Genomic DNA, 126881 nt, shown 5'->3' with positions numbered 1-126881 from the left:
TAAACAAGAAAATTACATATCTTTTACAGTTGTCCATAATTAAATCAAACCGACAAGGGGTTCGAATTACTCGAATGTTTGAAATTCATTAAAACGTTAAATAGTGTCAATAATTAAACAACACATTATATATCGTTAAATTAAATCTCTACTGACATTCTACGCAATTGCATATGGAACGAACATACATATATAATATATTATCTTCCATCATATTCCGAAACATACATCTGACGTCGCTATCGTCGCGAATAAGCCAACGCATATAGCTTGCCGTTTTCCATGCGTATTCATCTTTATGAACAGTGATATATTTTTTATAATTAGGTTAAAAACAAACAAATAAAATCTATTAACTATGATGAAATTTTTATACGTTGTATTAAAAATAACATACTACTTTCCACCAAAAAACAAAATCTATGAACAATGATGATATTTTTTATAATTTTTGTTTTGGCGAAGGTTGTAGGTTTAGTAATATTGTTTTTTCGGTTCGTGAATGAATAAGTATAACAAACCCATAAACGAAAACTAATTTATTTCGCTCCTGGAAATTGTCATTTTGAAGATCGTTTCATATTGTTTGTTCTACTTCTTTTCATTATGATTCTTCTCTTTAGCAACATTAGTAAATCTTGGTAAAAATCAATCATCGTCAACAACTGTTACACATGTTAGTGTAGTAGAAAAGCAAACAGACGAACACAATAGTGCCTGTATACACACTAGTAACAATTGAAAAACAATTAAAAATATATATTAACTCTAACATAATAACAAATGAAGAAAGAAAAAATTAGAAAAAGAAAACAACATAAGTGTCCAGGTCATATTCATATGATTTAGCTAGTTTCAAAACGTTGTAAAAATATCTAATAGGCACATCTTTTATCTATTGTAACCTTAGCAAGTTTCAGAAAACCGATAATCATTTGTTTTACCAAACCAATCATTACGTGATGCAAAATAGAACAATCGTTTTCATCCCATAAAATCATTGTTGACGTAATTTGTTGATTGCAACGATAGTTGTGGCTAGATTTATGAACTAAAAATATTTTGAGAGTAGGTTAACGAGACTCTGCATATTATATCTTTCTTTGAATAAATACTGGTTGGTTGAGTTTTCAGAAACCCAATTATTTTATCTTTAACCATTTGTTGCACATATGTATTAGAAGTGGGAATATATTCTCTCAATTTTTCTCAATCGCAGCAACTAATTAAAACTATTGAAATGTAATATCTTCTTTATTTCAAATATAAACATATCTCTGAGTGACAAATATTCATCTAATTGATAATTTATATAAAAATCATAATTAATCTAATATATTTGTATATTAAATTAAAGTTTAAGAAAAAGATAAAAGATAGATTCGTAAAATCTTCTCATTATAAAAGATGTTTGAAAATAAAAAAAAACACATATAGTAATGTATTACTATTTAATGGATGCGAGTCTTGAACCAAGAAAAACTCATTTTAATTTTTTTTATCAAGCACTACAGTTAAGAGTAATAGTTATTAAATTTTTTGCCAAATAAATTACAAAAATCATATTCACGACTAAAAAAGTAGGGGAAGAAAAGCAAAAAATAAGAATAGTTAAAGACTTGCTATTACATTTAGTTTTGAGATGGTAATTTATGCATCTAACAACATCAATCTAACACGTCTCCTTGCTTGACTTGTGTCTAAAACTCCTTATTCCTACTCAATGTTGTCTCATCATGTTGCCTCATCTGTAGTATTGACGTTGCACAAAAACTTCAAATTTGCTTGAATGTGCTGCAATACATTTGAGGTCTTTGGTCGTTTATATTCCCTTTCTTCATTGTCTTAAGGATGGATTCAACGAACGCGGTACTTGGCAGCCATCTAAACCACTTTCACACTCTAGAATTGACCAATCATATGTTATTCCTCATTTTTTTTTTGATGAATCTCACCTCAGTAAGTTGATTCCTGCTACAAGATATCATTATTGCATTTGAAGAAGTGGATCTATTTAGGTTCATAGTGAAGGGACTAATTTGTTCCATTGTGGCTGAATTCAAAGATTATTGTTAAAAAGCTATCATGTGAAGCCGTTTTCATAATAGGTACAAGTTGTGAACCCTCTATGATGGTATCTTTTGAACAGTGCATGACATATTTTGATATGTCAGATTTGTTTTCATCAGTTATTGATACATATGTCCCCCATGCCCAATGTGAAACATTAACAATGTGTCATCCGACTTAGACTTGGATATCATCTTCTACAATTTTCGCAAAATATTACAAGCAGTGCCAACATTAGGATATTTTACATTAAGTAATAGGGTGATGTTTTTTGTTTTTAAAACCAAGCTGACGAATCAAACAAGACTTCAACCTCTGAGCTGCGGAACTGATGTTTGATTTCCAGCGTATAACACAAACCAATTCCAAGAACGATTTTGTTATAGTTCAATGTTTAGAGCTCGGTAAATTCTTTGGAGTAAAACGAAGAAAGATGTCGTGCGCGTAGAGATAGAGAAAAACACCATAAAAGCAATCAAAAGAGAAATTTTCATTCAAATATGAATTTACTACTATTTGGACTTTGTAGTGCTTTTAATATCATAAAAATAAAATCTTGGTTTGTGTTTGTTGATGTTTATATTGAGATTTGTGTCTGTGTTTTAATCGGTAATGCGTGTTGTACTAAGGTTGGCTATTTCTTTGTTGTTTTAATTTATTTATTGATTTTGTTTCACCGCATGACAATCACAAAATTCTAAATCAATGCAAAATAAAACACTTAAGTTTTTTTCATTTGGCCGTTACATAACATAAAATATTGACCACAAATTTGTGATCCATTTTGTGTTATATCATAATCTACATTAGTGTGTGTCACCCACATTTTGAAACTCTCTTTATTATTCTTGTTTTAAAGAGTGTGAGGAAATGTTAAAACATTTTTTTTAAGGAATTTGCCACCAAATCAATCTTATATTAACATGATTGTTATAGTATAAATTATTATTACCCACGGCATTTTTTAATATGCAATCTATATCGCCCAACATATTTATATTTATGTTTAAAATGATAATCTATGCATAATTGACAAACTCGTATCTCATATTTGGATAAGTTATACACATTTCTATCATGACTAATAATTAACTTATGAATGAACATTTTCTAACTAATTAAAGTATTTATGAAATATTAATCTACCAGTAAAAAACATTTATCTCGTGTATAGTTTATACTTGAAATTTCATAATTAGTATTGTTATCACGATTTTGGGGTATCAAGTCATTAATTAGGCTTGAACCTTTCAATCTTTGATATTCTCTATTTTTTTTGGGGAAGGGTAAAATTGAGAAAACCCTTAGAAATTCTAAGTTCGGGGGTCGTTTTCACTACGGGAAGGTGTTAGGCACCCGCGATGACTATAGTACTCTATAGGAGCCGTTTTCTTAGTTTTATGTCTACGCTTTATTTTTAATGCTATTTATGGAAAAAGAAATTTATTTATGTTAAGAATGGGGGGAGAAAGTGTTTGAGGTTTTATTTTAGCGGACTTGGAGAGGTTTTGACCTCATGCCTACATACCCATTTAAGGGATCAAACTTCATGTAGTTCTCTTTCAAAAAAAAGTTTTTTGGTGTGTTTCAATTGATTTTAAGTTTTGAAAAAATAGGTTTGAAGAAGAGAAAGAGGCCTTAAAGGCATAAGATAAGAAAATGGTGAATGGTTGGTTCAATTCTTATTAAAAAAAGTCTAAGTAGGAATTAGGATTCATTTGGATTTGATTAAGAAAATAAAGGAAAAAAATTCAATGGAGTTTTGACTCCAAGGTTTGTTTGGAAAAATTTGAGTGATGGAATTTGTTCATTTTTTTGGAAAATTGGCATTTGTCTAAAGATCGCGTTTCCTAAGCATACATCTAAACGGTAAACATGCAACGTGTGTGCGTGTCGGTGCTTGTGTCGGTGTACATCATTAGAGTCCATTGTCCTTTACACTTTGCCCTAGTTTACATGCTATGGTCTTGCGAGTAATTAAAAGAAAGCTAATCTACCTAAAATTATTACAAACCCATTTGATATAGAAATGAATAGAAAAATAATGCCTAAACTATGAGATGGATGAAATATGAAATGAAATGATTAGTATCATAAGGCATAAAATGGCAAGAAAAAAGAAAGCAATATTGAAATAGGATAGCAAAAAGAAAAGAACAATGAAATGAACTAAAAATGACAAAATACACTTAGAATTTGGTATAACACTTGGACATGCACATGACCTATAATTCCCTCATCATAGCCATTTTTTGAAGAGGTTTGATTTTTAGCCATGATGTGAGAAGAATAGGGACACATTCAAGCTAAGCGTTATAACACATTCATAGGAATATTTTACACTTTATTTCTACAAGGAATTAATAACACATTTAAAATAGCAAAACAAACACATGATTAGAGGCATATTCATCACAAGATTGCATATTAATTTCTCATACCATATATCAAAACATTATGAACAAACATATGGCAAAAATTGCACAAAATTCCACAAGAAAGAAAAAACTATCAAAAAAAAGCTACACATACATTTCTATCATTTTTGACATGTAAAACACCACAAAAAAAATATTAAAAAAACATTAAGAAGCATATAGGAAGTTTTTTTTTAGGAATTTTTCTAAACACAAAAATGTCAAAAATAGTGTAAAAATAGTATTTAAAAATAAAGACAATTAAAAAAAAATTCGGCTTAGTAGGATTTAATCTGGACCGTTGGATGAATCCAGAGGTCCAGATCTAAACCTCAAGATCTCATCACAGCCATTAGATCAAAATGATCCAAATCAAAGAGTTTTAAAGAAACAGGAACACAAAAGACCTTAAATGACTACACACACATGAATCCACCCAAGAACATCCCGGATCGTCGGATCTGAGATCCGACGGTCTAGCCTTGAGGTCACATGAACGTCAAAGGTCACTCATACATACAATCAGGAAAAGAAATACACAGCAGCCCTCAGATCTTGGAACGATCCGGATCTGAGGGCTCACAACGCGAGGGAGCGTCCCATAGTATACACGCGCGCGCGTAGGAAAGCGAGGTAGTATAAAAGGGAATTCAACAAAAAAAACACAAAATCCACAAAAAAACTTCTCTCTTCTTTGAATTCTAGAGAGAGAGAGAGTCTGACCTCTCTCTAGAATTCCGGTCGTCTTCTCCGGCGAGCAATAGTTTTCCGGCGAGGTGGCCGGCCACCTCAAGGTGGCGGCGCCGCCGCCGAAAAAAAAAATTGCTCCGATTCAAAAAAAATTTACACTTTTAAACATCCTTTTTTCTTCTATGCATGAATCTGAGCTTAGTTTCTCGGAAAAGAATTTCAATCGGAGTAGATCTGAGTTTGAAGTTGAAGCTTTTTCTTTATGAAACACACAAAAGCAAAATAGATTTATACAAGGAATAACATTCTACCTCTATTTCTTCACGAAACCCAGCGCGTTTTCCCTCTCTTGCGCGAATCCAGCTCCGATCTACACGAACTCAGGTTCGGTTTGGTTTAAAGGGAGAAATCCGGTTTGGTTGCTCCATCACGGCTCCGTTCTTCTTCTTCACCGGTTCCATTTTTCTTTCCCTCTTCTTCTTCCTCAAAAACGCCTCTGCGATCGTGCTTGAGTTTGCCGCTTTCAGTGGTGAATTCGCACTCGAATTGCAGAGCAAAACGATTCAGTGATGAAGATTCTTTGATGAATCTCTGAGAATCGAAAAAGAAACTGATGAATTTGTGATGATTTTCGGTTTTGGAGAGTTAGGTTTTTTTTGGTGAATGTTCTTGGTGATTTTTCTGTTTTGATCTAACTGAATGGAGAGAGAAAGTTGAGATTCGTTTTTGGTGATGTGTCAATGATTGTGTGGATCTGTGCAGATTAATGCTATTTATAGGCTGCCATGTGTATTCCTGGACCAATGGGGGAATGCCACCTGTTTTTGGACTTAGGGACTTTCTTGCAAAAATAAGAGAAACGGAGGACTGGACTGCAATAAAAAAAAGGACCTAAAAAAATGCAATTTTAAAAAGTTTTGGACTAAAATGCAAATTAAAATAAAATTGGATTAAAATTGGTAATTTGAAAAAAAACGTAAAGTGAAACAAAAAATAAAATCAACAAAAGGACTAAAATGAACCAGTTACTGACATGAGGCATTTTAAAATACCTCCCTGTCAAAATTTCGACAGGAAAAGACCAAAATACCCCTAGGGACAAAACTGACTCAAACTGACTCAGATGCAATTTTGAAATGACTTTAAACAGAGATTTCAACAATGATTTGTACAGACAAGTTTAAAAGACTCAGAGATAAACATAAGGACTAAAATGGGTTCCACTGCAGGAAATGACCAAAATACCCTTTTTGTATGATTTTTGAAATAAAATGCAAGAGAAATAATGCAATGATTCAGAGAGTTTTCAAATGACTTGTAATGCAAGAAAGACACTTTGGATAGTTTTATGCAAGAAAATCGAGCTTGAACGTACTTTGAGACAGAGACAGTAAAATATGCAGATGAAAAGAGAGTAAATATTCAGAGTAAAACAACAGCGAATTGACAAATATCAGTGTTAGAAAAGAAATTTGAACGAGTATTTTTAGATCCAAAATTAGGGTATAACAAGTATATTATAAATTTGTTCAATTTTTGTATTTGAAAGATATATCTCAACTATAGTTTATCACCAAATTTAATGCATTATAATTAGAAAAGAATACTTATCACATCTATAGTTTATCACTAAAATTAATACATTATAATTAGTAGATAACACTAATCACATGTATATTTTATCACCAATTGTTATTTTCGTAACATAGTGAGAAAAATATATTATATATTGAAGTAGTCGCTCAACTATAGATGTGTTTCATCATCATTCATTTCTTAAAAAATTATAATTATAGTAAGGTATTTTTGATCTAGATGCAATATGATTGAAAGAGCTATGACCAATTAACTTTTTTCTCATTTCTCTTGTTGTTAGAAAATGTTTTGCTACATAAAAGGTTTTCATATATAGAATTATTACTTCAAATTACCTAAAACGAGTGTAGCATGTTAGAAATAAAATAATAGGGACACACAATTAGTAATAAAGGTTTATTCTTAAATCGCATATTTATTTAAGGGACAACTACAACTTTGATTTCTAGAGGTAACACGATGTCGCATTAGTCTCTTAATTTACCAAAATCGCAAACACATCCACAAACATAACTTTTATCATTCACCTTGGTCATCAAGTCTATTTTTAGTAGTCAATTTAATACCCAAATGTATTTTTCCTTGATCAATTTAGTACTCGATTATTAGATAAAATAGTTTTTAGTTAGACTGTATTTACCTTATAATCGAACTACGAATTATTAAGACATTTTCCCTAAAAATCGGTGGGTTAACACACACATACGAAGAGAATGATGTTTTTACAATTTTAATATATTTAAGAGTAAGCAGGTAGAAATCCTAGGTATGAGTTTGATTTAAAACATGTAAAAAAAATATGATGTTAACCGTGTAGGAAAGAGTAATCTCATTGTTTACCGGCTTGGTTAAAGTCTTGTCTCAATCCTAGCCTTAACGGTGTTCTCGGTATGGTTTGGACCGGTTATGAGGTAAAATATTCTTTGATCCAAAATAAAAATTATACGTGGTTTGGTTTGGATGACCATTCTACAGAATTCTGATTCGATCCAAATATATACGGTTTAATTTGGTTCAATTTTTTTATATCCAAAATGAAACATGTATTTTTTTTATTAATATTAATATTACACTTATGCGGTAAAATAATAGATTTGATACAAACTAAAAATGATCAATTATATTCGAAACATATGAAATAATAATAAGATATATTAAATTAATACAATATATAAGATTAAAAATTAACAAGCAATATATTAATTAATTCAATATATCATACCCATAAAATAATAAATAAGTATTAACATTAACTTTATCAATTTAGTTTGGTTGGGTTCTGAAAAAATGATTCAAAATTTGATCCGATCTCAGCGGTTTTTTAGCAATCTTCAACTTTTTTGATCAATTTACGATTTTACATTGGATCAATTTGGATTTGAACATCTTGTCTATCATTAAAGAATTAGTTTCTTTACATGTTCGAGTGCAATTGCATGTTGCAAATTTAGGACAAAACGAAGTTAAAAAAAAAATATAGGATCATGATAGCAATACAATTAGTTTCTATGTATTATTGTTTGTGTTTGAAGTGATGTTGTGACATATAAAGATTATATTTGAGAATATAGAGATGACATACTTTTTTAACTCCTGAATGTGTGATGAGAAGGTACAATAATTCTTCAACGTATCAAAATTTTAAAATAGTCATTGACTTTGCTCTATGTTAATCAAAACAATCCTTTATGTTAGTACTTCAATATACCTACTTATTTTCACAATTTCTATAAATATATCATATCAGTTTTTTTATGAAAAAAATTAGTGTCAATATTTATGGATTATTTTACCTAGATAATTTTGAATGCATTATGTTTTTTTTAGGGAAAAAATGCATTGTGCTAGAATTTCAATGCATTAAGGATGTGTTTGGATTGGAAGAGCAATAGGTAAGAGAGAGTTTGAGAAGAGGGAAATATGTGAGAAATATAGTAGATTTAAGAGGTTGTTTGATATGAGAAAAAGAGAAAAGAAATATGGAAGAGAGAAGTGTAATAAAAAAGTGAGAAAATAGATATTATATTTTCTTTAAAAAGACAAATATACGCTTGATTAAATTTAGTTAATTTTTAAATTAAAGTGAACCCATACACTATTTAGTTTTTATCTTAGTTTGTTTAATTTAAAATAATACAACTTCTGTGGAAAAAAAAATCAATTTAAACGTCAGATTTAATACATTTTTAAAATGTCATGTTCTTTATTTTCTTGGTTTAAATGTGTCATTGGTCCCTGCACTTTCATCAGATTTTGACATTGGTCCCTGCACTTTTTTTTGTTTGGCATTGGTCCCTGCACTTTGTAAAAATATTGGTATTGGTCCCTCTGTTAACTTTCTGTTAAAAAAAAACACAAAACCAACGGAGTGCCACGTGGCACCAATACCAATATTTTTACAAAGTGCAGGGACCAATACCAATAGTTTTGTGTTTTTTTTTAACAGAAAGTTAATAGAGGGATCAATACCAATATTTTTACAAAGTGCAGGGACCAATTCCAAACAAAAAAAAGTGTAGGGACCAATGCCAAAATCTGATGAAAGTGCAAGGACTAAAGACATATTTAAACCTATTTTCTTTTATGAAAAAACAACACTTTTTTGGTTAATATGAAAATTAAAAAACGGACTCACACTCAGCCACTCACATGGCAAGGCATAAATGATGAATGACAAAAGTGACTTTTTTATATGAAAAAATCTGAACACCGCACTCTCTCCCGCCATTTCTCACAATTTCTTCTCTAGTTTGAGGAGAAAGCATAATAACATGGGGCCCATCACTTTTTGTTCTATCTTCTTGACTTCTCTTCACACCAAACAAGAGAAGTTTGCTACTTCTCTTCTATTTCTCTCTTCTCTAGATCTCTCTTTCTTATTTCTCTCTAACCAAACAAACAAAGGCTAAGTGTCTAAGTCTTTTTCCCTAAAAAAAAAAAAGTGTCCAAGTCTTTTGATTTACCTTTTTTACATGCTTGCCCGTTTGTATTCAAGCGTTGTTGTCCTGAGTGCATAAACCCTAACCCTGTCACTTGCTTTCACCAATCTTCAACCTTTGCTGTCACTATTCATTCTTCTTTCTTTATCAATAATCAGCATTATGTTAACTGTAATGTTTCTTTGCTATTTACTTTCCAAATTTCTAACAGTAAAGTTTACATTTTTTCTTGTGTTTACTTCTTAGTTTCTCTTTATGTGTTCTAATTTACTTATATTATTTATTTTCCTTTTTACAACATAGTGTGTAGCCATGAAAAGAAAAAAGGGTTCTAGGGCTAGCCAAAGAGGCAATGAAGCAAAAGGGAAAGATGAAGGGGCAAAAAGTAATGCATGTTGCCCTTATTTTGATAATCTTCCATCACACCTCACTGCCCACATTTTGCTTAAACTTCCCATTAAGCTGGAGCCTATATTTAAGCTTCCTCTTCGTGATGCTAAATCGATCAGGGAGAAAAGAGACGAGATTGAGAATAAATCCAAACACCCTCTTCGGGCTGTGAGATTAGCTTTGGAGAAAAAGAATAAGAAAGTAATGGTGGGTAAAGAAAGGGTTTATATTGCTTGCAATCCAGATCATGATAGTTTTCAAGTTGTGAATTCGTGCAAGTTACTACAACTCCTCTCAGGTTGAACACAGGTCGTGTAATTATGGTAGGATTTTCTAGTTTTGGTTTCCAATTAAAACTAATGAATATAAGGTGATAAAAATATGGGTAAGGCATGTTAAACGTGCCGTTCGTTGGGAGTTTGAGCGTGTGATCCTTGAGATACACACTCTTGGAACATTGTCATGGAGAAATGTTGAAGTGGATCTTCAGATTTCTATTTCGAGGCTTGAGTGTCCTACTTGTGTGAATGACACACTTCATTGGATCATATATGATCTTAGAAAAAGGTCATTGTTGTGTTTCAGTTTTGAAAGTGAGAGATTGCAATCATTCCCTTCTCCTCCACACGTGTTTGAAAATCATAATGATTTTTATGGCACCGAGCATATCGGCATGGGAGAATTAAAGGGATTTCTTTACATTTCTGATGCGTGTTCTTTCCATAATGTTGCATTGCGGAATCATGGACTAAGGTTTACAGCATTAATACTTCAGTCAGTCTTTTCAGCAATTATGGTTTATGTTTTTGGCCGGTAAAACACTTTGAAGAGGGTGCTGCCATATTGCTATATCATTCCTGCAACTGTTTTGTCTTACCATGAACCGGAGAAATATAGATACAAAGTTTTTCGAATTCATGGGACTTGTTCAAAAAAGATTGAAGTAATTCCACATATTTCAAGTCTAATTTCACTAAAGGATATTGTGAAAGGAGACAATATTGAGGTGCTGAATATTCACTCAAGGTAAGTGGCTTCTAAAATTTTATTTACCCAAATGAATCTGATGCTCCCCGACCCCACTTAATGAGATATGGCTTGGTTGTTGTTGTTGTTGAATCTGAGGCTTCCTTAAAAATCAATCGTAATTAGTTTGATTCATAAGACATGTGTGAGTTTCCTACATTACTGTACCGCCTGTGCTTTGATTTTCATTTTTGGCATCCTATTTGGAAAAATGAAGGCATTATTATCTATATATCTTCTCACTTAAGGTTGTGATTTTCATCAATCAATTGCTTTCACAACTAATCTATTGATGGTGTTGTTTATATTTGTTATAACTTTAGTTCTGATATCTACCGCCTTGAATTATTATATGTTGGCTTCGACTGTTAATGAAAATAAGTTCAGGTGGACCCAATTTTTGTTATTAATTACATCTTATAAATCTCCTTTAGTTGCTAAGTAGTCAATAGTTTCACAACACAATCCCTCCCCTGCAAATTGCAGTTTTAGCTAGTATTACATAAATATTGTTTTTATTTATTTATACAGGTGTGCAAAGTTTAAATTGCGGGAAGAAAATGAAGTTTTTTCCTTGTCCCAACAGATTGTGGAAAGTACACATTCTTCATCATCTTATCCTGACATAATAAATATATCTTCCTCCGAATCTGATGGAGAAGACTGAAGAATTCAACGAAGAGCCCACTTCTTAAGAATAGTATTGTATGTGTATTTTCTCATTGATTGGTATTCTGACTCCTGCTTAGTACAATTTTAGGCACATTATTTAGGCCTTGTTACGTAATATTGGTCTTATTTTATATAGGTGTGCAAATTTTAATCTGCGAGAAAGAAATGAAGATCTTTAATATGACTCTTGACAGGTACCCTCCTCCGGTGAGACTTTTGATGAAAGAGTACAACTGAAATGAAGCAACTTCCATACAATAGGTAGGGTTATGAAAGTTCTTGTTTTAGGATGAAAATGATGTCTTTTCTTTTTTTGTAAACTTTAATCTCTGTTCATTAGTCATTATCTATGGTTTTCAGAGAATGACTTGCTACCTTGTTGCCGAGTGCTTAATGCTCAGTTTTATCATTCAGTTTCCTGATGTCTTATATATGCTTTTCTTCATCTATCTTGTCTTCTTAGTCTTTATCTGCTCCTTGAAAAGCGTTTTTGAATCCTGAGTCTGAAATATAACCACTTATTTGAGGAGCTTTGATCAAATTGATTGATTAGATTTAAACAATTTCAATTTTTTGCATGATGTTGCTTGAGATGTAAGATGATATTATAAGCATCGTGTCACAACATACAAAATAAAGAATTTAAGGAAAGCATGCTTGAAAACACAAACACTACATTTATGAATTACTGTCTTATCATTTGTCAGTAAAAAAAGTTGGTTGCAATTATAGTAAGAGTGGTGATAGGTATACAATCCCACGTGGCAACCCCTCATTCTACACCTCTTAAAGTGACATTTTTTATTCATTAGATTGGGGGCAATTTTGTATAACCACAAAAATTGAAGGACAATTCTGTAACATACACATACAAGTCTTTTCCATCTTCTTCTCTCTGTCATCTGTATCACTGCTCTCTCCACCATTGGCCACCGACCACCACACCGGCACACTTCCGACGAGTTTTGATGACCACCCATCCCAACGTTTTCCTCACCGTTTCCAGCATCAAAACGATCAGATCTACGCCGCCGCCTCAACTCTGACATCAACACGCTCAAAACCGTACAACCATCCTATCACTGACGCCTAACACTCAGATCTGCGTTACTACCCCCAACGCCGGCGCCTTAACACAACCACCGTCATCTTCGTCACAGAAGAAAGGGTAGAAAGAGGGGGGAAACTCCGACCGCGACGAGGCAGAAGGGAGCGGCGGTTTAACAGAGAAGAAAGAGGGAGCTCTTTGAGAGAGGCAGCCGGTGGCGACGGGGTAGAATGGCGGCGGCGGTTATCGGAGAAGAAAGAGTGAGGTCTTTGAGAGAGAGAGAGCTGAAGTGAGAAAGAGAAAGACAAATTTTTTTTAAATAAAAGCCACGTGGGGGGTGTATAGAGGGGGTGTACAAAAAAAGAGTGGTATGTCTATCTTTTTCCTTATAGTAAAATACATGTATAAGTTATAGTAGTGGTTTTTTTTTTACTCAATTAATTAGAGTAGTTGAAAGTAGATTGTGGAATTCAAATTTTGTTTTTGTCTTAAACTTCTGGTTTCCAACGGGGTAATTTGAAGTTCGGTTAGGTGGTAAAGTCGGACAAAGTATAGTAAAATAATGTGTGTAGCGTAAATTAGAGTGGTTGATTATAGTGTGCGGGAAACAGGCCCGGCCCTTGGGGGGTGTAAACAGCTCAATGGAGCTGGGCCTCTCCAAGATATGGGCCTCATAAAAAAAAAATATAGCCTAATAAATAAGTAATAAATAAATATAGCACGAGTTATTCTTTGTAATTGTTGAAGTGGCTTAGTGGCACTGTTGCAAGCTGGTAATGCCAAGGTTATGGGTTTAAAACCCCTATTTCATTGTTTTATGATATTCTTTTCCTTTTTTTTTTTTTTTTTTTCCTTTTTTCTTCTTTTCTTTTCCTTTTTGCTTCTTTAATTAATACAAGGGCTTTGATTTATACATTATTTTATCTGGATTTGAGGTTCATCTATCCTCTCTTCAATTTAGCCAAAATCTCCTTAAAATATTAGATTATATATTTACAAATGAAAACATAATATAATTTTTTTTTCTTATTTTGTTAGAAGACTTGTAATTTTTGGCCCATTCTTGTTGTATAAGATAGTTACACTCTAACAACAAATATTATAATTGTTTTACATGAAAGAACAAACATTATAAACCATTTATTTTTGGCTTTGTACAAACTAAGGAAAAATATAACCCAGAAGATTGATAAAGATATTTGCTTAAATTGTATTTATATTATTGATTAGAATATTGATCTTTTATGTATTAGTTACAATAAACACTTTTTTTAATCTTTACGGATCATTATTTTCAATTTCAATAGATAATTGCTCTTTTTAAAAAATTATATTTTTAATTTTATTAGGGGTCTATTTTCACATGAGAGCCGAGCCTCCAATTACTCAGGGACGGCCCTGGCAGGAAAACACATGGCAGAGGGGTACTTAATAACTTGTTGGTTGATGTCAACAATTTAATCCGATATTTGTACGCAAGAGTCTCAACAAAAGGAAAGAGGATGAAGATGTGATTGACACTTGAAAACAATGTTGAAGTTAAGGAGAATAAGATTGCAGTATATTGACATATATGTTTCTTCAAAAAAAGTATATTGACATATCTTGTAGATGTAGACGAGTTGCTGAAATCAACATTTCCAAAACCTGCCATAATATGAATTTCCTCTTCTACACTTGTATGAATAAGATATGAAGTTTTTTTGACTGGTGTGAGCTTGCTGACAAATTATAGTTCTGAGGTTGAGTTGAACGGCGATGGAATGCGACATAGACTCAACTAAAAAAGATGGAAATGATGAAGTTGATGTTGTTGGCATGTTCATTATACCACTTACTAATTTTTTTCCAAGCAAATTAGGTATTAGCTATCACACTCTAAAGAGACCATGGTGTTCTCATTGTAACCCGAAATGAAATTTATGCTCCTTTAATCTAGTTTTTTTTTTTTTTTTTTATTTAGAAGAATCTGTGTTTATGTGCACTTTTGATTTTCAAGAATCTGTGTTCATTTTGATGTTTTAACAAAAAAATGTATTTTTTTTTTTAAGTCAAAGGTAATTTCAATGCCTTTATATTTCCTTTGATTTACTTATCTTTCAACATTACCTGAATTTTTCAAAATTTAATAATCAAACCCAGACTGTTTCAGCCACAATAATAACATTTTATCTGCAATCGGAGTGACCAGCTAATAATAGAGTTTAAAAATTGTTTGAAATGCCACACCACCTCAACGTGAAAGCAACTTATATAGAGAATCAGGTTTCCCAAACCATTACAACATGTTATTGCATAAAATTGTAGATAAATTGCAAAATATACAAAAAATAAAAAACAAAAAAGGGGCATTCGGAGAATCGAACTCCGGACCTCTCGCACCCAAAGCGAGAATCATACCACTAGACCAAATGCCCTGTTTATGTTAAGCTTTTGTATAAAACATAATATATATTAAAACTCATATGTACCAACAAGGCATAGCTGCATATTAGATTTGTTGTAGTGGGACATAATATAAGCTGTCATCATAATGGAATGGTTGGGATAGGTAAGACTAAGATAGCAATGATGAATTTTTACGTTCATGAATCTATTAATATAAATTTTGTCTATTGAATAATTAAGTTTATATAGGCTCATTTTGTTGAGTTATATTGGTAAAGTTATACAAATGTTGTGATATGCTGACTTCAATGATGGTAGAGAATCTAGATCAGACAACAACCATTGCACGTAAAAGTTACACCACACCCAACTCATCATTTTATGTTGTTGCCTAATTACATTGTTTGTCACCTTTATTTTCTTCTCAACTTTATTTAATCATGCCATAGTTGTTCATATTTGTAATACAAAATATATAAAAATAAGAAAAAGAACAGCATATAGATGTTTATACAATTACCAAAAGGTTGTTAAGTTTACAAAAGATGTTTTAGTTTGGTCTGTCAGTAACATGCATGACAACTTCATCCATTCTTGTAATTCAAGAAATGAATGTATTCTTTGTTTGAAAAAGTTAGATCCAAGAATGAAAGCTAGCCAGCTGGATGTTGAATCATAATTCCTAAGGTGCTGGCTGGCAGTTGTGATTTTCAACCTATGGGTCCCCATAATTAACAAAGTAGCTTTCTAATAAAATTTATAATTTATTAGACCAAAATATATGCAATTTATATTAATAAACATTTTATGCACTAATTTAGGACTTGATTAGAGACCAACTATTGGTATAAAGAGAAATGGTTGAATCATTTTTATTTTTGACAATTTAGTTTTTTTTATAAATAAAATGGTAACATCCCACTAAAATCACATTTCTATGTAAAAGTTACGAATCATATCTTCAAGTTATAAACAAAAATCATTCTAAGCGAGAACAATGAAATATATCAAAATCAATTTTAAGTCTTCAGAATCACTTTTGATTCCTTTAAAAGTGAATCCAAACATGCAATCGAAGCGATGCTGCCGATGCAACGATGATATATTAAAGCTGCTAGCACAAAATTACTGTACCAGCCTAAACATAGGTACTTACTTTAACAGCATAATCTTGCAAAGTGCAAGTTACACTTATTATTTTTCCTTAGTTTTAAAGCATTTATTTATTTATATTCACAACAAAAAATAAAAATAAAAAGCGAAAAGTATAGTTAGGTGCTGAAAATTTGATCAAAATGATTGTCACTGACAATATAATTGTTGGCAAAACTTTACTTTAGTGTCCACAATTTTCTTTATGCCACATTTCTCCTCCACTTTTTATTTTTATTTCTCTGCTCTTCATAATCTTTTTGTTCATAGACTTGTTGCAAGTTGGTGAGGTAAGAAGATAAGGAAAAGAATGGCATTTGCAGGAACAACTCAGAAGTGTATGGCTTGTAACAAAACAGTTTATCTTGTTGATAAGTTAACTGCTGATAATAGAATTTTCCACAAAGCTTGTTTCAGATGTCACCACTGCAAAGGAACCCTCAAGGTCTATGTCTCTCTCATAAATAACCTCTTAGACATTTATTTTTGGTCATATATATATAGTCTAGTTTAGCCTTCTACTATTGGATCTGTTGGAATCATTATCATCAATTTTAGTACATGTTTCAATTGACTGCGAGTTTAGCGAAATGACAATAACACTGTAATTTTGTTGAAGCTACAAAGCGTAGCTTATATAAAAACTATGGTAGCACACAATGAAAATCGCCGTCAGTCCAAATATGCAGTAACAATTTTCTTTAACTTTGTTCATAAGCATTTTCATCTCAGATTTTTAGTTAAAAAATGCAAGGATTTCATTGAAGTATGTTACTACATTGAAATAATTTTCATATTCAAGTTTGCTGATAGATTAACGTATATACAATTCAGCTAAGCAACTACAATTCTTTTGAGGGAGTTCTTTACTGCAGACCACACTTCGACCAACTGTTCAAAAGAACTGGTAGCCTTGAGAAAAGCTTTGAAGGTAAACAAATACATAATTGAATTTGTTAATTAAATGTGTCACAGTACTTTTTTCTTGTTAGTGTCTGAATTGTACTTTTGTTTTGCATACACAGGGACACCGAAAATTGTCAAGCCAGAAAGAAATATAGATAATGAGGTAATGAATTCTAAATCTAGTTGCTTGCAATGCACAAATGTAAAATTCAGTTTTCCAGCATTTATATGACTTTTGAGCTGTTTTAATCAGAAACCTGCTGCAGCTAAAGCCTCAAGTATGTTTGGTGGAACAAGGGACAAATGTTCTGGTTGTCAGAAAACAGTGTATCCAACTGAGAAGGTAATAGTGTATGTTTGGAATTACGGCTAAATTAACAATATCACGGTGACACTGTAATTTTGTTGTAATTCTAAAGCGTAGCTTTTGTAAAAATCATGGTCGACCACAAATTCTGCCAAACTCATCACAAATCCAAACAAAATTATTTGAGTTTGTGATTAGTTTGGCAAAATCTCTTTGTGCGACCGTGATTTTGACAAAAATTGCATCTAAACCCTGAGGCTGAATACAAAACTTTTTGTTCTACTAATGAAATCAATAATTTGCATTTATATAGGTTACAGTGAATGGAACTCCTTACCATAAGAGTTGTTTCAAATGTTGTCATGGAGGGTGTACTATCAGTCCTTCCAATTACATAGCACATGAGGGAAAACTCTACTGCAAACACCACCATATTCAACTGATCAAGCAAAAGGGAAATTTAAGCCAGCTAGAAGGTGACCATGAGAAAAATGCTGGGAAAATCAATGGTGAAGAAGTTGCAGCTGAAACTTGATGACAGAGTCTCAAGTCTCATAAATTTTTCAATTCTCAAGTTCCATTTTATGAACTGCATGTTTCTGCAATCTCTCATGTTTTTGCTTGCCATTATGGTATTCAATATTTGTTTGCAAGTGTGCGGATCTATGAGACATAATTACTCAACTTATAAGTTGTTTGTTTTGTTTTCTGTGTTTTATTTTGATTTTAACGCAAACCAAATGTAACTCCGGTATGTTACATGGTTTTAACGGGGTCTGAACTCTGATACATCTTTTGGAATAAAATCATATATATTAATAGAGTTGGTGGCTACACTTGCTAGTTTCCATCAAATATTTTCAGCTCAATAAACATAGCAATTTGTAGTTGTGGGTGAACAGGTTGAAAACTAGAATAGGTTCAGTTCTAAGATAGTTTTAGTCCTTTCTTACATTTACCAGTGCCATAAGAAATTGAAAATAAAGCATGAACCAATTTCTGCTTGTAGTTGTAGTCCTCATGGTAATAGAAAATTTTATACAGCCTGCAATTACTAGTTTCAACGATTAATATGATCATAGGAGCATATTGATGGATAAACTTCTAAAGGATAAAAATTAAATTTTAGAAAATTGATCATACAATAGGGGCAAAGACTTCTCTACGAACATTACCTTTTTTATTTTGTATACTGAAAAATAAATATAACTACTAGAGTAGCCAATGCATTTTTCTCATTTGTAGTAGTTATTAAACTGGCTAGCTACTAACTAGCATGCAATTAACATTCTCGGACGAGTACAAGTATGGCGAACTGATGAGTGATAAGAAGTATTAGCGAGTGTTTGGAAAAAAGCAAAGTCACGTTCATGACGTGCGTTTTCCAAACTCTATAGTTACCAGCTTCTTAAAAATCACGTCAAAATGTGCCTAGGAACATGATATTGCCCTTCTCTCAATCAAACCAAACAAGCACTTAGATGATGAGGGGAACTTAAAATGCGAAGAGATCTCTACATTAGCCTAAGATTAACCCTAAACCTTAAAACATTAGGTATGAGTCCTCTTAAAAAGTTGCTCAAGATCTAAATTTTTATCCAATTTGAGACTTCTTACTCGCAGTCTCACACCTCACACAGTAACAATAAGTTGATCTTTTTTGATACAAGATCAACTTATTGTGATTTTTCATATGATAGATGAGATGAAAGAGCATTTGACTCGTGTTCATAACGAGGATGTACAACCATGCCAACAATCACAGCAGAAATAGAATTTTGATGGGACTGTGGCAGATGTAGTCCTTTTGAAAACATAATAACCTTACAAACTGACGACATAGTGGAAAAATAAAGGAAGGAATTTTTTTCACCCCCAACATGATTCAGAAAAACACATTTTTTTGCAGCCTGTCACACTTCTCACAAAACATGCCATATGGAAGTAAACTTCCAAAAACATGTGTGATTTTTCAGAAATGTTATGTTGAAAAGTAGCCATAACTAATTGGGCCAATAAAAATCACATTTTCATGTTTCGTTTTTGAAGAAATCTACCTCTGCACTAATCAGGAGCAACCTGTTACCTCCATTTTCAGTAAAAAATTGGATATTGAAACAACACACTGTTGTAGCCTTATGTTGAAACTAATACCAATGGAGAAAAAGAAGTTCTTTTCCTTTCTGTATTCACCCTTTCGTTTTCCAGAACTCATTACCTAACACCACATCCATCTTGATACAGGCCTGTAATTTGTCATCAGTACAGTAATTCCATGTGTGTGATGCTCGCGCATATCAAGCAGTTTGAAGAAAATGTCAGGAACAATAGACGTGGAAAAAAAAACTTAGGATTAAATGACTTATATGAGATCATATGAAGTCACAATCTTTCAAAGCTATGATTTGTGTTCAACAACTAATAATAATTCATCTCAAGTAGAAGAAAAAACCTTAGGATTTGAGAACTCTGTTTATAAACTGATGTCAGTCTGCATCAATTCAATCAAAATTTTAGTAACTGCACCAGTCCTGTAAGCAATAACACAAGTAACATTTTTTTTACGGGATGAAGTAATAACAGAAATCATACATAACTTGTATAAGCCAATAAAGGTAATTCTACAACAAAGGGACTGTGTTTGAAATTTGAATCATTACAATTTACAAGGGATGAAATGTAAAAGAAGGGACTGACAAGATGTCAATTCCCATTATTTTGCTTACATAAATTATGATGAAAGGAAGTCCAAACTCCAAACCAAAGGAGGTCACAAATAAAAGGTGACTCGCAGGTAAGGCAATGTACATAATCTTACAAATGAAACAGCGCCTGCTTAACACTGACTGTCTAAGATACAGTTAAAGAAGCAAACTACCATCTAAGGAAACTGTCATAATTTCACAGCTAAAAATACATTGTGCACAATGTACAGGTGACATCCAACTACACGATCAATGTAGAAGGGTTTACTGCATCCACGATGCAACCATCACGGACAATATTTTTCATGTCAATGACAAAATTGTCCCGAACGAAACCAAATCCAAAAGTACCATCCTGGTACTGCCAAATCCTTCCCTCAGCACTTCTTGGATTTGTTGCTCCAGCAAGGTCAGGAATAACTAAATCATAACTTGAGTTTATGTGAAGAATTCGATTTACCACTTCATTGTCTGACAAATAGAACTGCTGAATGTGGTTTACCCCTTCAACATCAGACATAGGGAACTGCTCATGATTTTCATTGTGTGGTTGAACTGGTTGAAGATGAACGCGACTGCCATACAGAGATTCTTCCTCTAAAGGAAAGGGAGCTTCCAGAAATGTAGCATTGGACGTCCAGAAAACCGGGGCATAAGTAGAAAACCGTTCAGGAGGATCCCCAAGTCGTCGACAAGCAATCCCCCCAATGTCATCATAAGCCACAAGGTAAAATGCTAAACTCAAGTCTGCACAAATTCCCTGCATCATTTGACAATTTCAATGAGCCAGAGCTCCACTACCATTCATCTTCAAAATCATCAAGATTCAAAACAAAATATAGCAATTTGCAGTATACCAATGGTTTACTCAAAATGCAACCAATGGGGGGTGTGGGGACAGATTATTGCTGATCTATATCAGCATGACTTCAACTAAGGTGTAGTGGTGTAGTATCACCAAAAACTCCAACACGATATAATTAAGATACCATAAAATGGAAATCAATGATCATGATTCTTTAGCTCTTTTGTCTTTCTTTTACCAACATTTTGCAGTTTGAATACTATGAATAAACAACATTTTGCAATATTAACAAGATAACCATATCAAATATCAATCACCAAATGACAGATACCAAGCACCAAAGCTATCAAGTTATAATTTTCAACACTGAAAACATAATTGAGCATAAATAACAAGGAACAGATAAGAAACACCTTCCAAAGACCTTGCAAAGGCCGCAACGCTGTCGGCGAGCAATTCACAACCTTGACAAAATGCTCAGGCTCCCATTTCCGCCTAGCCATCCTTTCTTTCTCCTTCCTCCTCTGCCTCCTTGATCTATCGCTTCCAGGACTAACCCGGTTCGCCAAATGCTGATAAATCTCCAACATCCGATCCGGAGGAGAACCACTTTCAATCCCAATCCCATCCTCTCCACCAAAACCACAATCCTCACCACCATTTTTTCCCGGACTTGAACTCGAACTCCTCCCAAACACATTCTCTTCCAATACAAAATGAGTTTTCCCCATAAAACAAACATTCACAGGAATCAATTCACTGCCATTACCATTGAAATTCAAATCAGCTCGACCATTAGGATCCAAAAGATTCACAATTTGTCCATCTTCAGAAAGACCCATCTTCAAAAAAGGCACCTTTTTCACCTGATACCCGCAAATTTCAGATTCTGATTGGGTTGGTGAAACCCTAGAGCCAGCAATAAACGATGAACCCCATTCAAAGAAAACCAATGAAGGTGATTCAATCACAGCACTACCAGGACCACTTCTCCTCCAAAAACCAATAAGATTATCCCATTCATGAAGAACAGTATAGAGATTTCTATAGAGAATTTTACCTTCACCCCATTTTTTTATTTGGGTTTTTGAACCCCATCTTCGATCACAAAGGGAAAGCCAAAGCTTTGCATCATCGGAACAGAGTGTTCCGAATTGCTTTGAGGTGCATGCGAATGAAGCAATTTCAATGGGACACAGAAATGAGAGGATGCATAGCTGAACATCTTCTGGAAAATCGGTGAATGAAGGTGAAGATGAAGAAAACTCTTCATTGACATTCTTCGCCATTGTTGAATTGAATTGGAAGATTGAAAAGTTGTGATAAATAGATATAGATTTGATTTTGATGAGTTTGGTTTGAAAGATTCTTGGATGCTATGGAATCATTCTCTGTTAAGGAATTTGAGTGAAACAAGGTGAAGATTGAAACCAGAACAGTGATTGTGAAACACGCACGTGCGTGATGTTTCAATGAATGTGCTTGAGTTACGTTGTTGATTGGTGGAAACATTTTGGATAGGAAAGAGGCCCATTGGATATTCGTTTGGAATTCTGCTCTTTATCCAAACGGTTTTGCTCATTCCTAAAGTAAATGTCTAAAATACTGCTACACATATTAACTCACGTTAGTGAAAATGGCAATGTCAAGTTAACTCGCGCTACGTAACTTAAGTTACGCCAAAATTGATTCTCCTGTTTTAAAATTTGACGGTTATAGCCCCTCCATCAAATATTTGGTCTAAATTATGGCGATATGACAAGTTCTAAAGGAAGTTTGCAAGGGAACTTTCTTATAGTTTCAATGATGCTGATATTTTCACATCATTAGATCATATACCAACACATTTAAAATATATCTCATCATAAATATATTTTAACAAATGTGATGGGTGTTCTGGACCGAGCAAATGCTCATAGGCCCATTTTCACAGGCTCAATACCAAAAGGTTGGCGGTTGGGCCATTTTTATCTATCGGTATCTAAATACCTGTAGATTACCGATATAGAGATATCGGCTAGGGTATGGGGATGAGTACATGTACTATATTTATCCAATGGGGCGAGGACAAATATCTAATTTCGCTTAGGATCACAATGGCATCGCCAAAGTCCTTTGTATATCGTTGTAAGGTCACTAAATCTCCTTCGTGGATCACCACCTGCAACCACCCTTGTTGGATGTTGTGGATGGCGACGATAATCTCGCTAAGTGTATTTTGACGCATTTACTTGTTTAAGACAATTGTGATCATTAGACCGTGGCCGAATAATCTATATTTTATTATTAAAAAATAAATAAACATATATTGGAATCTAACTCGTCTGATCTCGATTCACCAAACTCAGTCATCTTGTATGTGTGCATGTAAACATTCATCGAATTGTTGGGCCGAATAATCTATATTTCACCCAACAATTCGATGAAGAATCCCAGAAAAATTTCAGAAGAAAATGAAGAAAACCTAATGTTTTTGAATTAAAACTAACAGAAATGACCAAAATGTATAACAGAGAGAAGTTAAGGGACCAAAATAAATCGAATTTTAATTAAGGGACCAAAATAAATCGAATTTTAATTAAGGGACCAAAATAAATCGAATTTTAATTAAAGGACCAAAGCGATATTACCTAAATAGTTAAGGGACCAAAAATACAATTTAGTCTATATTTATATCAAGAATTTATTTTTTTAGAACAATCAAGAAAAAAATTATATAACTTGAATCAACAATGTAAACAAAATTTATAGACATATGACTAATTTGCAAAAAAGAAAAAAAAAATGAAATGATAGATTACATATTTAGAATTTGATGAAACTAAATTAAAGAATCGATCCTTCAAAAAAAAATTAAAGAATCGATGCGCACAATTTTGCCAAAAAAATCGAAATTCAAAAGAAGACCAAGCAATAATCATCTTTTTGTAAAATAGAGACAATGCTTTGTATCAAAAACCCTAAACAGTCAAAGTGATCAATCAAACAACTTATGTTAATTCAATTGATTTTTCATTCTTTAATAGTAGTTCTTCTCCCTGATTCCAACAATGTATTGTTCTTCCTTAACTTCCAACAATCTATTGTTTTACCTTAACTTCATCAATCTGGAGAACACTCCTCGTAAAATACTTACGGGACAGTCAAATTTATTTACTTCCTCCGTCCCTTAATACTTGACTCATTTGAAATTTTTTTAATTTTGATCTAATTGACTTTGACTGTATTTTTCAACTAATATACAAAGATAAATAACATCATATAAGATGTCGTTAGATTCGTCTCGATGAGTATTTTCAAAATATCAAATTTTCATAATTTTTTCTAATATATTATTCAAGATATTTAAGCTCAAAGTTATGCATTGACATGCGTAATAAGTTCAACTGTGTCAAGTATTAAGGGACGGAGGGAGTATTTTTTTTATTAAAGACAACAACTTTTTGTCTTTTCGAAAGTGAAACATTCCACTTTTCATCATTTTTCAATGCAAAGTTTCCATATTAACATCCTTAACTAGTATCCTGGGAGTACTAGTTAACATTTCTCAATACTTAATACCAAACTCTGTTTCCCTCTCGCTTCTTCTCAAAAATGACAACGACCCTATGAGAACATGATGGTTGATTCCAGTGGTTAGAAATTATATTTTTAAGATGAATAAGTGAAGAATCTGAATTCGATTGAAGAGCAATGAAAATTGAGCGCATAAACTTCATTCGTGGCTTCTTTTTCAATAAAGTTTTTTTATTACAACTGTGGGATTTGATAGAGGAGCAATGGAAATTTTTATTACACTTAATTGCAAGAACTGACTTTTATTTTAAAGTGGTGAGGAATTTATTAAGCTCTTAGACATTGTCTTAAATATTACACCATCATCGATGGTTTAGATATGTTGAATTCTAATAGCTCATTAGAATTATGCATTATTTCAAAGAGATAATTGACATAGATATTTATAGACTCTGCTATAGTTACCACTGAAATTGAACTAACATCTTTGTTGAGTATACACAAACTATTTATCTATTTTTTCCGGTTTCAATTATAAGTAACATTTCATTATTATCAGAGTATTCTATGAATTCAAATGTAATTTTTGTTTATAATTAAAATCAAAGTATTAATTTAAGAGAAATTAATATTAAGATTGTCATAAGAACCCTTGTTAAAAGTTTAATGAAATAATTTTTATTTCAAAAATTGTACATTTATAACTTTGAAAACTCATCAATTATGTTATTTTTAATTTTCTTAACAAGAGTTCTGATTAACATCTGTTAAAATCCTCTCTATTTTTTTCTTCATTTGAAGAGATAAAGAAATATTTTTTCTTTAAAAGTATAAAAAATTAATGATAGTAGAACCTCTTTAGTCTGTATTTTTGTAGTATTTATTTCTGTTTGAATTACCTACTCTATTTATTTTGCCAAATGAAAATATCCTTTTAATATAAAATTTAGTTTGTCTTGCTAACGAGTGCCCCAAAAGCAATCTTCAAGGATTCCAAATTAAGGAAGTATTCATTGAAAAAAATCTAATACTTCAATTTTCAATACATTTAAGTTATTTGAATGTAAAAATTTCCATATAAACTTATTATCTAAGGTCTTTAATACTCCCCCGTTCCATAATAACTGAATCATTTGTAAAAAAAATATTGTCCCAATAATATTGATTCATTTCACTTTTCAATATAACATCAATTACTTTTTTCAAATTATAGCTCTAATTAATATTACTTTCACCTCTCTCAATTCAATATATTCTATATTACATTTATGATAAAGAAGAATGCATCAATACTTGTCAAAGACACTCAAAATCAATGCTCTCTCTCTCTCTCTCATATATACACTTGTGAAATAGTCCACTAACTCAGTTAAACTGGAATGGAAGGAGTAAAATATTAGGTCTTATTAACGAGTACCCCGACGCACTCTTTAAGGATTCTAAAAGAATAAATTATGTTATAAAAAAGTTAAATATTTCAATTTCCAATGCATTAATTACACAAATTTACAAAAAAATTTACCATTTAAAAAATGTTTCAGAAACACTCGTTAATATTTCCTTAAAGTAGAGCTGTCAAAACGGGCGGCCCGGCCCTAAACGGGCCGGCCCTAGCGGGCTTCGGGTTTTAGCGGGCCGGGCCAAAAAGCCCGGTTGACAAAACGGGCTTGAAATATACTACCCGAGCCCGGCCCTACACGGGCCGCGGGCTAAACGGGCCGGCCCGTATTAAAAATTATATTTTTTTTTATTTTAAAAAATACTATAAAACACTACTATAATTTTTTTATAAATAATATTTTTAATATGTTTAATTAATGTCTAGCACAAAAGTAAATTGTAAACATTTTCGTACAAACGTCGTAAACTAAAACGACGAGAAAAATGATTTTAATAAATTAGATATGTTATGGTTATAGATATTTATATATTCGATCTTTAAAACTATAAATAACGAAATGAATAAATATAATTTTATATTACATTTATATTTGTGTTAATTCATTGAATTTTCACTTTTGTTTTATACTTTGATAATCAACTAAGTAAATAATTATTTGAAAAATATATATAATTTATAGAATTTTTTTTTGTTATGCGGGCTAACGGGCTACCCGCGGCCCATTCGGGCTAGCCCTAACGGGTACCGGGCTTTTAAGGGCCGGGCTAAAAAGCCCTATTAAAATTCGGGCTTAATATTTTAGGCCCAAGCCCTATATTTATTCGGGCTAAACGGGCCGGCCCATACGGGCCGGCCCGTTTTGACAGCTCAACCTTAAAGTATTTAGAGCATTTGTTACCATTTTCCATTTTTTAGTTAAATCTCTCTTAACATAGGAGAGTGTCTTCTCTCCATTTGTACTACTAGCTAGTAGTAGTGGTGAAGCATTGATATATTAATTGATTGATGGCGTAACGTAAGAAGACTAAGAATGGTGAGTTGGCACCGAATAGTGAGAATCCAACCAATGAAAAATGATATTGATTGATTGCATGTAATAGGAAAATGGTGGATACGACATGTGGTAATGGAACAAATGTAACCGCTTGAAAAGGAGACAGTTTCTGATTGAAGGAAAAAGACAGCGTGAGCAAACCAATGGTAATAGTAGAGCTTAGGTGTTTTCATGCATGCCAACCTCAACCACACGCGTTCTTTTCTTTTTCTTCTCATTGGTTCCTTCCTTCTCTTCTTCTTAAATGCCTTTATCGGTGATGACCTCTACTCTATCACCCTATATCACTTAATAATCTATAAAGTTGCCCGTACACTACCCCATTTCATCACCCTCTTTAGTTAGGTTTTTAATATGATAATTGTGATTTCATCATCCTCTATAACTTGCTTAAAGTTTTGGTTGAGATGTAACGACTTAGACCATCTTCAATAGTGACATCTTCACTATTTAAAATTTGATATCTAATAATTACTTCATTAAGGAATTTTTTCATCTCACTTAAGATTTTCATTCTTAAGTGAACCTCACACAATTTTTAATAAAATAATTATTGTTGAGTTGTTTTTGTTGAAATGTAAATGATGAAGAGTTATTGGTGAGACTCATCAAGACTCTATTGAAGTGGTTAAGTATCTATCATGTACCGCAACAACAACAACAACAACAACCAAACGTTATCCCACTAATTGAGGTCGGCTACATGAATCAAATGACGTCATAGTGTTCTATCATACACCAAATTTCTATCATACATTTATCATGTACTATTATTAAAAAATTATAAAAAAAGTAACGTGTTTATGTGAAATCCGCTTAAGACCTCAAGAGTCTCTATTGTAAACGCCCGTAAGTTACTTTTAGACTCTCTAGTAAATGATATTGGATCTCGATTTGATTTGATGGAACATACAATCATAGTAAAAAAAAAAATTACAATAAATATTAATTTTTTTATTAACCAGAATAATTTTTATGTATGTAGTAAAATAAAGCAACAAGAGATTTTGTAAATAAAAATTGAGCTCGACAATATAAAAATTGGTAAGATTGTTTGAGAGTACTCGATCAAATTTAAATCCTAACTAAAATATTTACTAATCAGAATTTAGTTATCTTACGATGAAACTTAGAAGTATCCCCGTATTAAATACTACATTAAATCGACGGTCACAACATCATTATCCAGCACTACACACATTTAAGTCGTGCTACTCAAAATTCCTAAACTACCACTATAGTATGTTCTTATCCAATAATATCATTATGTGTAAGCATGCATGGACCCACATTTTCTGGCCAATCCCCAAATGTCATCTCTCATCACTCTAACCAACACGTACCCACCGTACAATTCCAAGTGTCCCTTTCCCCTTCTTTCTTACTTCATGTTGCCTCTTTCTTATTGGTCACTTTTCATAACTCTTTCATATATTTCATAGACACATAACATAACATAACATAACATAGCCACACATTTTGACACCGTAACCTCCCTTTCAATCCAACATACTACACTATCCTCCTCCTCTTTATAACGAACGACTCTTTCTCACATCCTCACTCTCATTGTATTTTGTTACCTTCCTCACAAAAATAACAATGATCAAAACCTTAAATCCATACCCAAATCCAGCAAAAACAGCTGAGATTATGTCAAGGTATAGACCAATAGCACCAAAGCCAGAAACATGTTCAAGTAACAATTCAACTAGTGATGGATCTTCATCATCAAACTCACTTTCTCAAAAGATCAAACAATCTCCTTACCTTAGGAATCTTTGGCCACAGTTACAAGCAAGACCAACAAGGACAAGAAAGAGAGGTAGAGCTCCTATTTCACTACCCTCTTCTTTGAAAAGACAAAAAACACATGTCTTAGGTTTTTGTCAACCTTTGCATGTAACATCTCCAATAAAAAACCTTACTTTACAAGGTAATTTTGTTCCTCCTTCTTCACTTCCTCAACTCCCTCTTCCAAATCATGGAGTTGGAGTTCTCAATTGCAACAAAAATTCAACTACTAATCCAAATTTAGTAACACTCCCTCTTCTTCCTTGTTCTCCTAATTCACCTAATAATAATAATGCATTAAAATTTGAACTAGAGGTGATAGATTTGAACAACACTAAAGTGGAAGTTCCACAAGAGAGGGATCTTTTGCAACAACTACAAAAACCAGCTTCTAGCACCAACAATGTCATCAATGTGATCTCGCCGCAACCGATTCGACCAATTGGTTCATGCATAAATGTTGGTTGCATAAGTGAAGTTTCAGCTATACCATGTGTAACAAAAACACCTAAAAAACCTGAGGAATTAGAACAAGAGGTTGAGTCAGAGGAATTGCCAGCTGTCATTTCAGATTCAAACAACAGAGTTAGGATGGCAAATTCAGCTTACAAAGAAATGGTGGGTCAACCAGAATGTCCTTGGCTTGAAATTCAATGTGGTTCATCATGCAAGAGGATTAGTGGTGAGGTAACATTGCAACTTTCTGATTCTTCAAATATACCAATTTCTTCAAATGGTTTCTCTTGTTGGGTGAGGATTGAATGGGAAAATAATGGACAGAAGAAAAATTGTGTGAATGCTTTTTGTGATGTTGTCAAGTTGTGTTGTGATCAATCAAGGGACTATGTTTTCACTTGGAGGTTTCATACTCGTTCTAGGGAAGCTTCTCAATCCAGTTGCAATGCTTGAAAATTGAAACTTGCACATAGTTCTTCTCTAGAGTGTACTCTAGTCTATAGTATAGTATGAGTAATTAATTTCTTGTCTCTTAGCTAGCTATAGATATATACTATATATGTGTATATTTAGTAATAGTATATAGTATTAGGGATCAAGTATAGTTTTTTGATTAAGTTTCTTTCTTTGCTAAGATGTGTACAAGAGCTTGTGCTAAAAAAATATATATATATATGAAGAAGAAGCTATTTAGTTACTATAGAATTAGTTTAACTTATCTGCATTAACAAATTTCCAATTTTTTTATTTGTTAACTACACGTGGTTAATTTTCATTGGTGTTTGATACATTACCCATAATTTTTCAAATGGAACTTATGCCTCACCAATTAATTATTGTCACATTGGTATCTACTTTTTGTTCCACAGTGTGTTTGGCTTGCACTATCACTTATGAACAAATGGACACAAATTGGGAGAATGCAAGCCAAAAAGATCTACACTATTTTTTACCCTTTGAACATTTGAAGTAGTCTTGGTATATGGTTAGTTAAGATTTAATGAAAAGGTTGCAAGTGATTGGTGAAAGTAAGATAAGATCAAAATGTGGACGCAACTTGGTTACAATTTTTAGGTAGTGTTCATCTAACCTTATGTGGAATTTAGGGGGAAAAGCATCGAAAATTGATGAAAATGTAAAATAAAGGAAGAGTATGTGTCACATTTTCATGATCCCTTTTCCCAAGGGGTGAGAGTTAAGGCAGTTCTTCCTCCATCCTATATTAAGTGAGACAGTTGATTCCTCCGTCTCAACACAGTTGACCATGTTACACAAATCAATGCATATTTTTATTTTTAATATTTTTAATTATCTATTGGAACAAATTATAAGGAATTTAATATTTTAAAAGTATTCATCGAGACGAATTCAACATCTTATATAATATTATTTATTTTTATATATTTGTAGAAACATATTATGTTAAGTCAATATTGCATAATGTCAAATATGTCATCTAATATGGAAGTGAGAGAGTATTATCATTCTCTTTTCTTTTTTTAAGGAGTATAATCATTCTCTTTATTCTCTTATTTTTTACCATGCTCGTAAATTGTAAAAAAAAAAAAAAAAGTTTGTTCTTTGACCTTTTTCTTAGGAGAAAGAATTCAAATCGGGGCAGAGAGCAAAAAAAATAGCAAAAATGAGCTTTAATAATATTTCTTAGAAACACATTTAAAATAAGCTTCACATGTATCAGCAAAAAAATAAAAAAGCTTCGCATCCGACCAAGGAGCAGAAATAAAAAGGGTTGTGGTGACTGATTTTCTCCACAATGAGATCATAAGAAACAAATGAATAAACTTCATATGAAGTGTTCACCATGGTTTGAAAAATTCTTTACCCCATGGATATGGGTGGAAATAGGTCATCTCAAGAATTAGAGATGACAATGAACTAGCTTCAATTTTTTTTAAGAAACTAAAAAACTTCTAAAAATTAATAAACTAATTTAAGTGAGTGGGATAGATTCAACTTTTACTTTAATTCAAATAAAAATATTTAAAAATAATTCTAAATTAAAATTTGGGGTAAGTAGCATATTAACCAGCAAAAATCAAAGGGATTATGAAAAAACTATTATGAATGCCAGAACACGAGAAAAATGCAGTGTAGAGTAATAGAATTGATTACATCTTTGGATGTTGGTGAAGGGTCAATTGTTGATTAATCTAAGAAAGAGAGCAGGATAAATCTTTCCTTATTTAACAAGGTAAATGACCATGCGTTATGATCAATGGAAGGATGAATAAAATCGAATATGGTCCTTCAATGCAACACATGAAGGATAAATTGACGCTATACCAACATCCAAAGATGAAGGACAAAAAGTGGTCCGATTTATTGAAGAAGATAAAATTGTTGAGACCATATCTTAATAACCACTTAATGGTAAATAACAATACTCAAGTTTTACCTATAGTTAAAGATTAGGCTAAATTACACCATAAATACAAATTGGTTTTTAATTTTTAATTTTAATCACTTAAGTGCGTTTGATTTGCTAAAAAATGAAGTGCAGGACAGAACAACTCCAGTTGTTCAGTGTTTGATTTGTAAAACTGTTTCAGGTACAAGACAAATTGGAGGCAAGGGACAGGACAAAAACTCATGTTTTTGTCCCTCACCAAACCACATCACAACTTTTTGTCCAAAGTACAAGTTGTCTAAAATGCAAAATAACATTTTGTCCCCCAAAAATTGTATAAAAAAAAAAAAAATCAATGTCGTAAAAATTTGTCATATGGTGTTATGCTTTGTGTTGCGCTATTTTGTCTTGTACTCTTCAGTCCAGTACTTACTGTTTTACAAACCAAACACAAGTTTTTAAGTTAATTAAAATTATATGAAAGGGACGAATCCTTATCTTAGAAATTGTGGATGGGCCTAACACAATATCACAAAACCCACTTGTGAGGTGAGGATTACACCGACTTATAAACACATTATTAGACCTCTCTTATCCAATGTAGGGCTTTTTAACACACACCCTCACGCCCATGACTGGACACCTAGGACGTAGATATAAATGGTGGGTGACCCGATAATGGAAACCTGATAGAAGGTGGCTCAACGAATCTTGGAGAGACTCTGATACCATCTTAAAAATTGTAATTGGACCTAACACAATCCCACAAAAACAACTTGTGAGGTGAAGATTATCTCATTTATAAATACATTATCAAACTATCTCTTATCCAACGTAGGATTTTTAACACTTTATGAAGTAGCAAGTTAGATCAAGTCACTCTCATTGCTCCGTTGCCATACCAAATGACGGGCTGTTGTCCGCTGTTGTTAATCTCTAGGATTTATGCAAACACAATTACAAGATAGTACAAAGCAACAAAAAATTACACAATAAAGATATTTTACAAAAACGTGCAGTGAAGTTAAATTAAATCAATTTTACAATTCAACGAAGCCTACAAGAATGGTTTGAGAAAATCACACATTCATTAGAAGCCAAATAAGTTATTGGACAAATTGTAACATGTTAGTAATGATAGTGATGATCTTTTCAATTTCCAGCAAGACATCAATAAACAACCAAAGTTATCCTCTAAAAAAAAACAACCAAAATTATGAAGCAAATTTTAAATTCTTATTGTTCATTTCCTCTTTTTTTTTTTTAATCCTACGTACCAAAATATTGTGGACTTTTTTTTTGGAAAAATATTGGCTTAAACACATTTTTGGCCTCCTAATTTTGCACTAGTTGCGATTTTGACCCCCTATTAAAGAAACCACATTTCAGTCCCCTAAGTTTCCTTCCTTTTGCAACTTTCAATTTTGATCATTCATAATCAACCATTTAAAACAGTAAAAGCAAGTGGGGCATTTACTTGAGCAAGTTTCAGATTTATAGGGCATAGAATATGACTCGTGACTTGTTTCTTGATCTTCTAGTGTCTTAAATGATTGATTTTGAATCATCAAAATTGAAAGTTGCAAAAGGAGGAAATTTAGGTGGCTAGAATGTTGTTATTTTTTTTAATACAGGATCAAAATTGCAACTAGTGCAAAGTTAGAGGACCAAATGCGCATTGAAGTCGGAAAATATTGTGGACTTGTCCAATGCTAAAAGAAAATGAACTTATTATTTTTATTATTTTTTTTTATAAAAAATATGTACGATATGAAATATTCTTTGGTACATAAACGCAGTGCTATGTAGTTTATCAAATCATGTTTTTTTTTTTGTGTGTGGATAAAATAGATGGTAGAATTAGGGACAGATTATAAACCAAAAAATGAGACAAAATAAGAATAATACGATCATTGTCATTGATAATTTAATAATATACACTATGATCACAATTGGTTATAATATGATCGTGTGTACCAATGAGGAATAAGGACACCGGCTTTGTATATTCTATGCTTCCACAGTTGTCCTTTTGTTTTTTTCCAACAACATCATGCCATTTGTATCCTTAAACACATCGACCTATGTCTTCTTCTGCCTCCAACAATTCACTCTTTCTTTGTCTCTCACAAACACATCTCTTCATATATAGTTATAGTTATACATTGCATCTAAACTTCAACCATTGACATGCATAAAAAACAATTAATGGCATTGTTAATGGTTCCTCAAACAAGTGATTCTCAAGATGCAACCATCACTAAACTTGAATCAGCATATTCTGATTTAGAATCATTACTTCGATCATCGAAACAAATGGAACAAAACATCGAAACAATGGAAACGAGGTTTGATCTTTTACATGGATCAATCACAACAGCATCAAGAAGAGTACACCCTTTACAATCCTTATCCATGTCAAGAAAAGCACTTGATACAAGAATCAATAGAGCAATTTCTCCTGCTCTTGCACTTCTCGAAACTTTCAAACTCGCTGAGTCTCTCCAGAACAATCTCCTTAACCTCTCTTCAAAGCTATCAACAGAAAAGACTCATCAAAAGAGGCTTTCAAAGCTTCTAGATTACATGGATTGTGTTGATCAGTTAAATGAAGCTATTAACTCTATAAGTGAAGTTGTTGAGCCAGTGATTATGAGGCTTCAAGAAGTTGTGGAGTTTATAAGCAGAACAAAAGCTGCTGATCAATACAGAACACAAAGGTTAAGAGAAGCACTTATAACTCTTAAGGCACTTTATGAAACTGAGGTTGATGAAATGAGATTTGAAGGTTTGTTGGATCAAGCTTTGCTTCATATGCAAGATGAGTTTGAGGTTCTTTTGCTTAAATTAAAGCATAGGAAGTTAGGTGATATGTCACATATGCAAAATGGTGGTGAGGACTGTGATGATCATTTTGAGGTTAGCTTTGAATTGGGATCTGAGTTGGAAATTGAAGTGTTGAGAAGAATTTCAAACACTCTTGCTGCCAATGATTGCTTAGATATATGCATTGACATCTATGTTAAGGTAACATCCTTTTGATTATCTATGATCATGTTGCAAATATTATTTGATTTCTCTTTAGATTAGCAGTTGATATATATTGGTTTAGCAATTTAGTACTAGTAGTTTATTTTATGATCAAAGTAATTCATAGGTTGTGTAGATCTATACAAACCAAATATAGTTATTTTTGTGTGAAAAATATTGCTTGTTAGACACATTAAAAATTAAATATATAAAATATTAACTGAAAAATATTAACAAAAGGGTAAATATCTTCTTAAACATGGATGTATATGTTACATGTCTCAAACTTGTAATTGTTTATTTCCACTAAACATAATTTTGTTGTGATAATTCAACAGGTAAGATATAAAAGGGCTGCAAAGGCATTGATGAAGTTAAACCCTGATTACCTAAGAACATACACCCCAGAAGGTATTGATGAAATGGAATGGGAAAACTTAGAAACATCAATAACCCTTTGGACACAACACTTTGAAGTTGCAACAAAGAAAGTTCTTTTATCAGAAAAGAAACTTTGCGAAAGCGTTCTAGGCGAAATCATAGATGGGCTAATCCATCCAGAATGCTTTGTGAAAATATCAGACAAGATCATGGCCGTGTTCTTTCGATTCGGAGAAGGTGTCGCCAGAAGTAACAAAGAGCCACAAAAACTGTTCAAACTATTAGACATGTTTGAGTCATTGGAGAAACTCAAACCATATGTACTTGAAATCTTTGATGGTGAATCCGGCGAGGATATCTGTGCGCGCTTTCGCGAGCTTGAGAAGCTAATCATTGATGCATCAAGCAAAGTATTTTGGGAATTCGGGTTGCAAATTGAAGGAAACGTCGACGGTTTTCTCCCGCCTCCACAAGATGGTTCTGTTCCAAAAATTGTTAGATATGCTGTTAACTACCTCAAGTATTTGTCCACGGAGAATTACAGAACAACAATGGCCAAGGTTTTAAGAACGGAACTAACATGGAAAACCGAGTTGATGTTATCGTCGAAACAATCCGAAACAGACGAGGATTTACTGAAGCATGCTATTTGTAATGTAATGGAAGCACTTCAAAGAAACATAGAATCCAAACGTTTGAGTTGTAAGGACAAGATTTTGGTGAATATATTCATGATGAACACATATTGGTATATGTATATGAGAACAAAGAACACAGAACTTGGTGATTTGTTGGGTGAGAAATACATTAAAGAAAGTTACAAAGCAGTGGCAGAAGAATCAGCTTACTTGTATCAGAAGCAAGCTTGGTTGGTTTTGGTGAAGATTTTAGATCAAGATGATGATGATATAAAAGAACAAAAACAAGGCAAGGAAAAAAGCATTGGAAGGTTGGTGAATGAAAAGATTGAGACATTTTTCAAGTGTTTGAGTGAGATTTGTGACAGGCATAGGAGTTTTTATAGTATACCTGATGTTGATTTGAGGGAACAAATGAGGGATTCAACAGTGAAACTTCTTGTGCCAGTTTATGCTGAGTTTTTAGAGTCTTATTCAGGATTTTTGCAAAGGAAAGTTTATCCTAGTCCTCAAAGGTTGCAAGGGTTGCTTGGGAAGGCTTTTGGTTCTACCAATGATTGGAATTTGAATGGTGGACGTAATTCTGGTTCATTGGAAACTGATATCAGAAGGTCTAGATGAGATCATGGATTCATTCAACTTCAGCTAAAATAATTTTTGTCTATTAATGTAATGTATGTACTTACTTTATTGTGTTTTCTATTGAAGTAAAATGTACCAAAGTTGATAGTACAATTGTTAAATGAAACTCATAAATACCATTTTAAGATATAAAAAGATTTGTGCATCATTTAATTTGTATGTTCTTAGTGAGCAAGGTTTGTTACTAGACCGCTACTATTTATAACCAACGATTGAACTCAAGTGATTAATGAGCTCTAATTAATGACGAATCATTCGGAACCACTAGAGTTTGATTTCTGGATGAAACACAATTATTGATCAGATTTTACTTATTGCTTATTGAATTTTGAAATAATAGGGTTATTTTTGCTCATAACCAGAAAAGAAAACAAAGTCATACTGTTGTTATATCAAGACACATTTAGTTGGTGCACAAGTTGAAAATTAAACAACCATAAGTTTTAGAAGCAAGTAATTAAGGCATATACTAAAAATATCAAACTCTTTCATGATGACAATAGAAAGGGCTTCTCCACCTCGACCATATGTCTTTGCTAAGTTTTTGGTTATTCACCTAAGTCATAGTTAGGCATCCATTCTCAAAATCCTCACGAGTTACTAGTAGTCCATAATTCATCCTCACAGTTTAGGCAGTTGTGCATACAGAATTTTGACGTAGATTTTTCTTTTGGTTATACATTTTGGATGAGTATTTGTGGAACCTTTTTTTTTTCCTAAACTTTAATGTATAAATTATTTGTTTATTTGTTTTTTTCAAAAATCGTATTCAAATTTTCATTACAAATGCATTTGAACAATTGAAAGAGCGATAGAAAGTCGTTACAAAGTAAAATTATGAGTAGTATTTTAGTGTTTTCTTTTTCTTTTTCTTTTTCTTTTTCTTTTTATTTGATTATGCTGTTTTAAATTTGAAAATTTGTTGCGGCAAAAAACAAGCTCTTTTAAACGTGAATATAAATGTGAAATTAGTTTGTGACGACAACACCAATCACTAAAAATATGTGCTTGAATTTCACAAACCAATCAAAACGCTATAAAAAACACGAAAATAAACTGAATAGGTAAGACCACGCTTCAACAACCAATCGTCACTCAACCTGTGTCAGAAATCGTGTGAACCATTTAACTATTTTCAATTTGAAAATTTGACGTGGCAAAAAACAAACTCTCAAACGTGAATATAAATGTGAAACTAGTTTGTGACGACAATGCCAATCACTAAAAATACGTGCTTGAATTGGTAAGACCACGTTTCAACAATCAATTGCCACTCAACTGTGTCAGAAACCGCGTGAACCATTTAATATTCTAGTAATACTTTCGAAACAAATATAGAATATTTCTTACTTAAAACATTAACCAATTAACACGCAACAAAAATACCTAATTGGTTAAACAACGATTCAACAACCAATCACAGTTCATATCATTTCAAAAACCGCGTATACCATCTTATTTGTAATCATGTTATTGGTGTAAAGTACGATTTAAAGTAAAATAATAATAATCAATATTTTTATTAAAGTTTTTTTTTTTTGCCTTACTTATAAATATTAACCAAAGCACAATCCCTTAGTTCATGTTTAGGATTTTGGTTGAGTGGTTCTTACAGTCACAGTCCAACAAGGCACAAGCCTTTTTCATCTTTCACTGTTCCAAAACCAAAAAAAATGGTAAAAAACAAACGCAACAACTTCTTCAACAAGAAGGAAACTTGGGTAGCAGTAAAAACAAAAGAGAGTGAAAAAGAAAAAGGAAAAGAAAAAGAAAAGAAAAAAGAAATTGAAATTGAAATTGAAGAAGAAGTTGAAAAACAGAGTTTGGTTATGGAGGAGGAGAAACAAGAAGAGAAGAAGAAGGTAGTTTATTCTCCTCTTCCTTCAAACTATGTTACTCTCGCTCAGCTTCAAGAGCGTTGGTTGAAGCAACAAAGTGAAAAAAATCAACAAGAAAAAAAGGAGGATCATCAACCAGTGGATGAGCGACACGTGGTGGTTGTGGCTGAAACGAGTGTAACCGTTTCTAGGTCTAATCCGTTTGATCGAACTCGCGATGACTCGGTGGATAACCGTCGTGTGGTGGATGTTGCTGTTGCAAATGAAGACGGCGGGAAATCGGTGACCGAAGCTGGAAGTGCTGATGATCGTAATCGCCGCGGAAATCGTGGTGACTCGATGGATAACCGCCGTGCGGTGGTTGTGAAGTCTGAAGACAGCCGGAAATCAGTGACCGGAGCTGGAATTCGTGAGGGGAAAGCTGATAATGTAACTGATTCTAGGTTTATTGCTGTTGATCGAAATCCCCGTGGTAATCGTGACGACTCGGCGATTAACCGCCGTGGAGTTGTTGTGGTGTCTGAAGAGAATCGGAAACCTATGACCGGAGATGGAATCGCTGACAATGCAACCGTTTCTAGGTCTAATCGTTCTGGTCGTAATCGCCGCGGAAATCTTAAGGGTTTGGTAGAGAATCGTCGTGAAAACGGTGTGGAGAATGAAGACAGGCGGAAATCGGTGACCGGAGCTGGAATCGGAGGTGGAAGCGCCGGTCATGTGACCGTCTCTAAGTCCAATGACGTTGATCGTAATCGCCGTGGAAATCGCGAGGATACGGTGGAGAATCGTCGTGAAATCGGTGTGGAGGATGAAGATCTGGATGGTAAGGTGGAGGAAGGGAGGAATAAGAAGAAGAGAGACGGTGGAACGAAGAGACGGAAGAAATGGAATGAGAGGAAACTTGGTAAGGAGAAGGAGGAGAGAAGAGCAATTGAAGAAGGTAGTGCTGCTAAGGGGAATGAAGTTGCTGAGAAAATCGAATTGAAAGATGAAGAGGTTGTGGATTCCAAAACAGTTGATGAAGTTGAAGAGAAATTTAGGGTTTTATCTGTGAAATCTGATAATGGAAAACAGAGTTGGAAGTTCAGAAAAATGAACCATGCTGTGAGGAATAATGGTGTTGGAGATGGTCGTGGACATAGGCATGGCCATGGGCATAGGAATTTTAAGGAAGAACAAAGCACTAAGACTACTTGGGTGAAGAAGGATGGCAGTGTTGGAGAAATTGAGAACTAGTTTGGTATTTTTGTTAATTAATTTTCATTAATTTTAGTGGATTATGGTTTATTAAAATTGATTGATGTAATCAAGTGATATGATATGATTGATGGTTGCATAAATGATAGATGAAGTGTTATTATGTCTGGCTGTAATTGCTGTGAATGATTGATTATTAATGAAGAACTTTTGCTCTGAATTGGACATTAGTGTGATTTTAAGGCTTTGTTTCTTTTCCCTTGATTCTTGTGCTCTTTTTAATTGAAGATTAAGTGGATCATTTGGTTTGGATAAAATGAGATATGTTTAAGGTTTTGGCAGCATTTACTATAGGAAGAAGTTTGGAGAGTGTTGTAAACTGATGTCAACAATAGTAAAGTAATGAAAGTGGACCAATAGTAGTAGTCACATAGTGAGTGAGGTGGCATTTAGGGTGGGTAAGGTAAAGAGTTACCCACCATGGGAAAATAGATTTAGACCATTAGATTTAAGATCTTATGATAGTTTCTCTGCACTATATTTTTTTTCCTTTGTCTTCAACCTCTCAAACCTCCCAAACAACCCAGCAAAAAAATTTCAATACTTCATAACACTTTTAACAGTTTCACAAAAACTATTTATAACTTCCCTGATTCAAAATTATGCTCCACATCAAAATCATTTACAACATTTAAATCTCAGCAAAAACAACTAACAATTAAATTGTAAAGAATTAACGGTTAAATTGTAAAGAATAAATAAAAAAGAAAAAATAGGTAGAAGAAAATCAAGAACCTTGAACAAAGAACATATTGAGTTCACAAAGAAGAATAAGAAGAATGGTGCAAGAGAAATGAAGAGAAGCAAACGGAACACTGGAGTGACGAGGATGAAGACGAGAACGATGACATAGTCAAAGAGGATTTCACCGTTGTGAGGTTATCGTGGTGACATGGACATGGGTACAATGCTGTTCCGAATCCAGATTCCAACATCAAACCAAAAAAACAAGTTTTAAAACACATTCCTTTTCCACTTTACCTTCAACAACAACAACAATGAATTTGTGTGTCCTATTTGTTGATTTTATCATAGTTTCTGTCACCTGTTGAAAGTCCAAATTGAATTAATTAAAACTCAAGTTTTACAAAACTCAATGACGACGTATATCCATTAATGATTGGCCTTAATGATTTCTATAATTTAATTTGATTGAGATAACAAAGGAATGAGATGAAATTGAAAAACCATATGTTTATAGTTATACCATAAAGACATCAAATACTTTCAGCCAAATGGAAAAATAGATTGTTGATGTGTAGAGTTTGTTGGAACTTGGAACCATGGTTTCTGAAAAAAGGCACACACATAGACAAGATAACGGTGGTAGAAGAAAGTAGGAGAAAATAATTTGGGGAAGTCTGATTTCTTAGAAGTGATTTTCATCATGTCATAAATATAAAGTTTATATTGTTGGGGAATACATGGAGCCACCCAAGATGAGTTATGCCTCTCAATTGAATACTTTTATTGTTAAAATCAATTGTACTCTTAACTACTCGTTTAAAGAACTCAAATCTCTTAGCATTTTAACTCATAGTCTGCATTTCAAAACCATGACAACCACACAAGTGTGTTCCAATGTACTTCATTCGTTTCAAAATGAGTGTAAATGGGAGTACATAAAGGAATGAGAATTGCGTTCCTTCCACTGACCTAAGTTGGATTGCACTTGATGACATTGCTGACATTGTTTTTATCTTTTCTTGATCAAGTGCAATCCAACTTAGGTCAATGGAAGGAACGCAATTATCATTCCTTTATGTACTCCCATTTATTCTCATAGTGACTTGAGCGACAGAGTACTTACAGATACCACCTCCATCTTTGAGACGACAAAGCGCTATTCAACTATATATCTCAACAAATCTCTCCCGTTCATTTGGATTAGTAACTTTTAAAAAGTTCTTTTTTATAAGAACGAAAAAAAATGGTGAAATAAATAAATAAAGTTGCAGGAAAAAAACATTTCATATAGGAGGCTTAATACTTGCTCCTCACAATAAGATTAAAAGTTAATTTAGATTCTAAAATCAAATTAAAGCGGATATCGAATAATATTTTCAATTCACATAACATTAGATTAAAGTATAATTACTTGTGTTTAATCTTCCAATTTATTTTCCAACATCACACTAATGTTACAACAACTTGCCTCAGAGCCGAACAAGACCTCTTCTCCTGAGAATCGAAAGGTTAAAAAACATAGGAATGCATCACATGCTTTTGACCTTCTACAATCAATCAATAATTGTGACATGACAGTTATTGCAAGCTTGACCTAAAACCTTGCCTAAAATGTAGAATTCACTATCATCGATGTCAACCTCATATTACCCTTTTTATAAATATATAGAAATTGAAGCAACAAAATTGACTTTAATCTATGTGGTATGCACTGGATTGATTGTCATTCCGTGTATGAAAAAGAAATAAATTTCATATAGTAGACAAGGTAATAGAATCTTATTGTGTTTGTATGTAGGACTTTGAGTCTCCAGTCGGTGTGGTATGGTACTGTTGCAATAAGCAATATTTGACTTAATTTGCAATCTAAAGGGGACCATTGTAGCCATGCATGCTAGCATCACTGTACCAAAAATAGTAAATTAATCAACTAAGAAGTTAACATTTTGTAATTACACATCTAATTTTTTTTAATATTGTATGTAAACAACTAAATATACCATTCACTAAGACATTTTAATTTGGAGGTAAATTTATGAGTTCCTGATTCATTTGGAGAAAAATAAAAGCAAGCAAAGTAGCCCTTAAAATTATACAGGACTAAAAGAACTAAACTCTCATCACAAGTGGAGAGTAGGTTTTAAACTTGCAATTGCGGCTACAATATAAGGACTTTGAGTTCTTCACAACTACATCACATCTGCAATTTCGACCATATTTTGCAACAATATAAAAGTTCACAACTAAACTAGACCATTATTTAATACCATTTTGCATACAAAAAATAATAATAAGCTAGTTCCTTCACAAGTACTTTGTTGGTTGTTGCAATACACACATTTGTAATCAAGTTGCAAACCCAATTACCATTGATAGAAGTAAGAAACTAATCATAAAAGTATCATTAGTTATTATGACTTAGGTAAACTTAAAATTAACTTTTTGTCCTAAAAAAGGACATCACTATCTTTTGGAAGGAGCATAGGATGGTAATGCAAGGCTTCCATAATTTTTCTCTTATCACATCCTTTCTCTCATTTTCACTAGCAGACACCCTTGCACACAATTGCCAACTGGCAATATTGATTCATTCACATAAGAGATAAAATAAGAAGCCAAAAAGATTGTACAAAAGGACACACATCAGTTTAGAATTTTAAGGCAATTCCACTTTATCTATCTTTTTCTTAATGATTTTTATTCCCATCTTTTATTCTTCTCTTCTTACTTATGTTGAGAAAAACTATATAATAAGACTTCTACGCCTCTATGATATTTCACTTGATCACTAACTCATATTGAGAACTACAAAAAAAAAAAAAAAAAAAAGGTTGAATTGAATGGATATATCTGCCTCAAAATATAGTGATGCTAGTGAATCTGGTTGGACTCACTACTTGGTCCAATCCTCTTTTTCTGAGAGTTATTTCCAAAGTAAAGATGAGATTGTAGAGAATGAAGGAAAAGGAGCTAGAATGGTCATGGATGAGAAGGAGGAATCTGAAGAAGATTTATCAATGGTATCTGATGCATCATCTGGACCTCCACATTATGACAATGAATACCAATGTGAGAATTGGTATACATGTCTTTCTTCAACAACCAAAGAAACCCAAAAGAAGAAAAAAGTCAAAGAATATGATACAAGTCAACAACCTTCACCTCTTGATGACACTGCTAGCTCTCAATTTTTCAGTTGTCCCAAACAGAGTCACAAGGTTAATGTTTAAAATTGTTACATGAAACTATTTGACTTTTTTATTTTCTATTGAATTGCCTTATACATAATTACTTAGAATTGTCTTGTGTCACTATATTTTTCTTATTATTATTTTTTTGGAAAGACTATATTTTTATTGTTAGTCATGCTAAAATTGTTGATGGTTTATTTTGTGGTTGAACAGAAGAAAGACAAAGACAGTTTCTTAAGGAATGGAGCAGTGAGGAGTGCACTAGATTTTTCTGAGTGTATATCTGCAACAACAATAAATGTTCAACTCTAGTTCAATTGGTAATTTAATTTGTATACGTTGTTAATGTAAAATAATTTAATAGATGCATCTAATCATGTTCAACAATTGTCATCTGTTATATGATTGAATGCATGTAAAACTTTTTTATACAAACTAATCACCATTAGTAATTACATTATTAATATAAGCCACTTACATGCCCATTTCATTCTGTTGAGTTTGATTTGTGCAGAGAAATAATAACTAGAAGCACTCTCTTGCTAGAAAGCTAGCTTCAGAGGAGCCAGGTGATCTTGACGAAGAAAAAGAAAATGAAAGAATTTTAGGGTAACAATTATCAATGCTATTGCATTGTGCTGGAAAGAGAGAATAAAGGTTGCCAAAGGAGAGAAACTGTGCAATTCAATGTCTGTCAAAAAGGAGCATTTATTCTTTGTTATTTTTCGTTTATTTTCCATTCAATTCAATGTCTCACAAACGGACTTCAGTTATTATATATCAAAATTACACTCCTTTGATTATACCAATTGATTATGACAGCACAATAAATGATGCTAATTTTATGAATGTCATACTTTTATTTACAAAAGCATAAGCTCTATCACCATTCTATCAAATATGAAAATCGGGTGTTTGTAAATTACCTATTCATACAAACAATGATTATCCCCTCCATCGGATTAACTAGTGCCCCGGGAACATTAGCATTTCCCTATTTATTATACTGGGCAAACAAACACACAACATCTAATAGAAATGCCAACAGCTACACCATTAAATATTGAAGATCAAAATATGAAACAATTACAATGAAGTAAAACTATTAGAAAAAGTTGCTAGCATTCCTCATATAACTTAAACATGTTAGAAGAAAAATATAAATGACTACCCAAAAAAAATGTAAAACTAATATAAAAAGAACAAAATTGATTATGACAACACAATACATGATTCTTAATCCCAGCAAAGGAGAGAAAGAAAGTGAAACAACAAAATGGGACATTTATCACCATGATGCATCCCCTAAAGCTGAGAATAATTCTATTAGGTAACCTATGCCCCATAAATATGTCTGTGGACTGGTTGAACATCTAAACTACTGACCACATCGGTCCAGGGTTTTTCTATCATAAAGAAGTGATTATTTGAAATATGAGATAGATATAAGACATGATCTTTTTCAAACGGCAAAACTTCAAAGTTTTCAAAGCTCTTTGGCAAAACTTCAATGTTCTTCCTAAATTTTGTCCGTTTCTTAACGTTAAAATTTGGCGAATTCTTGACAACTGATTCTCGAGTAAGAAACATTTCACTTTCATCTGATTCGCGAGTATGAAACATTTCACCTTCATCTGGCTTCACGGGCAAGCGAAAGTCAATCAAGCACATAGCCCTGAAGATTGAACAATTTCAAAAGATGAGAAAGGATCATAGATATTCTCAAATAATAAAAGATCCTAAATAAACGTGATGCTAGTATTGATAATGAGATATTAACACATAACTATAACTATATACTTATTTTGTAATTTATCACAGATCCTACATCATAATCATAAAACACCAATAAATTTATATCAACATATGTAAGAGGATTAAATTTCAATGAACCACCATTCACATACCAAAATACCAGCTTTTAATCCAGCCGGTCCTTTTATTTATAAACATATGACACAAACATAGACCACAGACTTTAAAAGTAGTTAATGCTAATTTAACTTCCAAATATAACCTTATCAATAATTAATGCATTTACTTGTTAAAAGTAAAAAATTATCAAAAGGGAAATTTAAAAATTAATACACCTCAAAACTGTTATCAAGGAAGATCATATTTTATAATTGTTTTATAACACCTAGTCCAAACTTATATGTAGGACTCATACAGACAGATTTTAGCAGCTACACCAAGATTTTAAATGCATATCCAGAACGATCATAACACAGACACAGCATGGAGAAACGGAATGAAGAGAGTAAATCTAGTGATTGTGTGAAATCATTGAGAATGTGCTAGAAGAGGAAGTGAAGCCTGTTAGACATTTAGGTTTATCGAAGAACTTCAAGAATTCATTAGCCAATACAACATAAATTGAAACATCTTCTGTAATTTTTTTAAGATAACATAGTCATATTCCTAACCAATTAAAAATGGAGCATTTCATAATCAAACATAAATTGAAACATTTTTTGCATTTTTTTGAAGATAAACATACTGTTTTCACATTTAATACTAAATAGGGTATCGGGAGACAATAGCAATTTGTTCAAATTCTGCTATGCTAGAGCTCTATAGCCGCTATTTAACAACACTGTTGTTGAGCCATGCTACGACAAACCGACTCTTTTGTTTAAGATTCCAGTATAAAATCAAACAAGTAAAACAGTCGGAGAAACAATTTTAAGTGCTTTGGGTTTGTTCACTTATAATTGTGCGATGAACATCTTTCATTTACGTTTGATCATTTCAACAATGCAACACATCAATATTAAATATACCTGGAGCTATAAACCATCACAGAAGATGAAGTTGAAGAGGGAGGGAATGAAAGTCCGATGACTTCACCAGGAAACTCGTGAAATCTCCTAGGAAGAACAAATGTATTCCGCACCGACCAATCCCCCCATTTCTTGGCATCTACGTCGAATTCATACACTCGATTTGAAGAGGTTGTAACTATCAGTACATTGTTGATCTGGGGTGAAAATCCACAAGCTGTAACAGAGGCACCATCCAATCTTGAAATGAACCAGTGCTGCCTATTGCACAAAAAATATTTATTATATTAAAGATGATTACATGGTATGGATATCAAAGTTATTGATGGAACAGCACCCACATCAGACAATCAAAGAGCATGAGAGGTGTTGCCTAGGTATTACCGGTCAGTCAAACCAACAGTTCTCCACCGAAACAAAATATTGATATGGTGAAGTGTGAACTACCACTTAGCAAAGGTTGTCTTGTGTGCATTTGTTTGTATCTTCCTAAAATTGTTTTTTATTATCAATTTGAGCAAATTAGAGACAATACCTTAGTAAATCCATGTTAAATACATAGATATCTCCAAAGCAATTCACGGCGGCCAACCACTGCTTATCAGAACTAGTAAACAATTTTGTGATGGGTGGTTCGGCTGGTGATAATCCATCATCTTGCAGTTCACGAAAGGGTGTAAAAGTATGTACTAGTTCTGAGCTATTGACATCCACAACCTTATAGCATTCAAAAGCAAAGAAGATCAACAAAACAAACAATAAATACTTAAACCAAATATCAAAAACCACTAACAAGCAAATGCACCAAAAGAGCAATTTAGAAGTCAATTATAAATACCAATTCGGAATTGATCAATGTTTAAACCCTAGCATCAAAATTAATGAGAAACAACAAAAATGGCAGACATCAAGAACAACAATTTATTGGTTTCCGACATACAAGTTCCAGAACAGAAAAGAGCAAATTATTTACAATGACCATCGTAAATTATGGAGGGAAGTAAGCATAGAATTAAATAAGTCTGGAAACACACGGGCAGTGATGTCAAGCATCCACACTCTGCATAATCCAAAATTTTAACTACAAACATACATTTAGAGATGAAGAATAATGCTAACTTACATATATTCTTCTATCATAGCCAGCTACTATCAACAAAGAGGAATCATGAGAAAAAATCATTGAATGGGCAAATGGTAATCTCTCAGGAAGCTTCCTTTTACTAAATCTCCATGTAATTTTTCCGGCTTCAGATCTCTCCACTTTATAAAGAGTAGGCTTTTCATTATCAGAAAACGCAAAAAACTCCCCTGAATTAGCAAGGGTGCTACAAATTATCCTACGAGATGCCTTAATCTTGAATCGGCCAACAGTTTCAGATTTTGCGTAGTCTCCAGTTCTGCGAACATTTCTGAGATGCAGCAAACGGACTTCTATCCAATGTGAAGACTGCAGTAAAAGCATTGGTGACTGATTGAATGAAGTATTAAGAGCTACTTGAATGGGTGTTCTTTGAGGCACAGGACAGATACAGTGAGCTTTAAAATTGGTGAATTCTTTTACGGGGTATGCATAAAGTTTTGTGTCATCTCCTGCTGAGATAAGCATGGGATGCCCCGAATGAGCCCATTTGTGGTAACTAGAATCATCTGGCTTTTCTTCACGACGAGCTCTTTTGATCCTTTCACCTGGCAAAGCATCTGCCAAACAGAAATCCATGGCTAAGGAAACAAAATGACAAATAAAAAATACTGCTCATTTGGATGAACTTTTTTACAGCATGGAATTTATTTTTATGAGTTGAAAATAACTATTGGTTTAGCTAAAAAATTGATCTGATTCTCAGAAAATAGCACCACAATACACTTTTCATTTTTCACTAAAAAAAACTTCTCCAAAATATTTCTCACACATCGGACATACAGATTGGGTAAGCAAGCTCATCCAAGCAATACATAGTCGCAAATACAACTAATACGAAATATATAACAAAAACTATAAAACAGTAGAACTTCCAAACATACCTTCTTGACTTATCGGCACAGCAACAGTCAAGGCCCGAGCGTCAAGTTTATTAGCTACTTCATAATCAACATATATCCATTTCTCTTTCTCTATCGTTGACTCAGACAGCTTATAAAGAATAACCTTCAAATAAAAAGTTAAACAAACATTATAATTCGCTAGGTGATTAACTATTGGGTGGCATTTAATCTTATTAAAATGAGCCAAAGAAAGGCAAGAAACAACAGTTTAAAGAAAAAATAACACTAAAATATTTTCACTTACACACAACATTAATTGCATATTTCTTAAGTGAATATAAAAAGCATAAAGCAAGATCAGTTGAAGATAGAGACACAATTACATTTTAAACAAAGAGAGGAGTGTATCTGACTCTGTAGTTAAGAGCTAACGTAGTGGCCGCAACTACGCCATAGCATGGCGTAGCAGCCACTAGGCACTACAAGATCTGCTGTTGCATCGCAGTTTCAGGTAGCGGCTGTAGCTCACAATCGTGGCCAAATCACAGCAAAATATAAGCTGTCGAGGCGGTATGGTGAACCTTTCGCAAAAAACTAAATATACCCACAGCTTTTGAGCAATCGCCGGCAGCTCTGTGAGATTCCAGCAGTTCCATAGTTCTCCTGCTACTCTTCTTTCTCTCACCACTGCTTCTTCATTCTGTCTAACTCTCGGATCCGTGCATGACTTTTCATTTTCAAATAACTGACGCAGCAGTGGGATTTAGATAGCTGAAATTCAGGGAATAGGGCCACGTAGCCCATATGTTTTATCTTGGTTTTTTGTTTTGGCCCTCACGGGCTAAATAATCATATCTCAGAATGACATGGCATCATTAATAAATTGAAAACATTCAAAAGAATAATATGAGGGAAACAAAATAAAATTATAATATACAATGTAATAAAGAAAATAATTACTTATAGTATAAAAGCAACATATAACATAACAACAACAACAATAAATCAGAAACTGTTTGATAAAAAAATCAGGAAAAGAAAGATAAGTTAAACAACTCATATTGTCAGACAGCTAATATGTTTTATTACACAGATGAACATGAGATCGACAGTTTGTTCACTTCATTTTAGTGTGTAAAAGATAAAAAAAAAATGGTTCATAACAATTCACAGATTACGCAACTACATACCTGTCCATCAGCACCGGCAGAGAACAACATATTGTGATCAGGGGCTACTGCCAGAGCATGTACATCTCCCTTGTGTTTAGTAATAGGTTGTTGAGAGGGAGCTCCTTCACGGCAATCCCAAAACTGGACGCTACCACTGCTGTCTCCACTAACAAGTATCCCAGACCTAAATAATAACTACTAAATCAGCAACACAGGTAGCATACAGACAGTGGTACTCCAATACTAAAATCAAAGCAATGCAGTAAATGTGAATTGCAGAAGTGTGCAAATCATTGACAGCTAAGCAAAAGGATGCAATTGCATTCACCTTAAATACAGTAGTGACCATATACAAAGTTCATGTCCACTGTCCCTGCCCAGTCCTGCTGACATATTATGGGCTTCAATACCTGATTTGGCATCCCAGATTCGAATTATCCTATAAGAGTAGAGAGAGAAAAACATGTTACCCAAATTATGTCAAATAAAAAAGAGAGAATTACGGAGTTGAATGTTTTTAATTTGTATTGATCTTGTGCTTTTTTTTTTTTTTGCAACATCAGTTTTAGTAAGAAAATAGGTTATAAACTATAAAATCCTTGTAACTATGTAAGTGACACAAGGTTGTAGTCAGAAAATGATATATACTCCTTCAGGTCACTATTATAAACAAAAAACTACCTTTTAGGTTCATTGAATAACTAATGTATAGGTCTATAAATATAGACCAAATACATCAGTTATCCAATGAAGCCAAAAAAGTGTTTATTTGCTTATAATAATGACCGGAAGGAGTATATTACAATACCAATCATGGCATTTGTACATACCCATCACTACTTCCTGAACATATGAATTTAGCATCCGTGCTCCAAGTCACACTTAAAACTCGTCCTGAAAGCAATACGAAAATCATTCTCTGAACGGGAAACAAGTATAACAGAGGAAAAAAACCAAGACGAAGAAAGTCGAACCTTTGACCCGGTTCAGAGACTTAAAATATATAAATTCATTTGCATCAGATATAGTGTAAATTTTAACACATCCATCATCAAAAGCAACTGCGACTCTTGGCTTCACTGAACTGGATTGCTTGAGAACATCGGGTGAATCGGAATCTTCATCACTTTCACTGTTCTCGTTTTCATCCGAACCATGAAATTTCTTCAAATAACCATTCCCTATGTGATGACCATTAGTTTCAACGTCGTCACTTTTAGCCAGTGTCACAGCCATTTTCCAGATTGAGACACCAGTTGATTCAAGCACCATCTGTAACCACGTGTCATAATAAACAACAATAAGTAACAAAACCATTAATACCATTAGTCAAAAAAGTACAATAAAATAAAAATAAAAGCACCACTCATTGATGTACATATTACACTGATGAGGAACTGCAAAGACACCCTCAACCATCACTAAAATACAAATCCAACAAAGAGCATGTTTGGATCAGCTTATTTGAACTTAACTATAGACTCAAGCACTAGCGAGACTTGTTGGAGGAGGCTATTAAAACAGTTTGTTACATGCCCAGAAGCTGTTTTCAGCTTATTTTCATAAGATCTCGGGTATAGTTTATGAAAACAGCTTATAGCTTATTTTCAAACACTTTTACTTAATTGTATATATTTTATAATCAAAATAGCACTTAAATGAAAAACTCTTATGCTTTAAGTGCTTAATTAAGCTATTTATCCAACCAAGTCCTATATACATAAAAACTAGTAACTATCACGGGATTAAAAGTACCACTATGTCTATATCTTACCATCTAAGATCACGTCAAAAAGTTCAAAAATTTCACTAATCCATATAAAACTCAACAAAATAGAGCTTGTTATGAAATGTTCATAAGCTATTTTCATCTTATTTTCAAATAAAACTGCTAAATAGCTTTATACGACAACAATAACTTTACTCATAAGCTGCATATTTAATTGTTTATCCAAACAGGCCTTAATTCTACATCTTCGTAATAAAAATAAAAATAAAAACACTTAAAAAAATTCAAAATTTTCACCAACCTACATAAAACTACCTTAGGACAAAAAATTGACAGAAAATCAGAAAAAAATATACCGTTTGTTTCAATTGTTGGAGATCCCAGAAAGAAACAGAACCATCAATATTAGAAGAAAACAAACGACCATGAGGAAATTCACCACCAGGAGACCAAATTAACGAAGAAACAATTCTATTAGGGTCTCCATGAATTGTCTACAATATCAAATAACACACATTTAATCTCCAATTAACAAGAATAACAATAATTAACAAAAAAAAAAAAAAAAAAAAACTAATTAATTAGCATTTTGTGTTATACCAATTGACAGTGCCAACCAATTGTATTAGCAGAAACAAGCCAAAGCTCTAAAGAACCATCTTCACGTGAAGCAGCAACACGTGTGCCGTCTATGCTTGTAGCTAAAGCTGTAACTGGTGAAGGTTTCCAATCTTCGTTTTTGAGTTGATACTTCACTTTGATCTTATCCATCTTAGAAGACATGGAGATTATGAAGAAGTGAAGTGAAGAAAAAGTGAGAGTGAATTGATTAGGGAGAGAAGAAACTGGGGAACAACGAGACGGCCATAGTTAGGTTTCGTTTTGAGGTTTAAGCGCGGTTGCTCTAAGCTTTATTTATATCATGGGTTTTTTGTGCAAGCCCAATTCCTTTTTCTTCATTTTTTGACATTAAGCCCAAATTTATCTTAGGTCAAAAATAAAATATTATAATTATGAAATATATATAATGTGTTATGAATTGCATCGTGTGTTTTAGGCACATTTCACTTTAGAGTGACAAACAAACTACGATACGGTAGTAGTGACTCATTCGCTTACCTGGATAAGATGGTATATGAATTGATGTTTACTAATGTATGTATGTATATTTGTGCTAAGCAAAGACTAAAATTCCGGTAAATTTGTGTTTTTAATGCAATTAAATGTCATGTGTTATGGATTAGATTATATCATTTATGTAAGGTGTTAATTATTATATTTTTACTTTAAAAAAAAAAGGAAATATAAAAAAACACACAACATCAACTACGCGCGTATGTAAAACTTGGTTACGCGCCTTATTATGTTCAAAGTTAGTTAGGAACGTAAATGTGCGCGCGCGCACTTAAATTTACGAATAGTTAACGGTCGAGAATAAATATTTCTCACCCTTTGTAATGGAAATAAAAATATAGTCAAAATAGGTAAAAAAAAATATATATATTATTTAACTTATAGCTAGGATATTTTTTTTGTTTATGTGTACCAAACATGGGATAAATATTTCTCATCCTTTTTTTAGGGAAAATATTTCTCATCTTAAATTTGTATTTTTTTTAAGGAAAATGATATTTAGTACGGAGGTTTAGGTACGAATATTCACGGACGCATGAATTGTTACTGTTTTCACGCGCTGCAATCTCTTTGTTCAGAAAATATACACACCGCACACCGCCTACACTCTTTAACCTGTATTTGTGTGCGTCACTTTCACGACGGGCCAGCAGAGTTCACTGTAATTCCCAGCTTGCAGAAAATCCCTTCTATGACCTTTACAATCACCCATATGGAGAATCAACTATTAAGAGCAAGTTGTATCTTATTGTTTGGAACAAGATTCTGAATTCAATTTAGGCATCAAGATTCTCACTTACATTGCTCAAATGATTTTTAAGTAGATACCTCCTGTTAATGTTTTCTATGTTAACAAATGAAAATAAAAGTTGATTGAATGTTTAACGGAAATGATAGGAGTTAGGATGACAATGGTTAGGATGACAATGGTTTACTTGAGTTCTTATTCACCGGTGAATAAAACGAAGCAAACTTGAGAGATGACGTCTTTATTTGTTTTTATATGAAGGGTTGTATTTTTATTTAATATTTATTTTAATAAAAATCTGTAACTACACGTGGGAGAGGGAAATAGTTAAGCTTTGCCACGTGTATTCCACTTTCGTCAAAATTCGCACCGGAAGTTTCCGTACTAAAATAGCAGTCCTCTTTTTTTAAAACAATATTGCTGATTTTTTTGCCAAGCTTGAGCTTCCTCACATATTAATTTTTTTGCCAAAAGTACTTGCACATGAGTTTAGTGTGTATGTTGTTCGTCCAAAGATTAGGAGTTTGTCATATTTCCATAAATAAATGTTTGTTGTGTGACCATGTAAAACTTTCATCCGAAATTTATGCAGCTAACAGCTATTACATATCGTATATATATTCCTTTTGTTAGAAGCATTTAAAGTATACAGGTTCAACGGGAATCAAAAATTAAACCATCAGAAGGAGCTGCGCTGTCACCAACATTGCCCATATCCATTTTCACCACCTCATCCTCTTCTTTCTCAACCTTCAATCTCTGCTTGAGAACAATAATTAAAGTTTTAATTAGAAATACAGTTTATGCAGAATTGAAAAACCAATGAAAACTTACAATCAACAGCGATTAACAACAAAAAACATGTGACATAAGGTAACTGTTGGCAATTCTGCCTTCATTGCGGTCCACCCCTAGCCGTCTAATTGTGGTATTTGGGTTTCCTTCATTGCAACCTCCAACACCTTCATTGTGCTGAATATTAAGGGGTGGATTCAGTCCCTCATTGCTTAGAGATATGATATGACTCATGTGGTGTTTCTAAAGCTTGAGCAATCCTCACCTGTTCGACCCAACCTAAATTCTACGAGTAACACAAGTTTTAAAAACACAAGAGTTATCAAGTCTAAACACTAATTACCTTTGTTTTAGGTGCAAACATACTTTCATACAGTTTAGCATCTTTTTTGTCACTATCAGCTTGAAGTTGCTTCAATTTCATCTTTAGTACCTTTACCTCCCTGGAAAATGAAAAACCATGTTCTCATAATGATAAGCTTTTAATCCAGCAATTAATTTCTCAGGAGAATCAACTCAACCATTTTTAATTACCTGTTTTGTGGATCCACCTCAAGAGCTTTCTTGATGTCTACATCTGCTAAAAGAAAGTCTTCTGTCTCTATATATGCTTGTGCTCGTCTATACAAAGCTTTCACATTGTGAAACTCAACATCAAGCACCTGATCAAAAGAATAAGTGTAATATGGAAGTTACACTCGAGCCTAAAATAATAATAAATGTGATATGATTGGCTACACTGATATAACTCAGGCATCCATGTTTGTTAAAAAAAAAAAAAAAAAAAAACTCAGGCATCCATGTTAAAAGCTGAATGATGAAGCAATAACAATCTATCCATTTACTCTTTTGCACCAGATGCTTATAATACTGCGGGACAAAAAGTTTACTACTCAACTGCTATCACTAGTTGAGTCTATGAAGATTCAACAAGCTTGCATACTACAGACCATACCAGACCAGAAGAGTTTGGTTCAATCACCTCTTTGGTTTGTAGGTCAATGCAAACTTGAAATGATGGATTTTTTTAGGGTTATCTTTTATCCCTGAATTCGTTTATACTGGACTCTGAGATGGAAACAAAACTCAACTCCTTTACAGACAGGTTCATGTTAGGATCTTAGATGCATCAGTGGAGTCAAGTGCTACAACTGAGGTTAAAGCTTTCAAATTTAGGTTTTTTTAAAAAACAACGAACCACTATTATTTCAAGCATGTTTGGAGGAAATGACCATTATGTTATAAACCCGTACAATTGTCTTCAGGCTTGTGATTCTCTGCGAGTCTATATGAATATACTTGAGTTTACACAAAAACAAATTTTGTATGTGAATTAACTCGACTTTGATGCTTGGAGTCGTAAACTAGTACGATTGTGTGCTCGACTTTGCCAAATGAGTCGATTGGCTGTTTACCTGAGTACATAGTTTGATTGCTCCAGGAAAGTCATTCAGTTTAAGGCAACAAGCTGCACCATTCAACCAGCATGAAACTCTTAATGATTTAGCTAACTTTTCCTCATCATCCCCTAAAGATCCATCTCTGCTAACAAAATCAGCAGCCTGAGAGAAATAGGTATCATGGATTTAGACCAAAGTCGTGAATTAAAAAAATATTAATGGAGCTTGAAAAGTCAAAGTCGTTGCGAATAAAGGGTCCACCTTATCATACTTCTTCGCTGCTCGCTGATATTTGCCACTTTTAAATAATAAATTTCCTTCTTCTTTCTTCCTCTCAGCCACCTTAATTTTTTCATTACTATTCAACTCCCATGGTGCTTTCTCCTATGAATTTGAATCAAATAAAAGTTAGTATTATTGAAACCGCTGAAGCAGACAGACACATGTATGTACATAAATGACAAACAATAAGCATACTGCAAGTTAATTTGTTTTCTCCATGCTAGTAAATTCAATCCTCGAAATTGTAATTGTCAAGAAATTTAGTCCCTCAAATTTACAAAATAGCAAATTAGTCCTTTAAATTAAAGAATATCAATCAATTTAGTTATTCAATCAAAATATCTCTTTAGCTAGCATCCATGAAAATTAATGAAAGACCTGCATATTGACTTGAATAGTCTCTTGTTGCATTAAGGTAAACTTAAAAAATTTATAATTGTGTTAAATTTAGAAAACAAAGATACTAAATTCACTAACGTTCAATTTAAGGGACTAAATTGATATTTCATAAATTCGAGGGACTGGATTGACCCAACCGTACAATTTCAATGAGGAAAATGCTCGGATAAGTTTCCATCATAGTCTATATAAAAAAAAAACTAGATCTCCAATTCCTCAAAGCACCAAGGAAGAGGATTTCTTTCCTTTTACCTTAATAAAATCCACCATTTCAATGTCATACACTACTTTTGAGCCTGGTGGCACAATAGCAAGATCTTGTTTCACTTCAACATTTCCAAAAGCATAATCAGGATGTATACTGATTATGGCCCTTTCACCCTTCTTCATTGTTGCCACTGCTCGGTCTAAACCAGTAATCACTTGTTCTACAGATAGCAAAATAAAAATACTAGCATCATAACTTCCTAGAAGTCATAAACAGTTGATTATAAGGGGTAAAAAAGCATGCAAAGGATAGTGGTTGGGAAATGATAAGAATAAACTCACCCTCATCAGTTACAAATTTCAAGGGTTGTGTTTCATCAATTCCTCTTTTCTCGAATACAGTGCCATCTTCTAGCATAGCTGTGTATCTGACTGGCATGGCAATTTTAACAAAACCAATCAGTAAACTGGGGCTTCTTCTTCCTTTCCCTCTTTTACTTTCTTTGTGCAATAAATAACACCATACTTGTAGTACTCCCTCCGTCCCTTAATGTAGGCACCCATTGCCTTTTTCACATTTTTTAAGAAAAGTTGTCAGTGTAATTAATGTGTCTGTTTTGTGTGTTAATATTACGAAATTGTCTTTTGTTTGTATGTGTATTAAATTTGACTTTTCATATTTCAAGAGAAGATAGTAGTATTAATTAGGGGTATGTTTAGGAAAAAAATAATAAATGCATCTAGTAATTTGAAAAGGGGTTTACATTTAGGGACAAAAATAAAATCAAATGGGTGCTTAGATATAGGGACGGAGGGAGTACTTTCTTAGTTTGAAAATAACAACTAAGTTTATGCACCTACAATAGGACTTTTTCCTAGAAAATCATTCAAGAAAAAATGCTACATGCAAGTGAATTGTGTAGCTTTTATTGTCCGTTGACTTCTATAATAACTATTGCATTGTCTTTCTTATGTGTGCATAGTAATGTTTTAACAGCCTTTTTGACAAAAGCAACAACAACAAAAGTCTTTTCCCACCAGGTATGCTAAAATGAACAATAAGGGAGACGCAATAAGTCTGAATTTGAAAAATTACCGTCACATTATCAAGGGTTTGAAAACATCCAATAATCCTTTAGTCACAAAATATATCAGAAATTTCTTATCAAGTTGTGTGACTACAAATCTACAATCCTTATAGTTCTGAATCCATTCTGATTTAAATCAACTGAACCAATAATGAAATGTGAGTCATTATCTTACCAGTAACATTTGCACCCTCATTGGCTGTGAAAGCACCCTCCCCTTCTTTAAAAATCTTCTTAATCACCGTGAAGTCACCAGTAACATTTATGACAGGCTTGAAGGACACCAATTCAATATTAATATAGAGCATTGAGTCTGGTGGAATTGAACGGAACCCGCTGCCAGCTTCTCTCCCCTTCTCCCCAAAGGCATCTACATTCATCATATGAAAACAATTCAAGACTAATTATTTGAGATATTGGACCGTAGGATTCATGAAGTCTTTTATTTGGTTACCAGAAACATAAAATAAAGATATGATACTAGGTTAAGTAGAAGTACAAGAGGCGTACACTGAGGTTGAACAATTAATTCAGCTTTCTCGCCCCTTGTCATAGTCATGATCACTTTTGGCAATCTAGGAAGAAGATGACCTTCAACGAGTAAAATAATTGGTCACAGAGACTGGGAAGAAAAATGAAATTATATTCCCCATTCAGTGAAATAAAATAGGAGTGCAACTTAACAGTATAATCAGTATTACCATCATTCACATAGAATTCAACTCCTCCTTCCGGAGTTTCTGCAACAACAGTGCCAGCTTCAAGTGCCACCTGATACTTCACTATAGTTGCAAAAAAAGACTAATAAGCTGACATAATTTTCAATTTTAAAACACAAGCCGGAAAAAGAGAGATACAGCAACAGAAAACATCGTTAAAATGGATAATAACATAATAAATCTCAACTTGTTGCCATGTGGGAAGCAAAAGAATTATGTATAAGCAGCTGATAGACTACCAAGGACTTCATCAAGATCACCGGGTCGATCATTCCCTTTCCCCTTCTCCATAATTTTCTTGATAATTCTACCATCTTTGCAAACATCCACCACCGTGATCCAAGAAACGAGTTCCACCTCAAATTGCACAACCGAGTTGGAGTCTTGTGGAATGCTTCCAGACTCAACAGCAGGTAATGTGAACAATGCCACCTCTCCTTTCTTCATGGTGACGATTCCATCATCCAATCCAGCATACAATTCACCTATCATCCCAATTAGCAAATAAACAAAAAAAAAAAATTGAAGAAAGCAAATAAACAAATATAAATCACACCCAAGTCAACATTACAAATTTAGCTCCTCAAAAACAAGCAATTCACCTTGGAGAGTAAAGTAAAGTAATCTCAACCGATGATGAATAAATCATGGTTGAAGTTCCAACTTATTTATGATTTTCCATGCTTGCACACTTAACATCAACTATTGATTTATGATATGTTTAATTGACTTGAACTTATCTACTAGTATAAGAACTGACGAAACTGTTTGGGAGTCTTATGGAAACTAATTATGAATGCCTATAAATAGTTTTTCAACTTATTCCCTTAAGCTCTTTCCGAAAGCTTATTAAAGCAGCTTATAACTTTTTGATAGTTTGACTTTATTTTATCTTTTGTTACAGAAATTACTAGTACACAAGCAATATATGACAAGCACTTAAGCTGTAAGCTCTTAACATCAACTCGTGATTTATATCGCCTATTTGGATTGGCTTATTTGAACTTATCTACTTTTATAAGCACTTGTGAAGCTGTTTGGGTTGGGAGATCTTATGACATATCCATAAGTTATTTTCAGCTTATTTTCGAAAATCTTCAAGATAGCTTACAAAAGAGGCTTATATAAAAATAGTTTAACTTGATTTAATCTTTTGTTACAGAAATTACTTATACATGCACTTATATGATGAGTGCTTAATTAAGTTCTTTTTAAAAATAAAAAAAAATCATAATCTTGTTTTAATTTACCTTGACCAAGTGTAAATGTGACGGGAGAATCAGAATCCCTAGTAGAACCCAATTTGGTTCCATCAAGCAAAGTTCCAACATAATGAACTGCATGCATTTCAACAAAGAATATATTAAAGGGTGCTAATTTTAATTTGTAAATACAAGATTATAGCATAAAGATGAAGATGATTAAGAACTAACGAGTAACATGATCGCTGAAGTTGGGAGTTTCCCAACCGTGTCCAATTTTGAGAAGCTTCTTCTTGATCGGCGAGTTGGAAGTGAGTTGCCTCTCTTCGCCGAGCTTTTGAGGCGGTGCTGATTCGATGACTTCGCCTGGTTCTTCATCGAGTTCATCTTCTTCTATCTCTGATAACACTGCCATCTTGGAGTATGATGGTAATGGAAATGAAATGAATTCAACAAACAGGGTTAATAGGACTTTAAACCAGAGCATTTTCAAAGGCAAAATAATTCATACAAGATTGAAACTCTCAGACATAATAAAGATAAGTACAATATCTTTTACAATTGTTCATAATTAAATTAAACCGACATTTGGTTAAAATTAAACAAACGTTTGAAATTCATCAAAACATTACAAAGTGTCCATAATTAAAGTACTCCTTACACATCATTAAATTAAATCCATATTTACATTCAACGCAATTGCATATGGAACGAACATACATATATAATATATTATCTTCCACCATATTCCGAAACATAAATCCGACGTCGCCGTCGTCGCGAATAAGCAAAGGCATATACCTTGTCGTTTTCCATGCGTATTCATCTCTATCTTCTCCTAGGTCTATGCATGGCATTTGACCAAACAAGTGACGTGTATATTGATTTTCACCAAGATGCTCAAAATAAGTGTTAAGTTGTGCCTTCAAATTGTCAAGAGAGTCCGTCAGCGTTATCATAACCTTAACCATCTTTTTAAACGCGGAGTACCTAACACGCCCTTCAATTTGTGCAACCTCAGACATGTCTCACTTGAAAAAAGCTTTAAGAAAAGAATCATAGATTAGAACAAAATTAAATGGAATGTAATGTAATAACGAATAAATCAAATGCGTAAACATTAATAAGCTATAAATAAGTATTGCACTAGTTTTACCACATAAAAGTCATATTATGATATATATAGATCAATATAAATTACATAATGTTACTTATATATTGGCCACAAAAAATTGGCGTTACAATTTCGACCCCAAAAAATACGTCGGTGTAATTTCTACCAAAAAAAAAAACTAACACCGACAAAAAAATCACTCATTAAAGACCAAGTGATTGGAGAAGATCAAGTGACATAGAATCTTCCTCATCTTCCGCAATAACTTCAGATTGTTGCTTTGGTTTTTCGGGAGTGTCCAACAAAATAGGCGCCACTTTGTTTGACTCCTTTTGTGGTTTGGACGGTTTGTTTCCACTTTCAATAGCCATGAGCTTTCGGAACAACTCATGTTGATCCAAATACTCATCTTCCCAAGTCACCGCATCTTCTTTCTTGTGATTGTGCCACTCCGTAGATGATGGAGGTAATGGACAACCATTCTTCAAGGAAATAAGCACAAAATGATTTGGAATTACCCCAAGGCACAAGATGGGAGTTTTTTGATTACCCGGCGGTGGTAGCCCTCTTAGTGGGAAAAACGATTCCGACTTTCCAACTTCAAGATTTGTCAACACCACCACACACATTTTGTAATAATTAGCAACAATGTGTCCCATGTCCGGAAAAGTCAACCACTTATCAACAAGATGTGCACAAGTTTTTGTATTTGCGGGAGGATGTAATCCGTTTAAAATGTAGTTATAACGATCCTCACCCGCAAATACTTCAACATAATCATCTCTATGATCTATCAACTCTTGAATAAGATGTGTACGGATCATGAGATGATTTTTTTCGGTCAAGTCCATGAACTCGACTATAGCCCGGAATCCGCAATATCCATCGCCGATAACATCCACCACTTTTTCAATAAATGGAAGCATGAAGCGTGGCATATAATCAATAGGACGCATAACCGGGATAGCCTTAGGCTTTGGATACCGAGTAGGTGGTGGAAGTGGGGAAAGTGATGTTTTACGAAGACGAGCACCTTTTATACGATGATGTTGTTGGTGATGGTGACGATTGGCTATTCGGATTTTGGGAATCAACAACCTCCCAAGAAGAATGGATCCGACTAGTCGATGTAATTTTTCCTTTAGACCTTGCAATGTCGACTTTTTTCTTTGCTCCCTTGGTTGGTACTTTTCGTGGTGGTGGAGACATCAAGGTGGTTTCAGGAAATGCCAACTGCCGCAAACCCTCTTTGACCTCAAGCTTCATTTGGAAAGGGAGTTTCTTTAGACGTTCTACAATAGCCTTCAACTCAACCTCGACACAAAAAGCAACTTTGTTACTTTCTTCGCCCATAGATAACCTTAGCCAATGGTGGTATATCTCATCCAATAAAATTGGCTTCTCTTGAAGGAGCTTAGTAACAATTTCGCATGCACATGGTAGGCCGTAAGATGTCCTTTGAACACAACCACAAATGTCATTGTCCATGCACAATGTTTCCCTACAACGTGTCTCTTTCAAAGCAATGTTGTCCAAAGCATATCTAGACACATGACCACCTAACCCCGAGTACAAAGTGACATCTTTGAATCTATGTTCCAACACGCAAACACGGTGACCAAAGGATGTTTGTATAGCAGTGAACTGAAGCAACAACATGTCATGTATTTTCTCCCAACAAGTACCCAAATCACCCACACTATTGTCCAATTATTTCTTCAACAAAGCATGAGCCGATTCGACCTTGTTTGTGGTCCTGCAACCTAGATGCAACACATGGTCTGTCCATGCCTTCACAATTTTGTCCTTCACTTCATTCAAGGTGGTCATGGCATAATCTACAAAAATTGGGAAATCACTACATGAATCTTTGAACTCCACTAATGCATTTGCATATAACTGTTGAGTGGGCGATTCAACCATAGCTTTCCATGCCTTCATTATCTTCTTCACCACATCGCGATTGCTCACCTCTTTCCCATCCTTTTTAAAGCCCAAAGGATATTTACAATCTAAGACACACCTTTGTTTAACATTAGCTTGCACATGAAAGTAACAATTCATTGCATAACTTTCCGGAAAAACATGTGCAACCGCTTTCATCAAAGACATATCCCTATCGGTAACAATCACCTTAGGCATATTCATCTTTGACGAAAGAAGTTTACGCAACATTTTTAAAACCCAAACAAAGTTTTCTTCTTTCTCATGTGTCATAAATCCAAACCCAACCGAATATGTCAAATCGGTTGAAGTCACCCCAACTACCTCAAACATTGGCATCCTATACATGTTGGTTTTGTACGTGGAGTCCGTAACCAAAACCGTTTGAAAATTGTTAAACAACTTAATGGATGTTGGATGAGCCCAAAAAATATCTTCAATAGTATTACTTTCAAGTTGTGTTCTTGAGTAATAAGTATAGTTGTGCTCCTCCAACTTCGAGATTAGAAATTGCAACGGCTTCTTGTCACCCCTATCTGCCTTCCATATTTGTTGACGTTCATTGTACACTTGCTTCACATTTGTCATGCAATGTGGTCTTTGGTTCTTCAAATGTATTAAAATATTTCTTGGAAGCATCTTGCTCTTGGTCAAGTCACGTACAATCTTCTTGCCGTCCTCCTTTAATCTACCGGCAAGAATGTGTCCTTCTAAAGCCGGCTCCATGGGATGGTTGTGAACTCCATTAAGAATGTTCAATCCTCATTCCTTTGTTTGCTTACTTTGATATCCACTAATCATGAATAAACAACCGCATTTTCTTGAGCCCGTTCTCGCATGCTTCGGTTTTTTTTTCGGAACTATGTGAGTTCCACTCCTTTCACACACTAGCCGGAACATTGGATTGATCAAGCTTGATCTTTGTGTGACAATTGTAAATCCCGCCTTATTTGCTTGTCGACGCATCCACTCAAGCAATTCATCTCTATTTTTCGACTTAACGTCGTCTGAAAAAAACTTAGCCGTGTCGACCTCGTGGGGTTGAAGTGGGAGTACACCGGAGCCGCCAACATACTTTGAAGCTTCAACATGGACGGAAGCTCCATCTATGTTTGTTTTCGCTTCAACATTAGGCGGTTTGACATCTCCGGAATTTTCGACAAAATTTTATTTTGTCTCTCCCGGGACATCTTTCGCATTCTCTACCATTACTATAATTAAACAACACATAAATATAAATTAACAACTAAGTAATGTATAAACATCAATGCCATAATGAATTAAAACAAAAAAAACAAAAAAAACAAAAAAACAAAAGAAATTTTTTTTTGAAAATTTGGCAGTAGCTGCCATTTTTTCGTTGTGAAATTTTTCACCAAGAGTTCCTCGGTATCTAACTACCGAGGTTTTCCTCGGCACTAAACGACCGAAGTTTTCCTCGGCAGTTATTCCCATGACAGGGTTCTACGTAACTCACGTAGATACCCATAAAATAATAAAAAAATCAATCGAATAAAATGCACAATACCTGTTTTTTTACGTCAAATGTGTGTTGATACCTCTTATGCTTGATGCTTGAATGATTTTGGATCAAGGATTGATGGAAAAAATATTGGATTTTTGGATTGGAATGGAGATGGAAAATGAAGTTGATGAAGAAAATAGTGTGTAGGGGGAGCAGGTGGCTGTTTCATCTGATGAAACATTTCCTCGGCAGTTAACTGCAGTCGGATTTCAAATTTCTCAGCAGTTAACTGCCGAGGGGGTAAAATCGTATTTTACTGGTGTGGCACAGCCTTATCACATGTGGGAACAACAATTCTCCAAAACCTTTTGCCCCCTGCAAAAAAAAAAATTGAATTTGGTTCTTGTAAAAAAAATTTGTTTTGGAAAACCCCCTGGACCAGCTGACTGTGCAAACAATGCTCTTATTTTCGTTAAGAGAAGGCAGTAGCCGCCAAGATACAGGTCACCACTGAAGAAGTTAGTAGTCGAGTAAGTTTGAAATTCATCGAAGACCCTAAAAAATCATGATCAAGCGATAGTCAAAACTCTCTTCAAATTCAAGTGATGACCAACAAAAACATGAAGACACCGAGATTGACAAAATGATTAAATCATACAAAATCTTGTTGGAAAAAGACCACCACTGCACTGCCGCCAATATTAAACCATCACAAGAAGGGAAAAAGTTATTATGCATAAGTCATTTCCTTATGCGCCCTGCATAAGCACTTCACAAAATCATTAGACAATTATTTTGGTTTCTCATAGAAGACTATCAAAACCATTAAACCATAAGTATGGTTTCAGTAATAATTTCAGTGTATAACATCTTAATCATTATTAATTTTTTAGGAGAATCAAATCAAGCCGTTTAAGTACCAGTTTTTTTGGATCCACCTCAAGATTTTTCTTAATGTCTACATCGGCCAAAATAATTTTCTAGTCTCTATACATGCTTGCGCTCGTCTATAGAAAGCTTTTACCATGTGAAATTACTCAACAACATTCACCTGATGAAAAGAGTAAGCTACATTTAATCCATCCATTTACTCGTTTGCAATAAAGGCTTCTACTATTGCGGAAAGCAATTAACTTCGAAACTGTCATGCCCGTCGGATCCACGAAGATTCCACGAGGTTAATCCTTTGTGCACTATGGAGCCTCGCCAATTAGCTTTTTGGAATTTGTGTTTTTTTTCCTTTCAAAAAAATTAAAATTGAATCAGTTTTATTTTAGGCATTTCTGGAGTTATAGCCTCATACAATCATCCTCAAACGTGTGATTATACGAGTCTGATTGAGTTTACAGAAAAACAATTTTGTAAGACAACTAACTTGAATGTGATACCCCAAGTCGAAAAATAGTATGATTTCGTGTAAACTCAACATTATGACAACCATGATTATGAGAACTAACGACTTGATTGATTGTTACCTTAGTATCTAGTTTGATTGCTCCAAGAAATTTATTATGTTTAAGGATACATGTTGCACCACTCAACCGTCATGAAACTCTCAACGGCTAAGGCTGGTTATGCTTATCATCACCAAATGATCCATCTTCACCAACATAATCAGCAGCCTGAGATAAAAATAGGTATTAAGGATTCAAACCAAAGTCATGAACTAAAAAATATTAATGTAACTTGGAAAATCAAAACTGTTGCAAGTAAAGGATTAACATTTTCATACTTTTTCCATGGGTTATGGCTGGCCGTAACAACCACTGCAAATTAAAGTTGATATTTGGCTTTTTTGTCTCCTTAGCGACAATTTTGGAACTAGTTACTACGAAGTTTGAAGTTTTTGAGTGAATTTCCACTAGTTGGCCATTTAAAGGAGTTTCCATTGCTCCATGACTTGGCTTTGTCAGCCACTCTTCATTCTTTTGCCAGAAATTCCATCATATCGCACAATGTCTTCATATCTCTCTTACATTATCTATTTATAAAAGAAAAATGTAGTAAAATACAAATACACTTAAATAAAAACTTAGTTAAATATAAGGTAAAATAACATGCTATCAGATACTAAAGAGTTTGTACATACCATAAACATGTCTTGAAATGCAAAAACTTGAGGGAAATATAAACTAATAACATGTTTCTCTAAAAAAATAATCTTAGTAACATACCAATGTTTATTTCATTAGATAGACACTAAACATGATACAAACCTAATAATAATAACATATTTAATAACCTAATAACATACATGAATAAGATGAGAAGTTGCTGAGCAACATATGTGGTGACAACTATCATGGCGTGGGTGGTGGCCCCTTTTTTTTCCTTTCAATTAGGACATTGATGATTTAATCCTTTCGTCAATCTCAGCCAATTTCTAGTCATGTTAGTCATTGTCAATTGCCAAGTTAACAATTTTTTTTTATCATCCCATTATAATGAATACTTAGGGTTTTTGTTAATTACATTACTTGTTCAACCAACTAATTTACTTCAGGCAACATCTTTCTTGGCGTTCGGTATCTTCTTCTTTGCAGAAATAAGTGAATTACATCCATAAATCGTTTCATGAAACTTTACATCTTCCTTCAGTTGTTCATCGTTGATGTTTCTTAATGTTTTTGTCAATGATAAACAGTTGAAGGATCAAGTGAAACTTAATGAAATGATTAATACCTTTAAAGCACTTATTTCTACCAAGAAAGAGGCAACTACCACTAAGAAAAATGTCACTGCTGAAGAAATTAGTCATAAACTATTTGAGCAAGTGATCAAATTATCCAAAAATCCTAAGGATTATATTCATTATTAAGGGATAATTTAAACTTTGCATACACCAAGAAGAGGCTTAGGTTGATGAAATGATCTGATCATACGGTTTCTAATCGATAAAAGACTACCACCGTTGTCATGAAAGAGGTCACCGCCTCCAAGTCAAATGTCGTTGCCACCATATATGGTGTTTAGTAACTTATCAACTTATTTATCTATGTTATTGGGTCTATTAAATCTACTATTATTAAGTCTGACTATGTTTAATGTGTATGTCTATCTAATGAATGAAACATTATTATGTTATTATATCTATGTTACTTATATTTACTCAAGTTTTTACATTACAAGACATGCTTTTGTTATGTATATACACTCTTCTTTTGTTCATAATTTGTATCTTAATAATAAGAGTTTTAATTTGAAATACAGTTTAGCTGAATTAAGAAAACAATGGAAACTACTAACAATCAATAGAAAAATACACAAAACATGTGATTTAAGGCCAGACAAATTTCACGCACAATTACATTTGTTTTACCTACAAACGTATTTCCATATTATTTAGCATCTTTTTGGTCATTGTCAGCTGCTTGAAGTTGCTTCAATTTCATCTTCAACACCTTTACCTCCCTCAAAAACGAAAAAAATGTTACTGTAATGAAAAGATTTTAATCCAGCAAACAAATTTCATAGGAGTACAAATCCATTTTAAGTACTGCTTTGTGGTTTTTTTTTTAAGTACTGCTTTGTGGTTTTTTTTTTAAGTACTGCTTTGTGGTTTCTCAAAAAAAAAAAAAAAGTACTGCCTTGTGGATCCATCTCAAGAGTTTTCTTGATGTCTATGTAACACTCCTATTTCTATTAAAGCAATTAAACATGCGAATAATACATTTATTCAAGAAATAGAGATTACGTCTTATTCAAAATTCAAAAACCGATAGACATGTATGTAAACCTCAACAGTTACAGCGGAATATAAATCAGAGTGATCAAATATATACATGCCATGAGCAAATAAATCATATCCCAAAGATAAATCTCAAAACCCAAACATACGGGTAGTCAACAACAAAATAATAATCCAAATGAAAATATAAACAACCTAATCTAGACCGACACGACAAGCCTAGATCAGAGCCGACACGACACCGATATCGGAGGAAGCTCCCGATATCCCACGCAAAGACTCACCGAGACTACTCCTGCACAACGTCTACTCACCCATACAGGCAAGTAGGCGGTTAAAACCACTGGGGGTAAGCATTACATTATCATAATCCAGATAATAATCAATTCAAATAATATCATGTACTTGAATAATATTAGCCATGCATAAACACTTATATCACAACTTGATAGTTCGTATCCACATATATCAATCACATGAATAATTATCCAATCATAAATATTCATTCACAACATCAATCATAGACAATCATTATCAACATTCATTCATCTCAAATCATCACCAATCACCCAATTCACATAGGACTCATGCTATGATATGCACTTATGGACACATAAATGCATGCGGTACCAAATCTCAACAAGGTCGTCACCTTTCGATGCCACTTGCACATCGATTGTAAGGGCTCACACCTGCCTTACAATAATCTCGAAGTAAAAGAGTCATCCCTTTTACAGCAACAACGACTATGATGCATGGTCATGTGTAATGACTCGATAATGCGACACCAATTCTCAATCTCAACTCAATATATAGGACAACACCCAATTATATTGATTATCTCCACAACATTGCATTACCAAGAAAACATGCCCACACACAGTTAAATCATAGTATTCATCATCACACAAACAACTTGATTATCAACAATCAACAATATCTTTCACACAATTCACTTATCACATGAATAATTCACCACACTATCTCGGAATGAAACAACTAGAACAAGTCGAACACTATTAACCAATCTTATCCAATAATGTTTACATGAAGTTAAGTCGTCTTCGGACTATCATACAAGACCAAGCACAACTTAAGTTCATAAAGGAATCCCGTTTTCACAACCTTTCATTACCCACTCAAAAATTATCATTTTACTTTGATTAAGGTATTGACCACCCTTGCAAGCATCACCTAAGTCTATATGAGCTGTAGGTCTACTTGCAAGCCTCATTGGATTACAAAATTTGCTTTCGACAAAGTTTGGAATTCTCAAAATTTCACAAGTTAAGACTCATTTCAAAAATTACAAGTATATGCGAACACTCATCGTTCCAGCAGGCTTTGGGGAATTAACAGTGGTTTAACATGTTTAAAACATCATTTTAAGAAAACTTGGATTGGTCCCCAAAAACCGGAACGAAAGATCAAGGTGGTTGAAACTGAAGCTGTTCGCTTAAGCGACCCTCTGGTTCGCTTAAGCGGACAAGTTACAGTAGCAACTCGCCTTGTTCGCTTTCTGGTCGCTCACCAGTTCGCTTAAGCGACGACATGTTCGCTTAAGCGAACGAGTTCCAGTAGCAACCAGAAATCTTCGCTCACTCGTTCGCTCACAGTTCGCTTAAGCGAACTGAACCCAGAAAAATACTATGAATGTTCGCTTACCAGGTCGCTTAAGCGAACCTCTAAGCGAACCTTCACAGGTTTGCAGAAATTTTACGGGTTTGGAACCCCTTTCACTCAAAATTCCCCAATTTGATTCCCAAATCCCAAAATATGTTTCCAGAACATGTTTACAGGTCACTATGATTAAAAGGACTCATAAGGACACAATCAACCTTTAAAACACTTGACATTTGAGCTAACTCTTCATTTTCACCAAAACACCAACACAACTCTAATTCTCATCATCAATCCATGAATATGCAAACCCAAGCAATTATTCATTAATCATATTATCAAATAACATTCATAACATCATTTGAACAAGCATCACATCTCAACTTAACAACAACTTAGGAGAAATTCACCAATTGAGCACAATATTCATAACTTATCATTTTTGCATATATGAACATGTAATTTCACCAACAATCATACAACTAACATCAATTCATGCATATAAACATAACATCACAGCAAGAGCACGAATTTAGCATGAATTGTTCATCAACCCATTTTCATACAACTTGAGTAAATGCAAAAATTACATGATTGTGATAATAACTAACCCCCTTACCTTTGAAGAAGATTAACCCTAATCTTTGCTTCAATTCAGCTCCTAAGTCACCCACTTGATTCCTAAAGCTCTTCTCTCCAAACCCTTTTTCTCTTCTCTTCACCTCTTTCTCTCTCTACCTCTCTCTAGAATATTTTTGTGACAATGAAAAATGATTTGGTTCTTCTAACACTACCCTAGTGTTATCTCTACTAATGGGCTTAACTTAGTTTCTAGTGGGCTTAACCCATTTCTATTCAAACCAAAATGTTACTACACTCCAAACGATATTTTAATTAATAACGGTAAAATGTCATTAACGGTAAAATCTCGACTCTCTCTAGTAACTTAATGAAATAACTATCCTCATAAATTACTAAAAGCAATTCCCATTAAAAGTATAATTTTACCCATCCTCACAAAATTACCAAAATACCCTTCTAATACGAAAACTCATGTAAATGCACCCGATGACAATTAAATACACACAAGCACAATAATCACACACAAACACATAATAAAAGTAATTAAAATAAACCTAGCTAAAAATCGGGTTGTTACAGTCTACGTCTGCTAAAAGAATGTTTCTGATCTCTATATGTGTTTGTGCTTGTCTATACAAAGCTTTCACATTGCAAAACGCAACATCAAGCACCTGATGGAAAGAGTAAGCTACATTTATAATAACATGTGCTTCCCTTTTAAAAGCTCAATCACGAGGTAATATTAATCTATCCATTTACTCGTTTGCACTTGAGGCTTCTACTATTGCGGAAAAAAGTTCACTTCGAAACAGTTATTGTCAGTCAAATCTACGAAGATTCCACGAGGTTAATTCTTTGTGCATTATACAGAGTCGGCCCAAGGTAAGGCTACTAAAGCCCTTGCTTCAGGCCTAAAAAAAATTATTTTTCATTATATTATATAATCAAAAAGGTGTCATATACATATTAAAAAGACCTCATATATAAAAATATGTTTTAGGCTTCACTTACTTTTGAAGATTATTTGGCTAGACTCTGCCACTATAAGCCATACAAATCAGCTTTTGCATTTTGGGTTTTTTTAAACAAATAAAATTGAATCACTATTATAATTGTAGGCATGTTTGAAGTTATAGGGATGGATGTATAGTCATCTTCAAATGTGTGATTCAATGAGCCTATATGAGTATGCTTGATCCTCAAAGAGTATCAAAGGTACTTCACAAAGTAGTAAAACATAAAAGAGCTCGATGGAAGATAAAAAAAAAATGAAAATACACCTAGAACTAAACAAAACATAAACACAGGTATGATAAATTTTTAATTAAGTTGTTTATTCAAGCAAAACTTAATTTTTCAGCTGTTGAGGTTACTTAATGTTTAAACTATCTATCACTCAAACCTATTCTTTCATCCAATTAATTAGTCATTCAGTTAACAAAATTGATTGATTTTCATGATAGTTTAAAAACTAAATTGATGCATTTCCATAGTTTAGGGACATGTTAGTTGATTTTTATGGTTCAGTGATTAAATATTCGAGGTAATAGTTTAGAGATTAAATCAATTGTTGATTCCTTTTATTTTTTTAATCACATTTGAAGATAAATGCAAGAAATATTTTCTCTCTAACATTCACTCTCTTACCGTGGAAAATTTATTTGAGTCTCATCGCTTTGTATGAGGCTAATTTCCAAATTATGAGACAAATATATGTTTCATCCAATAAAAAAGTGAATATTAAAAAAAAAAAAAAAAAACTCATGGCACACTCTACATTTGATATCTAAACGACACCCACAAAAAACTTATACTGATATAAGTAACATAAAAAACATTGTTTATTGAAATAATAACAAAACTAAATTATTGTCTTTCTTTTAACTCACCATATCCAAGTGTAGATGTCACAGGACATTCAAAATCCCTTGTAGAACTCAAGTCGTTCCATCAAACAAAGTTCCTAACATAATGAACTGCAGTTCAAATAACACCATAGGTTGCTAATTCTACACTTATAAGAGGTTTGCTTGAGGGTGATACCTCTCAAAAACTCTCTTCTATTTTCTCCCTTTCTACATCTTTTCCGTAACCGAAAAAATCTCCTCTTATTTTGCTCTGATTTATTGTTCATATTTATAGCCAAAATCTAGGTTAAGTCATTTATGGATATGCCAAAAAAAACGCTAGTGAGATTGTGACAAAACCAAAAATGTAAGGTTATTGATTGCAGAAAATGCATGTGATATTTGGACTTTGAAGCACAAAAATGGAATTTTGAAAAAAAAGCAAATGGAAAGTTAAATTGAAGTTACGTTCAGAATGGCAAAGCATCTTTTGGCATATTGGTTATACTTCTTCTACTCGCTGTAATATTTTTATTTTATGTTTGACATTTAGTTAAGTTGGTCAAAGATTTGGTGAAATTGGTTTAGAGAGTGAAGCACCGAGAAGGTTGTAGACTTTGTCCTTCTCTTTCTTTTTTAAAATTTGTTGGGTCTTGTTAACCGGTGTTCCTGGGACATTGGTTAAGAAACCCATAAATAGAAATTTTGTCTTGGAAATATAAGGTGTTACTTTTGACTAAACAATGATTACATGATTTTATTGTGAAAACTTACTTGTTTTGGATGTTTAACCAATGCCCCTAGGGACACTGTTTAACATTCCCCAAATTTGTTTTTATTGTATTTTGTATTATTATTTTTTGGGTCTTGTTAACTAGTGGACAATGGTTAAAGAATCTACATATAAAAATTTTGTCTTGTAAATATAAGATATTATTTTTGATAAAGTAATGATTACATAACTTTTTATGAAAACTTATTTATTTTAGATGCTTAACCATTGTTCTTAGGGCACTAGTTAACACTCTCCTTATTTTTTTAGTGAAAGATTTAGAGTAAACAGTTATTTTAGTTATTTACATATGCAACATATTTATTTGCTTGCATAACAAGCAATTTCGTTGACTTGTAGTTTTAGTCAAGTGATATTTTTAGCCGTTTTAAGTGAATCAAACCAAGCCTCCATTTAAAATACAAGAGTTCAATTTGGGATCCTTGACCACCGTGTCAACGAGCGTATAAATTTGACTAAAAATGTCATACAAGTTGCATATGTTCTATTGTTCTTACCAAAAAGTCATACTAGTTATTTACATGTAGTAATTTGATTATTATCTGATAACTGAATAGGGATTAGTAAGCAACTCTGGCTCTATATCCAAAATGTAAAAGTAAGCAAATATGGTCGTTATATTGATCTAATCCAAACGGTATATGGACATGTTTTCTTGTCCAAAAACAAAAATAATTAAAATGTACATGATATAGCCCATATATATTACTCCATAAAATATTTATTGTTGTCTGTCACTTCACACATACAAATACATAAATTTGATCGTTAATATCTTTAATTATCTATGGTAAAAGATTATAAAAATCTAACAAGATAAATCAAACAACATCTTACATTTTATCATTTATATTTATATATTAATTTAAAAATATAATCAAAATAAATTATATAAATAGTGAGTATTATAAAAATATGACATGTATTTTAAAAGGATAGATTAATATGGTTTATTACATGATCCATAAATAAAAATATATCTCACTTTTATCATGTGAATACTTTTTTTCAACATTCTCCAAGTTCGAACAAAAGCAGTTACTTTCATTGCCTGCTTCGTATATATGTAGATTACACTTTATACGCGGAACAAAATTTGCATCTAGCAAAATATGAAATTTGTGCCGTTAATGTTATATATATGTAAAATAATAGACATAAAATGTTTTTTTTTTTCAATTGAAGATGATTATAGCATTTTATTGAAAATAACATTGTTAATACAACACGAGGTATTAAAATAAATAACGGGACTACCTAATAATATGGCCTCCTCTGCAAGCGCGAGAGCAATCACATTTGCTTATCGTTTAGTAAACTCAACCGCGAGTTTGTGAAGTGATATGACTGAATTCTGAGACATCATATCTATGAGAATGGAAAGCATCATGAGTAGTTTTAGAATCCATTGCAAAGTCAACATTATCGAATTGCATATTGCTTAACCATTCCAAAGCATGGTACAAACCCATAGCTTCACCAACATCAACCGAATGAACAACATTAAGGCTTATGGTTTTGGCTAACACAAAAGTGCAGTCGTCATCTCTCACACAAATGCCTATGTCGGTTCTGTTCGTAGCAACCGAAAAACCTGCATCCATGTTACATTTAAGACGTCCTCGAGAAGGACACTGACAATGCACATGAGCCACTGAAGCCACGGAGGAAGGCTGCAAGTGCACAACAGTCTGCTGCGAAATACAACTTGGTGGTTGCATATGCGTGCCTTGCTGATTAGAATCAGTTCGGGTAGCATTTGTGTGTTGCCACTCTTCAATCACAACGCACACTCTATCAACAGTCATGACACACATCTCATTCTTGTTCTCCCAGACCTTCAAAATGTTTAAATGAGTTGAATATTAAGGTTCTGATAACGCTTATAAAACTATATGTTATATATAAAAAGTATAAATTATCTTAGAAACATATCATCTTGAGGAGTTATACTTAATACTCATATTTTCATTGAGTATGAATCAACTTCTTACTCACTAGACTAGCACATAATAACCATATTCTAATAGTACTTCTACCATCTCATCTTGTATAAGAGTAACTAGGTAATTAGGACGAGGGAGTTAAAAAGTGGAATTGTAAGGGCCATTATTTGATGCTAAGAAAGACAAACTTATCAATGAGAAATAAGCTTTAATTAGCAAAATATCATTAAGGTTTTGGGAGAAAAAGTGAAGTCAATAAAAATGGATTGACCGGAATACATTGTTCCCAAGGGGTTCTTCACGTGAAATAACATATTTTTTTCTTTAACAAATTATGGAAACAAGCCAAATTTACAAATCTTGTGGCATCCCTACATAAATAGAAAACAACTAATTTAATTATACATCCAAAACACAAGATTCAATTAAAAAGAGATTATGATTCAATTAAATCCATCTCTTAATTTCTTACAATAACTCACACATTGCTATGCGCTAAGACTGAAAAGTTCCAATTCAACTCAACAATTAAATTCAGAAAGCAACATTTCTTCTATGTCCAACAGCATAACTCTTTGATCTAGGATAAGAATCAGCAACAAAACCAACTTTTCCTTCAACAAAGGAATCAAATGGCATATCCTCATCAATCTTAGCCATTCCAACACTACTAGACTTAGGTAACCCTTTATGCAATTTCTGTTGTTGTTGTTGATGTTGCTGCTTGAGAACTAAATCCACATCAATTCTATTACCTAAAGTTCTAGCAGAAGCAGCTCTAACAAGCTCGGCAAAATCTTCATTACCCTCTAATGATGCTGATGATCTTCTTGATGTTGCTGCACTTTGACTTCTGGATAAAGAAAATTTACTAGCACCATCCATTGGATAACTACCATAACTCATATTTTGACCACAGTTTGTTATGCTTCTTACATATGCATCTCTTGCTTTTCCTAGTGCTCTTATTGGTGAACACATGATCCTTACAAACATGTTTTGGTTCTGTCCCTTCCTCATCATAGTTAAGAAAGATGGTTTAATCAAGAATGTTTTGTTGTTTTTTTGAGAGAGAATAATTTGAAGTGGGTTTGAATTGATTTTTAGTTGTGAAATGGTGTTTGTGTTTATGTGTATATATATGATATGATATTATGATATGAAACCGTGAGCAGAAGCAATGGGAAGACTTTTTCATAGCACACCGGATTGAGAAAACGTTGTTAGGATTAAACTATTGTAGATAAGAATGAATACTGTGAAACGTGTTCAACTTTGATTATAAAATTTAGTGTATTGTTTAATTTAAGAAGCATTATTATTATTTAGTCTAAGGTGTTGAAAATTGAAAACGAGTGAAATAGATGACTTGTTGGAGCCTAGCTATGCAGATAAGTTTGATTATTTCTCTTAAAATTAATTTATTTATAATTACATAGTAGCTAATACCCCGTTAATTCTAGTTTGTGTGTGAATAGGTTACTTACATAGTAGCTACCCAATTAATTTACTTATTTCTTGATGTAAAAAAACTAATTTTTTTATTTTTAGTTAATATGTTAATTTTTTTTCCTTTGGTCATAATTCGAACTTTATCATTTCATTAGGTCATTAAATATGTTGGATTCGTTGGTTTGAAATCATGAACTCGTTATCTAAACCGAGCCACTTTAAGTTTAACCAGATCAACACAAACTAAGCTCAAATCAAACACTTCAGATTGGGTCAAGAAATTAATCGTGTTGACCCGCATGCATGAACACCCTTAAGTAAAGGATTATAAAACTGTTAGTGCTAGAAATGCATGCTATTTGCGCACATTATTGCGGACAGAGTGCTTAACTACATTTTGTTTTGTGTAATCATTTTCCAGAGAATATTGAAAGAATTGTTGTTGTGACTTGTAAGCTGTACTACTACTCTCTCTCTCTCTCTCTCTTTTTCCTTCCTACTTTTATTGACTTTAATAATATTAAATCAAAACGCTATTCACAACATGTTTTGTTTAATTACGATGTTTTAGTGCAACCAACAAGATATGAATTGATTTTTGCATTCTTGACGACCAAGGGAGCTTCTTCTAAAGCCAAAAAGACATGGATCCAACCTATTCTCGATGTGGAAATTGGAGAAGCTCTAGACTTTCTTTTGGTTCTAAATTGGGTTCATGAGATACAACTGAAAAATATTGATTTTGAGCTTGATGCTAAAAGTGTTTTGGATAGATTTTACAACCATAAAAACGTCTCAGAATGTTGATGCTATTATTAGCTATTGTAGGCTTGTGTTTGGTAATTGTAGAAAATCAGTTTTGAAGAAAGTGTTCATAGTACGTCTCTAATTTAATTGTATTTGTAATTAAAAAATTTCATTTGACTCTATAAGGTTCGAAGTTGAACTCACAACGAGTGAGTCAACTCCTTAACAACTGAACCAACATTCATCGACTCCTAAAAGAATATTTATTACCTATTGAAGCGTGCCCCTTATATTTTATAGACAAAAAATATGTGTTTAAAACTTATTGAAGGGATTAAAAATAAAATATAAAATATTTTATATGGCCAAAAAATCATTTAACCCTTTACCTTTTTAAGGATTGGACTGAAGATTATACTATAAAACAACAGCACACGTCTCTCTGAATAATTGAATTGAGTGTGGAGGCTTTATGCTTCGAGAAGAATAGAATGCTTTTCCATAATCCCATGTTGGCGACTGAGAGAGACTCCTTTGAATATAGTTTGACGAATTTGTCACTCATGTTCCTTTTACCTACTAAAATTACCGACTGATAGAGACTCATGTGAATTTGTCACTTGATGATTTGATCTAGAAGATCTCAAATTTTAATTTTGATTTTTTATGTATTGCAATTTTTGAGAGAGAAAATATGAGACATAAATTTCACCTAAAAAACACATATTTTTGTTTGCGCATCGGCTGATTTATTTTTGTGTGTTTTGATTGTGACACGTCGTGATCTAAATTTAGAAGTTTTTTTGGCACACCATGTACTAATGATGACTCTCCTTTGGTGTTTATATATTACATGTTTGTTTGTTCAAAAAAAATATTATTGTTTTTAAGAAAAGATTCGATTAAGAATTAGAATCAAAGTGTGCTCAATCCCCCTAAATTATTCGTCCAGTTGCATTTTGCATCCTACCTAGAATCTGATTTTTTTTTTTTTTTTCTTTTTCAAGATCCATTGGAATTTAATTGATAATGGGTATTGGGTTGAACTATTCTCCAGTTGCATATTTCAGTTTGGCAAAAAGAATTAGAGCTAAAGATGAGAAAGAAGATGAACTAAACCGGGTCTTTTTTATGAAGAGTTTTTCTTTTTTAGGTTGAACATGGGTATGAAGATGATGAGTTTTAATTTTTCGGGTGATATTCAAGATGGAGTGAAGGAAAAGATAAGTGAGAATTTTTTTTTTTGAAGGAAAAAAGATAAGTGAGAATGGAAGGTTGAAGATGGTGTAAAAAATTTATGTTGTAGAGAGACTATTATAACCGATATGGTTCTATTTAATCCAATGGTTCAAAGTGCACTAGACCATCATGGACAAATTTAACACTGGTTTATTTTATGCTTTTGTCGTGTGTGAATGTGTTCAAAAATATAATTTTTAATCTCATTTTAGATTCACTTAGTTTTCTTAGTTATTTAGTTCATTAATCATGCAGTCAATATACATTCATATATTTATACATAATCATGTATGTAAAGATAAACATGTAATAAAACAAGTTGTTTAGGCTCTGGTGGCAAGAAGCTCCTTCCAAGGACGTATCTGGGGAATATTGGATTCGATTCTTAGGGGCACAACGCTTGGCCAGTGCGTATGTCTCTATGCACGAGCTGGATTAGTCGCCCACCTTTGGTAAAAAAAAAAACATGTAATTGATGAGTTAGGGAAATGAGAATACTAGCTAGGTAAACAAATCATAGCTATTAAGAAATTGGAAACCATAATACAATGCTAACATTTTCACTTCATTAATATAAATATATAGTTTAGAGTTTTTTTTTATAATTTATCCACATCAAATCGTTATTTATGGACCAAAATGCTTCATAATACTTATAAAAAAACTCCTCCAAGGTATTTGTACGCGTCCAAGGCCTGCATTCTATGCGTATAGTTCTAAGAAATACATACGTAGAATAGTTAGGGCTACTAAACTCAGCTATATATCGATATTATGCTACGTTTGTTAGCAATTATCATACGCTATTTTCAACTTATTTTCATAAATTCTTCTATATAGTTTGTATACAACTTATAACATATACAAAAACAAGTTAATGTTATTTTATCTTTTAGTATAAAAATAGTTTATGCAAGTTTGCGGTTGCACATTAGTGTTTATCATCATGACAAGCGATTGTGCATTAAGGTGCAAATAAGTTATTTCTCCAAACATGCCCTAAGTCCTTAACCATAAGTCCCATTTAAAGAAGTTAAACTTCCCACTTATTAATACTACTGATTGATATTTTAAAATGAAAAGTTAAACACGTTAATATTCAAATGACATTTCAAGAAGATATATAATAAATGAACACATTTTTTTTAAGTAAGATAATGGCTAAAAATTCACATCTTAAGGTGAATAATTAAGGTGTTCAGGTTTCGAACCCTGACCGTTGCATAAACTATACAATGTCTCAACCATATGAGTTAAATTCATGGGGACGGACACGTCAAATTTACCAACCACCTTTTTTAATATATATGATGATATAAAAAATAATAGATGCTTATAAATTATTGATGGAGGGAGTACTATAATAAATTAGTGTCAAATAATAAGGTCTTGTGTTCCAATATGAGAATATAAAAAGGGTAAAAAAAAATATTATCGCATCAAATTAGCAATTAATTTCCTTATTTAAAAGAAAGTGTAGTGTAAAATACTAAGGTATTGTTCTCCAAAAAAGGGTAAAAGAAATGTGCATTATATATTTAATATCCGTATCATAGATACCATAGAAAAATAATTAGAGAGAAAAGCTTTTTCTTGTATATTTTAGAAGGAAGATTTCAAATAGTAGGGAAAAACCATTGGCATTTGTGTGCATAGAAATATTGAATAATTGTGATTTTATCAAATATTTGTGAAAATGATCGTCTTTGCATCAAGAGGACATTAACGTCGTGTATGTGTTTGTGAAACTAGAAAGGTGTGAATGCAAATTTTCTATTTAAAAACAAACCACACACAAATTCTGTTCAACTCACCTACATTATTATTATTATTATGTAAACTAAACTCAGCTATATATTTTGATATGTCTGTTAGTAGTAAGTCATGATACTCTCATGCTCACCTACACAAGACACGTGAAAAATAACAAGAACTGAATATTCTCTTTTTATTAAATATTAATTCTCTTGAGGAAAAAATGAGTAAACAACAACAAATTTTTCTGTAAAAAGAAAAACAACAAATTTTTTAATTTTCTTTTGGGAAGTAAAAGACAATAGTTGCAGCCACACGATGTGTGAATTCAATATTTCAATTATTTTATTTTACTTACAAATAGTTTTATTTCGAGCAAGCCTCTTTTCAATAAATTAAAAACTAGTTGTTAATATTTTTAATAAAAAAAAGACATATTCTTGTTTGAGTAAAAGAAAGACATTCTTAAAAATATGTTTACTAAAAAAGGTTGATTATATTTTGAAATGATCAAAGTTAATTAAGTTAATAATTATTAGCACTATGTTAGAGTGGTCATCAACCTCTTTTAGTTTAAAAAATATATATTTTACAATTGTCATTGAAAACTTGCATACACCAATGGAAAACTATAATTGTTGGATATCAATTTCTTTAATTACCATGCTTATTATTTTCTTCCATCGGGCATCAAACAAAGGCCAAACTTTAGATTCGAACAATATTGTAGGGTTTGTCTGTTTTTTTTTTTGGTTACATTTGTCTATTTTTTTTGTGCAAATTGGGTATCCTCCGTGTGTGTAACAATAAAGGCTAATCTCTCGAGCCTTCTGAAACCTAAATAAACGGCAAACTTTCCCTAAAAATTTTAACGCTTTTAAGTAGACTAATATAATAACTCTTTTATTTTTATTTATTTTTGACAATAATAATAACTCTTTGATTTTTCAAACAACACATATTAGTATTGTTAATCACTTTTCACCAAAATCAAATATTTATGTCAAAACTAAAAATATGACCATTCAACTTTTATGCGTACGTACTTAGCAATGAGGAAAAATTCTAACCAATTAAGTCGAAATTAAATAGATTACTACAATGACTATCAAATTAAAGTTAAACTAGACTTTCCACCCGTGCGATATACATTGTAGATGTAGTAGACAAAAACAAATCTCAATGCATATCAAAGAGAATGAAATATGTGGTCCCAAATATATGCAGATTAGGTGTGAACATTAGGGTTGTTCATGAAAATAGGAGATTAGGTGTGAGCATTAGGGTTAATACAGTAAAATTATGCAATAGGGTTTAGATTAAAATTAGAGCTTACGGGTTAACTTTAATATATACGAAGATTAGGTGAGAGCATTAGGGTTGTTCATGAAAATAGGAGATTAGGTGTGAGCATTAGGGTTAAAACAGTAAAATTATACAATAGGGTTTAGGTTAAAATTAAGGCTTACGGGTTAACTTTAATATATAAGAAGATTAGGCGTGAGCATTAGGGTTGTTCATGAAAATAGGAAATTAGGTGTGAGTTAGAGTTAAAACAGTAAAATTATGCAATAGGGTTTAGGTTAAAATTAGGGCTTACGGGTTAACTTTAATATATAAGAAGATAAGAAGATTAGGTGTGAGCATTAGAGTTAAAACAGTAAAATTATGCAATAGAGTTTATGTTAAAATTAGGGCTTACGGGTTAACTTTAATATATAAGAAGATTAGGTGTGAGCATTAGAGTTGTTCATGAAAATAGGAGATTAGGTGTGAGTATTAGGGTTAGAACAATAAAATTATGCAATAGGGTTTATGTTAAAATTAATTAGTACTTACATGTTAACTTTAATATATAAGAAGTTGAGTGGATTGAGTCCAACTATTTACCCTATTTGTTATCAATTTGTTTTTTGTTTCGCCCTCTCAAAGTCCAAAAAATAAAAGTCCATAATGTTTTAAAAAAATTAAATAAATATACTCATCATAAGTTTCAATTCAACCTCCCTAAAAAAACAAGTTTCAATTCAACCGATAATTCAACCTCCCTAAAAAAATACTCTCTGCAGAGAAGAAGGACCATGTCAGTTAATGAACATGTCCACTCCTTCCCGTTTACCTCACTTCAAATTTTCAATAACGTTTGAATTTTGAATTGTCACTAATTATTTTTCTCAAATTAAATACAACTCATACTTTTATGAAAATAATATAATACTCTATACTAGCTGAGATCAATTTCTTAAGTAACGTTTCTATAACCGAGTCATATTCATAGTAGAATTTCAGCCAATGACTAAATTTTTTCAGCAATTTCTTAAGTAACGTTTCTGTTAAGTAACACATTTGAATTTTTGAAAAAGAGAAACGAACGAATCAACCCTCCCCTCTTCATGAGATTAGTTAACAACAAAAAAGTCAAATATACGAATGCAAGTGATCTATACGTAGGGTATTGGAATATTTTGGTCAGGTGTAATCTGCTTCCTAAACTTACAAAACATAAAATTTGTTTCGGAAATTCAGAAACAAAACTATCAACGCAAAACATCTCTCCTTTTCTTTATTTGCTTCATTACCATGCATGCGTGGAAAATAAACATTACATCCATCCCCAACAAAGTCCAAAAACTGATTGAGTGGATGAGTAAACAGCTTTTGCAATTTCACAAACTATATGAAGCTTATCCAATAGACCACAAAATTCAATACAAGAATCAACTCTTCACAAAATATATCTAGCGTCCTATATAGTAAGTGTTCAAGTATATGGCATCCCATAAAATCCTCATCAGTGATTATAACCTTTAAAGTTGTTAGTTGTTACCGTAAGGATAAAACTTAGGTACAATTCTTGATGTGTTTCGTATGGTTATTAGGTAAAAATACATTTTTTTATGATATAACAAACTTTGATAAAATTATGGATTTAAAAAAATTATGGTAAATTTAATTAAGAATTATATACGAAAAGCACATAAAGAATTCCACCTAAGCTTTTTCCTTACCATAATTTCTTCCTTGTAATATACCTCCCAAACAAGCACCAAATGTAATTTGAATATTGGAACCGTTTACAATCCGAAGATTGATCATCTTGTTTGACTTCTTGAAATATCAATTATTATTTAATTATTTGAAAATACACATTATTTAATTTTTTTATTCTACATTTTTTTCAATTTTATGAGTGTGGCCAAATCTTATGACCACGCAAGAGTTTCTTCATTTTCCATCTATTGAGTGTATGTGGTCAACAAAGTAGGGTGTGTTACAAAGAAGATTTCACCATGTAGCTCTGCATTTATACCATCACCTTTACATTTTACGTGAACTCCCCATTTTACTCTAATATATAAACTAAAATCCTTCATTTTAAATTTTTTTCCTCAGTTTTTTTTAAAGGTTTTCGGTTCACAAAGAGAGAACTAGAGTGTTAGTTTGAAAATAAATTGTAATACGAGTTTTTTGAAAAATGTAACCAAACCAAAAAGGTTCTTTTCAGAGTTTTCTTAAAAGAAATTGCAAATCAGAAATGCTAATTATAGTTTTTTTTTTGGCATTCAATAAAGGTTAAAATATGGTTTTGGTCCCTGGAAATATGCCTCGTTTTGATTTTAGTCCCTGTAAATTTTTGTTGTTGTTTTTGGGCCCTGCAAAATATTTTGTTTTTAGGGTTCAGTCATCATGTGCCACATGTGCAAATCATCATAAAAGTGGGGTCAGTGACCAAAACTAAAACGAGACATATTTGGAGGGACAAAAAAAAAATTACAGGGACTAAAACTAAAACTAACATATTTGCATGGACCAAAATCATATTTTAGCTTTTAATAAACTATATATTATTTTACATAAAGGTCCTGTGGGGGTGAACTTTTTTTTTCTCTTCCCAAATCCCGAATTATCCTTGTACCTTATTGGCTTACTCGCATGTCTTTTCTTCTGACCTAGTCTCTCTTGCATCGGTCATCATGGCTTCTTTCAAGTTCTCTAAGAGTCTAATACATTATAGTACTTTACAGATAGTCTAATTTGACATTCTCATTCCTTCCAACTTCTAAAGGTTTCCGGTTCACGAAGAGAGAATCAAAGAGTAAGTTTGAAAATAAATTGTAATATGAGTTTTCAAAAATATGTAGCAAAACCGAAAAGTTTTGTTTTAGAGTTTTCTTAAAAGATATTGTAATACGAGTTTTCTGAAAAATGTAACCAAACCTAAAAGGTTCTTTTTAGAGTTTTCTTAAAAAAAATTGCAAATCAGAAATGCTAATTAGAGTTTGGCATTTAATAAACTGAAAATTATTTTACATAACATAAACGTCATGTGGAGATGAACTCATTATTTTCCTAAATTTTGAATTATCCTCGTACCTTATAGGTTTACTCACTTGTCTTTCTTCAGATCTAGTCTCTCATCCATTAGTCATCATTGCTTCTTCCATCAATCATCATTGGAATTTTCATTCCTACTAATTTCGAAAGGTTTTTGGTTTATGAGAAGAGAGCCATAAAATAAGTTTGAAAATAAACCGTAATGTAGATGGTCGAATATGGCATTCTCATTTCTACTTTTTAATGATTTGTAGAAGTAAAAGGTAATTTTACTCTCTTACAAAATGTGTTTTAAGAGTATGATGATTTTTTTTTTTTAGGATTTTAATTATTTTGACCCATAAAAAGAAAGTTACTGGCTAATATAGTTTTAAGAGGAGTGTTTCTTTCCCCATCTTCCAAAACTATTTTGGATTATATAATTTTAAATGTTATAACATGTTTTAACATCTTTTGATTAAATAGTATAAAATGTTCTAGAGCGAGAGAAGCTAACAAGGTGTGATAATAAATTCTTTTTTAAAAATATTAACGAGTTTCGTGGAACACTTTTTAAAAGAATTAGTATTTATAAAAATATGTCTATTCAAAAAATTAAAATATTTAATTAGTTAAAGAATAAGGGAACTTCTATGGTACACCCACAATTTTGAGTGTACCGGTACTCTTGTTGCACAAATTTTATAAATTAACGATCACTTTAATGAAATAAAAATGTATTTGTCAATATTTATATTTTAGAAAACATTATTTCATAAGAAAAACCATCATTTCATTGTTTATAAGGATTATATTAAAAAAATTACATTTTGTCATAAAAAATAATCAATATTCATTGTTATGAGTAATAAAAATTCTTAAAAATTAAATTTTATTTCGTCGAAGCTTTTGGTAAATAAAATTTAATTATCTTAGTTGTCAATGATAGAAAATAATTATTTTTCTTCAAAAAAATAACTGATTTATTATTAATTTTACGACTTGGTGTACCGATACACCTAAATTCATTGGGTGTACCATAGAATTTGCCAAAGAATAATTATCTATAGTTTTTCTATTATATGCAAATTTGCAAATGTTCAAAAGTTTAAAGTGGTAACTTTGACTTGAAACTTGTACATTTTATATTAAATATATATCTTTTTAATAAATTAATATTGTTTTTAAATAAATAATTACTACTTTTTTTTTGAAAGAAAATAGTTACTACTTTTTTTTTTTTTTAAGAAAAATAATTACTACTTTTATATGTCATAACATGTATGATAACAATATTGAACATGTTAGACAAATCCAATTATTTATTTTGAAATGTTTAAAGAGTACCTTTGACTAAACTCTAGTAGAGAGAATAATTAGCTTGAGACTTGAACCGAACTGCGGATCTGGAAATTAAGACGTTCATTTCATTGAGTGCCCTTGTCTCCGGCGACTGAAATTATGGGAAACAGAAAGAGTACAGACGGACAGATTTGTGATGGCGCCGCCGATCAAGGAACCTTCTTTTGGTATCACTCCATCCATATCATTCATTCATCTTTCGTATCATTATATATTCATAAATATTGAAATCCCTTTTTAATTCTTATAATCATCTCAATTTTTCATTTTATCCAATGCTTGCTTTTCGTCCTTCATAAGGGTCTACAAGTATGTAGTTTTGTGATTTACAAGACTAAAATGTGGGTAAAAAATATATACCCTCGGGGATTATTAGCCAAATTTAGTCCCTTGCAAAGAGTAATACCAAAATAGTCTATAACATTTTTATACAGAGGACAATCAGTTTCGGACTCTGGGACTAACCAGTACTAGTACCCCCTCTGTCCCAAAATATAAACAAAAATTGGTCAATAAAAATTAACGTATTTGATTCAAAATTTGTATCAAATACATCAACTTATGTTGACTCATTGAACAGAGGGGGGAGTATCTAATTTGTCCCCAACTAGATACTAGTTTGGTATTATTTTTCGAGGAACTAAATTGTGTCTTCACTCTAAAACGTATTTGCTATGTTGGCTGAACTAATGCCTGTTGGGATTATACTATATGCAGTCAATATACAAAGGAGTCCATTTGCTATGATTCACAGTCTAACTGGAATTATCGGGCAAAGAAGAATATGAATCAAGGTTCCTTATAAAATGAACCCATGAAAATATTGGTCCATGATGGACCAATTTTTCAATGGTTAGATTATATGAATCCCTAAATCTTATCATGGTCTATAAACACTAAATCTAACCCATATTTTCTTATCATTTTATAAAAAAATCATTTTTACCCTTTATAATTATTATAATTTAAAAGTCTAGAAGTCCTAGCTCAGCTGGCAAATGCCGAAATTGCAAGGCCGGACGTCATGACCCGGGTTCGAACCCGGGACCTCACAGTTGTGTGTGAGTTTATTTTCAGTGGATTACCACTTCATCTAAGACAAAAAAAAAAAAAAAAAAAAATTATTATAATTTAAAATACTACATATTGTTATGGTACTTGTTTTTTTTCTTGAAAAATTTGTTACAGTAATTATTTTTTGTTGGTATTTGCACTTTTTTTTTTTTTTTTAATGAATTTGTTACTGTAATTATTGGACACCTGCATATGTTATTTGATTTTATTTTTACGAAGCATACAAGTTTTTTTTTTAGGAGAAAAGGACATTTTTTTTACAAATGGGAGAAAAGGTACATTTTTTTTTAATAAGAAAAGATACAATTATCCTTTTCAAAAGAATAGTAATAGCATTAATAATAAATAATACATTCTTTGACTGTTCATTGCTATCTTTTATAAAAAAAGTTTTTCATTGTTATGTTTAAGTAAATGAAAATAAATATAAAATAAATTTTATGAGTAAATATTAATTTAATATTATAATATAAAAGATATGTTAAATTATTAAACTCTAAATATTGATTGAAAACGATGGATTTTCATTGAAAACAATTGAAGATTGAATGCTGAAATTACAGAAAGAGAGAGAAGGCAAGGAAATATTTAGAGAGAATAAAGAAAATATTTAGATGTTTGAGGTATATTGTGTTATTGTGCTTACATATAATCCAATGACTATAAATATTGGTCCATTATGGACTAACACTTACATAAGTCCAGGCTAAATGACACCTATGAACCAAAATCCAAATAGTGCCCAAAGTTGTAAAGTGATTTCAAACCTCTCTGAAGACTTGATGTTTCATATCTTTACTTTGGTTCCTATTAACTCACTGTTTAACTCTACAAGGTATGTATGCAAATCATGGGCTGCTACTATTGGCAGCTCCCTTTTTTTTGAAGTTTGTGAACACCGTGCACGTTCTAAACTTGGTCTTTACGTTGAAAACTGTGAAACATATGGTAGTTCTTATTTCTTGGAATTCAAAGACAATGTGAATGGCCAATTTGAAAGGTATGAATTGGGAACACCTCGTAAAACAGAACATCTAATCAGTACTTGTGATGGTATATTGCTGCTTTTGAGTATTTCTGGACAAATCTTCGTCGCAAACCCCATCCTCAAGCGCGGGTTTAGAATTCCTCCTTTTCCAATTCCTCAGCCACGTATAATAGTTAGGCATCAATGTACTATAGCACGTGTTCCTCTCACTTCCAAATTCAAGCTTTTCTTTTTACATGTTTTTGCGATTTCTGCTTCTTTCTGGTATGTTTTCTATGTGCTAAGAATAAGAATAGATAACTCGTGGAACGAGATAGCTAGAAAAAAAAGCTCCCCTTCAAGGGAATTTTTTTCGGCAAATACTTTATAGTGGAGGCAATGATCTTTATTGGATAACAAATGATAAAGTGATTGTGATGGATGTTGACAAGGAAATTATTGTACGAGAATATTTATTTCTCTACAACGATTCTACATGTTGCAAGATTTTTATGGATGGGAAATCGCTTTTCTTGTATTGCGCATAAAGATTTTTATACAACATTTCAGATCTATATTTTGGATTTTGATACGGGAAAATGGTCTCATTATCATGAGATGGGACCTTTTGATTATGTTGCTGCTTGCGGTCATGAGCTTGATACTTTGTATGTGGTATTTCGTTTGTGGATCAACGATCAAATCATCTTTAAAGTATCTCTACTTGGAAGAGACATCAAACACATACATTTTGGTTACAATGTCAAGACCAAACATTTGACAAAGATCGAGGGCATTACCATGGGCAATTTTGAGGTATGGCCTCACGTCAACAGTTTAGTTTCATTTCCAAGTACTCCGACATAGCTAGGTTTCCTGGTATTACTTATATTTGTCTTAGTTAGGCATAACAATTAAACAATTATTTATGTTTCTATTTAATTATTTACGATTGATATGGCCAAATAAAAGGTGAAGTTTTATGCTTAAAGGGTTTGACTTAATTAATTTATTTATCCAAATTTGATTTGGAAACACTTGGTGAATGTCTGCTAATTATTTATACAGTTTTTGTCTTGACCCCTTAATGATGATCACACACGAAGCAGATGTAGTTTTGAATTGAATTATAAGCTCATTTTTCATGCCATTGACTGTGTTCTTTGTAACTTATTGTCTCGTTAATCGGAACTCCCTTCCAAGAATACAATGATTTGATTTCTTGGCTGTGAATCAACCAACCATATGAAGACCAAAACCAAACCCCTTTTGAGAGCCAATATAAGAGAATTGTGAAATGGAGCAGTGAAACAACCACTGATTATATAAAGAAAGTTGGATTCATGGTAAACTCGGTCATTTCTAGGTCAAGGTTCATGTTCATACTCTCCAAATGATTATGAAACAAATGAAAGAAAAAAAATAATCAGCAAATCAAGCAACAAAGTCATTCCTTGTTAAATTTCTTACACGCATCTTATAACATGGTTGGATGAAGATTAAATGAACACATTCTTGTGAAATTTGCCTGTCAATTATTTTGATTTTTTTGTTTCTTGTTGGTTTTGAATTTAAAATGATTTCATTGAACTATCCCTGCATACATTCATACATATATATATATATATATATATATATATATATATATATATATATATATATATATATATATATGTAATTTTTGGTGAATGTTAATAATGGTTCCACCAGAATTCACAAATTTTTGGTCACAACTTTTAAGTTAAACCACGTTTCATCGTAGCAAACGTATCCAAACTAGCACAGATCGATTACTTTAAACGAATGATTATTACACACACGATGCTCCACTTCTTGAGTAAGGTGGGAAATGAAACAGTTCTGCTATGCAAAGGATGTTCCAGAAAAACATTAATATACAAAGAGTATTTTAGAAAGGTCTTCACACAAATTAGACGCATCAAGTTCACTACAAAATTTTCTTAATATATAGGGAGAAAAAATAGATACTTATACAATTTGAAACAGATGGTAGCATATTTTTTTTCTCGAACAAGGCAAACTAATGAACCGAAATTGGATGGTAGCATAAATTAATATGAATTTACCATAGTAAAATATCAATTCCTATAATTTCAACACTCAGCATCTTTGAAGTGAGGGTACTTGTAAAACAGTGAAGTACTAGTACTTGTAAGTTGTAACACACCATAGATTCACAACTACTAGAAGCTTTTCAATATTTAAAGGGAAAACAAATCTGAATATCACAAACATATGAACATACACTTAAAAATCGAAATACTAGTAGAGTATTTCACAATCCACCTGAAAGTGACCAAATCATCTCTCCTAGGTTAATGTAACACCATGGAATGAAACAGGCAGCCTGGCAGGTACCAAGAACAATAGAGTAACCAAAAACAAAATAAAGTGATTCCTCCATTGCTGGATGGTTGAACATGGAGAAACTTGATCACGAAATTTTACTCCATTGAAGGGCATCCCTGTTATAGCACCGTGCAAATTTGATATTAACTACTATATTTGAAAGCCATATTGTATATTATAATCAAATTTTTTAACATTGACTAGTTAAGTCAATGCAAAGCATTAAAACATATCCAAATTTGATGAGATCATGCCTACGTCATGACCATAAAACATCTGAAACCAAGGTACTATTGTCTTAAATGTTCACTGAATTTCCAATCCAAACTCACATTCCTGTAAACGCCTTCTTGGCAATGTCAATACATTGAACCTCACTGTCTTTGAGAGTGGCCTATGAACATGGCAGTAAGTAAAGGGAATGAGGGGGTTAAAGTACACAACTAATAGATATCAAATGTCATGTCCCCTCAATCTTCTCCTCGTGATCGGGGCCGGGATCAATCAAGTCAGCAACAATACATAATTTGACAGTTGGGCAAAGGGCTATCATAATTGTTCAACTAAGTATCAGAATCAATTATCCAATTTAAATTTGGTAGGTAATAGCTCGTGAACATACAATCTATTAGCAATATATACTACAATCAACATGGAGAACTTATCAGATGATATATGGATGGAGATATGGAGTCGTGTCCATACAAGACAGGAGTGAGATGCAAATCCATCGCAAAGCGCTTCTTAGCAATAATCTCACAGCTCCAATTCAATGAACGGCCAGTTCTTCATCACCAATATACTTTGGTCCAACAAATGAAAGAAGAAGAAAACCAGAAAAGTAGCACTTCAATTTTATCTCAAAGCGTAAACTCCTCGTATGGTTCTCATCCAATCTCCATCTTTCTACTCCTGCAAACCAAATTTCCTAGAGTTTTCTGGGCTGAAAATTCGACCCTAAACTCGACAATATAACAAGATAAAATCATCCTTATATTCGAGAATTGTTGGATTTTCACATCCTCGCGAAAGATTGGATCAAACTTCCACTCCCTCCATAGCTGGAAACCGGTCAGAAATAAACGTGACCGTGTACTCGAAGGCTTCGTTTGCGAACCTTATTATTTTATAGCATTGATGGAAACACAAAAAAGTATCTTTCAACCATCACAGGTTCATGGTAGTTCGTTTTCCTTGTTTTGAAGGAACAATTAATGACATTCTTGAAATGGTTGTTATCTCAACAGAAACAGGACAATGGAGGGGGAAAAAAGTGTCCTTCCCAAATGGTTTTAGTTTTACACAGTCTGCCATTTCGCTGCCTGGAGTTGCACATGAAGGGATTTTGTATTTTATAGGGATGACTAGTGTTCTCATGTATGACCCTTTCAACAATGATGAAAATTGAGACATCATTAATTTTCCAAGTGATAGATATGCAAATAACATCTTTTTAATGGTCATGTTGGTGTGAGTTGTGGGAAAATTTGAATGGCTTGTTTTTATACTATTCGAAGTTATGTGAAGGTGATGTTGTGTTCGTGCAACGTGCTCATGGAATATTTGTTGGAGGCTTGAAGATTGATTGTGTTGGTCATTGGATTCATGGTTTCAATTGTTGTAAATGATTTTTTGATATTCCATTGTGGCCTATTCCAATCCATCCATAACATAGCATAACATCCTTATGTAGAATTGTTAACAAAATTTGTGTGGGTAGTAGCATATTAGCACTGGTATAAGTCCCACATCGGGGAGAATAGCTGAAGCTGTGTGGGAAAGTGGTTATAAAATGAAAGCCTATGACACTGAGATACATACTTACCTGGATGGGGTCAATGGATGATCAAAAAGGTCCATGGCCTAGGTTGGTGACCTCCATTGCACTTAGGAGGGGTGCTCGCCTAAGGTGTTCTCAAGTAGAACAACCTACATCATAATTTGTTGCTGTGGGGGCCTGCGTTCGCGCGGCCCCCTTCCAATCATAGTTCAAAGTTTTCAAGCTTTATTGCACTGTTCCATTAAGATTAACCAATTTTTAATTTTTGTTCTAAAAAAATGTTAATCATTAAAAAATAAAGTTAGTCCATGAAAGAATGGAACCTATTCCAGTTCCCATCATTGGGTGGACAGCTTATTTATTTTTATCGCATGTGTTTTAGCAAAACACAATAATTAACTTGCATGCTCTTCTTTCAAAATTCTAGTTTATCAAATAGATTAAGAGATTATGACTTCACTTGTTCTTTGTAAATTTTATGCTCTTCTTTCATAATTCTTTTCATTCTTGTAGTTCATTTTTTTTAGAGATTTATTTAATACTGAATTCCTATATCTTTTTATATTTGGTATAACAAACTATATATATTTATAATTAATCTTCTCCCCATGTGTTGCACGGGTGTAGTCACTAGTGGATAACAAAATAAAGTTTATTTTTTTATTTTTTATTGATGTGCTCATACTTTAATTTTGTTTAAATTTCGTACCAGTACCTACGCAACATATAACAGCATTCAGCAATTTTTTTATTGCACAAATATCTTGGAGATCAATGAGTTTTAGAATTGTCAACTAACAAATCGGCTGGCAAAACAGTGGAGATTGTTGATTCAAATCACCACCTACTTATATAATACACCATAGATTCACAACTGCTAAATGTTTTTCCCGTTCCTAGAGTTTTACGGGCCCTAGGCATAATATGAAAAAAAGGCCCTTATATAATGCATCATAATTTTTTAGCTCATTGTTGTGTTTTTTTGCTTTTCATTTCGTTTTTTTATTTTGCTTTTCACTACAAAATAAATGTTTTTTTTAGACAACATCTAAAAATAAATTAAATATTCTATATACACCAAAATAAAATAAAAATACCGTAGAAGTAGAGAAAAATAGCACATGTGAAGTAGACTGAAATTTTAGCACCCTATTTTCAACTAAAATAGAATTTGCTTTGTTACGAAAATTATCCCAATTTCTTGGATAATAAATATCGTCGATATTTTTAATATTAGTGAAGTACATTATTAGGAGCAAAGGGCCCAAAAAAATATCACCAATTTCTTCGATAATAAATTTTTGAGCATATTATCAAGAACAACCAATTTTTTTTATAGGAGGGTGTATATAGAAAATTTTGTGTTACATGGAATATATATATAGCAAATCTCACTAAAAGGGCCAAAAATATTAACAGATGTCAGTCAATTCCTTTATCATGTCAAAGTTTGGGCCTTTGAAGAGAATTTTTCTATATATACCCCCGAAATCCAAATATTTCTATATACACCCCCGTACCGTAAAAAAAAATTTGGGCCCCCTACCGGCATGGGCCCTAGGCCGTCGCACTCGCGGCCTATGCCCTAGGGCCGGCCCTGTGTTTTTCAATATTGTAAGGGAAAACAAATCGGAATTTGACAAAACTTCGAAATCAAAATACTAGAAGAGTAATTCACAATCCACCTGAAAGTGTCTAAATCCTCTCTCCTAGGTTAATCTAAAACCATGAATCAACCCCCAAAACTTCAGCCTCTATAATGAAGCAGGTACCAAAACCAGAAGCATCCCAATTTAAGTCAAGTAATACAAAGCATCCCAAATTAAGAAATTAAATCAGAGACCTCTCCATAATTACAAACCTAACAAGCTTCTACTAAGTTAACCTTGATAAATGCAAGCTTACGAAAGGATTCAATCAAACAAAGAACCTTCCAACATTGCCCAAATTTTATCTATGTTTAAGTTACACAAGTGAAAATAACTCACACCAAACCGACAACTAACGAAGTGATTCCACACTTGTTCAATATCAATCATTGCTCTTCATTCAGAAGCATCCATAAATAAATAGAATAAAAGGCTGTCCATCAAGGAGAAACTTGATCACAAAACTTAACTCTATCGCACATCACAAAAGTGAAGGGCATCCCTATTTAGGACCGTGCAAATTTGATATTAACTCCAATAAATCTTTTTATCTTCCTTCACAGAACAACTTTCAAATAAAAATAAACAATTGTTCAGATATCTAACTCGACTTTTGAACCATTGTACACCAGTACTCGGACTAGAAGAAAAAGAAAGACAATAAAAAAAATCACAGATGAGTAAGCACTGCCATTATGGCAAAAATTACTGCAACTAATATTTTAAAGCCAAAATGTATATCAAAATAAAAAAATTTAACATTAACTAAAATGAATGCAAAGCATTAAAACATATCCAAATTTGATGAGATCATGACCAAGTCAGAACAGTCAAACATTTGAAACTAAGGTACAACTGTAAATATTCCAAACTCAGACTCCTGTAAATGCCTTCTTGGCACCGGCACCACTAGAAGATCCAGCTGGGATGACTTTCAATACATTGAACCTCACTGTCTTCGAAAGTGGCCTATGAACAAGCAGAAGTAAAGGTAATCAGGGGCTAAAACACACAAAAAACAGTTCCTTACTTGGATAAACAAAACAAAATAAAAGCTTTATTATTCTCAAAGACCTAACCTGCATTGGCCAATAATAACATGATCCCCTTCCTTCACTCGGAAACAAGGTGATACGTGTGCAGGAATATTAGAATGGCGCTTCTCATACCTAATAAGAACAAGCATACACAACAAATAGTTAACACTCTTGTGGCATACAAATACAGTAAACTGTGCACACTGGTAAGAAAGGGGAATGAATACCTCTGATATTTCTTAATGAAATGAAGATAATTCCTCCTAACAACAATGGTCTTATTCATCTTAGCACTATGGCAAGTACCAGATATGATACGACCTCGGATTGAGACATTACCAGTGAAGGGACACTTCTTGTCAATATAGGTTCCTATAAGATTAAAAAAAAAGGTATTAGATAACAAAAACAAAGGACCTTATATAAATAAATTGGTAACATAAACATGACATGGAATTGTATAATACAAGTGAGTTAAGATCCTCTCCATTTATTACTATCTCCATTTCTTCCATTTAGAGAGATAAAGGCACAAAAAAGTTTGAAAAAATATAAAATAATTAATGATGGTGGGACCCACATAGTGGTAGGATCCATTATCTATTTTATGCATCAATCTCTCTCCAAATTGCATTTTCCATTCATAGTCAAATGGAGAGGATCCTTATTCTAGTAACACACCAAAGTTTGGATTTTAAAGAAGATTAGGGACTGTCTGAATTGGCTTATTTGAGCTTATCTATTGACATAGGCACTTGTGACATGATTTGCGACGACTAATTAAAACAGTTAAGGACATATTCATACGCTGTTTTCAGCTTATTTCCATAAGCTCTTCATGATAGCTTATGAAAAAAGCTTATGGCTCTGTTTGGTAAAAATTAACGGTTGAAGTAGCTTATTAAAAAAGTGTGCATTTAGTAAAATGAACTATAAGCTACTTAAACTAGCTTATCACAAACCGCTATAAGTTACTCAATTAAGATTGCAAGGGTAGAATTGAAATAAAGTGACAAGCTATAAGCTACTTAAACTAGTTTATCACAAACTGCTATAAACTCATAAACATAGTCTATAAGCTCCTGAAAAAAGTGACTGTCACCAATTGGGTCTTTTTTAGTACAATAAATCACTATTTCCCAACTATTTCACACAATCTCAGTACCTACAATTTCTTATATACAAACCTATGGATAAATCAATCTACCTATGATTCTAAAAACACACTGGATTTAAATGAGAGTTTACCAGTACATAATTACTCTATTACATCACTAACAGAACATTAAGTAAATTCATAAAAGACAAATTAGAAATAATGAGAAAGAAACCTTCAATGGCTTCCCTAGGAGTCTTAAAACCAAGGCCAACAGTTTTATGAAAACGATTGCCACCCTTTCCAGGTCTCTTCCCCTTCCCAGATATCTTCGAGCATAAAAACACTTTATTTTGCTTCAAAAAAGCCTTCTCAGTCTAAAAATTCAGAAACCAATTAGTTAGTAAATCGAAGATTTATCAAAATAAAAAATTCAAATTATAGATTAATGTGAAGGTAACAAACTAACCTGTTCAGCCATGGTTGGTTCAGTTGATGAAGCTTTGTTTCAGAAGGCAAGTTTGCACCTTGAATCTGCCGCAGTGGGTGGTTAACCCTAATATGTGAAGACGATGATACTTTTATAATAACGAAAGAACTATTATTTTTTTTTTTTTAGTTTTTATATTTTTTCCCTCCATCATTTGGGCTTTACACAATTTTAATAGGGGTATCTTATTCACCTCGCCTTTTTCTAATACACCCCCAACATTGAACGACTTGACATGACAATAACAATATTGCTAAATTGGACACCTCCACTCGGATTAAAATTTGAAATCTTGCAGTTGTGTCTGTTAATTTTATGTGGTGTTTACTAGTTTGTCTAGTGATCAACACATATAAGCAAAACTTTACTTGAAAGTCAATTTCTATCGTGGCAAAATTATATTATTTAGTAGGGTTAATAGGTCATTATCTCCTGTAATACAGGTCATTTCCGATTTTCCTCCTTATAATATTTTTTTTTATTTTATACAATTCTAAATAAAAGTCCAGCTTGTTAATTAAGCAAGAGCATATATAATTCGTGATGTGAATCAACTTAGAAGAAAAAATTCTAAGTAGAAGTTTGTATGAAGAAGAAAATTGGGAGAAAAAAAGCTACAAATACTTGGTATTTATCGCTCTTTTAATTTCTGTTCAATAACAAAATTTGCTTCTTTCAAGTAGAATCTTCAAAATATTAACACTAGTCAACAATCTAGTTTCCAGAAATTTCAAATTCATTTGTCAAAAAAAAAAAAAAGAAATTTCAAATTCATCTTGTTTTACCATATTTTTGCACTGTAAAATAAAGTTCAAACAAACTGAAAATAAAATCATTTCTATTTTCCTTCAAAAAAAAAAAACCATTTCTATTTATGAAGTAAAATAGCATGGATCAGGAAGAACTATACCATTAAAATATCAATTTCTACAATTTCATAAGTCAGTATCCAACAATTCAATCTAAAAAATTATCTCTTGGATGGACTAGTTGTAGAATCGTAGACCATGCCATATATGAACAAATTGGCTTATATCAAAGACATAAGAAATACTGATTTGAATGACCAACTACATATACAATAATAAAGTGGACAAAAAAAATCTAAATCTCATAAACATATGAGCATAACAATTGGCTGTATATGAACAAATTTCTTATTTTTCATTGTATTGTTGTAGTAAGCATACACTTAGAAATAAAAATACTAGTAGAATAATTCACACTACACATTTTCAAAAACTCAGAAGATTTCTGTTTCAAAACAGGATTACAACCACTCTGAATCACAAGCAATAATTTTGAAGCCAATCCAGCTTCCACAGCCTTTGAAGCACATTCTTCAGGTGCAAGTTTGTAAATAGCCCACAATATTGACAATGCAAATTGTGTACAATTTTCTGAGACTCTCATCAACATCTTTACCACATTAGGTATAATGTTTGGACATTCTTTCAATGCCAATTTCCCTTCTTCAAGTGTTGACAATACCTCTAATATATAAAGTGCTATCTCCAAACACTCATTGTTCAAATTTGGTAAAATCTCAATCAATTGAGGAATTGCACCTATGCTTATCATAGAACTTCTAATTGATTCATGACAACATAATACTTTCTTAAGCAATGTGAGACCAATTAAGACTCCATTTGGATGTTTCTTATCTCTCACTAATCTCAATAATCCAACCAAAAGACTCAAACTTGAAACAATCTCAACCATAGTTTCATTTCCTTCCAATTCCATCAACAACATTTCAATCAATTTAGCACAATTCATCTTTGTTTCAATAGTTCCCTCATTCATGATATCAACAACCAATGAAACTTTACCTGGATGCATAAGATGTTTTCTCTTCAATTCTAAACTCAAATCCAAATTCACAATGATACCAATAGCTTCACAACCAACAACATGTGAAGTAAAAGAACCTAACAAAGAACAAACCAAACCAACCCCACCATTTTCCAACAATGTTTTCCTAGCACAAACATGAGAAACAACAAGTTTTCTAAGATCCTTAAGAGCTTTGACTCTACTTTGACCCTTTACCTTCTTGAGTGTCTCCAATGTTTCCAAAACTCTTCCTTGAACATCTTCAAGCTTCTTCTTCATTCCTAAGTACTTGTGTGAGAACCAAGTAAAGATCAATTGTTTGAGAGTGTTGTTGGGAGTGATTGAATCATCCCATAACTCTTGCATTGTTGTTGGACATGTTTTGTGACCAAGTGAAAACCATTTAAGGATGTTGGATCTATCATAGGTTTGACCTGTGCATAGTGTAACAGGCTCTTGCATTGGTTCAAGTGAGATTGGACATATAAACACATAAGGAACATCATCAATTGAATCAAGCTCTTCAATTATCAACTTGAGATCCATTTTTTCAGTGTCTAAGACACTAGAAAAACAACCTTTGAAAGATGTTTCAAAACCCATCAATGGATTATCCATCTCATACGAAAGCATTGTTGAATACCCTCTAAAAAATGAATGTTTTTTTTTGGTTTGATGAATTGAAGAGTGTGCAGAAAGTGTGGAAGGATAAGAAGCGTGTGGGAAAGAAAAGGAAGGTTGAATGAAAATGCTGTCAAAGGGACAAAGTTTATTGCTTTTGCTTTTTTTCCCACTTTTTCTATGGTCAAAATTCAAAAAAGTATAACCTTGCTTATTTCATCATCTTTGATATGATTGAGTCTTCACTAACACCAAAGCATTCTTCCTCTTCAAGCTCCACAAAAAGTAAGATATCATCAAACAAGATTACCCACATGAACAAACTAGCATAAAAAAAGTTTCATTTTCATGAATGAAGAGCAACAAAATGATGTATGAGAGACCACTACACAACACTTTCTTACATGCTATGCTATATACCAAATTAATATACATTTTGATTCTTCAATGTTTAACGAGTAGTTAAAATAGTGTTTGACATTAAAATATTTTGTTAATATTGTTATATTGGTCATTCAATATACTTATTTATTGTCATATCAGTTTTTATAAATACGTGTTTATTGTTATTTCACTTCTTGTATTAAAAGAATTTTTGTGAGTATTGAGCAATTATTTTAATATCAGACTATGTTGACTAACAAAATGCATAATAAAAAACTATTTGTATAACAATTTCTTACACATTCAGATACCAAAATGACTATTTTTTCGTAAGAAAATATATAAGAGGAAAAGTAATGATATTTGAACAACCATTTGGTACAACTTATTTGACAAAGAAAAAGAAAAAGAGAGTAAGAATATAATGTGAATATGAAAGAGAAAGTTATTTAAAAATTATCACAAAATAATTGTACAAATATCATTCCTGTGGTATTTTTTATAGTGCGTGAGAAAGCACGGGTTCACGTTGGAGCAGTGTAACTTTCTCGTTCCCACGTGCAGTCCTATAGTTTAGAGTAAGTGACACAGTGCGCAAGGTGGTTCAAATATTTTTAATGTGGTAAACAAAATAAAAATTGATTTTCTTTCACTCAATGAATTTATGAGGACACTATTGAGTCAAAGAAAATGAATTTATGAGTATGAAATGTGGGGCCCAATAGGGGACAGCCTTGAAGTTGAAGACGCAATCTGGGACAAATAGTCAAAAAGGTAAATAGATGCCACCAACCCAAAAATTGAATTGCTACGATTACTGGTCCAAGAGGGAATCATTTGAATTTCAACCTTTTTTTAAGAGGGAGAGGGAGCATACATATTTCAAACGTACTCTTCTCATCTTGGGATGCTTCCCCTATTATTTTCATTTTGGATAACTCTTAAATTAAGAAATTGTGGCTTTAAGCTGGATTCCTAAAGGTGGATGGTAAGATTGGTCCCTTTAGATTAGTTGATTCTTGAATTAGATGCCGAATTTAAAATAAAAAAAGAATTACTATCTTTTAAAATATTATCTTAATTAAGAATTTTCTTTTAAAATTTATATGGTTTTTTTAAACTTAACTTGTTCAATAAAAGGAGGATAAAAATCATAAACACGATGACATAAAATCATACATTTAATTAAGGTTTCCCCTAAAAAAAAAAACTCGATGAAACTTCGATCCTTAAGGGTGTGTTTGGTTGTGAAAAGAAAGTGTGAAGAGAGAAAAAAGTGAGAAAGAATTTGAAAAGAGAGAAATAGATGAGAAACAGAGTATATTTGATATATTGTTTGATACATGAGAAGAAAGAGAGAAATAGAAGAGAGAGAAGTGTGTTTAATTTTTGAAAAGACTAAAATATCCTCGTATTAAAAAACTATTACAATTTATTATCTTAGTAGTTTAATTTTATATATAATTTTTTTGAAGAGGATTTCATATATAAATTAATGCAGTTTTTTTATTCTAATTTAATTAAGAAATTGAATTGATTATTTTTACACAGAAATTAGACTACTTCTTGATTAATTGTTTAAAATAGTTTAACGTAGTCAATTAATTAAATCAATTCATTACAATAGTTTTATCCAAAAAAAAATACTAGATTATCACACTATTTATTTTCGCTAATCGTATGTTTTTTTTAAGATTATTTGTTATTTGGTCATAAAAAAAAACTGTTATTTAGCCTTTCAAAAGTAACAAGATGGTCTATGTCACTATTATCTAAGCAAGGGCAAAATTGAGAAATGTCCAAAATAACAATAGCTCCTCCCCTTTCTTTGCTGAGAGAGAGAGAGAATATTGACTTGGGACCCACTGATTTTTTATCTCTCTCCTCTATTTCTTCTTTCACCAAACAGCTTTGATGGGACACTTCTCTCATTTCTCTCTCCCTTCAACTTCTCTCCTCTCATCTTCTCCTCAACCAAACAGCCCCTAAAAGTTCACATGTTTAAAGTGGTTTTTTTTATAGCACTGTAGAGTGTTAGTTCCTTAAAATATCATTAACTTAAGTTTTTTTTTTCTTTCTAAAAAAACTTAACAATTTATTTTTTTAATTAATAATTTAATCTAATTTTAATTTAATAATTTAATCTTTAACATTGAGCTATAGATAAATACATTATATATTAAATTGTTACAACATTGTGTGGAGATATCTATGTGACATTTCAGATATAAATCCGAGTCACCACATCCTCTCTAGTATGTGTTCTCCACTAGACCATAAAATAAAAATAGTTAAATTATTAAACGTATTTTAATGTCTTAATAGTGACACATTATAAAAAATAGTCATTATGAATTTGTTACGTGGATTTTTGTTAAGATTCGGTACCTAATAGGTATCTTCGTTGGAGAATTTTTTTTAGGGGTCTCTTAAGACCTAGGGACCCACTTAAGACCCCAATTCTTACGTGGATCCCACTCCACTTTTTAATAAAATAATCATTGTTGAGTTGTTTTTGTTGAAATATAAATGATAAAAAGTTATTGGTGGGATTCATTTACACATTTTGTTACAGGCTCTCTATTAGAGTGATTGAGTACCTATTAGGTACTATTATTGAAAAATTATATAAAAAAAAAGTGACGCGTCCATGTGAAACTCCTTTAAGACCTCAAGATTGAGGGTCTCCATTGTGGATGCTTTTGCACTCAAATTTAAGTTCTCTAAAATCTTTTTCCTATTCATGAGAACTGCATAGTACTACAAAGCTTAGTTGATATTTCTAGATACTCCATCCGTCTCATTATAACTGACTCATTTACAAAAAAAAAAAAAATTGTCCTAAAATAATAGAGTCATTTCACTTTTTAATACAATATTAATTGCTTTTTTCCCTTTACAACTTTAATTATTACTATTTTCATCACTCCTAATTCAATATATTTCACTTCGCATTTATGATAGTGGAGAATGCATCAATACTTAACAAGATCACCTAAAACCATTTTTCTCTCTCATTCATTTATACATTTGTCTAAATATGTGTGAAATGAGCAAAGGACTCACTTAATCTGGGACGGAGGGAGTGCCAAATACATCATTTATTAAATGAATATAAAAAATTATTTTTTATTTATAATTGAGACCAGAGAAAGTATACTGGAAAACTAGATTCTTAGATTTTTCGAGTTTTGGCTAAAGTTTTCTTGTTTCATCCCACACTAACATCAATACTTGTTTTTTTTGTTTGTTGACAAACAGCAATATTTGCTTGTTTTACACAAATTAAGGAAGAGTGAATAATAATTTAATCATATTGTTCTTGTTAAATATTAATGTTATCACTATTTAGAAAATCACTATCACTATAAATGAAACCCAGTTTCAAAAAAAAAAAACTATAAATGAAACCCTTTTAAAAAAAAACTATTATAAACGAAATTGAATGATATGCGAACGATGCACATAGTGATGATACAATTAGAAATAAATAATTAATATTAAATTTGAAAACTGCAAAGTAAAATTAACTTAGAGTATATAATTTTTATTTTTTTTAGTAACCAAAAAAAAGAGTATATAATTTTTTTTCAAATGTGCTACTTATTACGTGACTGATGGAGTATTTAAAAAAGAAACAAAGGTAATTCGGAATTTTCATACCGATTCAAGGGATAGGGACCAATTTGGAGGTATGCTAAAAATAACTCCAAAAATTGTTGTTAGCTCTTGGGATAGATGAGAAAACTTGAACAAGCCCAAGCTCTATATTCAGGTTTATCGCCTAATGCTGACAAGTGACTTAATTTTCTTGTTGAGGAAATGCTATCGAATGACTAAACATTAAAGCAAGTAACATTTGTTCAAAAATGGCTAGGTCAGATCTCAAAGTTAAGCCAACGTTAATAGATGCACTTACATTTACAAAGCATTCATCAAAGAGATCATCATGTTATTGGAGGGAGTTAAACTCACTACTTTGTGGACGAGCCAACTCCTTATCAATTGAGTCAACCTTCATTGTTGGTTATCCCAATTCTTATAGATTGAATCCTTCCTTCCGCAAAATATAGTGAGCTTTTAAATTTATCACAAAGTGCATTATAAATATGTCATTAGGAATATACCATTATGACATTTTATTTTATTTTGTCATCGAAAGTATCTTGTTTGAGGCTATAGACTAATCATCTGAGGTACAAAGAACCATTTAAAAGCCGACTTCTCCTAATGCTATTCATTCGTACAGATCGAATAGACTTTTTTTTAGCACATGTTAAAGGACCTTCCAACATCTTAATGGCACTATTTAGGTCACAAGCTTGCATTACCAAATTCGACAAATTTGCGTTACCAAGCTCGACGTGTATCGACTAGAGATGAAACTCATGACCACATATAAGTCTGATGTTATTCTAACCGAGACCTACTGATGTGTTTATTCTCACCTACATTTCGAGTTCAAGATTAAATGTGTTTTCTTTTAGCAAGATGGTTCTTACAAAAAACAAATTTTTTGTTCTTTTCTAAAAAGTTTGTGTGGGATGTTCTTCCATGGATCTTGGTTCAATTAGATCTTCAATAATAGTGTGTTACATTGAATACACAATTTTAAACCGTTCTTTAATCTGTCTTTTTAGAGTACAAGTTGTTCTTTAAAATACAAGTAAAAGTATATATAGTCCAAATTTGTAAAGCAGTAATTTTATGTCAAAAATTTATCCAACACATCAACCATTAGTCTGTATTTAAATATGGTTTATGATATAACACTATCACGTAATTTGAGCCATGTAACCAACCTTATTTAGTAAAATAAGGTTTGATTGTTGTTCAAAACAGTTGGTTAGTACTCGGAGATTCTTGTATAGAAATTTACACTAGAGATTTTTCGGATGATGCTTTCATTATTAAAGTTAATATATGTTAATCATTACAATTATTATTCTTTGCTCTGCTATGTTTTTTGTGGCAATTGACGTACTAACATGTCACTCTATTTGACTTCATCTATTCAAAAATAGTGATACACTTAAACCTCATTTAAGCACTCTAGCAGTACTGATCACAATTATAAGCATCATTGTCTGCTATATATGGTTCCTATGAATTAATTCAATCTGACTGTTGAAGTTGAACACTCACAAATGGACTAATTAGCTCCCTTATTTTCTTCAATGATGTTACTTTTGACCTCAAATCTGTCATGTTTTGTGTGGCCACCCTATGTTAATCTGACTAGTCCATTTTAGTAATTTGATTAGCATATTTTCTTGAAATTGAATCAACTTTTCTTTATATGAATGGAATGGTAGCTAAGAAGTTTATTCTATAAGAAAAAAGTTAAGTTTAAAAAAAATGTGACCGAGAGGTTGTTTTCTCACAGGGTTACAATTTGATTGCTTGATTAGTCATCAAATTTTATATTTGATGACTGAATTCATTGGATGGAGTTTATTTCACTCAAAGTTTTGTGATTTGTAACAAATAACCATAACATTTCCATGGTATATGACAGATTGTATCCACACATATGATATGACACTATGTATGTGAGACCGGGGCATTTGAACTTCTACAATCTCTAAGGTGTGAACCAGATGAACATATGAGGTATGATTTTTTAAATGAATTGTAAGCAAGTGGTAGCCGACATTCGCAAATAGAATATGTTTGAATATGGTTATGTTCTTAATTAATGTAAAAAAATTATAATCGTCCATTTGAAACAATTTTTATGTTTTGTTCACTAGGCGATTAGGAAATGGTAGAGCTCTTGCTCTAGCAAAGGCAACAAGTACATCTAATACGCTCTTCAAACTTAATAACTTTAGTACCAAGCTGTATTTGAAATATTTTCATTAATTTTGTTTGTGTCAGATATAAAGAGTTACATGGGGAATGTTATTTAAAAACACAATTTTCAAAATAATATATGTTTGAACTAGCATAATCTTAAGCTATCATTTGTATTAACCCTTTCCATTATTATAAGTCACTCTAAGAAAAAATTGTCCCAACTATAAATACTGAATTTTGTCAACAAAAAAAAAAAAAACTATATTTCTAATTTACTAGCTAAATCCATTATTATTAATTTTTTTTTTTGTGGTGGTCGGAGTTTGAACCCCAGACCTCCTTGCATATATTATGTATTTGTCTCTACAAACTGAGCTAAGCTCACGAGGATCCATCATTCTCTTCTAAATAGTAAATACTCATCATTAATACTACTAAAATAGTATGCTACTTCAGTCTCATATAAAAAAAGGTTAATATATTAAAGAAAATTTTGAACAAAATACATTAATATTTTTGACAAACTTTTACTTATATTTGAGATCACATTTTTTTTATCAATATATTTGAGATCTCATTATATACACAACTTTTCTTAATATAAACTTTAAACGTAGATGTGCTTGTTGGTGTTATCTAAATAGGGAAGGACTTCGCAACGGCTTTTCTAAACAAAGGTTATCATAACCAATCACTTGCATTTCCACGTGTTAGGAAGTAACTTTTCTGTTCAATAGAAATTGGCTCGTGACTTTGTGAAACGTTAATATCCAATTTCAGATTGTAGCTTTGATTTTTCATTTGATGGACAAAATTATGGATGATGACAACTGACAAAGAAACAAACATAGCCGTGTTTGACACTGCTCTAATAATTTTTTTATCACCAACAGTAACAGAGTTAGTGAGGAGGCCATAGAGTGGACCCTTTATTATATAGACAAAAGATTTAGGGTTGCTTGAGATTAATAGTATGTTTACAAGTGTGTAACAAACAATGTGTTCAAACTTCAAAGCTTAAATTCTCATGTTTCATATTTTAATTGAAAAATCATAGGTTGGAATTTAATTGAAAACTGTGAATGATGTTACATTTTGGAATTAATACTAAACTAATTACCATTATATTCTTAATCATGAAAATCACTGATTGCTGTCTATGACTTTGTTTGACTCAAAAGCATGGAATTTAGTGCATTCTCTCTTACCAGTCACCCAACTATAGTCTCTTATTACTATTTTAAAATAAAATATTGATCACTACCTCAAACCGTATTAATTTGATGTTTTTAATTTTTTTTTTTTAAAGGATAGTTTGATTTGTTGTTGATATTAAAATATGTTGAAACTTGATAGATATACTTTGTTGTTGAATGTATACTTTTTTTTAATCACAAAAGGCTATAAATAAACCCGTTTTTAAGAATAAATAAAACTCAGTTATTTCTTTTAAAAAAATGTTATTTCTTTAAAAACACGTTATTATATGTTTGGGGTTTGAACATATCTCTGCATATATTATGTGTTCCTATCAATTTAGTTAAATTAACGGCGACAAAGAAAAAATAGTGTTTTTTAATCTTTATAAAAAGACTAAAATCACTCATTTTTAGTCATGAGTTGCTTTAGTATTGGAGCCATCACTCTATCCTCAATTCTTACACTTTTTAAGACATCAATATGATTATTTTGTCATGTGCTAGATTATATTAATATAATTAAAATAAAATAGTAAATAGTTGTTTCAATCATAGTATCAATTATCTAGAGTTTATTTTAACCAAAAAAAAAAGAAGTTTATCTAGACTTTATTCTCGTTACAGTTCTTGAGTTAGAGCAAAAGACATAGTAATTATTCTTATTCACATTAATAATATTGTTTTCGACACCGTTTGTAAGTCTTAGTTCATTTGATCAAAATGCTGAAATTATTAGGTCGGACGTTATGAATGAGGTTTGAACCCCGACAACTCTATTATTGTGTGTGAGTTTCAATTAGTATTGTCATTTCATTTATCTATAAAAGAAAATAATGTTATTGACACCAAACGAGGTCTTTCCACCAACAACATAACTCAAGTAAAGATTATTGTGATATTTGAGTTGAATCCTTGTGAAGTGAATTTTTTAATTCTTTAATAGATATCCTTAAAAAAAATCTTTAATATATGTGCTTTGTAAGTTTTTTATTTCACAAACTCTGTTATAAAAGTTATTAAATTACATAAAACAATTCATTCAAAATTTGATAGAATGTCTTCACTCCTCGTACTTGAGATTAAAGCCATCTTCCACAATTTCTGATTATGCTGAACACCAAATTCTTCAAATCAGAGGGGTGTGTGAAAGCTTTCTTCACCCTTAGGTTGAAACTTGAAACTATAGGAAAATATGTGTATATATCCGTACATGTACATGTATATATATTCAAATATAATTCAACAAAAACTCAACAAAATTAAGCATATTTTTTATACATGAAACAAAAATTTATATATTGATCATATATTGCTTTATTGCATTATTATGTTGCTTCCATTCCAAAGACATTAATTTTTGGGTTTATGCTGAGTGTAGATATAATCGAGATGTGCAGCTAGAGTCCTTCTTGTCAAACATTCTTGTTCTCCTTCCACTCCTTCACAATTCTCATCTTCTAAATCTACACTTGATGCCTTGCTAGAAACAATATCCTAATCCACAAGAATAAGATAAAAATAAAATATTTAATTAACATGGAATTCATTTTTACAAAATCAGTTTTATCAAAATAAAAACAAAAATAGAACACAACAAAAAGAATAACTTAACATCTTGTATAAGATTTTTCACTAATTACCCAATTAAGAAGGAAAAACGTACCTCGTGTAGTGAAGAGACACCTTTAAATACAAAATTAGGACGAGAGGCAGAGGTTAAACTCAAGCTTAATAGAAGAGCTAAGGTGAAGAGGGTGACTAGTTTTGACATAGTGAGTTCACTTATTTTTCCTCCTTATCACTTAGATTCTGTGTTGAGTGGAGGACATAGAGTGGACCCTTTTATATAGACTAAAGATTTAGGGCAGCTTGAGATTCATATTTATTTACAAGTGTGTAAACGCCACAATGTGTTCAAACTTCAAAGCTTAAATTCTCATGTTTCATATTTTGTTGACTTTTATTGCCACATCTAAGTACAAGATATATCCTTCTTAAAATAAAATAAAAAGTACAAGATATATCTAGTCTAGTATAAATTTTGATGTCGATCCCCTATACTTTAGTGTTGGGTGCATGTATGCCACATACTAGTATTAATTATATGGATTTTCTGTTTTTTTTCTTCCATAAGTCAAAGATTTAATTTGTTAAAGAGTATCACATCGAACAAAAGATGTCTTGAACATGCATTTATAGGTGGAGGTAATCTTCATCTCACAAATCAGTTTTGTGGGGTTGTGTTAAACTCAACAATGATTTCTATCATTATTAAATAAATTATCTAGCACAAAGACTATATGTCACTTGCTATCAAGTTTCCGCTATCGGATCACCCACCTACTGACCGATTTTGTAAGGTTTTGAGGCTCTGTTAAACTCAATCACAATTTCTCTCATTATTAAATAAATTATCTAGCACAAGAATAAAACAAGAGTAAAAGGATAAAATACAAAGAGGGTCCACTCTGGTGATGAAGGTTATGAGCTATGTTTGGTCTTCTTTTTTTTTTTTACAAAATGTTTGGTCTTTGTAGAAAATTATATCCTTGAGCAAACGACGAGCTAAAAAAGACACCTTTAAAGGAACCATTTTGTTTGAGAACAGATCTTTGTAAAGAGAAGAGACATAAGGAGCTCATAACCACCTTTAATTGAATAAACATCATTGGTATTAAGTCGGATAGCACTTGGGTGACATAGAATGTCACCCAAGTGCTACCCGTATCAAGAACCTAGTACCAATTCGATAGAAATATATTTTTACAATAAAATATTAATCAAATCTAAGAACATTCAAAAACTAATTTTTTTCCTTCCAAGCAAACAACCAATGCCTCAGGTTCACTCATCGTCATTGATACCCCACCCTAATTATTCCTTCCAAGGATCTCTCAAGACACTTCACTCTATGATTAATTGCATATTCGAGATCATCATATGCATAATGGATATGCATTTTTTTTTGTGGTGGTTCAGGTTCGAACCCCAGACCTTGCATATATTATGCACTGTCCCTTATCAACTGAGTCAAGATCACGAGGACGGATATGCATTTCTCTGAGTGAACTATGTAGTTTTAATATAATTAAAACATCTTCAATGCTTCGCAGAGGTGACATCTGTCTTTTAAATTCAGTCATTTTCTAAGACGTCTTCCTTATTATACGATAATCCAAGCATATCCATAAACTGAAACTTTAAAGAAATCACATTGAGAATGGTCACCATAATGCCATATCATACTTATGAAACTCATTTATTTGCATGAAACCAATTTTATTCAAATAATACCGTAGATTAATTAAGCCTGCTTCAATAAAATCGATACAACTCACTTTGACATCTCAAGTTACTCCAATGAGTACAAAATATAAGGAGTCTTTATTTTTCTATAAAACCCTAATGGATAATAGATATCCCTGTCCCTATTAGAGTATTTATGTTATGTGTAAAAGGAATCAAATAGTTGTTGTCCTTATGGAAGGTTTTTTTTTTTTTTTGGTTACAATCGTTATGGAAGGTTTCATCGCACTAATTAACGACACTGTTTTAGATTTTCCCTAATCCTTTTACAAATAGTGCCTTTTTGTTTATAGATAGATAATTTGATAAAGTAGTGCTACCGGTAACTTTCCAAACTCATTTTGTATTTTATTGTAAAAAATAAACACATATTTTAGTACTTAAATAGTTGTGAATCTTGTGATACCATTTTGCTAGTGGAAGGAAAAAATATATGAATATGAAGGACGACAAATATTTATATTTCTTTTTACGCACATGTTAGTATGGTTCTCTCTTTATATTACTGCTAGAGTGATTCTTTACCTATCACACATAATTGTTTCACTTAATGTGCTAGTTGACAATTTTCAAGCACTTATAACAACTTGTCAATTTTCAATTACTATATTGTTGTGCGGACGGTGCAGACCCAAAGGCCAAACAACCAAAACTAGATTATCGTTATGAAAATATGATGTAGATGTTCCTAGAATATACTTGTAAAGTAATGCAATATATTCTCTTCTTCTCCTTTATCATTTTCTCTCTACTTTTCTATGTTGTACAATATCTTGCAATACTTTAGATTAATTTCATAACAACTATTAGATTTTAAACTTTTAGGGTAAAATATGTCTAAAAAATATTCAATTTAGCTATGTAAATATATTTCCTTTGTCTCACAATGACTCAATGACTCCCAAATTTAATGTATAATAACATATTAATGTTGTGAACACTTTAAATCTACATGGGTTGGTTTGGTGGTATTGACTTGAGAATTGAGAGTGTCAATTTAGATGTATTAATTTAACTTCTTCAAACAAAAATGTTGTAAACACTTTTAAATACACATCATAACACATTCTTTTTTATTGACTAAAATTCTCACGAATTTCACCAAAATTATAGATAAATATTAGAAACACACCATAATAATAACATAAAAACGTCAGTTTGGCAACATTTTAATTCGTAAACATTGATCCTAAACAACCTCACACAATTACAAATTTTTGACATATGCTTTGATGAATTTGAAAAGAGTTTAAGTTCAAAATTCGTGAAGTGAAAGAAATAAAAATAGTAAAGTGAAAAAGAGTAAAATGAAAATCTGGGGGAAGAGTATTAAGTGTGTGATATATTAAAAAAACATTTTTCCTTTCAAGATTTTGTAGGAAAAGAACGAAAGGTTTTCACGAACAAAAAAAGCCCGAAAGACAAAACTGCATAATTATTGTCAAAATGAATGAAAAACAAAAAGACGCCGCTGCCGGGGATCGAACCCGGGTCACCCGCGTGACAGGCGGGAATACTTACCACTATACTACAACGACTTCTGTGTCTTCTTGGTCGTAATATATTTAAATATTCATTCATTTTTCTGTGATGCATACTTCGTGCACAACAATTTTTTAATTCAAATGCTACTAGTTTGAGATAGTGTTGATGTTTATTTTAGAGATTAATTGTAACTACAACAAGTTACTAATTGGATCAGTGATTTCTTAAAGTATGATTTTTGTTTTTTAGATTCAAATCCCCGATTCATTATTAATTCTAGTTATGCTTTCCTTTGAGTTATCGCACTTAATGAAGCATTTAAAAATGTTCAATTAACTTGGATTAAAATTATGTTTTTGCTTTATTTTGAATTAAACTCCTAAGTGGTTTTATTTGGATGATGATGTACTAAGTGTGCTACATTTATTATTACAAGCTGATGTTAGACTCAGAGTTACTATAATAACCGAACGTATAACTACAGCAAGGTCTAATTGTTGTAGCAAGTAACCATAAGTTGATCTATTGTGTTTCAAATTTTTGTGTATGGAGTGATTAATAACATATATTTTTTTGTGGGTTTAACACAGTTGATAAGGACAATGCATAATATATACAAAGTTCGGGGTTCGAATATCGGCCACCACCAAAAAAAATATATCTTTTTCAAACACCAATTGTTCCTCCCTCCATCTGTTATTATAGAAACCTATAACTAAAACCACCTATTTAAGACAAAAATATGTTGAAATAATAAATTTGTATGAAATGTGTGTTAATTTTACATAGTTAAAGGTTTTTTTTTTTTAAAGAAACATAGTTAAAGTTATTAAATAGGAGCATTTTTGTAAATAAATCATTAATAGATGTTGAGCTTTATTAAAAGTCTTATATTTTGGGATAAATAATTGTTAATAAATGATCTTATAATTATGAATGGATGAAAGTGTTTACTTAGTTTATTCAACTTTCTTCTCTCCCTTTGAAAAAAATAACGAAGTACCACATGATTCAATCAATTTATGCCACGTGAAACGCTGAAGTTTTTTTTTTATAAAAAAATAAATAGTTAAATAACAAATTTGTTTTTGATTTGTATTATTTTAAAAAATAAACTTGAACAACCTAGAATGTCATCTCTCCCCTCCCAATGTAAATTTGCTTCCTACATCCAACCTTATTTTGTAAAACATTTGTCTAAAAATAAGAACCCCTGAAAAATCAGCAGCAAATAAAGGAATACGAATTGACATAGGACTCACGAAACTTTGGAAAGGTGCTCTATCGACGGATATTATTGAATGAAGAAAATGATAAATTCGATTAGGAGAAAAAGTCTTTTCCGCTAGCAAGATTCAACACGAGCATAAAACCATATAAATACCAAAACTAAGAAAAAAGTACAACCAACCACTTTATTTATTATTTCATCATATTGCACATTTGAAAGGTGGAACCTTCCAATGCTACTATATATAAAATAACAATAACTTAACAACAATAACAATGACAAGATTTGTCATCGAAACATTTTCCGGTCGCATGTATATTTTTGCATTCAATCTTGCAAAATGCTTTGCAAATCAAAACCTCCCATTTACGACAAAAATGACGTGCGTAGATTTCACATGGTTTTGCCTCAGGCATCGTCATTTGATTTCCTACAACAAATACAATTCAATCAAACATAAACATGGTTAGTCGAATAATTGTTACTTGATCATAAAAAACTGTACAAAACAAGCTCTAGTGTCTTGACTCATACCAAAATTCATTGAAAAAACAAGCAAAATAAAGGACAAACAAATGAGGAATTTCATGTTTTTTATTTTGGGAAGATGTCTAAGGGTTCAAAGGTGGGATTGCACTTATGAGTATGTGTATGAAGTGTGCGATAAAGAGATAAAATGCAAGTCAACATATTTTCCCATTATGACAATAGTTAATAAGGGTATTTAATGCTATTAACTATTGACCAAATTCGTCCACTTTTTTGTGCATATCTTGTGCTGAATTTGAGCCATTTTTTAAGGGTCTTGTTAATTTGTGTCTTGAGGACACGAGATAAGAAATTAAATGTAAAAATTGTGCATTGATAATTTTAAAAGTTTAAAAACTTATATTTTTAATCTTAAAAGTTAAAAAAAATTATATTTTCAATTCAACATTAATATTTTTTTTAATTCTATTTATACGTCCTTATCTTGTGCTCTCACAACTCAAGTTAGCATTTTTCTTTTTTTTTTAATATATCCTACGTTTTGCCGCTTCAAAAATTATAAATAATTGATAATTTCATTATAAGATAATGTTTCATTAAATTGAATTAATTATTATTCTTTTATAGTTAATTTAATTAATTTCAAATAATGCATTATTAATATTATTTTTATTTCTTTGCAAGTAATATAGGCAAAAAAATATAACCGAAAGGAAAAATATATTTGGTGTAATTATGCTAAATATTGATCGATCAAGATGTAGCTTGGGTTGGTGGTGGCGCGCTCGTCGTCAACGTTGCACCACTCTCTAACCCGAATTTAGTATAATTATACCAAATATATTTTTCCTATCGCTTATATTTTTTTCGGGTATATTCTTTTTGCTTATGTTACCTGCAAAGAAATATAAAAATAAATAAATAATAATGCAGTATTTGTAATTAATTAAATTTATTATAAAAGAATAATAATAATACCTTCAATTTATTGAAACATTATCTTATAATAAAATGGTCAATTATTTATATTTTTTGAAGCGGCAAAATGTAGGATATATTAAAAAATTCCTAAAATCCGGCACTATATATGCACGAAAAAGTGGACGAATTTATTAAAAGCATTAATACCCTTATTAATGGTTGTCATAATGGAAAATTATGTTGACCTGCATTTGATCTCTTTATCACGCACTATATACTTATAAGTGCAATCTCACCTTTGAACCCTTAACCATCTTCCCAAAATAAAAGACATGAAAATCCTCATTTGTTTTTCCATTCTTTTGCTTGTTTTTTCTATGAACGTTGGTATGAGTTAAGACAGTAGAATTTGTTTTGTACGACTTTTTTTATGAGTTAGAGGTTCTACGACTAACCATGTTTATGTTTGATTCCTTTTAAAAAAAATGTGTTTGATTGAATTGTACTATTTGTTGTAGGAAATCAAATGACGATGCCCGAGGCAAAACAGTGTGAACTCTATGCACCTCACTTCTGTCGTAAATGGTTGGTTTTGATTTGCAACACATTTTGCAAGTTTAAATGCAAAAGTATACATGCAAAAGGAAAATGTTTTGATGACGAATCATGTCATTGCTATTGTTGTTAAACTATTGTTATTTTATATATACTCACGTTTGAAGGTTCCATCTTTCAAATGTGTAATATGGTGAACTAATAAATAAAGTGGTTGGTTGTATATTTTTCTCTGTTTTAGTATTTATATGGTTTTATGCTCGTGTTGAATCTTGCTAGCCAAAAAGACTTTTTCTGCAAATCAAATTGTATCTTCTTCACTCAACAATATCAATCGATGGAGCACCTTTCTATTGTTTCGTGAGTCCTATGCAATTTGTATTCCTTTATTAGCTGCTGCTTTCTTAGGGCTTCTTATTTTTAGACAAATGTTTTAGTTTTACAAAAATACACATGCTAGATTCAAACTTTGAAGCTCAACCTTACTCTTGATGATAAGATTGCTCCCTTGTTGATAAAGTTGGTTATGTTGGGGAGGAAATATGATTGGAGGCAGGCTCGGTTTTGAGGGGGTGCAAACAGCTCAACCGAGCTGGGCCTCCCCCAAGGATGACCCTCAATTTTTTTTTTATACCCAGTAGTATACTATCCTCCAATAAAAAAAAAGTATTTCATTCCTCACAAAGTTGAAACGCGTTGTTCGGTTGTTTCACGCTCGTCGCTCACTGATTTTCTTCCATTCCATCACCGATTCACAACCATCATCACTGATCAATCATCAACTGATTCACATCATCAGGCTTTCCTTCTTCTTCTTCTTCTTCACCAAATCATCACTGATTGTAGACAGGGCCGTCCCTGAGAATTCGGAGGCTCGACTCGGGGAATGAAAAGAGGCCAGTGATAAAATCAAAACGTATTTTTTTTTTAAAAGAGCAATGTTCTATTTATATTTTTTAAAAGATAAATACAAGGTGCCGTATATATGCGGTACACCCATAGGTGAAAATGACTACCATATAGATGAGGAACCCCCACCTAACACCAAAAGCAAGAGGAACTAATTACTAAAACAAGAGGACAAAAAATGAAACCTGCACAAAACCACCAAAAGTCATGCGCGCACAAAGCTGGCAACACAACAACCAAGCAGTCACAACAACAACGAAAAACCCACAAAGCTGGCAGCATGTAACGCCCTAGTTATTTATTTAATTATTTTATTGTGTGGAGTATATATATATATTATTATATATGATGTTGGTGATTTATGTGGAGTATATGCATGTATTTATATATATGTGATTTTTGGATGTTCTATGTGATGCATTATTTTAATATATGGTTTATTATATAATAATTAGATTAAGTGTGAAATAATGATTATTTTGGAGTTTGGGAAATAATAGTAATTATTAGAAGTTATGGGGAGTTAAGTATAATTAAAGGGAGTTACATTTTGGTGGGAGGTTAATACAGAGAAGTTGGAATTAGTTTTTACGTAGAAGCAGTTTTGGGAGAAAACAAGAGAAAACCAGGAGCAAGAGAGAAGAACCAGAGGAACCCTTTTTGCTGTGCAATTTTCATTCTGAATTAAGGTAAGGGTGAGGTTTACTTCAATAGTATAGAATTTAAAGTCTGATTTTGAGTTTAACAGGTTTTGGTAAAAATTGGGGATTTTGGGTTTTATGATGAATTTGTAGTTTTTGAAGTTGTAAGCATGAATTTGATGTTAGAAATAGGTTCTAGTTGCACACAGAAAGTTAATTTGCATCTGTAAACTGATTTGGGGAGTGATTGGAAGAAAAATGGGATTTTTGGGTAAAACCAGTTTTCTGCCCGTACAGAAGTTCATCGCTCGCCTCGCGAGTAGCTGTGCTCGCCATGGCGAGTGAGCAACTTCATAGCTCGCCTCGCGAGCAGTCCAACTCGCCATGGCGAGTAAGCCCAGATAAAAGTTGATTTTTGAAAAGTTGTTATAAGATGTTTTGGGGATGGTTTAAGGTACCTAGATGATTTTAATGATGAATGGTGGAAGTCTTAGGTTAAAAAGATGAATAGGGAACTTAGAATTGGAGTTTGAGTGAGGAAATGTCACTTTTTCCCGAGAGTACCTGATTTTCACTCGCCTCGAGTTCGCCTTGAACTCGCCATGGCGAGCTAGTGTTTTTGTGAACTCGCCATGGCGAGCTGATGTGCTCGCGAGGCGAGCTAGTGCAGTTTTGAGTGCAGTTTTGCTTGCTTGATTGATAAGGTTTAAGTGTTGTTGATTAAGCATAATTTTATTTAATTGTGCATCATTCTGAATGGTTGAATTTCTGTTGGATGTTGATTGTTGATGAGGAATGCTTTGTATGTTTTAACTATTGATCATACATGTTGTATTAATTGGAGTCACATTGGAGTTGCATTGCATGGTCAGTTGTATGTAGATATACACAAGTAGGTCCATTGCATATGCATAAAAACAGCGGTGAGGGCTTCGGTCATGGAGTACTAGTTGCTCAACAGCGGTGAGGGCTTCGGTCCTGATGAATGCTTTAACCATTCAAAAGCGGTGAGGGCCTCGGTCCTGATTGGTACCACATGCATAATTGCATTTCATTAAGAAGTCTAAGATGGTGTCTTAGCAGTGGTCATGTCATTTGCATGAGTCTTGGTTGTTGTTCGGTTTTATCTGATGTTGATGTTGATGTTGAATATACATTTATTCATATATATTCATTGTGATCTTGATGTGTTGTTGATGTTATTGGTAATATGTACATTGTATACATACTTGCTAAATGGATTATTATGGTGATGTTGTTGTGGCTTGTGAATTAAATATTGATATTTACAAGATTAATATGTTTGAAGTAATAGGGTGTTAGAGTCATTTGATGATTTTAATAACTATATTTATTGTTGTGAATCTCACCCCTTCTGCTTGAAAACGTTGCCCTTCCTATGGGTAACTTGCAGGTGATCCTGAGTAGTTGGTGGTGGCTCAAAGTCGTGTCTAGGGCTCTGATACGTGGGATGGGAATTATCATTTTTGTTATTGTTGCTTTTCCTTTCCATGTATCAAATTTTGGAACTTATGGTGTGGAGCCTTTTATTATCTTTTGAACATTGTTGATGAATTATGCTAAGGCCTTTAATGCCGTAGGATGTTGTTGGATTGAAAACTATTCCGCTGCTATGTTTTAATATTTTATCAGGTGGTTTGATTAAATAGTTTTATTTTCTATTTAAGAATTTTGAAATTGCAATGTAGCATACCCGTTTGGTGAAATACTCTGATGATTATTGTTATTTATTTACTTTTGGGTAACGGGGTGTTACAATTTGGTATCAAAGCAGGTTGGTCCGTCCGGCCAAGTAGTAGAGTCGTGTTGAGCCACCTAGGATAGAGTGTCAACTTTAATGTTGCTTTTTGTTGTTGTCCTGTTGGTTGTTTGTTGTGTCTTGGTATGAACTGGTTGGAGAATAACCATGTTCATATCAATTGCTTTAGTAAGACGGTGTACTTTCCTTCTGCCAGAGAAGATAGTAAAGCTGAGTTTGTGACTACAAAGCAGTTGTAGGTGTCGCGTCATTTTTCGGAGATCAAGGCTATTTGATTAGCTTTTGACTCACTAATTATTTCACGACTGAACATTTAATTTTATTATGAAAAGGGGAAAAAGTTCAAACTACCCCTATTTGAAAAGATTTAGGGTTCGGGGGTTAGTTACATAAAGGGAAGGTGTTAGCACCCTTTATGTCCGTAGTACTCTACGGGAACCTCTTGGTTTTATTTAATTTAGTGTGCTATAACTTGCTTGCTTATTTTTGAAAAGACGGAATTAAAGTGGAAAAATAAAGACCTAATTATCTACATTTTTTATTGATTTGGAAGGACATGGTCCTCTGCCTACGTACCCGTGAGGGATCAAAACCTCGTAGTTCGGGGTAGAAAACAACGTTTGATTGGTTTTGTGTTTTTTATTAGTTTTTGAAAAAAGTTTTAAAAATAAAAGCCAAGTGGCAAATAAGAATTTGTTTGTGTTTTTTTTATTAAAAAAAGATAACTCGAAGTATGATTAAATTGATTGATATTTGATTAAGAAAATAAAATGAGAAAAAGACGATCACTTGATTTAGGATCAAGGTTTATTATAAAAAATATTTTTTGTGATTTTTTGGTTATTTGCATGTTTTTGTTGTTTTTGAATAATTGCTAAACTAACGGAGCATAAAGAATAAAAAGCGCGGCTACCCTAAGTTAGAAATATAAAATCTATGACCGTTACATAAAGAGCCTATTTACATTCTAAGGTCTGCAATAAAATTAAAATGCTAAAAAAAAATAAATAAATAAATACGAAAAGGAATAAAGAAAAATAAAAAAAAATAAAAAAGGGTCCAAACACAAGGTGGGGTGCAGTAGTAAGCAGGGGTGTGCAGAAAGCAGAAAAAGGAACTGGGCTTAAGGAAAACGAACCGGGTCGCGGGTCATGGGTCATGGGTTGACCCGGTTTGGGGGATATAAAAGGGTTGTAGGGTTTTTTTTCTTTCATTTTTCACTTTCTTTCTCTCTCTTATCCTTCAAACCCTCTCTTCTCTCTCTACTTCTTTCTTCTTCTCCGGTTGGAGACGGGGCGGCCGGGAGAAGTCCGGCGCGGTGGCCGGCGAGCCATCGCGGCTGCGCCGCCGCGCCGGAGCTAAAAAGCTCCTCTTTTTTTGATTTTTTTCGCTCTTTCTCTTCTACTTCCCTCCCTCTGTTCACTTCTAGCCTTCAAGTTCCCAAAACCTTTACCCAAACGCCTAGATCTAAAAAAAAAGAAAGAAATTTATACCTTTTGTTTAAGAAATGGATTCGGCTTTCTTGTGGCCGGTTCTGTGATGTTGTGCGTGTGTGTCGTTGTGCGATGCAGTGTTGTTGGTGTTGCGGTTCTGCGCGTGTGTGTTTGTTGTGTTGTGTTGCCGTGCCGGTTCTGTGCGTGTGTGCGTGTGTTGTGTTGCCGTGCCGGTTCTGTGCGTGTGTGCGTGTGTTGTGTTGCCGTGCCGGTTCTGTGCGTGTGTGCGTGTGTTGTGTATTTCCTGTTGTCTTGGCTTCTCTACTGTTGTTTTCTGGTTGTTTTGCAGGTTCTATTTATAGTGTGGTTTGAGGCTAGGGTTTGTTGAGAAAAAGCAAAAAATATGTGATTGGATTTGGATTGGAAAGGAGCCGAGACAGCAATCTGTTCCTGTGTTTGGGTTGAGATGAAACGCGTGACAGACTGTTATTCTGAACCTGGACTTTTTTGGATTTTTTATGGATATTAACAAAGGAATAAAGTGATAAATGAGAAAAAACAAAAATAAAAATAAATGCAGACTTCTTTTGGACTTATCTAAACAAAAAATTAAATGATTAATTAAATAGATAAAGACTAAAACAAAATAAAAATTAAACGATTTAAAAAAAAGAATAAAAGATGGAAATAAATAATTAAAGACTGAGAGAAGAGGGCCCGATTCGGAATTTTATGAGGTATTTCAAAATACCTCCCTGCCGAATTTTTCACTGAAATGTGAGTCTGATCCGAGTTCGGAGACGTGTGTCAGTGGGACCTTAGGTCAAAATTTGGGGTATGACAGATGCCCCTATTTAAGTTTCTTCGCTCAGAGATTCGAAGGTAAAATCTTTGACTCGACGAGCCGAAGAGACTTAAATACAAAAAGTGCACCAATTTTGACCTAAGATGTTTATGAATGCTCATGATTTAATTATGAATGCATGATGACAAAGACGGCTCGACTGGAATGAGAAGACACTAGGATACCCAAATTCTTCGAAGAAAGGGATCCGACTTTATTGGGGAATCTGGTTTCACTGGGGAAGATGATTGTTCCTCATTGTCTCGACATCTCGAAACAAAGTGCAAAGGTTCAGACTTCAATGTCCATTTGTGGACTTGGTTTTGAAAATGAAATAATAGAAGGATACAAGCTTTTTGTTGGTTGAAATTGGCCACTTGTCACAGGCTGTTCGTTGGTTGGAACTGGTCACTGAGCATAAAGATAAAAGATTGACATGAGTTGTTCGTTTGTTGGAACTAGTTGCTCGGAAGGTAAAAGACATTGGCATAGGCTATTCGTTTGTTGGAATCGGTCGCTGGGCATAAAGATAAAATATTGTCATAAGTTGTTCGTTCGTTGGAACTGGTTGCTCGAAAGGGAAAAAACTGACATAGGCTATTCGTTTGTTGGAATCGGTCGCTTGAAACATGAGTTGTTCGTTGGTTGGAACTGGTTACTTAAAATAAAGACACAAGCTGTTCGTTGGTTGGAACTTGGTCGCTTGAAAAGTTTGGATTGGTGACATCTCTAGAACAGCTATGCTGGGGATGATACCTGGAGTTTGAAGTTGACATCGAGATCAACTAGCGCCATGACTAGTACGGCCTTCTGCCGGGGATGACACTTTTGAATTTGAAATTGAAATTGACATTGATTAGTGACATAACTAGCACGACTTTTTCGCCGGGCATGACACCTTTGAAATTTGAAATTGAAATGAAAGACGCTTTACTCGTAGGAACTTGCGGCTTGACGCAATGGTAAACTAAGACTGAACCGAAGTGACATGACCGAATCGATTGATGAGTTTATGTATGAATTGATGTCGTGCACATGTTGTGTACGCACGAATGCATGATTATCAGTAAATGCATGATTGTTATGAGTTTGTGGTTGTATGAGTGCATGGAAGCGTTGATGTGATGAATGCAAGATAATTTGACTCGAATGAGAAATGACAACGGATATCCAAATTCTTTGAGAAAGGGATCCGACTCTGCTAGGGGAATATTGTAGTTTTACTGGGGGAAAAAAGGTTGTCTACTATCTGTATGGTAGATGTAAGAAGACAAGAGTTGTATTACCTTACTACCCGTATGATAGTTGTATGAAGGCAAGATGAAAGAAAACATTGTCCACTATCTGTAAGATAGCCGTATAAAGACGAATAAATGAGATTACCTACCACCCGTAAGATAGTCGTATGAAGGTAAGACACAGAAGACATTGTCTACTATCCGTAACATAGTCGTATGAAGACAAATGACATAGATTACCTACTACCCGTATGGTAGTCGTATGAAGGTAAGACGAAACAAGTCATTGTCTACTATCCGTAAGATAGTCGTATGAAGACAAATGACATAGATTACCTACTACCCGTATGGTAGTCGTATGAAGGTAAGACGAAACAAGACATTGTCTACTATCCGTAAAATAGTCGTAGGAAGACAAATGACATAGATTACCTACTACCCGTATGGTAGTCGTATGAAGGTAAGACGAAACAAGACATTGTCTACTATCCGTAAAATAGTCGTAGGAAGACAAATGACATAGATTACCTACTACTCGTATGGTAGTCGTAAAAAGGTAAGACGAAACCAGACGTTGTCTACTATCCGTAAGATAGTCGTACGAAGACAAATGGAAAAAAACAAGATAAAAGGGTAACCTCAAGCGGTCCGTTGGTGGACTTTGATAGTTTGAAATGAGATAAAAGGGTGAACTCAAGCATCCGCTGGTGGACTTGGTGTCTTGTTATAAGGTAAAGAGATAAATGCAAGTTGTTCGTTCGTTGGAACTGGTCACTTGTTATAAGGTAAAGAGATAAATGCAAGTTGTTCGTTGGTTGGAACTGGTCACTTGTCATAAAGAAGGTAAAAGATAAACACAAGCTGTTCGTTGGTTGGAACTTGTCACTTGAAATAAGGTAAAGAGATAAATGCAAGTTGTTCGTTGGTTGGAACTTGTCACTTGAAATAAAGTAAAGAGATAAATGCAAGTTGTTCGTTGGTTGGAACTTGTCACTTGAAATAAAGTAAAGGGGAGATGCAAGTTGTCTGTTGGTTAGGACTTGCCACTTGAAATGTGGTAAAAGGTAGATGCAAGTTGTCCGTTGGTTAGGACTTGCCACTTGAAATGTGTGATTGGTGACATCTCTGAAACAACTACGTTGGGGATGACACTTTGATGATAAGAAGGTAAATGGAAGATGTTCATTTGTAGAAACTTGCGGCTTGACACAATGGTAAGTTAAGACCGAACCGAAGAGACACGACCGAAACGAGACTCTGGATGACTGATGCAATTATGTGCGAATTGATGTTGCGCATATGTTGTATACGCATGAACGTATGAATATGTGAAAATATTGATGCATGAATGCATGTATGTATGAATGTGTGAATGAATGTATGATTGTATAGACTTTATGTGATAGGTGACTCGATGACTCGAGACAAGACAGGTAAAATGTGAAGGGGACTGACATCGCAATACAAACACTCGGCAAATTTCCTTGGAGATGATACTATTGTGAACAAATCGAGCCGTTGACGGTGTAAGAACCTGCGTAAGGTAGCAACTGATGCCTCCTGGGGGTAAGCCCATTGTTGATAAAAAGTTTGGAAGAAGTCGCCATTTGTAAACCGGCACAGAGTGTCCTTCCATTGGTATGCTTCAGCAGTCATACTTTTTGTTTTATTATTTTTTTTTAAAATCCCTAACTTTTGCCTGGATCGCCCTTTCGGGTTTTCAGTCCACCGGGAATTTATTCTTTTTTCTGCCCCCTAATTTTTGCCTGGACCGCCCTTTAGGGTTTTCAGTCCACCGGTACGCTCTCTATTGCCTAAGTCGCCTTTTCAGGTTTTCAACTTAGCGAGCCTTAATTTTTTTTGTATTTTTTTTTGTATTTTTTGACTGTGACAGCATCTTGCTCAAAGTAGAGGTCCTCTCCATAGTGCTTAGCCATGTTTCTCTTCCGGAGTGTAACCGTTCTCGAGGCGAATGTTGATGTACGCTTCACCTACTCACGAGTTCAAAGAGAGTGTGTTTATTGTTCACACTTTTCAAAAGAGGTAAAACAAGTTTTTGTATTTTGAAATTTTTGCTTTAAGTATTGCCATAAAAAATAGAAGAAATTATGCAAATAGAATAAATGAGAGTTCCAAATAAATGGGCACATGCTCAAATTTGATGAATTGAGTGGTGACCTGCCAAGGGCATGGCTCCACGGATTTTGAAAATTTTGGAATAATGGTAAATGTAATGGGAAGGGTACATTGAACACAAATAACCGCTATTCTTCCTAACAACTTTGAATGCCCCTGTTCCGAGTCTTTGATCTGCAGATGCTTCGAATCGGAGGTCTTTTGATAGCTGGACGCCCCAAGTGGATTGTGCTTGACCGGATGCAGTTACTTTGTCTTTTGATCCTTAACTTTTGCATAGATCGCCCTTTGGGGTTTTCAATCTATCAGGATAACCATTTTTGTTCATATCTCTAACTTTTGCCTGGACCGCCTGTTATCATGGTTTTTGGGTGCCAAGCCATTAATTGGACTTGTACCTTTCGACCGTTGATATCTCTCTTTTTTCTTGGGAAGGGAAAAATTGAGAAAAAACCCTTAGATTCTAAGTTCGGGGGTCGGTTTTACTACGGGAAGGTGTTAGGCACCCGGAGTAACTATAGTCCTCTATAGGAGCCGTTTTCCTAAGTTGATTTCTACGCTTTAGTTTTATTGCTTATTTGTAAAAAAGAAAGTGTGATTAGTTAAGAATGGGGGGTGAGAAGAAGTAGAATTTGATTTTTTTTATTTCGGCTTGGATGAGTTTTGACTCATTGCCTACGTACCGTTTTACGGGATCAAAACCGGCGTAGTTCTTGCTAAAAAACTTGTTTTTTGTTTTAATTGTTTGATTTTAAGTTTTGAAAAAAGGTTTTGAAGAAGGAGATTGGGAGGCTTCATGAGCGTTAGATTTAGCAAAAAAGTGAGGTTTGATTAGTGATTAGAAAGAAAGTCTAAATGGTTAAGATGAATTGAATTTTTCCTTAAGAAAAAGAAAGGAGAAAATGAAGTGTTGACTTCATATTTATTATGAAAATTTTTGAAGTGAAGTTCAATTGTTTTTTTTTGGAAAAAAGATGGATTTTCTCTAAGTGTTTAAAACCTAAACGCTTATTTAACCATACAATCCTATGCATACATCTAAGGTGAGTGTGTGCGTGTCGGTGCGTCATAGTGTCCATAGTCCATATTACAAAAATTGCCTAAATACATTCTATGGCCCCTTTGCCAAGCTACAAACCAATGATAACAAATTACATTACCAAATGAATTAAAGCTTGCAAAAATAAATGCTAGGCTAAAGAAGGTGGAGGGAATACTAAATGAGATGCATGAAACATGGAAATAAACTTGTTAGTGAAAAGAAAAAACATAACAAGTGCTAAGAAATAAAAGCATGCAAGATGGCACAAAAAGTTAACAAAATGACATTAAACCCTAAAAACTTAGGTATGAAACCTAAAGCATTCTTGGCCTCTAATTCTCATGCTTTAACAAATTTTGAGAGTGTTTTCTTTATCTAAAGTTATAGCATGGAGTTATTGGAAACATGCAAGCATGGTTTCATGCCATATTTTCTAGAATAAACTTGGCATTTTATATCTTTCAAAATATGCATATATTGTTCATAAAATCAAGAACTTATAAACCAAATCAAAACAGCAAATCAACATGAAATTATAAGCACAAATTTCTCATATTATCATATCAAGTAGCTTTTATCACATATTCTCACATCAAGGACAAATGTGTGAAGAAGAATCCATAACAAATAATTCAAAGAGAATTAAAATGCTATGAATTAATTATACAAAAATTTCATAGATCCTTAATGTTCAAAAATGTCATAAAAACACTAAGAAAATATCAAGAAACATGTGATAATTTTTCTAGGAATTTTATCACAATTTTAATCAAGGCATAGGTGCAGGTAGCAAAGACAGGCAGTGCAAATAGCAAGGAAATAGCAAAAACGTACAGAAAAACTAAGCCCAGACCAAAGCCCACACTCAAAAGGTCCGGATGCACAGGGGACGTACGATTGATCCAGGGTTCTGAAACCCTAGATCAAACGGCCAGGAACAAAGGGACTGGACCGGTCTTGGACCGGTCCGGTTCACTAGCTTATTTAAAAGGCATGGCACCGGTTTTCTTCATTTTTCACTCCCCTTTCTCTCTCTAGTTCTTCTCTCTTCTCTCACCTCTCTCTAAACCTCGCCGCCGGCGAGGATGAAGCTACGGCGGAGACCTTGAAGGTCCGCCGGAAACTTCATCTTCTCCGGCGAGTTCATGCAGTTTCCGGTGACCTAAATTTCCAGATTTCAAAGATTCTTACTTCGTTCGACTCGTCCTTTAACCCTAAACACGAATCCGGCATTTGTTTTTTCAAAAACGGCTTGGAACGACGTAGATCTTGAAAAAGCTTTTACGGTTTTGAAATGATTTTTGATTTTTTGAATGAGATCATTTAGATCTTTAAAGATCTACATCGTTTCGTCGTTTGATTACTTTTTGACGCCTGTTTTCGCTTTCAAAACGTTGATCCTTACGGATCTGGATTTTGATGTTTACGGTTATAGTTTTCTTTGAATTCTGGAACCTTTGGATCTGTTTTACTTGCGTGATTTTTTAGGTTTAACAGTGATATTGCTTTTGAAAAAGAGTATGAGTTTTACCTAAGGTTTTGGTTGAAACCTTTAATGGAGAAATTCTTTGGAAAACTTCAATCTCTGATGCTACGTGATTTGGCTTTGAATCCGGAAATAAACCGGTGTTCCTGCTGGTTTCTTGCTTTATCGCCTTCTTCGCCGGTTTAAACCTTCATCATCTTCCTTTCTTCTTCGTCTTCCTCACTGTACCTTCGTGATCGGTGCTGGAGTTTGCCTTTGGCGAATTCGCACTTCGAATTGCGAAGATATTGATTCAATGATGATGATTCTTCAAAGAATCACTGAGAATCCATGAAAAATAGCTTGAATTTGTGTAGTTTCTGTTTCTGGAAAACGGTTAGGTTTTTTTGTTCTTGGTGTTCTTGATGAATCTGAGGAATTTTTTCTGTTTTGATTCAGTTGCTGAGAAAGAGAAAATTTGGAATGTGTTTATGAGTTGGCGTGTAATCTCTGGCGCTGAGTGGCACTGTGCACCTTTTATAGCTTGACATGTGTGTATCTGAACAAATGAGAAAGTGACACCTGGACCTGAAAAAAAAAAGATGGCACGGCCTTGGGCAAAAAATGAAATTGGACCTTTCTGCAAAATTGAAAAATTGAGGGACTAAACTGCAATTGACAAAAAGGACTGAAATGTAAAAAAAAGAAAATTCTGGACTGAAATGCAATTTTGGGACCTCACTTGAGGGACCAAAATGCAATTAAAAAATAAAATTGAATAAAAAACGTAATTTGACCAAACGTAAAGTGAAACAAAAATAAAACTGACAAAACGGACTAAAACGAACCAATGGCCTAAATGAGGTACTTCAAAGTAACCTCCCCATGCCAAAATTTTATGTGAAATGACCAAAATGCCCCTAGGGCTAAAAACGACCTAAACAGATTCAAATTGACCTGACACTGACTCAGACGCGAATTTGAAATGAATTTAAACAGGGTTTACTGATGAAATGTTAAAAATGAATTTGAAAAGACTCAGAGACAGTCACAAGGATGAAAATGGGTCCCACTGCAGGAAATGACCAAAATACCCTTCTGTATGACTTTTTGCAAATTTTGAAATAAACTTGTAGAAAAAGCAATGTAATGATTCAGAGACACCTTTAAATGACTTACAAGACAAGTAAAGACATTTCGAAAGGTTTTATGCAAGAAAAACATAGGTAAAATTGTGATTGAAAATACTGCGAGGCAGAGACAATTTGAACTGTGCAGTTGAAATTTGATAATTGACAAAGTTTGAAATGAAATTGGGCCCAGTATTTTTAGGTCCAAAAACAGGGTATAACAGCTGCCCCTATTTAAGTTTCTTTGTCTGGAAAGTCAAGAGACGGAGTCTTTGGCTTGACAGGACGAAGATACTTAAATATTAGCATTTGCACTGTGTTTGGACGTAAAAATATGCCTACCCATTTTCAAATAATATGCATGCCATGCATCATTTGGATTATGAATGCAAGACCTCATGGGGATTGGAATTAACAGAATATGTCGTATCCATTGCGGGATTGGTAGACATTGACAAAGATAGTGAATAGCAGAGTAACGGGAAACTAGAAACAAGTTGGACAGGTACAAGCTGTTCTTGGATTCGAACTAGCCACTTGACCGGGGATGAAACAAACAGACAACTGCGAGTTGTTCTTATGGATTCGAACTGGTCACTTCACAGGGGATAGAGGTTACTGGACAAACATGAGTTGTTCTTATGGATTCGAACTAGTAACTCACTTGGGGATATTGGAAAGTGCGAGTTGTTCTTATGGATTCGAACTGGTGACCCGACTGGGAAAAAGAGAAAATTGACAAGTACGAGTTGTTCTTATGGATTCGAACTGGTTACTCGACTGAAAGCAAGGCAAATAGACAGGTGCGAGCTTGTTCTTGGATGCGAACTGGTTACTCCACCGGAGACAAATACAAAATAGACAGGCGCAAGCTGCTCTTGGATCGAGCTAGCCACTTGACCGATAACATAAGCAAATTGATAGGTACAAACTGTTCTTGGACTTGAACTAGCCACTTGACCGAACAGAAACATATTCACAGGGGATTGGTTTGTTGACAAAATATAGATTGAGATTGACTTGACGTTGATTTGAATTGAAAGGTAGAAATTGACCGATATTATTGGCTCACAAGGTTTTGACAGAGAACCTGACAT

General features: G+C 32.8%; 12 protein-coding genes, 2 long non-coding RNA genes, 3 other non-coding genes and 1 pseudogene across 23 annotated transcripts; 8 read left to right on the top strand and 10 right to left on the bottom strand.

Moving 5' to 3' along the window:
* Positions 1–10024: 10024 nt before the first annotated feature.
* Positions 10025–12095, top strand: LOC11414210 (uncharacterized; annotated as a pseudogene).
* Positions 12096–15193: 3098 nt separating this feature from the next.
* Positions 15194–15265, bottom strand: TRNAP-UGG (transfer RNA proline (anticodon UGG)). The gene has a single exon. It is a non-coding gene; the product is annotated as a tRNA-Pro (tRNA).
* A 1262-nt stretch (positions 15266–16527) lies between these two features.
* Positions 16528–18456, top strand: LOC11409193 (LIM domain-containing protein WLIM1). Of its 2 annotated transcripts, XM_039832595.1 has the most exons (6): positions 16528–16833; positions 17223–17319; positions 17414–17457; positions 17548–17637; positions 17915–18166; positions 18202–18456. In XM_039832595.1, the coding sequence occupies exons 1-5, from the start codon at positions 16699–16701 to the stop codon at positions 18134–18136; spliced, it is 588 nt and encodes a 195-aa protein (XP_039688529.1). In that variant the 5' UTR covers positions 16528–16698; the 3' UTR covers positions 18137–18166; positions 18202–18456. The 2 variants fall into 2 exon arrangements, with proteins under 2 accessions (XP_039688529.1, XP_003589058.1); XM_003589010.4 differs by having other exon boundaries at positions 16529–16833; positions 17915–18456.
* A 1761-nt stretch (positions 18457–20217) lies between these two features.
* On the bottom strand, positions 20218–22630 carry LOC11411541 (F-box protein At3g12350). The gene is made up of 2 exons (XM_003589009.4): positions 21525–22630; positions 20218–21066 (listed from the first exon to the last, which is right to left on the bottom strand). Exons 1-2 carry the CDS (start codon positions 22398–22400, stop codon positions 20548–20550), a joined length of 1395 nt encoding a protein of 464 aa, XP_003589057.2. The 5' UTR covers positions 22401–22630; the 3' UTR covers positions 20218–20547.
* Positions 22631–28538: 5908 nt separating this feature from the next.
* Positions 28539–30035, top strand: LOC11422454 (uncharacterized). Its single transcript, XM_003589007.4, has one exon. It carries the CDS (start codon positions 28686–28688, stop codon positions 29784–29786), a length of 1101 nt encoding a protein of 366 aa, XP_003589055.1. The 5' UTR covers positions 28539–28685; the 3' UTR covers positions 29787–30035.
* A 3677-nt stretch (positions 30036–33712) lies between these two features.
* Positions 33713–36548, top strand: LOC11416358 (exocyst complex component EXO70I-like). The gene is made up of 2 exons (XM_003589006.3): positions 33713–34728; positions 35070–36548. The coding sequence occupies exons 1-2, from the start codon at positions 33892–33894 to the stop codon at positions 36369–36371; spliced, it is 2139 nt and encodes a 712-aa protein (XP_003589054.2). The 5' UTR covers positions 33713–33891; the 3' UTR covers positions 36372–36548.
* A 1431-nt stretch (positions 36549–37979) lies between these two features.
* On the top strand, positions 37980–39663 carry LOC11422453 (myb-like protein X). Its single transcript, XM_003589005.4, has one exon. It carries the CDS (start codon positions 38066–38068, stop codon positions 39464–39466), a length of 1401 nt encoding a protein of 466 aa, XP_003589053.1. The 5' UTR covers positions 37980–38065; the 3' UTR covers positions 39467–39663.
* A 3351-nt stretch (positions 39664–43014) lies between these two features.
* On the top strand, positions 43015–43677 carry LOC11419164 (protein SOB FIVE-LIKE 6). The gene is made up of 2 exons (XM_024779326.2): positions 43015–43392; positions 43579–43677. The coding sequence occupies exons 1-2, from the start codon at positions 43015–43017 to the stop codon at positions 43675–43677; spliced, it is 477 nt and encodes a 158-aa protein (XP_024635094.2).
* An 834-nt stretch (positions 43678–44511) lies between these two features.
* On the bottom strand, positions 44512–51931 carry LOC11417189 (WD repeat-containing protein PCN). Its single transcript, XM_003589003.4, has 11 exons — positions 51636–51931; positions 51392–51529; positions 50281–50578; positions 50137–50200; positions 49635–49745; positions 49325–49490; positions 48174–48297; positions 47272–47849; positions 46684–46865; positions 46149–46409; positions 44512–45040 (listed from the first exon to the last, which is right to left on the bottom strand). The coding sequence occupies exons 1-11, from the start codon at positions 51816–51818 to the stop codon at positions 44701–44703; spliced, it is 2445 nt and encodes an 814-aa protein (XP_003589051.1). The 5' UTR covers positions 51819–51931; the 3' UTR covers positions 44512–44700.
* Positions 51932–53418: 1487 nt separating this feature from the next.
* On the bottom strand, positions 53419–59471 carry LOC11418148 (70 kDa peptidyl-prolyl isomerase). 6 transcript variants are annotated; one of them, XM_039832573.1, is made up of 14 exons: positions 59241–59471; positions 59058–59144; positions 58047–58292; positions 57790–57870; positions 57599–57679; positions 57264–57458; positions 56343–56432; positions 56046–56221; positions 55374–55496; positions 55128–55274; positions 54247–54374; positions 54056–54155; positions 53752–53889; positions 53419–53676 (listed from the first exon to the last, which is right to left on the bottom strand). In XM_039832573.1, the coding sequence occupies exons 1-13, from the start codon at positions 59422–59424 to the stop codon at positions 53764–53766; spliced, it is 1764 nt and encodes a 587-aa protein (XP_039688507.1). In that variant the 5' UTR covers positions 59425–59471; the 3' UTR covers positions 53419–53676; positions 53752–53763. The 6 variants fall into 6 exon arrangements, with proteins under 6 accessions (XP_039688507.1, XP_039688508.1, XP_003589050.2 ...); XM_039832574.1 differs by having other exon boundaries at positions 58047–58248; XM_003589002.4 differs by lacking the exon at positions 53752–53889 and having other exon boundaries at positions 59241–59470.
* A 14789-nt stretch (positions 59472–74260) lies between these two features.
* Positions 74261–75199, bottom strand: LOC11417187 (uncharacterized). The gene has a single exon (XM_003588999.4). The coding sequence runs from the start codon at positions 75029–75031 to the stop codon at positions 74543–74545; it is 489 nt and encodes a 162-aa protein (XP_003589047.1). The 5' UTR covers positions 75032–75199; the 3' UTR covers positions 74261–74542.
* Positions 75200–91105: 15906 nt separating this feature from the next.
* On the top strand, positions 91106–91266 carry LOC11416350 (U1 spliceosomal RNA). The gene has a single exon (XR_003008861.1). It is a non-coding gene; the product is annotated as a U1 spliceosomal RNA (small nuclear RNA).
* Positions 91267–93378: 2112 nt separating this feature from the next.
* Positions 93379–95480, bottom strand: LOC11420369 (40S ribosomal protein S11). The gene is made up of 5 exons (XM_003588994.4): positions 95320–95480; positions 95086–95227; positions 93982–94126; positions 93797–93886; positions 93379–93686 (listed from the first exon to the last, which is right to left on the bottom strand). The coding sequence occupies exons 1-5, from the start codon at positions 95329–95331 to the stop codon at positions 93590–93592; spliced, it is 486 nt and encodes a 161-aa protein (XP_003589042.1). The 5' UTR covers positions 95332–95480; the 3' UTR covers positions 93379–93589.
* Positions 95481–96479: 999 nt separating this feature from the next.
* LOC11409185 (U-box domain-containing protein 30) lies at positions 96480–98194 on the bottom strand. The gene has a single exon (XM_003588993.4). It carries the CDS (start codon positions 97807–97809, stop codon positions 96505–96507), a length of 1305 nt encoding a protein of 434 aa, XP_003589041.1. The 5' UTR covers positions 97810–98194; the 3' UTR covers positions 96480–96504.
* An 8001-nt stretch (positions 98195–106195) lies between these two features.
* Positions 106196–107075, bottom strand: LOC25482054 (phytosulfokines). The gene is made up of 2 exons (XM_039832564.1): positions 106843–107075; positions 106196–106673 (listed from the first exon to the last, which is right to left on the bottom strand). Exons 1-2 carry the CDS (start codon positions 106948–106950, stop codon positions 106530–106532), a joined length of 252 nt encoding a protein of 83 aa, XP_039688498.1. The 5' UTR covers positions 106951–107075; the 3' UTR covers positions 106196–106529.
* A 2876-nt stretch (positions 107076–109951) lies between these two features.
* Positions 109952–110023, bottom strand: TRNAD-GUC (transfer RNA aspartic acid (anticodon GUC)). The gene has a single exon. It is a non-coding gene; the product is annotated as a tRNA-Asp (tRNA).
* A 1301-nt stretch (positions 110024–111324) lies between these two features.
* On the bottom strand, positions 111325–111781 carry LOC120579858 (uncharacterized). Its single transcript, XR_005645602.1, has 2 exons — positions 111736–111781; positions 111325–111631 (listed from the first exon to the last, which is right to left on the bottom strand). It is a non-coding gene; the product is annotated as an uncharacterized lncRNA (long non-coding RNA).
* Positions 111782–112876: 1095 nt separating this feature from the next.
* Positions 112877–113525, top strand: LOC112421990 (uncharacterized). The gene is made up of 2 exons (XR_003012419.2): positions 112877–112998; positions 113130–113525. It is a non-coding gene; the product is annotated as an uncharacterized lncRNA (long non-coding RNA).
* Positions 113526–126881: the final 13356 nt, after the last annotated feature.

The sequence above is a fragment of the Medicago truncatula genome, chromosome 1 (genome assembly GCF_003473485.1).
Source record: "Medicago truncatula cultivar Jemalong A17 chromosome 1, MtrunA17r5.0-ANR, whole genome shotgun sequence".
NCBI classification, from domain to species: Eukaryota; Viridiplantae; Streptophyta; class Magnoliopsida; order Fabales; family Fabaceae; genus Medicago; species Medicago truncatula.
The sequence above is the reverse complement of the archived record's forward strand: the minus strand, read 5'-3'. Positions and strand labels throughout refer to the sequence as shown.

Coding starts and splice junctions, on each gene's coding strand:
- LOC25482054 (XM_039832564.1), bottom strand. CDS start 106,950: ATGTCAAAACTAGTCACCCTCTTCACCTTAGCTCTTCTATTAAGCTTG. Junction 106,674..106,842: donor GTGTCTCTTCACTACACGAG/GTACGTTTTTCC, acceptor CTTGTGGATTAG/GATATTGTTTCTAGCAAGGC.
- LOC11417189 (XM_003589003.4), bottom strand. CDS start 51,818: ATGTCTTCTAAGATGGATAAGATCAAAGTGAAGTATCAACTCAAAAAC. Junction 50,579..51,391: donor TCCAACAATTGAAACAAACG/GTATATTTTTTT, acceptor ACGTGGTTACAG/ATGGTGCTTGAATCAACTGG. Junction 50,201..50,280: donor GTCTCTGAACCGGGTCAAAG/GTTCGACTTTCT, acceptor TATTGCTTTCAG/GACGAGTTTTAAGTGTGACT.
- LOC11422453 (XM_003589005.4), top strand. CDS start 38,066: ATGGTAAAAAACAAACGCAACAACTTCTTCAACAAGAAGGAAACTTGG.
- LOC11419164 (XM_024779326.2), top strand. CDS start 43,015: ATGGATATATCTGCCTCAAAATATAGTGATGCTAGTGAATCTGGTTGG. Junction 43,393..43,578: donor GTCCCAAACAGAGTCACAAG/GTTAATGTTTAA, acceptor GTGGTTGAACAG/AAGAAAGACAAAGACAGTTT.
- LOC11416358 (XM_003589006.3), top strand. CDS start 33,892: ATGCATAAAAAACAATTAATGGCATTGTTAATGGTTCCTCAAACAAGT. Junction 34,729..35,069: donor GCATTGACATCTATGTTAAG/GTAACATCCTTT, acceptor ATAATTCAACAG/GTAAGATATAAAAGGGCTGC.
- LOC11411541 (XM_003589009.4), bottom strand. CDS start 22,400: ATGGCGAAGAATGTCAATGAAGAGTTTTCTTCATCTTCACCTTCATTC. Junction 21,067..21,524: donor CTTTGCAAGGTCTTTGGAAG/GTGTTTCTTATC, acceptor CAAATGATGCAG/GGAATTTGTGCAGACTTGAG.
- LOC11417187 (XM_003588999.4), bottom strand. CDS start 75,031: ATGATGAGGAAGGGACAGAACCAAAACATGTTTGTAAGGATCATGTGT.
- LOC11422454 (XM_003589007.4), top strand. CDS start 28,686: ATGATCAAAACCTTAAATCCATACCCAAATCCAGCAAAAACAGCTGAG.
- LOC11409193 (XM_039832595.1), top strand. CDS start 16,699: ATGGCATTTGCAGGAACAACTCAGAAGTGTATGGCTTGTAACAAAACA. Junction 16,834..17,222: donor ACTGCAAAGGAACCCTCAAG/GTCTATGTCTCT, acceptor TATACAATTCAG/CTAAGCAACTACAATTCTTT. Junction 17,320..17,413: donor CCTTGAGAAAAGCTTTGAAG/GTAAACAAATAC, acceptor TTGCATACACAG/GGACACCGAAAATTGTCAAG.
- LOC11420369 (XM_003588994.4), bottom strand. Junction 94,127..95,085: donor TCCTAGGGAAGCCATTGAAG/GTTTCTTTCTCA, acceptor TTAATCTTATAG/GAACCTATATTGACAAGAAG. Junction 93,887..93,981: donor TTCATTAAGAAATATCAGAG/GTATTCATTCCC, acceptor TGTTCTTATTAG/GTATGAGAAGCGCCATTCTA.
- LOC11409185 (XM_003588993.4), bottom strand. CDS start 97,809: ATGCTTTCGTATGAGATGGATAATCCATTGATGGGTTTTGAAACATCT.
- LOC11418148 (XM_039832573.1), bottom strand. CDS start 59,424: ATGGCAGTGTTATCAGAGATAGAAGAAGATGAACTCGATGAAGAACCA. Junction 56,433..57,263: donor TGAGGGTGCAAATGTTACTG/GTAAGATAATGA, acceptor TTGCCATGCCAG/TCAGATACACAGCTATGCTA. Junction 55,275..55,373: donor CAGCGAAGAAGTATGATAAG/GTGGACCCTTTA, acceptor TATTTCTCTCAG/GCTGCTGATTTTGTTAGCAG.